The sequence below is a fragment of the Magnolia sinica genome, chromosome 4 (genome assembly GCF_029962835.1).
Source record: "Magnolia sinica isolate HGM2019 chromosome 4, MsV1, whole genome shotgun sequence".
Lineage (NCBI taxonomy): Eukaryota > Viridiplantae > Streptophyta > Magnoliopsida > Magnoliales > Magnoliaceae > Magnolia > Magnolia sinica.
The window spans coordinates 101,360,324-101,484,651 of NC_080576.1; the positions used below are offsets into that span (position 1 = coordinate 101,360,324).

General features: G+C 40.2%; 2 protein-coding genes and 1 pseudogene across 11 annotated transcripts; 2 read left to right on the forward strand and 1 right to left on the reverse strand.

Annotated features, from left to right (window-relative positions):
* Positions 1–26,588: 26,588 nt before the first annotated feature.
* LOC131243537 (F-box protein At4g35930) lies at positions 26,589–35,830 on the forward strand. Of its 5 annotated transcripts, none has more exons than XM_058242961.1 (6): positions 26,589–26,733; positions 27,011–27,068; positions 33,324–33,728; positions 33,825–33,899; positions 34,328–34,437; positions 34,701–35,830. In XM_058242961.1, exons 3-6 carry the CDS (start codon positions 33,339–33,341, stop codon positions 34,960–34,962), a joined length of 837 nt encoding a protein of 278 aa, XP_058098944.1. In that variant the 5' UTR covers positions 26,589–26,733; positions 27,011–27,068; positions 33,324–33,338; the 3' UTR covers positions 34,963–35,830. The 5 variants fall into 5 exon arrangements, with proteins under 5 accessions (XP_058098944.1, XP_058098940.1, XP_058098943.1 ...); XM_058242957.1 differs by having other exon boundaries at positions 26,590–26,733; positions 27,011–27,060; positions 33,314–33,728; XM_058242960.1 differs by having other exon boundaries at positions 26,590–26,733; positions 27,011–27,056; positions 33,311–33,728.
* A 4,739-nt stretch (positions 35,831–40,569) lies between these two features.
* Positions 40,570–107,085, forward strand: LOC131243539 (probable helicase MAGATAMA 3). Of its 6 annotated transcripts, none has more exons than XR_009170118.1 (22): positions 40,571–40,761; positions 40,886–41,030; positions 43,271–43,407; positions 47,366–47,563; positions 62,175–62,372; positions 62,574–62,609; positions 69,689–69,774; positions 69,954–70,004; positions 86,143–86,254; positions 86,341–86,446; positions 96,160–96,257; positions 96,350–96,466; positions 96,548–96,640; positions 99,974–100,027; positions 101,361–101,419; positions 103,774–103,858; positions 103,941–104,306; positions 104,769–104,891; positions 105,020–105,106; positions 106,197–106,520; positions 106,670–106,732; positions 106,844–107,085. XR_009170118.1 is itself a non-coding variant. In XM_058242962.1 (20 exons), the coding sequence occupies exons 1-20, from the start codon at positions 40,648–40,650 to the stop codon at positions 106,410–106,412; spliced, it is 2,481 nt and encodes an 826-aa protein (XP_058098945.1). In that variant the 5' UTR covers positions 40,571–40,647; the 3' UTR covers positions 106,413–107,085. The 6 variants fall into 6 exon arrangements, 3 of the variants coding, with proteins under 3 accessions (XP_058098947.1, XP_058098945.1, XP_058098948.1); XR_009170117.1 differs by having other exon boundaries at positions 106,675–106,732; XR_009170116.1 differs by having other exon boundaries at positions 106,197–106,732.
* Positions 107,086–108,484: 1,399 nt separating this feature from the next.
* Positions 108,485–119,318, reverse strand: LOC131244243 (GDSL esterase/lipase At4g26790-like; annotated as a pseudogene).
* Positions 119,319–124,328: the final 5,010 nt, after the last annotated feature.

Below are 124,328 nucleotides of genomic sequence, written 5' to 3' on the forward strand. Positions count from 1 at the left end.
TTCGGATCATCAAATAGCCTTAAATTTTTTCATGATAGATCCAAACCAAGATCCATAATTTGGATAGTTAATTTGAAATGGTTATTGTTGGTTTTGAATTCAATCCCACGTATTATATTTATGCATGTGTGTATTGTGATTGTCAGACTTGGTGGTGGCTCAATTCAAATCAAATGCCTTATAACATTCAGTATCAAAATAAAACTTAAGATTAGATATGAGAATATTGGCTTGATTACTCAGCCATCAATTACACATAATCAAGGAATTTATGAAGGGGAGGGTCCATCTTTTTTATATATCATTTTTGCCTTTGAAATATAAACTATGTTTTTTATTGAATGTTTGATTCACATTATATCATTTAATAATAAAATTACGTTAAAGTTAGTCAATAAAATAAATGAGTTTTAGCTATGATTAATTAGATAATGAAGTAAAATAAAATAATAGTAATAATAATAAGTAATGATAATATGCTCATAGCTAGACGATGGCGGGAGACAACTGCTAATTAATCGCGAGAAGGTCATTAGGCACAAGGGTTGGATTGCCTGCTTAGTTGGCTTCATACTTAAATGGTCATTAAGAACAACAAATTGCTATCCATTTGTTGAACTGTAATTTGAATAGTATAGTAAATTAATTGTTTATGTATCGATAATAGAGATTATTAACTGTGATCTTAAACGCAAACACTGTGGGGAAGATATTTTCAATGATACGATACCGTTTATATGAGAATTTGATCTTCTATACCTTGCACCGTTATGAAAACGTCTCAGTGGAATTAGGGTTTTCTATCTATATAGGTGAGTAGACCAATATACATATTTACATTAGAACATAAACAAAGAAACTTAGCCATCACATTTCTCCCTTTGAAGTCTCAATGCTATAAGTTTTCGTATCCATCTTAATAATCGCATATAGGGACCACAGTTCAAGGGTCACACCTCAAACCTATATGAAATGATTACAGCTGTAGTAGCGGCCATTGAATCACTCAATTTGAACAATCCAACGATTATATCAAAGTTGATCATCACGTGTGGCCCACAAAATACGAGTCTTATATTCCCCACTTGAGATACATTGTCATATGAGAGAAAACAATACAATTTTTTATTTGTGGAAGAGAAAATTATAAAACACGCTTGTTTCAAAAGGTTCCTAATGGACGGTCTACTGATTTTCAAAATAGCAGCATTCAATCGTTATGAGCAAACTTATCGAATCTAATACATCAATGCCATTGATATTGGATCGCAGTAGTCAACACAACATTTTGTATTTTTAAAGTGACGAGTCGTGGTCACAAATACCAATAATATTAATAACATCGATCAATGATATAGGGTGTGGTATGAAGATTACACATCCGCTGCAATTATACATGGCTATTTTCAAGTGGTCATATTAAACGTGTTTCCAACGAAACATAAACCAAAGTCCTGATTTCTGAAAATTACATGTGCACACTAAAGGATAAGTGATATATGAATTGAATAATAGGGTTGTCAAAATAAATGCAAACTCTAGTGTGTGTATATAAATCGAATTAAATTAAAGCTCCCACCAATCCAATACTTCATTGGGTAAACAATTTTCTTAAAAGGCATGCCTCGTAGGTAGCATAGCATAATGACTTTTAAGGAGTAGATCAACCATCATCTGCTTTTGCGCGGATGAGTTTTACAGACACTAAACAAATTTGTACCGAATAAAACTTACAACCATATCACCTCATGCGTAGGCTTAAGAGAAGCTATGTATTCATCTTTCATCGTGAATAAAATCATACTATGTTACGCTTTTTATGGTGTAATTCCATTATGAAAACATAGCCTGATATATACTTCTTATTGAAAACAGCTAATAAATTTTATATATGTCTGTCCAACCATCTCAAAACGGTTATAACAACTCTAAACGATCAAACTTTGTATACATAAGTGCAAAGTTTTTTATCATTTGAAAGTAGCACAATAAGTATCTAATAGTTAATCTATAGATTCCTAAGGTACATGACCAACATTCCAACTACAAAAGTAATATTCGAGTGCATACAAACTTAAACATGCATAATCCTCCTTGCTATTGATGCATAAGAAATATCCTTTATCTTGTCATTTTATACATCAATCTTATGATGTTGAAGTTGACCGAACATATCACTTTTTATAGTAGGTTCTTAACCAAGAGTACAACCCTGGATGCCAAATATTTTGAGAACTCTATCAATATTGGTCATTTGTGACAAGCCAAGCAGTCCACTCGATCTATCTCGACTAATTTGAATGTCGATCATAATAAAATGAATCACCAATATCATTCATCTCAAAATTTTGAGATAGAAATTTCATAGTCTCACGCTACAATCCAATATCACAATTGCTTTAAAAAACATCCTCAACATATAAAAGATTATAATAATAAACTTACTCCTACCAACCCTCACATATATACACTTATTCGTAATGTTTTCAATAAAACCGCATGTGAAAAATACTTCATGAAACTTTAGCTATCACTGTCATGATGTATGTTCCAACCCATAAATGGACTTCTTAAACTTTCAATCCGGATGTTTTGAGTATTTGACTTTAAAAATTTTTTGTTACGGCATATATACGTTTTCTCTTTTATCTTTACCAAGAAACGCAATTTTAACGTTCATTTAATATATTTTTAAATTCATATGAGCCACATGAGTCATAATGATTATAAATGAACCTATTTTTTAATACATATGAGAAAGTCTCATTAAAGTTAATGTTCTCTTGCTGACTAAAACTCTTTGCAACTAGTATGACTTTATACATTTCGATATTGTCCTTAAAGTTCCGTTTGGTTTTAAACACTCACTTACAACTAATTTATCTAATCTCTCAGGACAATTCGACAAGATTCCTGACTAATAAGAAACATAGAAGGAGAAAAATATTCTCATATGCTTTATATCTTCTATTAATAGTGTATATTCACAGAACAATCACGGTGCTATATTTTTTCAATTAAAATGGTACTACACATGGAATGTACTATGAGATGTACACGGCTGTGCTTGATATGGTGCTTAATTTGTATAATTATTCCATAACTGTCAATACTCCCCCTTAAGTAAGAGTATGAAGAACTGTAATGCCCAACTTGGATCTGAAGAAGACAAATAATTCGCGACCCAAAGGTTTTGCGAAGAGATCGGCTTGTTTTGAGAAGTGGGTGAATAAGCGGGAGTAAGAAGACCAGCACAAATATGCTCACGCACCAAGTGACAATCAATCTCTACGTAAATTCCCGATCGCCGAATCTGGCACCAACAGCCTCCGTAGAACCCCATTCTCAGCTCCCGACACCCATTTACCAGGTTCCGATCCTGGAATCCTATAAGGAGGATTTCTAATATCAATTTAATTCATAAAGAGCATAACCATAAGCATAACCCATGAACAATAACCACAAAAACATCATCACAAAATTCACTATGATCAAAAACTTTTGAATACAGTGCTTATGAAAGGAAAATACAATATAACGAAAGTAACAAAACTCTACAAGCTCGGCTGCACGCTTCAACTACGGCGAGACTATGGCTACGACTGCGTCCTGGCGTCACCTGCACGCATCGATCATGCATAAGCTTATAGAAAGCTTAGAGGGTGGTGTAAGTGTGTGCGCAATATAAGCGTGCTCAGAATACAAGGTCAAAGTAATGCGGAGTCTTGCTATGAGTACATGAATGCGATCAGTCGTACCAAGGCTATGCGGTGCATAATATAAATGTTATCGGCCATATCAAGGCCATGCGATGCATAATGCAAGTTAAGCATGCCAATCCACATCCACATATCAATGCAGCTCCTCTCTAGAGCATCAAATCAGTACGGTTCTCAGTCTGGATAATCACCGGGGTTTAGTACACTCCAAATGGCACTTCCGCTCTCCTAGCCGCACAGTCCAAGTGAGCATAAGAAACCTCACTATCTGCCTTGCCAATAGTCTGCCAATACCTATCCGGCACGTCAATAGCGGACCCATTCACGAGCTGGTCAAACTCAGCCTAGTATTGCCCCCTACTCTCGGGCGAGTAAGGCCACACTCCTTTCCAACTGATCACGACACAGTAGGAGACGCGGCCTCCTGGTATTCGGCCCTCGTGTGCTCATATATCCACTCGGTCTCGATGTTCGAGTCATCCTCTGGTACTATCGGGTTTAGGAATTTTCACCTAGGGACATCTATGACGCCTCGATGCTTAGTAACAATATTTTCTGTATCTAATCCAGCCACCCACTATGTGCCTGTGGAAGTTATAGCCTTGATGTCACTAGGGCATACAATAATCACAATCACACAAATGCAAGTGCATGAATCATACTATCAGACATGCAACAATCCTGCGCGTACTGAGCGCTCATGTGGGCGACTCTGCCTATCGGGAGCTCCTAAACAATCGCCCGAAGGCATATGTTATGATCGATCACTTCTCATATCGAGCATACATATGATGCGTATGATCATGAATCATGGATCTATACTATACATGTTATGTGGTGATGGGCTCGATCAAAATGAAGATGGGCCAGGACGGCCTATACACTACGGTATGGGCCTATTAATGGGCCCTAGGGGAGAGTGACAATGTGGACATTTAGCCAACATCATCCTTACAATGTGGACATCAAATCATCATTGCTCCCAAGGCACACCGCCATGAATCACATATTGCAATGGGCCTTATATAGATCTTGTTGGGCCTCGACCCAAGGGCCCAAATACATCAAATGAGCCTCAAACCATGAACTCATATATCTCAAGTGGGCCTTAGTGGGTGGGCCACAAATACATCAAGCTGAGCCTAATCACATGAGCCTTGCATACGTCACAATGGGCCTCATAATATAGACCTTATACAAATCAAGGTGGGCCTCAACGGACGGCCCACAAACACACCAAGATGGGCCTTATCACATGGCCTTAAAATAACCTCCAAAATGGTTGGATGGTTTGGATGAAACATATGCATCATGGTAGGTCTCATAGGGATGGAAGGCATAGATAAATCACATACTTCATAGTGAAGGTCCACACTGATGAAAGGTGTGGACACAATACATACATAAGTGGGGCTCACCATAATGTTTATTTTCCACCCAACTTGCTGATGAGGTCACAAGGACCTAGGGCCCACTAAAATGTTTATTTTCCACCCAATCTGGGGTCATGCAGGCCTGGGGGCCCACCATAATATTTATTTGCACCCAACCTGTTTATAAGGTCACATGGACCTGGGGGCCCACTGTACTGTTTATTTGCATCCAATCTGTTCATATGGTCACGTGGACCTGGGCCCACCGTGATATGTATTTGCCATCCAACGTATACATGGGGCCCACCGTGATATTTATCTGACATCCAACCTATTTAAAAGGTCACGTGGACCTGGGAAAACGGGGGCCCACTGGAATGTTTATTTGCCACCTAAACTGTTCATAGGGTCACGGTCAGGGGCCCACCGTAATGTGGTTCGCAAATCCAGCCCACCCATTATGTGTGTCCCACTTGGCTGAGGGTTCAGACCAAGTTTCAGCCGCATCCAAATTTCAGGTAGGCCCCACCAAGTGATTTTATATGTTTTAGGCATGTCTTCACATGATTTTAGATGGTGTGGCCCACCTGAGTTCCGTATATAGCTGATTTTTGGGGCGGTCTCCTGGTCCGAGGGGACCCATCAAATGCATGGAGTTGATGTTTGAAACGCATCACGGTGGGGCCCACAACTGGGGCCATGAGGGCCAGCCCATCCGTCCGCGCGCCCACTAACAGCGGCAGCACAGGTGCTGCTGCTTGTTTTTTGTTTTTTTAAAAAAACTTTGAAATTTTATGATTTTTCCCCTATAGGGCCCACATCAGATAAATCCACTCCAGCCATTGGATTCCACGGTCTAAGACCGACTAAATGAGTCCAATATGCGGCCTATTTTTGGCGAATAGGAGGATCAAAGTTGGTTTCAACGGTAATACCGCGATTGCCTATGGTATGACCCGCCCGAGAATTGGATTAGTCTCAAAATTTGGCTCAATGTTCAAGAATCATCAAGAAAAAGGATGGACGGCTTGGATTGAGTACATACATCAAGGTAGGGCTTGCATGAGTGGCCTACCCCAAGCCTAGTACACACCATGTCGGTTTACACTTCACCTTAGCCACGCCGTCCTCACGTCCGGTGTCTGACGCCGGGACGCATGGATGTACTCAGCATCATGGTGGGCCCCACATGTACGTGGCCCACCTGCATGTATATAAATATATAATATATATCTTATATTATATATATACAATATATATTATATTATATATATCATATATATATTATATATAATATATATAAAGAAAGGTGTATTGGGTCCATCTAAACAGTGGATGGTGTGGATCATCACCTGCAATAGGGTGGGCCACACCGTCTGATGTTGATGGACGGGGTAGATATAACACATATTGGTAGGATCCACACCATCACAATGAAAAGAGAGAGAGGGAGAGTGAGTGAGAGAAATAGAGAGAAATAGAGAGATCGGTGGAGTGGAGGGACCCCGCCACTATGGGCCCTCCATGGATATGTTACATTCATCAAAATGGGTCCCACCAAGAAGTGGGCCCAAAAATTAAAAATCAGCGGTGGATCACCCACCTCTAGGACTTCTCCTTGCTCCCTTAGGCTCCTAAGCTCCTTGCCTTCGTCTTTGATGGAGGTTGATGGGGTTTTGATGGTGGGGATGAGAGATGAGAGGGTGGGCCACACTTGTTGTTTGGGAAGACTTGGAGAGGCTTGGACGTATGGAGTTTTTTGGTTGCTTGGGAGAGTGTTTTGAGAAATAAGGGATTAAAGGGATGGATGGAGTGGTGGTTGTAATGAAGAGGTATGGGTGAGTTTGAATTTTTGAAAAAAGGGGATGAGTTTGTTTGAAAAGTTGTAAAAGAGGGATGGTGAGGGGAGAGAGAGTTGACTTAAGGGAAAAGGAGGGATGGGTTGGTTGTACTTGAGGTATGGTTGTACTTGACATTGATTGATGAGACATATCATAGAGATTCCCTCGATAATCGCAACGCGCGGCGTTTCTTCGAAATAAACACAGATTGACATCTTCTAGCCTGGGTATTGGTTCGGTGCGCAAGTCGCGGTGTTGGAATCGCGGCGACGACACGGTCGCTATGATACAAGATTCGGTTCGAGCCGACGTCGGTATGCGGGACCTGGCTTAAGATCGCGCGCAAACGTCGGATATGGTGCGAGATCAACTTGTTGTTGGGAAGTGGGTGAATAAGCGGGAGAAAGAAGACCAGCACGAATATGCTCACGCACCAAGTGGCAATCAATCTCTATGTGTTTGGTGCGTTCATGAAAAATCGAATTGCATGCAATGTGAATGGTAGCTTGATTGTTGCAATGAAGTAGTGCAGGGTGAGAATGAGAGATTGTGAGATCACGAAGAAAAGAGCGTAGCCATTTAATCTCACAAGAGGTGTTAGTTATAGCACGATATTCAGCTTCAGCAGAAGAGCGAGAGACAGTGGATTGCTTCTTGGTACGCCAAGAGATGGGGCTATCTCGAAGTTTAACAACAAAGCCAGCGGTGGATTAGCGAGTCATAGGGCAACTGGCCCAGTCAGAGTCACAATAGGCAGATAATTGGAAACCATAAGCTAAAGAGAAAAATAAGTCATAACCGGGACTGGTCTTCAAATGCCAAAGTAACCGGAGGGTGGCTTGCTGACGGGGCTCACGAGGAACATGCATAAATTAACTCAAAATATTGACTGTGTAAGTAATATCAGGACGTGAAATAGTCAGGTAGATGAGAAGACCAACCAAGCAGCGGTAAGAGGCTGGATCAACAAGAGGGGTACCATCAGTGTCATTGAGTTTAAGATGTTGCTCCATGGGAAAGTAAGCAGGGCGAGAACTAAGTTGAGCAGCATTAGAGAGAATGTCCATAATGTATTTGCGTTGGTTGAAAAAAAAATTCAGCAGGTGACCGTGCTATTTCAATGCCAATAAAATATTTCAGATTCCCTAGGTCTTTGATCTTGAATACAGTAGTCAAATAGTCTTTGAGAGTAGTGATGGTCGGTAAGTCGTTGCCAGTAACAAGAATGTCATCAACACAAATCAGATGGTAGTGAACACGGTGCTCGTAGTCTTGGTGAAGAGACTATGATCAGCATTAGACAAAAACATGCCAATGTAAGAACATAAGACAGTTTGGAGTACCATTGGCAAGAAGATTGTTTATGACCGTTTAAAGATTTGTGCAAGCGACAGAAACGTTTCTCCCTCTGAGATAATAACCAGAAGGTGGATGCATGTATACTTCTTCATCAAGATCACCATGAAGGAAGGCGTTGTGAACATCCAATTGGTGTAAAAATCAACTTTTAGCTTCAGCTATAGCAAGAAAACAACGAAGTATAACAAGTTTAGCAACTAGAGCAAAAGTATCATGATAATCCAAACCTTCTACCTGGGTGTAACCCTTGGCAACCAACCGAGCTTTATGATGTTCGATGGATCCATCAGCCCTGAGTTTGGTTTTGTAAACCCACTTACAACCAATGAATTTTTTGTTGGGAGGAAGGGGTTCGAGAGTTCAGGTATGGTTGGCTTACAGGGCGTCGATTTCATCAGCCATAACAACCCGTCAGTAAGGAACAAGAACAGCTTGAGAATAAAGGTGAGGGTCATGAACATTTTTAGAAACATAAGTGAGAAAAGCAAAGTGGTTAGGACTAAAAAAATGATAAGAGAGAATTAGGTAAAGAATGAACCGTACCTAGAAAGTCTGTGGATCGGGAGTGGAACGTGAGGGCTCCGGGAGGTCTGAGCAGATATAGTCTTGAAGGTAGGAAGGACGAAGGATCTGGCGGTGTGGCCGAGAGGAGGCAATGGGAAGGTTGGGTTCAACGGGTTCAAGAGAAGGACTATTGGTAAGATGATCTGTGGGGTTAGGAAGATGCTCTTGGGGAGGAAGTGCAGGAAAGATATGGGTGGGATCGATAGAGACAGTAGGGACAGTGGGTGGGGTGGTTGTGAGGTTATAAGTTGTAGGGTCAGCATAAGGAAAGACAGTCTCAACAAACCGAACATCTCGTGAAGAAAAAATTTTCTTGGTTTCTATGCTATATACACGATAGGTGGAGTGGCTAAGAGAATAACCAAGGAAAATACAAGGGGAGGCACGTGGTGAAAATTTATCACGATGAATGTTCAAAGCATGTGCATAGCATAGACAACCAAAAACACGAAGATGTGCATAAGTGGGGGCTTTATGAAAAAGAAGTTCATATGGAGTTTTATGATGTAAAGAGACCGACGGGGTACGATTAATCAAATATGTGGCAGTTAGGATGTATTTATCCCAAAAAGAGATAGGTAAAAAGCTTGAAAACGTAAACAACAAGCAACATTTAAGAGGTGACGGTGTTTTCATTCGGCAACACCATTTTGTTGAGGAGTTTTAACACAAGTACGCTCATGAAGTACACCATGATCAGAAAAGAAGTTTTGTAGGCGATGAGCTAAAAATTCCTGACCATTATTGGTGCGAATTCATTTTATGTTAAAATGGAATTAGGTTTTTATCATGAAAAAAATTTTGTGAGACGAGAAAAAGTGTCTGATTTAAATTTCATAAGATAAACCTAAGTGACACGAGAATAATCGTTTACAATAGTAAGAAAATACTGTGCACCAGAATGAGAAGGTGTGGCATAGCCACCCCATATATCACAGTAAATACAATTAAAAGGATTTGCACTTTTATTTTTAACTAATGAAAAAGGTAAACGAGTATTTTTAGTACGAATACAAATATCACAATGATCATCTTTATTCAAATCAGAGAGATTTTTCGAGGTACAAGGAAGTGAATGATGACCTAAACGAAAATGCCATAACGGGTGGGTGGTAGAGTCGGTGTGAAGAGCAATGGGGCCCGAGGCTCGAAGGTGATATAGACCTCCACTTTCCTCACCTATTCCAATCAGCTTCCTCGTGTGTTGGTCCTAAAAAATGTAAAGAGATGGAGTAAAAAAATAAGGCAAGAGGCGGCTTTAGTAAGCTGACTAACAAAAATAAGATTGTATTGAAAAGTATGGACAAATAACACATTAGTGAGCTGAAAGGAGGGAGATAAAACAAGATTGCCCATGTGAGTGATTTGAGATGTGGCCCCTGTGGGTAAAGTGAGGGACTGCGAGTGAGTCGTGACATGGGTAACATGAGGCAAAAAATTCATAGAGGCCACATGCGCTGAAGCGCCTGTGTCAATGACCCAAGGCAAGGACGGCATAGAATCAGTGCGTGATAAAAGGCTAGAGGTACCAGAAAAATTATCCACACGGCTTGGCTGAAGAAGACCCATCAATTATCGATATTGCTCAGTGGAGAGGCCAATGATTACACTTGCAGTGGAATGAGATGATGCCCTGGATACTGCATTGGCTGAGACGGTTGGAGCAGTTGCGGCAACAGACTTTTGCTTAGGCTTGGAGGTATTCCGATGGGTTGGGTACATAATAATCTCATAGTAGTTCTCAACAAGGTGGCCTTCTTTTCCGCATTTGATACACTTCTTGCCATTTCGTGCTCTGTTGTGGACTTGATTGGAAGAGTGAGAAACAACCATGGCTGTGTTGTCGGGTGTGGGTAGGGGCGGTAGATGAAGGTGGCGCTGTCTCCTCTTGATGAACAGTAGCATATGCTTTGGCAATGGAGGGTAGGGGATCCATAGTTAGAATTTGGCTTCTGATATTGTTAAAGGAATCATTAAAGCCCATGAGAAATTGGAATAAATGTTTTGTATTTTCCTCTACTAAAGCATTTTCTCGAGCACTGCATGTGCAAGAGTTAGGTTTTCGTAGAGTGTACAATTCATCCCAGAGTCTCTTGATGGTGTTGTAGTAGGATGTAACAGTTATGGAATCTTGTTGTAGATTGGCGAGATCATGCTTGAGGCGATATAACTGTGAGTGATTGCTTTGAGAGAATCGGTGGTCTAAGTCTTTCCATACTTCAGAAGGATTTTGACAAACTTATAACGTCATGAAAATCAGGGGTCGAGCAGAAGCTCAGCTCCGAGTTCCAACGCATCACTCATGCAACATAGATAATGATGATTAAATGTTGTCCATATTAGTGCATTAAACATGAATGGGATTATACCAAAACAACATATCATACTCCAGAGACGAAGTGAATTTTGTAAGTAGACGACTGTAATAGATGTATAAGATATATAAACTATAGTAGGTCTCCGACGTATGATCATGTTACCAGGTTAAACATACACATGTATACTCCCAAAATGTACAAAATGGATATGCATGTGTACTCCAAAATACAATCATAATGAGTGTAATGAGATCTAGTTAGCATCCCTATACCTCGTCGATCAGAACATGGTCTACATAGACTCGCCCGATACCGCATATAGGAGAAACCCTCCTCATCATCATAAAGTCCGGCTCGCCTCATAGGCATCGCCACCACCGCAATTAAGACAGAGTCCGGTTGGTGTGTACAACACCGTCCCGTAACGTGGGAGTGGGTGATCAACTTAGTGGAACAATAAAGCAAAGGTTAATATGTTATCAATTCAGTCAAGCAGTAATGATAACGCAATATAAGCAAACATCCCTAAGTACTGTGATTAATGCAAGAATGATATGAAATAATGATGCATGCCCTCACCTGCGCTCCCTAGCGACTTCATCTCACGATCGCGCATGAAAAACTTCCTTAGTGCTTGACCTTCTACGCCAAACGCACACATAATGCGGTGCATGAGCGTGATTACCAAGTTGCTTACTTAGGTTTATTCATAAAGCAGGATTGGGAAGCTAAGGTACCTCCCTTATATCAATTCCCAAATGATGATCCATTCTAGGGTCGTCAGTCCTAGTAAATCTCATACGATGTTACGATTCTAGGTCACTGCAAAGGGCTCGTCACCTTATCAGTGCAGGCCTAGTATATACTCTGGTTGCTATGTAAAGACTCATCCCCCCTACGTGGTCTTAGAGTATGCTCGAGGTCACTACAAAGGGCTCGTCACCTTATCAGTGTAGGCCGACAGCTCGAATACAGTGTCTCATACCACCGTATTCGGCTCACGAGTTTGGGTTGCTCACTTGGGTCACTACGGGACGCTCGTCACCCGGCGTAGGCCGACAGCTGACCACGGATCCCATACCACCATGCCCGACTCATGAGTCTTAGCGGATTAAGGTACCAAGGTTAACCGGGATTTTCATTAGTGAGTTTGGTACCTTAGATTCAAGCAGTAGCATCCATACATGGTGAACATACATTGGTCAATCGGGTTACTTGACGAGCTCAACTGGTACGAGCGCACCTCGAATTGATCGACATGAAGTGCACGAGCACTCCGTGTAGCCTAACCACTGTCGACAACCGAAGTACAGCTCAGACTCATCGAACACGTCCTGCATGGCGAAACAACCTTAGCCACCAAAACAATGCCTGTTACCAATTGACTGGACTATACCATAGTCCCAAACACATTTGGATATGAGAAATATGTACACATGACAATCATACAGCATTTAACAATCAATGCAAATATCGAAAGCATTTAAATGTATAATGAAATACATATAACATGCCATTCTACATATACGTATTCTACACAAACCACGCTATTTAGATTACAACTTGAAGGAATTTATGTATATAACTACGGTAGTTGGGAATCCTATCCCAACAACTCGATTAAGTACAATTCATCTAACTACTTCATATACAGTCATTGTGTCACACACTTATACTACACATATCAACATACACCACATACGTTGATTATAACATATATGTGGACAAATCCTCGCAAAAAGGAGTTGTCACGCACATAACAATTCATGTATTTGCATTCCATAGACATGGCTGACATAAATCATAATTCCATATCCATTCAGACATTTCAACAAACACATAAACTACACACTTTAACATACATGTATTAGACTAGTTATAACATATATCCTGATAAGCCCTTTTACAAAGGAGTTGCCATATACACAACGAGCATATATTCATGGTTAATAATCATGGCAAGCACAGATCCAAATTCCATATTCATTCAATCATATCAACAAACACAAGGAGTACACTATATTCAACATAATTCATATATATGTGTAAAGCGCGGGAAACGTTGTATTTAAGCCTGCGATAGCAATCAAGTCAGTCATAAATCATTAATTGACATTGAAAACCTTGAAAACCATAACCTAAACATTTATAGTCTGCACCTTTCGCCGGTAGACTCGTATCGAACTCAGTTTAAAAGCTAAGTCCTTGTCTACGGCACAACGGCTACCTGATTTATAAAATAGGTTAACTATTTCACCTATTGCTCTATTTGGATATCTATATCAGTTTAGGATTAGGATTTCTTACCCAAATCGAAACCGAAACAAGTTGAGTGGCGTAGTAGAGAAGCGAAACGGCATGTGGAGTTGTGGAAAAATATCCCAACAACAATCCCCAAGAATCTCTCTTCCTTCCTTCCTCTTTTCTCTCATTTTCTTTCTCTCTCACCTAGGGTTTCTAAGAAATTCGTATGGATTGGGAGTGAGGGGGTTTAAGGGCTATTTATAAGCCCAGAATCGATGTCAATGGCCCCAGGGCCATGGTATACTTAGGTTATAGCCAAATAATGGCTATTTTAGTCCAATGGAGCACTTCTCGAGGCCCCTTTTCTGTGTGCGGTCGGACTTAAGCTCCCTGACATTGGATCTAGGTCAAGCTAAGTTTTTGGTCTGATCGGATTTACAGATCGACCGTGGTGGACCAGTTTCAGTTCAACGATCACCGGTACTCGATCAGGGCCACAGGTGTATTGACATGTGTTGAAAATCTTTCTTGATCCGAGTATTTGGGTCGAATTTGATGGTCTAAATCCTTATATTTGGCCCGTCGCGACACGACTCGGATTACTTAAATTCGGATTTCATTTCTAAAGATATTCACGTTTCTCACACACTTTGCTCGAGCTCAAGTTGTACATTTCTAAACACAACTAAGACTTGATTTCCGAGGTAGATGTCAAGCCCAGTAAGGCGGTCATAACTATATAGTTTCACGATTATCGGACTTTCGACGCACGGTCCAGGTCCAATAAAGAGTTTCAATGCACTCCCGAGAGCAACTGGGTTTAGAGATCGATCCTAAGTTTTAGGGTATTATAGCGGTATCGATTCTACTCGTTTTGGGTCTTGCAGTTTGTATTTAAAGTGATTAGGGCCCATTGCATAGAGAATCTAGTTTAGCGCTAAATTAATTCTTGTTTAGTTTCTAAAGGATTTGGTCCTATTTGATTTTTGCCTGAGGTGGTACTTGAGCCTTTGTAGTTTGTATAAAAAGTGATCCAAGCTATTAATACTTAACTAAATTACGCCTTAATTACAACAGAATAAGGTCCTAGGGCAGTTCTACGTCCAAGGACGTCCATTGCCAAGTTGGGAAAAATCCGAAACATTACAGGTATGGTCCACTTAATATTTGAATCTTCTTAATTTTTTAGACCACTGTCTAAATTGGGCGTGAGAAATGAATGGACGGTGTAGATATAAAACACATTAGTTGTATTTTCACTCTGCAACACCATTTTGTGAAGTGACAACCCTGGAAATCGTCGCCAGTGAGAAGTTATGGAACCAAGGTTGCTCCAGGGTTGTCGGCAGCGGTTAGGAAATATGGTGAAGTTAGATCACTGATGAGTTGGGATGGGGTTTGGCTGGGTCCAGCCATGGAAACGGGAACGTTAGAGATCCTGAAGAACTATATGTTTTGATATCGTGATAAGAAACGTAAAAGGAGAAAAATATTATCGTCTGCTTTGTATTTTCTATTGATAGTGTATATTTACAGAACAATCACGGTGCTATATTTGTACAACTAAAACGGTGCTACATATGAAATGTACTATGAGTTGTACATGACTGTGCTTGATATGGGGCTTGATTTGTGCAATTATTCCATAACTATCAATACTGACTATGTTGTCTTTTATGAATTTCAACTCATTATCTATGACATCAAATAAATAAGAATAATTTAGACATAGTTTGACTTGTGAGAATGACACTGGATCATTTCCATGCTTATGTCAAAGTCATTCTCTTGTAGCTAAACAATATAATATTTTTGAATAACAAATACTCCCTCTCTCTCCATATCATCATCTTGAGGGTTCATTAGTTATTATTATGAATCAGGGTTTCATTTCCTCATTGGTGGGTTGTTTTTGATACTCTACATAGCCATCCATAAGAATCTCAGGCTTCATTGCTAAATAAACGACAACGCTATTCAGAATGATCACAGTCATTCTTTCATCGGTTATAATATTTTTTAAGTTTTCGCTTTCACCGTCTTCAATGTTCTTGATAAACATAGTAGTCTCAGTGACTCTCATATAATGTGATGGACAATGAAATCAAAATCCTTCACAGTGGATTCGTTATCACTCCGTGTCGTGATTTTTTTTCCACATGATTTTTTCACGTAAAATTTGTGTGTTTTGTGATTGCTTTGTTTATGTTTGCTCAATCTTGTATAATCCGAATTTGAGGTTTGTTTATGTGGATTCCCAATAATTTTGACAACTAAGTTAGAAGCTAAAATGCCAAAGATTGATCACAATTAAAAAAGATCAATAATTTAAATTTTATATCACGTGGGACTTAATATTAATCATGAGCCCTATCTTGCAAATCTTCAATTACATGATTTAACCATCAAATCAACTTATAGAAAACTAATTTTATATATTCATTATTTAAAAATTGATCACTTGTGCCAGCATGGCATGTGGGTATAAGATTTGGTCCATCCACTGAATGAGCATCACTGTGTAAACACCCTATAATGAAAATCAAGTTAAACCTTTAGTCACTCATTCATGAATAATATAATGCAGGTACCATTTAAACAAAACTAATCTCTATTGACGATTTTCACACAATTTAAGCACCTGACCTAAACTCATATACAACGTTTTTTTTTTTTCCAAATGTCTCATAATAAAACCATTCAACGAACAATATTTTATAGAAGCCAAACCTGCATTTCCTTTCTTATCCTTAAATGATCGTCATCGTTACATCTGAGGATCAAACCATCACCGTGGCCCCATGTGATGAGTCTGCTTAATTTGTTGAAATCCTTATTTATTTTGAATAAAAACATTCAATGTTTGGGTTATGGTACATATATGTGAAAGTCATGCTTGCTCTATTTTAATCATTATTACGAAAACCCTTATCCTCGACGGAGCATCCATACAATATCATATCATCTAAATTAATACACTCTGACTTATTATTATTATTATATAAAACATGGTTATAAGAAAATACACTAATATATCACATTCAACAAAGGAAATGTTATAGATTAAAGATTATGATATTCCGATTTGGAAGATTTTAGGCCAATGGTCAATCCATAATAGGAACATCGAATCAATAGCTTAGACATAGTAGCTATGGACCGCACATTCATAAATCAAGTTTCAAACAAAAAAGTTACTTGTTTGGTGTGAACAATAAACTAAAATTTAATTTAAACATAATTATAATTTTAATTTTCATTTATACCACTCATCTTATAACTAACTTTTAGAATATCATACAAATGTTGAAATTATATGAAAGTCATATTTAAAAACCTATTAAGCTGGCTCATTAATGAGGAGAAAATAGCTATCCATAACTATTTGGTTTGAAGGAATCGATGGATCACGCCGGGAGAGGAGATTCAGCCACGCTACCCAAAGTACATGAATGGCGAACAGTTCTTCCTTAGCGATCTAAAGGCAACGAATGGAGCCTCTTCATGGGTAATCTTGCTTTTGACATCAAGGAGGACGATCTCCACAAACAGTTCGGTTAGTTTGGGGATATCAATGACATTTACATCCCTTCCTTTGCTCGATCTAGAAGAAAGAAGGGATATGCTTTTACTCGATTCCAGAACAGGGGGGATGCTCAACAGGCGAAGGAAATGCTCAATGATCGCTTCATTGGTAGGCGTCGAATGGTCATTAATGATGCCTTTCAGAGAACAGCTCCCAACAACCCCTTCATTCGCCCCCAAAACCCTAGACCTAAGCCTGCTCTAGACCCTCCTTCTGACCTTCCACCTCTCTCCTCTAACACCGCAGGTCGGATCCCTACCCAAGCCACCCCTAATGACCTCAACCACATGTCCTATGCGGATGTTCTACATCTTCCCAATCCTCCTGCCACCAACTTTTCCATTATTGTTCCCAAATGGATATCTGACAAGGGTAAGGCGGATATGGCCAATGCCATCGTAAGAGAGGTTCACAGTCCGATTGATGCTTCCAAAAGCTTGGCAGATATTTGACAATTATCATTGTTGATATTCGCCACACACATATATATGTGTGTATTGCATAAATGATATGAGTGGTTGTTGTCGTCATAAGAGTGCAAGATAAATATGTGATCTGGAAAAAATACTTAACTAATATTTTTCAATCCATCCATTTATTTATAATATTATGGTAAATATACTTTCTTTATTTGTAATAAAAAAACATCTACACGATTTTATCCATCTAGCATATAGCTTGGATATTGACCCGTATGCTAGGCTAATATGTGGTGACGCGTTGATGGGATGTCTTACACACACTTGTGAGCTTAGCATAACTCTCTAACTTTGATATTCTAAATATATGATGGTCATATTATCCCTAACCCAGTGCATTTGGTCTATATTGGGTTGGTGCTCTGAAAAACTAATATGAGCCCTAAATTCACTTACCATATGAATGTTAAAAGGACAAATTATGTTGTGGATCATGATGACCATATGTCCATAATTGGTAGGTTATGGTGCCTTAGTTAATCAACGATGTTATCTTATATACATACGAATGTAGGTTGAACAAATAATTAGTTATTCGATATGTCCCTATAAATTTAAGTTTGGACACGACGGCCTTTCACCAAGGAGTAGAGGTGGGCATCGAGTCGAGTCGGACAAGATTGGGTCCAACTCGACTCGGTCCAAAACTTTCAATGACCTTACTCGAACTCGATCCAATCCGGACCGAGTTTGGGTCCTCTAACTCAATCTGATCCGTCGCATTGCTGGGCTAACCCGAACTGAGTCTGACTCAGTCAGGAAAATCGAGTCGGATCGGGTTGGGTACGGTTCAAATCAAATCCTCTGTTTCAATGGTAGACGTTCAACCCCCACTACCTTTTGTTGTGAGGTCCACTTGATCTTTAGATCTGTTTTATTTTTCGACTCAAGCCTTGAGACGATCCCGCCAAATGGATGGACGGTTTGGATACAGCACATACCTCATGATGGGACCCATAGTGACGTCAATACACTAGTTGACATGGTGTGTGATACAACTGCCAGTCCGCTCACGTACAAAAGTTGAGAGAGGTTACAGCTCACCCTCCCATTAAAACATTAATGATCTTTTTTGGGCCCACCGAGGCGTGGTTCACAAATCCAGACCATCCATTATGTGTGTCCCACTTGGATGAGGGGTCAGACCAAGTTTCAGATGCATCCAAGTTTTAGGTGGGCCCCACCAAGTGCTTTTATATGTTTTATAAATGTCTTCACATGATTTTAGATGGTATGACCCACCTGAGTTCCGTATAATGTTGATTTTTGGGATATCTCATAATTTAAAGGTGACCCATCAAATGCAGTGTGTTGATGTTTGGCACACATCACGGTGGGGGCCACAAAGTTCTACCTCATGGGAAGTTCCCATGAGCTCGACGACATAGAACCTTTTCCCTCTGTCTTTTAGTCAGAGATCGGTGCTCGATGCACCTCAAGTCTTGAGCACAGCTGCATATAGGAGGGATTGGCTACTCCCCCTGCCACCAGCTAATGGCTAATAGTCGGTGCTCTGTGGACCCCACCATGATGTCTTTATTTCATCCATGCCGTCCATCTATTTTTATAGATCATGTTATGATATTAAACAAAAAATGAGGTATATCCCAATATCAAGTGAACAACATTACAATAAATAGTGTTGAATGAACATTGTGTGAATTGAGTTGAATCAGATCGAATCAGATCCATTCGGATCGGATCGGTCCGGATTGACCACTGATCCGAACTTGATCCGATGTACGATCAAATCTGAGCAGTCTTACTCGATCGCATCGATCCAAGCCTTTTAGGTCGGATTCTGCCAAGCTCTACCAAGGAGGATCGTGGTATATGGATCTCAGTACCCTTATATACTATGACCATCACAAGTACTTAAAACCAACTAGTGAACATAGTATTGTGAGATGCATAAGCATCTCGGGTGAAGAGTGATGAGATTTACTTAGTTAAGATGGACAATTTTCACTATTAGAACTGACTTGGTACTAGTGATCTTTCTCCCTTATCTCACTTGTAAGTGTGTGTGGCATGGACAAAAGATCTATGGTTAACCTTCGAATACTTGCATTGTTAGATTTTAAATTAAGTCATTAATTTAAAAGACTTACTAGCTCGGACTATGATATATATGATCAAGAGCATGATGATGCAGAAGCGATGATCAATCATTATACACAAGGACTCGTAAGAGTCACAGTTATGATTAGTCAACTTTAGCTCCTCGCGGGAAGTTGTCACATGACTATTAAAAGTAAACGTAGCTAGGTACTTCCATAACCAGTTCTCGATTATTTCTTAGGCTAATGAAGAGTCCACCAGGTCTACATAGGGACATGTCTAATGGTCATACCTAATTAGACTGGGGATCTATAAAATGATTATATTTATGGCCCATCATATATGATGTTTTAAGTGGTTTTTAAAAGCTTTTCAACCATTGATTTTTATTTTAATTCTTAAAATCATTTTAATTGCTCTTAACAACGACATGATGGCTTAAATAAGATGATCCACTATTTAATTAGCACAAGATATATATCCATAGCAAATTGCAATGATAGTGAGATGAATAGATCACAAGTATATTAATGAATAAGGTGGCATAAAAAGTGCCCTGGTCGTTCATCCTTATAAAGTAGGAGAGAGAGGTTTATCTCTTATTTTTCACATTTCCTTAGCTTGTCTTCCTCTCCCTTCACATCACACATGTGATCGTGTGGGGTCCATTGCCACAAATAGTGTGTTATGGAAAAATGGGCTGACCTATAGGAAAAGGCCAAAACGGAACATTAGGAACTTGGTCAAGCCATGTAGCAATGGAAGTTTCGAACTCCAACTTTCAACACTGAAGTCGAAGAGAAGATGAGGTCAGCTCAATGTCCCGCCAATGAGCCAAGAGAATCGTGGACCTTGGTGGAAGGAGCCCGACTACTCGATCAAGGAAATAGGTCGGCATGTCCCAAGTCGGCACACCCCAGGTCGGCATGTCCTTAGTCGACATATCCCAGGTCAGCATTCCCTAGGTCGGAATAACCCGAGCCAACGCATCTCGAATTAACATGTTCCAGTTTAGAACGAGATAGCTCAGATTACTTCAGGCCGCCCAAATCGTTTCCTATCAAAGGACCAACCTCACCCTCCCGAGATCCTAGCCAAATATATGGAAATCCTATCGTGATATGGATCTACCCGAGATCTCTCTCTCTCATGCTCCACGTTGTAGCATCCTATGGATTTAGAGTTACATCGGATGGATGTAAAGACCGCACTTCTCAATGGGAATCTAAATGAGAATGTGTACATGTTGTAACTGAAGGTTTTGTAGCTACGGGCGCATAACATTTGGTTTGCAAACTTAAGAAGTCCATCTATGGGTTGAAACAGGCATCGCGACAGTTGTACCTTAAGTTTCATGAAGTAATTTCTTCATATGACTTTGTAGAAAACACTGCAGATGAATGCATCTATATTAAAACCAGTGAGAGTAGGTTTGTTATGATGATTTTGTATGTTGATGACATTCTGTTAGCTAGTAGTGATACAAGGATGTTGAGCGACACCAAGAAATTCTTATCTCAAATGTTTGAAATGAAAGACCTCGGTGAAGCTTCTTACATCATCGGCATTGAGATTCGCCGTGACAGAACACTTGAGCTGCTCAGCTTGTCACAGAGGGCCTATATTACTAAGGTACTCGAAAGGTATGGCATGCAAAATTGTGCTTCAGGAAAGTCGCCCATTATGAAGGGTGACAAATTTGGTTTATTTCGGTGTCCAAAGAATGATTTAGAAAAGAATCGAATGAAAGAATTTCCGTACGCATCGTAGTAGGGAGCATCATGTATGCTCAAGTCTGCACACGGACCGGACATTGCCTTTGTCTCTGGAATGTTGGGAAGATATCTATGTAATCCAGGAATGCAACATTGGATAGCTGTTAAGAAAGTATTATGGTATCTTCAGAGAACGAAAGACTTCGGACTCACATACGGAAGATTTGATCGGTTGGAGTTGATCGGATATTCAGATGCAGACTTCGCAGTCTGCGTCGATACTAAGAAGTCTACTTCGGGATACATCTTCATGATGGTGGGAGGAGCTATGTCGTGGAAAAGCGTGAAGCAATCTACCACAACCTCATCTACTATGGAAGCTGAATTTATTGCCGGCCATGTGGCATCTAATCATGCACTATGGTTACAGAGTTTCTTTTCGGTTTGCATGTACTGGAGCATATCCGAAACCATTGAGAATATTTTGCGATAATTCAATTTGGTTTCCTTCTCTAGTAACAACAAGCATTCGTCAAGGTCGGGGCATATCGACATCAAGTATCTTGTTATAAAGGAAAGGGTTGAGAATCATCAAGTGTCCGTGGAATTCATCGGCACTAAGCGGATAATTGCAGATCCGCTCACTAAAGGGCTCCCTATCACGCCATTTCGGAGCATGTAACATCCATGAGAGTTATTGATCCCACCGATGTTTTCGGTTAGTGGGAGTTGAGCGTATTTTGATTTTCACAGATATTTAGAGATCTCGTTTTATGCAATTTTATTTTTGGATGATTTTGATATAAAAATTTATTTCTACTTCTCTATGTATATGTGCAAATTTTGAGTAAGTAGAACTACAGTCGTGTCTCGTTGGAGACATGTAAAAGCTTCAGGACCTCTTAAGAATAGATACATATCATCACACTAAAGTGTGTAATCTTTATACCACATTTCCTAGTTCTTGATCTATGTCGTTAAGATTGAAAGTATTGTGATTGCGCTTAGCCTCACTTCGCTTAAATTAAATATTGTGATGACTACCGCGTTTCGATTCTAATAGTCTTGATAGACCAGATTGAATAAAATTACTCATATTGTTCAACTATTTCATTGGTTAACCATTTGGATGTTTTCTTAAAATCAAAACTTTTTTTTAATATTATTCTATATGACAATCATTGACATTGCTCAATGAGGCCTAAGTGGGAGAATGTAATAACTCTATGTGGTGAGCCTTACGAATCAATGGTCTGGATTGTCCTTCGGTTGGACTATGTGATTAAAGTACAGCAGTGGGCCTTCATGTGATCCGCTGCGCAGCCTATCTATGCAGCAGTGCGTATTAGGGCAGAATGCTATAGCTGTCTTCACAAATAGTGTGCTATGGAAAAATGGGCTAACTTATAGGAAAAGGCCAAGACGGAACATTAGGAACTCGGTCAAGCCATGTAGCAATGGAAGTTTCGAACTCCAACTTTCAATACTGAAGTCGAAGAGAAGATGAGGTCGGCTCAACGTCTCGCCAATGAGCTAAGAGAATCGTGGACCTTGGTGGAAGGAGCCCGACTACTCGATTAAGGAAATAGGTCAGCATGTCCCAAGTCGGCACACCCCAGGTCGGCATGTCCCTGGTCGACATATCCCAGGTCAGCATTCCCTAGGTCGGAATAACCCGAGCCAACGCATATCGAATTAACATGTTCCAGTTTAGAAGCTCAGATTACTTCAGGCGGCCCAAATCGTTTCCCATTAAAGGACCAACCTCACCCTCCTAAGATCCTAGCCAAATATATGGAAATCCTATCGTGATACGGATCTACCCGAGATCTCAGTTGAGAATCTAGGGCGATTATTACCAATCTTAATAGGATTACAATTATGCTGCGAGATATCTTCACTGTGTAGGGAGATCTCCCCTACACCATCGCTTCTCCTTCGCTATAAATAATAACAACCCTAGTGGTGAAAGGTATGCACAATCTTTAGTCCTAAAACCTTAATACTCAACTAGACTCAAATTCGTTTCCTGACTTAGGCATCGAAGGATCCCTTACTTTAGCTAGTGCCTTTCTTGTCCGTTACTTGTGCAGGTACATGAATTTAAGAAGGGTTAACTAAATTTCTGCAGCAATAGTGTGCATCTTCGTTGGGCCCCACTAGATGTGTAGATGGTAGCTCTCTATCCTCCGCCACCCTACTTAAATTCCCAGCTCCACCCTACTTAAATTCCCAGCTCTTAGGATCAGCATTGATAAACCAAATACATTCACATTATGATAAACTGTGGAAAAGCAACATATAAACTACTCACTACGTTTATGTCAGTTTATAAACTTGATGTGACAGGGAGACGATGTATATGAGATATTTGAAGTTTGAATTTCGTAAAAATAAATTATATTTTATTACATTTACCAATGAATTCATCTATCTATGCCCACATAGGTGTGATGAGTTGCAATCACTAGGCCCGAAACAGGCCCGTTTAAGTTATTGATTAAGGTAAATGGCATAACCTTAGACCATAAGCCCATTAATCAACCTAGACCCTGTGCCATGTCATTTCATAGTACAGGACCAAAAATGAGGTAGATTTAAGGCTGAAGTAGACCACACCACACCACATGAAGTGTAATAACAATGCTGACCGTTGAAACTTTTCTAAAGCTGATATTTATTTGCTATCCAACCTAGTCATAAAGTTATATAGACCTGGGTGAAGGAAAAATTCAAATATCAGCTCCATCCAAATCTTCCATAGGCCTCGAGAAATTTTCAACGGTGAGAATTTAAACTCCACTGTGTGGTCCACTTGTTTTGAATCTGTCTCAGGTTCTAGCCTATATCCTAAAATGATACAGCAAAATGGATGAACGGTGGTCAATAAAGCCCTGCACGTTACGAGCTCGGGACTGGGGTAGCACGCAATCCCCGTTCAAACTACGAGCGGCTGTAAGCGGATCGCGTCCCACTCTTGTCCATCTACAGCTCGGAACGGGTAGGGCTTTGAGTGGCTACCAAGACATATGGATTTCATCCACACCGTTCATTACTTTTCTCATATTATTTTAATATATAGGCCCAAAATTAAGTTATATCTAAAACACAAGTGTACCACACAACGGGAATTAAACTTTTATTGTTGAAAACTTTTTGAGAGCTAAAGAGGTTTTTGATCAAGCTGATATTTCTCTTTTACCTTAATCAAGTTCTATTTAACTTGATGAATAGGTTGGATGCTAAATAAACATCATGGTGGGTAGTAGGAAAGTTTCAACGGTGAGAATCATTAGCACCGCTTATTCCTCTGGTGTGGTCCATTTGAGCACTGGATCTATCTAAATTTTGGTCCAGTTTCATAAAAAACCACATAGAAATGGATGGACGGCGTGGATAAATCCCATACGTCACCGTAGCCGTTTCAGAGCTCCTGCACGTTCCCAGCTGGATACAGGTCGGGTAGGACGCAATCTTCGTTCGAAACGGTTATTCACTTTCCACTGCGGAGGAGTATTTAGTAAGCTAGGAATGCTGCATGCAGTCTGCATCTCATAGCATAAATACAAGCGCCCCACGTGTACATATGATAAAACGTGTGAGGGATCTGTGCTGCTCATCTACCGGTCGCTATGGTGAATGTGTACATTGATTGTGGACATTTGGTTAGCCTATACAAGTCCAATTTTCTCACTCATTCATGGTCCAGATTTCCAACAGAAAGACCTAATATTCCATCCAAGTACATTTAACTGTGGGCCCCACAAGATAAACGGCTAAGATCTCAATTAAAACTCCACTTGCCAAGTGTACAGTGGCGCTTGTAGATGTACGCGTTTTCAAGCCGCATTTTCGACGAAATACGAATAATCATACCCGAGGGCTATTTTGAACATTGCCGCAATTACTCTCTTCATGAAGAACAACTGATAGGCGCCGGCCATCGAGGGGATAACTTGGACTCCAAATGTCGAAATTGCCCATCTCATCTTTTAAATTCCCATCACTCTACTTGGACTTTTGTAGGGGTAATTTTGTCTGAAAATTTCAAGGTTATTTTCGTCATGTTGTCATTAATAAAATTCAATTATCGTTAATCCCGATTTCCCTCCATAACGCCTTCTTAAAAATTAAAAAATCACATTTTAAAATAGGAATATCCAATAAAAGGCTAAACTGATAGTTTACCACCAGTTCTTAGATGGCGGTGACACCGACTACGTACACGTGGCAAACAAGTAATGAAATCCAGACCGTCCAAATAGTACAGGCCATTGATAGTGGAGAATAACCCAAAAATCAAGTGACGGGACGTTACATCACATCTAATCAGCTGCCATCTCTTCAGGCATGGACAGTAGTGTCAGGATCGTAATTGGACCAGCGAAATCAAATGGTGGGAACCGGATCATCATGATAGAGCTGCCCTATTCAGAAAGGGCCCAATTTATGTGGTCTAGATTGCTGTAAATCTATCCTGACCGTACCAAGTGTATGATGGAGGAATCACCACCGTTTTAGCAATGAGCGGTCTGTGGCCCAGTAATCCAACTCCCTAAACTGCATCTAATCTCTTCAGCAAGTAGGACAAAACCGCATGCGCCCTCCTTCCAAATTAATCCCTAACCAATAAAAACACGCCACGTGTCGATCTAGCTCAGACCACTAGATTCGCTGTTCCCTCCAATGGAGATGATACGGTAGATCCGGTAGAACAGGAATGTGGTACATCCATCTGTAGACGTCTTACCTGATAGGTGCAAAGATCAATCTGGACCGTGAATCTAATGGGTCTCATCATAGGTTGAAGATGATTAAAATAAGACATTTTTTTCTTAATAATCGTCACTTTAAATGTTCCCCAAAGAATTATAGTTTTCTACCGTATGTTTTGAAGGTCTCTGATCAGACGGTTACCATCACTAGATCTGAATAATTTTGAAACGATCTTCCATCTGTACCAGTAGAATCTAGATGGACGGTCCTGAATCATCATTTACCCTTACACATACACATTTCTGGCATGGCCCTAATTTTGTATTTTGGAAAAGGACGCATCACATGTAGGAGCACTCTCAAACAGTAGTCCTCGTGATATCCATTGAATAATGGTTTCACTCTCGATGATCGCAGCCGCTCCTTTGTACGAATGGACGATTAGTATGTCGTACCTTGTCAAGGATTCACATAAAAGCCGCAGATCTGGGTTCATCTGGTCCGTCAGTTTTCATGCAGTGGGCCACACCAAATAGAGGCAATATCAAGTGGTTAGAACCGTTCATTCAGAAGGCTCCTATGGTGTGGAAACGACACTGTTGAACAATTTCAAAGGCATCCGGAGATTACTTGAGTTCGTGAGGACTACTGTTTGGGTAGTCTCGTGGACTACTCCCGCTACTCCGTATTTCTTGCGAGTCTTGCTTGAAATTTTTGGCGGGCAACTCCAAGAAATTCAAAAAAGCGAGCCTTAAGAGGTCCCATCTCTCTCTCTCTCTCTCTCTCTCTCTCTCCATGCTCTGCAATCTGTCGAAGGTATGGTATTTCTATGAATTTATTTTTTTATTTTTCTCAATCTTGGTTAGGGTTTGAACATTTCACGTGGGGGGTTTTTTATTTTTATTTTTTTTTCCTTCTGATTTTTTGGGGATTGGGGTGTTTTCATTTTTTAATTTGGGTTTTTTCTTTATAGTAATGTAGAAGAAGTCTGTTTGGGGTTTTGATGTTTGATTGAGTGTTCTTCTTTGATTACAGGTGAGAAAGAGACGAATACGAGTCCGAAGGAGAATGTGATTTTCATGTAAGTTTTGATGTTCTCTTCAGAACTCCTTTTTTTGTGAAAATTTTATTTTATAGAAATCGAAGTATTTGGATGAGTGGAATAGTGGAAAATGCTCGATCGAGCAAACTGTACATTTGGGGCCCACCTTCTAATCCGAAATTGTTCATATGGTGGGTCCTGGATGGGAGAAACCCTTAAATCTTTCCTATGGGATGATCCTTAAGCATCTGATTTGGGAAATCCCCCCGTTAAATTCAATCGAGGGTTTTAAGTGTTCGTTTTCATTTAACGATTTGGGTAATCTGATGGGGCATGGTCCATCCATGATGGGTGGTTGGGCCTGCCACATCAATGGCTTAGCAATTGAAAGGTTGGTTTCACCAGTGCTGTTGTTGGGTTGAGCAAAAAATGCAGTTTTGAGGAAATGTGTTTTATATGATGCTCAATCATAGGACTATTTTCGGCTCTACCTATAAATGATATGGGAGGGGTCCATCTTTTGGTAATGTAAGCCATTCGTCAGATGGGCCATGCTCCAATAGCTCATCTATCTAAGGAGACTAGTTTTCTAATTGGAGTCTTGGAAATCAACAATCACAGTGTAAGGTCCATAATTTACATTGGTCTAGCCAAACAACTAAGATTGAATGATGGGGAAGATAGTGGGTTATCTCCCATCCACAGTAGCATGAACCCCATCATATGAATGCTTTGTGCCCCACTTGCAATTCCTGTTGGGTGAGCAACTTGCTTGATTGAGCAGTGTATATGTCATCTCCAATAAATGAGTTGTATTTATATTATTTCCGTGAATATTCGTGGATTTTCTCTCTCTCTCTGTCTGTCTCTCTCCTTGAAACTTGAATAGATTAGCTCTCTCTTACAAGGTATTTGACTGATTTTAGTTAAGACGATTAAGTAAAAAAGAAAAAACCCATTGTCGTTAATTTTTGGTTGGTGACTTCATAAAAAATGTGGAATATATGTTGTTTCTATGTTTTATGTTTTCAAAGAATACCCTTTTAGGATGTATCTAACTGGGATTTGCGATCATTTCTATGTGAAAGAGGAGGCATCCTATTTCAAGGGAAAAGGAAATAATGAGTGGCTGCATTTTTACTTGATTTAGGAAATACTACAGATTTCTTGGATTTCCCAAATCATGGTTATTATTTTTCCTTGATCTGAATCATTGCAGAAGAAGAGGAAGAAGAAACAGTGAAAAAGTAAAGAGTTGTTTCTTTCATTATTTTTCCTTGATCTGAATCATTTTCACATGCTTCGCATTCACCACAGTTGGTTGCCCTCGGGCCCCAACTTTTGTGGACCTTGACATTTAATCCGGCACCTTAATGTGGATGGGTGATGTTATCAAATACTTTTGCACGATCATGTGATCCATCTACTTTTCAGCTTGCTAATGGATTGTTTTAAGTTTACTACAGGCAATAATCCATTTGCAACAGGAAAAGTCCAATGTGTAGATGGGTGGGTCTTGTTTGATGGAGGTGATGTTGGGAAGCATTGCAATTCTGGTCAAGGTGTTCCATAACGGTAACGGTGGCTGTAACGGCCACTGCTATTACCGTTATGACATGGGCCATTATGACATTATTTATTTATTTATTTTTTGTTTTTGAAAAATCCCGTTTCTGGACTGTTACAGGTAAATTTTTCCGTAATTGCTATTATGGCCGTTTCGGCCCTGTAACGCGTAATAGTTATGTCCGTTATTGTTACGTAACGGTTGTTGCGGCCATTACGTAACTATTTTTGTATATCATGATTTGCTGGTAGAAGAGTTGTGGTGTTGTGGTAGTAGGACCCTGATTTTCTTATTGTGCTAGTGAAAAGGCAACTCTCTTACAAAGAGCTGGGCGGATGTATGAATTTAGGTTTATTGGTTAAAAACTGAGTTTAGGATGCTAAATCTTGGTTGAGTGGTGTTTTGTTGTAATTAGCACCATTGCTCAAAATCGATTGCTGGTGCAAGAAGAACAAGAACAAGAACCAAAAAACCTTGTGCACACTACTAACAACCACCAAAACTAGGAACTGTACAAAATAAATAGTGGAGAATGATAAGTGAGAAATCGCGGGGAATTATTTGACTTCTCTTTTTTTGTCAACAATAACTCTTTGTAAAAACAAATAAATCTCACACTATCATCTCATTGCTGAAAAATGTTGTTGGAGATCACCTTTGGTCATTATGATTTGAACCAAGAGGTCCAAGAGAAGATCTTTTGTTTTTTCTTTCTTTCCTTTTTTTTTTAATAAAAATTTTTACATCTTTCCTTTGTTTCAGGAAAAATAAAATAAAATTGTCTTATAGTGGTTATTTTGATGTTATCAACCCAAAACTTGATACCGCCCTAACAATCAAGGGATTTAGTCAACAAAGACGAAAAACCAAGTTTGTTTGAAGAGGTAATAAAAGATGGTTCTGGGAATTGGATGAAGGACATGGAAGAAGAAATGATTTCTCTAAAGAACCAAACATGTGATATGGTCGAATTACCAAATGCTTTAAGGCGGTTGGCTGTAAATGTGTTTATAAAATCAGGAAGAGTGCAGGTGGTCAAATTGAATGGTACGGGGCGTGGCTAGTTGCCAAGGGTTTTGTGCAAGATGTATTGATTCTTTGAGTAGTTTTGCATTGGTGGTAAAACTTGTATCCATCCAATTTGTTCTTGCATCAATACTTTCTTAGACTTGAAAATTAGCAAATGGATCTAAAGACTAGATTTTTATATGGGGGTCTTGCAACGGAGGTCTACATACGACAATCAAAAGGGTTTGTAATTTTTTAAGGAAAGGAGAACCTTATATACAAGTTGAATAAATCTTTATATGGCCTTAAGCAAGCATTTAGGGAGTTGAATTAGAATTTTTTTTCCCGTGCTACTGCTAACCCTTGGATAGTGATGATTATGACCATTGTTGTATTTGAAAATTTTCAATGATGAAACTTTGTATCTTGTTTTTATGTGTTGAGTATGTAAATGTAAGGGCTAGAAAGATGAGTTCAAGGCTCTTCTTGAGTGAAGAACTGAATCTTTAAGATGAAAGATTTAGAACTGGCATGCCAAATCCTTAGAATAGGAATACAATGAGATAAGTAAAGTGGAATTTTATCACTTCTTCAAAAGGGGTTCATTAAGAAGATGCTCAACAAGTTTGGCATGTGTAAGGCAAAGCTCAAGGAGATTTTATTGCTGGCTCATTTTATGTTAACTTTGGACACTGTTTGAAGATAGAAGAAGAAATGTGTGGCTTGAGTATCTTGTGCAAGTTTAGTTGGAAATTTGATGTTTGCTATCATGCTATGTGTATACTAGGTTGGATATATGGTACGTGATTGGTGTATTGGCTCATGGCAAATTTGGGTAAAACACATCAGGAAGTGGCTAAATGGGTATTTCAGCACTTGAGAGTTGAGAGGTACAACTAGGAGCTTACATGCAGCAAAGTAACAAAGGTGATGCATGGTATTGTGGGTGCAATTTTTATTGGTGATCTCGACAAAAAGGAAGGTCAACTATGGGATATGTAGTGATGTTGAAGCTTCATACAATGGTAGCAATATTGATGACCTCAGCTGAGTACATGTTGGCGAAGCAAGCTTGCGAAAAAGCAGTTCGACTTCTAGGCTTAATGGGTAAAATAGATATTGATTTTAAACTTTTGGACTTATTTTGTGTAATACGTGTAACATTTATTTGGCAAAGAATATCTTGAATCGTAAAAGGACTCGATATTTCTGTGTAGTATCAATATTTTTAGTAAGTTATTGAAGACAATGTTCACTTGTTAAAGGTGAGAATAAAGGAGAATAGTGAGTACATGTTCACTAAGTCCAAGTATAGAAGTTGGAATGAAGTTTAACTTCTACAGGTGTCAAGAAATGTTACTGATAGTGAGTTGACATGATAACTGGATGTTTTTGCAGTCAAAGTGGAGATTGTTTGGGTGGTGCTATTAGTTTTTGGGTTAGTGATGTCAAAACCACCATTCCCAAGGTATTTTAGTATTTCTTGAAAAGTTGTAACGAGGGTGATATGTGATATGTAAAAGGTCTCTTTTGTGTTGATGAGAGTATAGAGAAATAAAAAGAAGATGAGAAAAACGATTTTTTTTTTCTTGGTTTAATCATATCAACCAAAGTTGATCTTCAACCATGATTTTTAATGGAAACAATGGCAATGGGAGATCTGTTTGCATATGCAAAAAGTTTTGATATAGACAAGAAGAGATAACCCAAATTATCACTGTAACCTTTCTTTCATAGTGGATTTCTTTTTGTTGAATTGCTCTCGATGAAGTCCAAGTGGCGAAGCACGGAAATTCCCATGGTTTGTTGTGGTTGTTTATGGCTTATAGTTGTTTGCATTCTAGCATTGCATTCTCATCTATTTTGATTGCACATGTTTCTTGGCGGTTTTGGTGATTGCTACTTGCTAGTGGTGCGTGTAAGGTGCTTATCTTTTGCTTGTACTGGTGGCCAGTTTTGAGCGACAGTTTTGTCACCCCAATTTTCTTCTAGGGAGATCCACTAAAGTCAATCCCATCTGTAGCAAATCAATCATGAATTGCTGCTATTTATGTTCTTCCTTTCATTAGTTGATTTATGTAACGGAATCATGAGTGTCTACTTGTCTTCTGATGGTGTTTCAACATGTTGTGTTGATGGCATTTGCTTCTCAGGAATAATCCAACATGGGTTTACAGTTGTGCTTTGTTGAGAAGCCCAATTGGTATTGGAGCCCTGGACAGGGATTTGTCATTACTCATTATTGATTGTTCAATGAATGGAGCAAAGGTATTAGTGTTGACAGTCCACTTGCTTGAGGAAGAGTAGTTATGCACAGTTGGTGTTTGTTTCCTTAAGAAGTAGACTGGTGTATTTGGTGGTTTGAGTACAGGCCATGTATCTTGGGTGGTACTTTTGTAGGTCAAAGGCAGGGGGGAGCATTGGTTGTTCGATCACCCGGTGCTTTAATGGAGTACTGCCAATGCCTCATTCTTGTGGTGTATATTGAGAACAAGTAGAGGTGATGCGTCATTGGTGCAAAGTGGAGTAGATTGAAGATCTACAAAGGAGATGAGTTGCATGCCAAAGATATGACGATGCGAGTAGCAAGCAGTTTGTTTATGAGATCCATGAACGTGTAGAAGGTAGTATGCGTGGAGCAGAGAGCATAGTAATAAAAGCATGGGGTTTTCAATGGATTTTTAGGTTTGCAGGGGTTCTGTGCAGAAATGACTGTAGCATTAGGCACAGCGGATAGTCTCTGTGGCATGGGGAATTAGCAATGCAGGGGAGGTCATTGGGAAACATTGTTAAGACAGTAATCTGGGATTCTCGAAGAGTTATTGCTAGAGTGTGATTGTTTTTGTAGAATGCAGATTTTTGGTAAGAATTGAAAACTCTTGTAAAAGGGGTATGTGTTTGAATGTAGGGGGTGATCGTCTTAGTCAATAAAAAAGAGTGACTTAGGAAAATAAATCTTGGATGAGTGTCCCCCCTTCCCCCTTTTCTAAGGAGCTTGCTACACCCATTCTATCTATGGCAATTGCATCGTAGGTGGGTGTTTTTTTGGTGATGGATCCTGATCATTTGATCACCTTCTGATGGTAATGACATGTTGTGATGATGGCATTGGCTACTAATCATCTATTGTGGGTTCTTTGATTCTGCTGCGCCAATAAACCCAACGGGAGATTCTTGGCCCATCTTGCATCCAGTGGGGAAACACAGAGATTGATCTGGATGACAGTGAGTGGGCCCACCTATACAGAATGCTGGTGAAAACATCTTTAATTCAAGTGGAACATTCTATCCCACCTCTAGTTAAATGCTGTTGTTTGCATCTTCATGCCACCAGAAAAAGATATTTTGCTTCAGCTATAATCTGTTGTCTCTGGTACTTCTGTAATAAAGTTGCAGCTTAGTAATTGTACCCACAACCCCCATGTTTGTAGTACTAGAAATTATCCAATGTGAAACACTGGCATGGAATATTGTTGCACATTGATCTTGATCATGACCGTGATGGGATATGGTGGCCTACCATCTGATCACTGTCTGATAATGGGGGGCCTAAGAGTCTTAAGACGCAATTCACATTCTATGATTCTTTGATTATTCTTCATTCCTGTTGTGTTTATGACATTTCTAGGTTGTATTAGCAAAGTAATATGTTTGTCTTTTGAGGTCTCATGGTTCTAATTTTAAGTTTTAAATTTATTTATTTTACTTCCCACTTTAGTAGGAAGAGAAAGAACAGATCTAGCAAAATGGGGAAAACTTCGCCGAAGGAATTGTTGGAATTCAAGCGGAAGAGGCAAGTAAGGACTAATTCAAGGAACAATTACCTGAGGCCGGGTGCACTGGCCCAGCTGCGATACAGCAGGGTTACCACCCGATCATCGTGCACGGACATTGGCAAGAAAAGGGTTCTTGTGTTGGATTCTGAGAAGGTGAAAGATGACTTGCTACTTCAATCCAAGGTCGCTGATGTTGACCACAGCCCTTCAATGCTGTCGCCAGAAAGGACCAGTTTCCGGCCAGCTGTAGAGCTGACAGATGAGATTAAGCAGCAGAAATTGCCGGGAACGCCGAAGACGCCTCGAAGTACTGATTGCGAATTTGAGTCGAGGTTGGAGTCTCTTCCCATCGACATTCTGGTAACATCCATGTCCAAGTTTTGCTTTTTAATTTAATTTAATTTAATTTAATTTTCTTCTTAAGCTTGACTATATGATGTATGTTTATGATATTAGGTTAAGATCATGTGCCATTTGCATCACGATCAGCTGAGTGCGGTTTTTCACGTTTCTAAGAGGATTAGGAAGGCTGTAAGTATCCCATCCGCCCTCCCTCTTTATATCTATTTGCACCAAGTTTCATTGAGAGATGCTGGTATGGCCCTATGATATACATATCTAAAATGCATGATGATTGATTGGGTCTTTTGATCTGGTGGCCTGCCACATGGATGGGCAGTAGCCCAGTAATTGCAGTAGCCAATCAATTCTGATCATTTCAAGTTTGCCTTTTGAATATAGACAATTCAACATCTTTTGGTAGATTTTCAATTAACCATCCATTTGAAGGCAGATGGTTGCTGTAGTCTGATCACCTTGCTTACTGTGCGGTAGCCCATTGATGTAATGACCCAGTAAATCAGAGGCCCCAATCATTGCGAGCAAGTTTGGCATGCATGGCAATCTTTTGGCAAGCACTTCATCGGATAATGGGTGCTGATGTTTATATCTCCAATCAGGTCTTGCATGCTAGGCAACTCCATTTCAATTACACAACTCCAGATCGGTCACGGCAGGAGATGTTGAGGACGAAGACTCCTCTTCCCACTGAACATTGGCCGTTTGTAAGGTATAACAAAGTGCAGGATTTGCATGTATTTCTACTTGTCATGACTTCAATAGTGCATAAGGGTGTAACATATTGTTTTGAATTCAATTTACTATCAGTGTTTCCAATCTTGAAAACTCTCAGAGTTTCCTTAGGTCCATTGACTTTTGAGAGTAAACCGAATGTGGTGAAACCCAATGTGCAGGAAGTTTGATTTGGTGTTTGGTTTTATCGCAATATATGGGCCTTCCAGACACTGTTAGCTGATTTTGGTTTACTTGCAGCAAAGGAGATGGAAGGGGCAGCTGGGGCTCGAGCCCTCATACTCCTAAAGCTCCTAAACACGGGCCTCGCCCTCCTTCACGTCTCAACATAACGGAGATGCGGCAGATTGCAGCTGTTCTGTTTCAGGAATCTGCATTTCCTAAGAGGTGCAAGATGCCGCCCGGCTTGCCAAAGCCTCCTTGCAAGTCGTTGGCTTCGAATCGGGTTCTCTTCTATGAAGATGAGTTGTGCCAGGCAGTTGCGCAAAATAAGCTTCGCTGATTCCTTTGCTGGTCTCCTGCTTCTCCCCCCACATAATGTAAATTCGTTTTCCTTCCAGGATGCTAGCTTGTAGAGGATGCAGTTTTGTAGTTGAGGAATGGTACAGTCACTTGCATGGGGAGACATCGAAGAAGTGGATTCCGGCATTTGTGTCAATGCGGGACGCCTGCAACCACAATTCAGTCTAGTCCATTGATTAGGCGGGCCGCACTTGTATGAGGAAAATGGAATGTTTGAAAGAAAATCACCAATGGACTATATCCAACTTACATCTGATGAGCAGACATGGACCAACCTGCAGTTTGGAACATTGTGTGTTCAATACCACATTTCCTGATCACGGCCCGCATCTTGTGCACATGTGCAATGTTGGCACTTATGCCCTGCAATTCTCTTCTTCAATTTCACAAGTGAATGGCTTTAGCATTTCTCTTTATAGTTTGAAATGGTGCACTAGGCCAATATCATATTTCAGACCAAGGCGATTAAGAGTTTTAGGCCACGTTTGGATGCACTATTGAATTGAAAAGCAGGAGTTTAGTTCGATGAAAGATGAACAAACCAAATTGTAATTATCTTCCTTAGCATTTGCATTGAGTACATGGTTCTGAATTGCAATCACATTACTTTAAAGCTGGACGTGAGAGGAACTCGATTGCAATTCGAGGCTGCTTCCTCATAGCAAATGCTTGGAGATGTTGTAATTTGGTTGTTTTCGCTTTACTCAATTGAACTTCTTATGATTCAATTCAACTTTGCATCCAAACGTGACCTTATATAGTGATTTGGTTATCATACTACTATATTTCAAGTTGGTTCCTTTGTATAGTTCTATTTATATTTATTCTCAATGGAAGGCTATTGTCTACCTATGATTTCAATGTGAATGGTATCTCTCTTGTTTGTAAGGGGTGCCATGGCTATATTTTTCGAATTTGGTATTAAGCATTTGTTATGGACATGCAGTTCTAGATAGTGTTTTAGACATGGTTTGTAGATACAACAAGTCTGATAGTCTCGTCTGGTCTTGGCCTGAGTTGGGTTGTGGATCAGCCCAACTTGGCTGAGTCAAGGGTGACTTGTTCTATCAAACTGGATTGGGTAGTAGTGAATCTGAATTAAGAGACTGTGTGGCCCTTACTATGGGGCCCACCCATTTTACCATATCATTTTTGGGCAAAAATGAAGCAAATCCAATTCTAAGTTGGACTATACAATAAGAAACAGTGGTGATTGACCATTAAAAACTTATTATGGGCTACAAAAGTTCTAGATTAAGCTGATATTGGTTTTTATCCCTTCATCCAGGTTTATATGATCTTATCAACTGGTTGGATGGTGAATAAAAGTGAAAATTATGGTGGGGCTTAGGAAGTTTTTATTGGTGGGGTGTTAAATTACCATTGTCCACTTGAGATTTGGATCTTATTCAATTTTGGGCCGATTTCTCAAAATGATATGGCAAAGTGGATGGACTGGTGTGGAAATAGAATACATGCATCAATTTTGTATGGTGTGTTCGATGTGAGTTTTGGATATGCTCCAATTTTGGGTTCATGCCCTAAAATGAGTTGGCAAAATGGATGGACCACATCGTCATGTTGGGCCCCACAGAGTCTTTACATGGCAGAGCCGCGTAGTGTGGAAGCAGATTGCTTAGTGAGTAAACTCTGTGAGGTCTACCATGATTTAATAATTTTAGGGCTTGAGCCTAAAAATGCGGCATATCCAATATTCAAATGGACCACACCGGATCCTTGCTCTTGCGTGGGTGGTAGACTCTCGGGAGTTTCAACACCCGGTCAAGGGTTCGAGTATCCATAGGTGGTGAAAGCCCACTACGGCGTGAGTGTGTGGGGGTGTGCGTGCGTGTGTAAAAAAAAATAAAAATGGACCACACCAGGGTTCGAGTATCCATAGCCGGATCAAGCTTTTATTTGTGTTTTCCGCACGAGGATTAGATACTGACTCGTTCAATAGCGAATCTGGCTACTGAAGTGACGTCACCAGGTTTTGTAGACCCCATCGTGATGTAAGTTTTGTATCCACACGGTCCATCCATTTGGAGAGACCCTTTAATGGAATGCGACAAAAAATGAAGCAGATCAAAAGCTCAAGTGAACTCCACTGTAGAAAACAGTGGAGATAGTGACGCCCACCGTTAATTCATTCTGAGGCCCACCAAGATGTTTATTTAATGTCAAACCTGTCTATCAGTCAACACAGAGATGGATGAATGGAAAATACAAAAATCGGCTTGATAGAAAACTTTTTGGCCCCCAAAAAGTTTTTAATGGTAGGTGTTCAATTCCCACCGTTTTCTGTGGTGGGCCCACTTGAGCTTTGGATCTGCCTCGATCTTTGTATCATTCTATAAAATGGTCTCTCGAAATGGATGGACGGTGTGGATACAATACATACATCATGGTGTGGCCCAAAAAACCTGGTGACGTCACTTCAATAGCGAGATTGCTACTCAACCAGTCAGTAGCTAATCCGTGTCCATGTTTTCCCTTCATCCATGTTTGCATGAGCTTATGAACAGGTTGGATGACAAATAAACATCACTGAGGGGCCTAGAAAGGTTTCAACAGTGGAAATCATTATCCCCACTGTTTCCAGTTGTATGATCCACTTGATATTTGGATATGCTTCAATTTTGGGCTCAACCCCTTAAATTAGATGGAAAAATGGATGGACGGCGTGGATAGACCAAATACATTCAAGTTGGGCCCAACTGAGTTTACTCGGTACCATAAGAGATCCGATTTCGCGTGGTGTCCGCGTTTGTCAGACGCGACTCACGTCCCTCCCGTCCGTCTCTCCTCGGAAGCCCTCTCACTTTACTCGCTCGGAAACACTCTGGTAGCTATTAACGTTCATAAAATCCACACCGTCCATCATGTAAAGCATCCCTTGATGGGCCTTGATACAAAAAACAGTATAATTCTTCAACACTGAGGCTGATCGATCCATTTTTTTATACCCACGGCCTCTAAATTCACATGGTATGGCCCACCCAAAGTTTTAGAATACTATGTTTTTTAATATTTAGTTTTTCATCCTGAAGAACCACATCAGATAAATGGATTGGACATATAAAACTAACAATCCAGGTTTCATCACAACTATTTCGTGTGGGGTGTCCTACTTAAGTTTTGGATGATCATAATTTTTGCAATCAATGGTTTGAAAAAAATAGCACACCTGATGGACGGAGTGGATTTCATGGAAGTTCCACCCATGTGGCTCTATGTATGTGTCTTATCCACGCCATCCATTAATTTTTCCAAATCCAAGGATTTTTCCAAAAATGAGGTAGATCGAGATTTCAGGTGGACCACATCACAGAAAATAGTGGTGACTGATCGCCCACCATATAAAACTTCTCAAGATCTACTGTAATATTTATTTGCCATCCAAACTCTTGATTAGGTCACTTGGATGAAGTGAAAAGACAAATATTATCTTTATCCGATACTTTTGGAGCTCCAATAAACATTTAACGGCAATTTAATCATCAATCATCACCTTTTCTTGTGGTGTTGTCCACTTGAAATTTGGATCTATTTAAATTTTTAAGGTTAATCTGCAAGGCGATGGGGAAAAAATGGATGGACAAAGTGGATGGAACACATATGTCATGGTGGCCCACAAAGCTTTTTCAAGCATGGACCAGTACTACTGGCGGGGTCACCATGGAATCCGAGTCTGGCCAACTTTGCCAGCTAGCTCTATGGACCCTGTAGTGATGTATCTATATTTTATTTATTACCTACATTTATTTTTCATATCGTTTTAGGTAGAGCCGGGCACTAAGTCGAGTTGTACTGAGTTAGATTTGACCTGATTTGATCTGGTTTTGAAATAGGCTTGACTCGAACTCAAACTAACTTGGTGCTGAGTCTGGCGTGCTTGACCCGATTCGAGTCCGACATGGACTAATCCAGACCGAGTGATATCGGGTTACAAGTACTGAGTCAGCATTCATGGGCTGAAAACATACTCAAAAGCCTATATTCACTTGCTAGAATTGCAACCTCTCAATCAGCTTCATGGCATCTCAAATATGAAATGTTAGAGTCAAGTTTTATTTTTACTTTTTAAATATATATGTACGAGTTGAGTTTTGAAATGAGTCGAGTCAGTACCAAGTTGGATTTGGGGTTGAGTTGAGTCAAGTTATTGGGTGACTCGAACTCAACTCAGTTTGAATTCAAATTGGACGTAGTCAATTCAATTTGGATGAACTCATCCATTTTATTTGGATTAAGTCAATTCTAAACAAGTCAAATGAGTCAAGTTTGCCGAGTTGAGTTGTCCATTCCTTACTATAATTTCAGGCCACTATCCAAAAAAATGAGGTAAATCCAACTCTTAGACTTACTAAAAACTTTTATTGGTACACGGTCACATTTATTTGCCATCAATCCTGTAGATAAGGCCATGGAAACTGAAAAATATGAAAGAAGAGAAAACACAAACATCTACTCGAACCATAACTTTCCTGGCCCTTAAAAAGTCTTCAATGGTAAGCATTCAATCCCTAATGTGTGGAATGGTTCACCTGAGAGTTAGATCTGCCTCATCTATGGTCTCATACCTTAAATCGAGCTGTAAAAATGAACGGAGTGCATGAATAAAATAGATTAATCATGATGCGCCCACGGAGCTTTGATATCAGCTAGCTGGCTAGAGTTGGGTCACTAGCCAAACCACGTCCGCACTTCCCCAGCGCGTATGTCTGAAATGGGATTGCCTAGTGAGTAAATTTGTTGGGCCTTCGTGAATGTATATAGTTTATCCACACCGTCCATCCGTTTTTCCATCTTATTTTATTGGCTGATCTTGAAGTTGAAATGTATCCAAAGCTAAGGTGGACCATACCACATAAAACAGTGGGAATAATGATTTCCACCATTGAAACCTTTCCCTACTGAGAATGATGTTTGTTTGTCATCCAATCTACTCATAAGATCATTAAGATATAGATGAAGGGAAAAAACAAACACTACCTTGATCCAAAACTTATATGCCCTCAAGAAATTTTCAATAGTAGGAGTTCAGTTCACACTTTTTCCTATGGTGTGGTCCACTTGAGAATTGGATATTCTTGAATCTTGGTATAAATACATAAAATTATATTTACGGATGGACGGAGTGGATAAAATAAATAAATCAAGGTGGCGCACAGAGTTTACTCAGCACGTAATCCCTTCCGATCTACCGAAATCGGATTGAAGAAAATTACCACTGTTGACCCTACCTTTTATCAAGCGTCTTTTATGAAAAGTCCAAAACTTACCTGCCCGACTTAGACCTTGCACGTATGGACGGAGCATGGACGAAAATACTCCCGCTTTCGAAAGTATCTTTCGTTGCGTAGGCCTATAGCTACGGATAGGTAGCCTAGCAGGGGTATTTTCGTCCTCAGATGCTCTGTCCGTACATGAAAGTCTAAGTTAGGAAGGGAAGTTTTGGATTTTTATAAAAGACGTTGGATAAAAGGTGGGGTCTACAGTGGTAATTTTATCATCGGATTGCGTACTGAGTTACTCAGTACGCAAACCGCTTCCCTGTCTATCACCCCTCCTTACTCCCCGTGCGTCGCACGTACCATACATAGTACCCGTAGAGAAGAGAAAAACCCCTGCGCGGGGAGTCTGTAGCAGGGAAAAGAGAGAGATGGCCATCCAGGGCGTAGGAAAAGGAGCAGCAGCTCCTTCCGCTTCTCAGCTCGCTCGCTTCCAGAGAATCGTTCTCAGCTGGGATTATCTCCGACTTCTCAAAGAACACTCCGTACATCTCTCTCTCTCTCCTTCTCTCTCTCTCTCTCTCTCTCTCTCTCTCTCTCCTGTGTATGTGTGTGTATATATGGATTCTTTTATTTTCTATTTATTTTTTACTTTATGTGGAACAACAGCAGAAGAAGGGAGCAGCGGCTTCTTCAGGACTGAAGAGAGTGAAAGCGACGTACAAAGACGTGGCGGACTACATGAACGTTTTTGAGCCCCTCCTCTTCGAAGAGGTCAAAGCCCACATCGTCCAAGGAAGAGACAATGAAGAAAGTGAGCATTTTCCACCCCCCCTCTCTCTCTCTCTCTAAAATGACTTTGCATTTCAGATGTTTGATGATTATACGCCAGAACACGAGTGTTGGTGTGAGTACATTATACAATGTATGCTCAGGTGCTGGTTTTTCAGCGGGCTTGTAAGTGGCTTTCGTAGTTTGTTCAGTGCTCCTTTGTTCGGTATTCATGGAAAATCTCCATGAAACTCTCCATGTTAGTGATAATTAGATGGTTAACAAGATAAAATAGAAGATGGGACAGATATTCGATGGCTAGGATCTTCCAATATGGAGATTTTTTTTTTTTTTTTTTCGTGCATGGACCAAGAAAAATATAAGCTACCCGATGTAATGTGCATGAACTAAAGAAAGCAAAACTTGAAAAAATGAGTGATTGAGTTCGCTGTTTGTTGGGTTTCTTAAGAGGGGCATGCCCATCTCCTCAAGAAGAGGATTCAATGGTTTGGAAGGTGCATAGCTTGGGAAGGTTCGCCGATTGTTTGCTCTTCAGCTTGACTAGTGGTGCACCTTGCCTCTCTGGTATGCCTTATCCATTCCATCATTGGTTCTATGGAGCTCTCCCTTGTGCGGCGGTGTTTGTTTGGTTGTTGGGCCAAAAGAGGGTTCTTACCATCGATAAGTTTGGTTGTTGGGCCAAAAGAGGGTTCTTACCATCGATAAGTTTGGTTGTTGGGCCAAAAGAGGGTTCTTACCATCGGTAATCTTCAAAGGAGATCTTAGTCTTCCCCAATATATACCTCATGTGTATGAAAGACATGGAATCGATCGATCACCGTTTTGTTCATTGCCCTTTTGCACATAGAGTGTAGGGGCATTTTTTTGGTTTGCTTAAGACTGACTGGGTGATGCCGAAGACTGTGGAAGGTCTCCTTTGGGCGCGGCAAGGGGGAGGAGTGGGAAAAATTGAAAAAGCTAAGTGGAGGCTGATTATCATGTCAGTGTTTTGGTCTATTTGGGGAGCTCGGAAGCTTTCGAAATGAGAATATCAACGTGGAGGAGGTCATTAGGAATCAAGTTTCTTGTTTCGGGTTGGGCCGTTTGTGTGAATGCAGCCTTGATTGCTAACCTTTCTGTTTCCTTTTGATTGCGTTGTGCCTTTTGTATTCTTTCGTTGCTTTGTGTGGGTTTTCTAATAAATTTGTTGTTATCTCTCTCTCTCTCTCTCTCTCTCTCTCTCTCTCTCTCAAAAAAGAAAAAAGAAAAAGAAAAAAAGAAGAAGAGTAGTCAGCTTGACAGCCAACCCTTCTTCCTTCCGTGTAAGACATCCAAGTTCCAACCTCAGCTTACGTAGGGTCACCTGAACATGAGTGTCAATGGGAGTGCATAAGATAGGGAGGCATTTTCAGTGGGTGTTGTGGTAGCTTCCATAGTTTATTTGGTATTATGTGCTCCAAAGTGGATGACCTACTCATGGAAAATCTCCCTGCTAGTAGCGCTGCGACGTTGGTTTGGGTTGGCATGTCAAGTTCCTCAGGTTGGGTTTGGGTCGGAAAATGCCAACTTGATTTGCAATCGGGTTGGGTTTGGGTTGAGAACAATCACATGTATTTGGGTTGGGTTGGGTTGAGTATAGAGCAATTTGGGTCAGGTTGAGTTGCAGGTTGGGACTTCTTCAGGTTGGTTAGGGCTCAGGTTGACCCTCAACCCGACTCAACCTAACTGAGTTGCACCCCTAGGTCCCCTACCTGTTTTGTTAGTGACAATTAGATGATTAAAAAAAGAAAATATAGGACGGGATGGACATTCGATGGCTAGGATGTTCTGGTTTGGAGGATATATATATATATTTTTTTAAAATTTTTATTATCATGACCTATCCGCAACAATGCCCATCATATCAACAGTTATGGATCGCTGAACCATAGGTGCCCCATGTTCAAGCTGAAAAATTGAGTGTACTATGCAAACTATCAGTCTGAGCATTCCCCAAGACCTCAAAAGTTCAGGCTGGTCCACTCATTAGGTGGGTTGTGAATGTATGTCCACTATAGTTGGTTATCCTTATTCTGATACCCTCCCTTTCTTATGAATGCAAAGCCTGCATAATGGGCAGGCCAACCTTATGTTTGGGCTGAGGAGACTTCTTCTTGTGGCCCACCTGATGGATGGGCTGGATCTCATGTCTATGTGCCATGTATGCTTTTTGAGGCATTTGTGATTTGTGTTTGCTGATGTAAAGCTGAAAACGGTCTCCTCTTTTCTGGCTTTGTATTGCAGACCCTGAGTGTTACAAGGGCGTTGTTGTCTCTTGCGTGGAGGACGCCAATGGTTTTCACATGGTTTCAATGGGTGTTAAATCGGAAGTCACCGAAGAGATATCGGAGAATGATCTCTTGCTACTTTCAAATGAGAAGGTATGGCCTTGCTAATTGCTATATTTCAGGCCTAGTTTGGCCCTTGCTAATTGCTATATTTCAGGCCTAGTTTTGAAATGCAGGCACCGCATACCTTGGGGTGACATGGAAGGAAAAGTCCTCGAGGCTTTTCCCGAGGTTTAAGTACATAAGGCTCAAGCCTTGTATTGATGGGATGTAAGCCTCGTGTGTGGGCAAATCTGTCTTTTTTATTTTCATTTTATTATTTCTTTGATTTTTTGGACAGTTTTGTCGTCAGTTCCACGTCTGAGTGAGCCCTGTTGATGGTGAATGGTGAACTGCACCACAAGGGTGCGTAAATGCATGGTCTCATGTTTATTTTGGTCCACCATGTTGGTAACTTATTCTGCTATGAATTGGATTTAAACATATGGATGGTCTAACCAATCTAGCCGACCCAATTAGTTGGGGTAAAACTTAGATGACGACAACAACGATGATAGGCTGACCATACTTTGAAAAATCACACTAACCAGGTTTTTCTAACAATCCGATTGATGGTCTTTAAAAATCATGGTTATGGCCATTTATATAAAATAGGTTCATCGTTAATATGAGCCATCCATATGCTGGCCCCTCGGCTGACTTTCTTTTGATTTCACAGAATAACCTCCATCAACATCCATTTCTGGCTTGGAAAAGGGACAGGTATAAAGTAGAAGGCTGGTATTTGGAAGGATTTTGTCATTTAGTTAATGTGGTCCTTGCACAGTGTCCCATTAGGTGTAGGCCTGACTGAATGGATTGTCCAAATCAATTGATTGGGTCGTTCATATATGAAATAGAACTGCATGCACTATAGAGGGTTATTGGAGACTAGGACATGTGTGGTTTGCTTACATTTGCTAATTTATAAGTTAGTGACTTGTAGTTGTACTCCTTTTGCTCGTTCATTTAATTTAGTTATTTGTTGCATGTGATGAACGAAGTATTGTCTAATTGATTTGTTGGTTTTCCCATCCCTTCGCAAAGCAATCAGAGATGAAAGAGGATCAAAGATCAAGGGTAACACATGAAGTGAGAAAATTCTTCAATGAAAAAAGAGGGGCCTTTTTATAGGCTTTTACAAGAAAGAAAACCCTAATGCTATGAAAATGACTAATTTGACGTTTACTTAAAACTACACCCTAACAGGTCTAAATGAGTTTAGTGGTGAGCATGTGGACCAAACATAAAGAACTAACACTTCCTCCCATCATGTGGACCGCATGTCAGCCTCTCACATGTGAGTGTGTGGCCCACTCATGTGATCATCTTGATCCATGTGTAGGACAGTGGATCTACTTTCATCACTTGTCTCCTCAACTTCTTTGTTTCCTCATATTGGTTCTTATGATCACATGTATTTGAATAAACAATACATTGTGGCATAATTTTGTAATGGCAAGACAATTGAAAAGGGTTGTGCACTAGGAACTAGGAAGATGGATAAGAATTATTCTGGTAGGGATGAGATGGTAATGAAAGGAAGATGGATAAGGATGGTCGTTAATAGGTACGGGAGTTTGGATAGGAATGGTTGTACCAAGCTACTAACAACCACCTCTTGATGATATCTCAATAATGAAGAACAGGCTGGTTTAAGGTAGGCCATGGACTTTTGTTTTTACATTATAGAGGAGAAATAGAGAAAGGAGAAGGATGAGAAAAGGAATAGGGGTTGTAATCCTCTCTTACTCGAAGTCTTTTATTTAAATTATAACTAAGGTTTGGTACGATAGAAAGATTGAAAGGAAAATATAAGGGCATTGGGAAAAGAAGGATTCAAGAATATGGGATGGGGGATAAACAAAGGTATGGTGCTAAGGGGATAAACAAAGATACATTGCTCTGTAGGAGCAGTGGAGCACCCTGAAACATACACCACTTCTGACATTCCTCCTCAAGTTGACATGCCTCCACTTTTGACACATCCCAAGCTCGCCTAAGATCTATTCAAATTTGATGATGATTGGTAGCCTTTATCAAGATGTCAGCTAATTCTCTATTAGAGCAAAAGAACGGCATGCTACGTAATTTCTTCATTACTCTCTTTCAAACATAGTGGTAGTCAACTTCAATGTGTTTAGTTTGTTAATGAAATGCGTGATTGTTATCAATATGGATGACATATTTTCACAGTGAAGAGGGATGGGAATGCTTACATCAAACCCCATCTCTTGGAAGATATTTCAACCATATAATCTCACAAGAAGTATATGCCATTGCTCCGTATATAGCCTGCGCAGATGATCGAGGAGAGAGATTTATATGACATGAAATTGCTGATGGGATTAGAATTGCACGATCTTTTTTCTTAACTCAAGGCAATGAGAAATCAAAAGTGGAGGAATTTGATAGATTGCGATCGATAGTCTCATTTGGCACATGCCGAAACTTTCTAAACTTTTTCCTTGTGTACATTTTTGTCTACATTCTTGTCTGAGGTTTCTCTTGAGGAACACCTAGGGTAAGTACTGCAGGGGCATTTTCACATTAGGCTTGAGTGGGGTTGCCTGTGGGATGCAGGGGCACACTCAGGGTGGGTAGCCCATGTGAGGTGGGCCCCACCCGTGTGAGGCGGTACCCATGTGATTTGGGGCCCACGAGGAGGGTTCGGCCGAGGTCCTAACCTATGAGATGTGGGGCCTGGGCTATGAGATAAAGGGATTGATTCGCCATGCTCTATCAGTTTGAGCTTTTAGAGCAAGTAGTTAATTATCCTGCATTCAAGTGGTATCAGAGCGGTAGGTCTCGTGTTCAAGACTCCTCACCGGGGGCGATTAATGCAGGGGCATTTTTACACCGGGCTCGAGTGGGGTTGCCTATGGGATGTAGGTGCACACTCGGGGTGGACAGTTCGTGTGAGACGGGCCCCACCCGTGTGAGGCGGTACCCATGTGATTTGGGGCCCACGAGGAGGGTTTGGCCGAGGTCCTAACCCATGAAATGTGGGGCCTGGGCTATGAGATAAATGGATTTATTCGCCATGCTCTATCAATTCGAGCTTTTCGAGCAAGTGGTTAATTGTCCTGCATCAGTAAGCTACTAATCACAGGAAGAGAGAATAATTCATTTAGAGATTCACTGGAAGAGGACTTGTTTAGTGAGGAGAAATAGGGTACCTTTTCAAAAAAAATGTAACAAAGACTATTTTCTTGTTATAATAGTAACATTCATATCCAAGAAAGACACAATTTGAGGCATGAGGTCCTAACTCGCTTTGATTAGGTCAAAGTAACATATACATCCAAACACTTTGGGTGACAGAGAAAATGAATGAGAGGTTTTAAGATCTGCAAAGAAAACTTGCCATAAAGTGTTGGGGTTGGCAATCGGTTAATTAGGTGAGTAGCAGTGAGAATTGCTTCACCCCAAGTCCTTAGGAACTGCTATTCCCAACATGATGGATCTAGTGACTTCCAAAAAGTGCTGATTTTTTCTTTCAGCCACCCCATTTTGTTGGGGTGCGTAAGAGCATGACGTTTGAGATTCTATAGCATTTTCTGCAAAGACAATTGTAGATAATGGTGTAGATACTCAAGCATTGTCATATCATATATATATATATATATATATATATATATATCCTTTCTAAACTGAGTTCTAACTATTTTGTGAATCATTTTTTACAATTGTTGGATTCTCTTCTCTACTTTTCATGAGATATAACTAAGTAAAGTGAGAGTGATCATCAGTGAAGGAGATAAAATATTAACCAAGTAAAGCCACATGTTTCTGCCTCCAAATCTGGGGCCATCCATTGGCCAGATCATAGCTTCATGGTGGTATGAGTGTATATTCCTTGAGATGGGCAGAGGTGGCTTTACCAAGTGGCACCATAGTGGATTCAAGACTACAAGCTTCATGGTGGTATTCGTGTATATTCTTTGTGTCAGTGTTTGCTTTTAATGAGATTTGAGTTTTACAAGTTAGCAGGGCTTTTTTTTTCTTGCAGTTTCAGGAGGCAACACTCCCAAGTACTTATGCCTTTGCACTGGTGGAATATCGTGATGGTAGAGAGAAACTTAAACTTCGAACATTTCTAGCTGGAGAGGTCAGGAAAATCATTACTGATGAAACTGAATCTAGTCCAAGGCTGTTGAAGATGCTTTCTGTTTTTAAGGCAACTAATAGCTTTTTGTGGATTCTAAAGGTAGGGTTCTATTCCAGATCACAACTCACCATGATCTTTACAAATTGCACAATATTACATATGTTATCCTGCTTGATGCGAAATATTTACATGATGGATTTGATTTTCCTCTTAATCTTTTACTTGATTGCGTATCATAGTTACCGGGGACATATTGCTTTCTAGAATATTATTCAATGCTTATACCCTATGAATCCCAGTACCATTTGCATCCAAAGCATGTTTACTGGTTTCTAGGAGCCCATTGCTTTGTTTTAAAACCCATTTCTTGATTTTGGGTGGCCAGTTGTTGATACCTTTAAAGTTTAAACCTGCTTCTGTTTCCAACTACCAAAGTGTTAACTTGATTTTGATATATAATATTGCAATGTACATGTACATACATCTTGTAGGCAGAAGCATTTACTATTTTCATCTGCAGTAAAAAAACTATTGACAATTTACATTTGTAGAAGTGTGCGCATTCATCCATTGTTTTTGTTCAACATCTTCCTTGCCTACTCCTATATATCTCTCTTCCATTTTCTATGTTTAGTTGGGTATTACAGCTTGCTTGATCCTTGTTTGTGGATCCATTGCAAATCTTGATAGGAAAAAGAATGAAGGAGGGTCAATTTTGAGGGAAAAAAGCCTCATTGAAATTAAAAAAAAAACTTTGATGGGAATGTGGGAGCTCAGTTTTAGTGGAAGCTTTTCAATCTTTAAAAAATATAAAAAATTTTGGAAGCTTGGTAGGAAATCCAAGATCTTTTGATATTAGAGTAATTTTTGTGATAAAAGGGGAGATAAGAATAACTTTACCTGCCTAGCCAGAGTTTCAAGACACAAATAGAGTAGAAATTTGAACTCTTAGAATTAGGGCTCATTTGGGAGCTTGTAAATGGAGGTAAATGGGAAATGGAATTGGAGGTAAATGAATTGGGAGTAATTGGCTTCCTCATCATGTGTTTGGATGGGAGTAAATGAAATGCATTTAAAATCTAAATATTTTGTTTGGATTGGAGTAAATGGGAGAATTTGGAATGGATTGGAATTTTTCAATATATTCATAGTTACATATGTGATATCCCAAATCAGCTTTAATATCCCAAATTAGCATACGTATGTGATATTTAATATATTGATTGTAATAAGCCAGTGAAATATATAATTTAGCCTTTTTTTTTTTGAGCCTCGGGTGGGCCACAAACAAGCAACTTGCCAATGCGTTTTAACCGTCCATTTAGATGGCCAACCTTTAGACGGGTTGGATCATTTTATTGGTGTGATTTTAGTAATGTAGCCGGTATTTGAATGGTTTTGGAGCAACACTATCACGTCATGTGTATGGTGGACATGTGCATAGTGCCCACCTTTGTTTAGTTGTGTGACTCTCCAAGGGGGCTCAAAAAGGCATTTCACCCCATTTACTTCTAAATCCTCTATTGTAGGGAGGATTTCATTTGCAAGCCCATTTACTTCCATTTCATTTCATTTGCTTGCATTTACTTCTATCAAAACACATTTAAAACACCATTTACCTTCATTTACTCCCAATTTCTTCTATTTACCCCCATTTACTTCTATCCAAATGGCCCCTTATGTTGTCTTCCATGCCCTTCTTTGCGGGAGGGGCCTCACAAAATGCTATTGAGTCAAGTGGATCTTATTGAGAGAAACATCTGGTTATTTTACTTTGTAGTGGATGAGATTGTGATTGGTCATTTGGCTGAACACAACTTTTCATCATACCCTTGAGAAGCTAATGATGTCACTCAAACTAGGACACTGCTTGGGACTAGTGACTTGGTTGGGTTGACCTGGACTCGGCGTGTACTATTGGGTAGACCAGGTGGGTCAAGCAAATAATATATATTTATATATATATATATATATATATATATATATATATTGACGCAGGACGGCCCTAATTATGATGCATGCTCATGGAGATAATTAAACAGCGGAAATAAAAGGAATAAATGATCTAAAATTCTAACAATAATCATCATAACTGAGAAAATCATAAAGGAAACATGCAATGGAGCGGGCCATCACTACAACCATGGAGTATGGAATTCAATTACTACTTAGGTTGGATCCGGCGAGGGATGAGACCTCCCGATCTTGCATGGTCACACCCAATCGATCAATGAAGATCACTAGTCCGAAGAACCAAGAAGTTTCTCGGATGGGGAATATTTGGCAGACGGAACGATGCGGTAAAAGCCGGCGGAAGCGGAAGGAAAAAAATAGAGAAGAGTTATATCTACTGTACAAACTACAAAAATTCAAGAGAGAAAGGAGGAAACTCTTTTAAATCAATGGAGGAGGATTCAGAACATCTCTCTTTATTCATTTCATTTCATTTGTATTTCTTCTTAGACTTTAAACCCATTTAACTAAGACATCAAAGACCTAATTTACCCCCATTACTTTCCAGGAGGCCCCTAAATAAGTTAAGTTCTAAAAGACGCTACTACAAAACGTGCAATTATAAGTATGTTAAGGACTCGGTCCATTTCTTTATGATAATTGTACTTGGCATTTGTCTTCCTAAGTGGGGTCTTCTATACTGTCAAAATGTGAAAGGTCTTGACTCCTCAATATCGCCTATCACAAGGAGACATTGTGGGTTGGCGCTTTCTTGGTTAGACCAGTGTAATATATATATATATATATATATATATATTAAAATAAAATAAAAAACACAATAGAATTAAAGATGTTTGTCGAGAAAACATATTTCATGTTTCACTATACTCTTCTCCTTTTGTATAGAAAAAATCGGAGTCCAAAATCTAATAAAAATACTTTAAGGCATACCTCACAACTCACTAGCTGGTGGTTCGGGGGGCGGATGTGGGTCTGTCTTTGTTGGTTTTCGGTCTGGCTCGTTGCCGTTGCCATTATTGGTGCGAGGTGCTGTTAGTCTAGCCGGCTGAAAGCGCAGATAGATGTGATGTCTCGGTATATTGCTTTTCTGCCTGTTGAAGTAGAGGTTTTATGTGAGCTATGTTGAATGGGGATGTGGAGTGGTGGGAAATTGTTTCATCCAATGAGGTTTCTGCTATGCCTTCTTGCCTGCCGGCTTGAGCCATCAAAATATGTTGGCTATTGATATGTTTTTTTAAGTGCGTCCTTAGAAGTTGTGTAAGTGTGAACTGAGCTGTGGCCTTCTTTTGCTTGTAATTAGCTCCAACAATGGAAATGCTTTCCCCCTTTTTTTGTGGTTTACATGATAGGTAAGGCTTGTTTCTTTTTGTGGCGCCCACCCGAATGAATGTACACCATTTTTACCACATTAACAAAATTACAGGTGGGGTGCTCCCAAGGTCTCACCTTTCTTTAAAAAAAAGTTGTCTTGAGGTTACCATTAAAAAAAGAAGTCTTGAGACCTACCTTGTGTTAGGAATAATTTCTATATGTTATTGTGCTTCACAACAAATTATGTTGATGCCACTTGATGGATATGCAATTTTTGTTACAATTAGAAATAGCCCCACGTAGATATCAACTCAATTTACACCAGTTTTGGATTGGTGCCAATAGAACTCTTCGTTGCCATTAAAATAGAGGTTGTGCCAATAGAACTCCATGGTGCCAATAAAATTAAAACAAGTTGAATGGAAACTATCTTGTTCCTCCACTTAGTACACTAGATTCTCGCTAATATTTTGGTGTTATTGGTGAAATTGCCAACCCTATAGCTAAAGTTCTCATGGGGCCTAACTTTCTGTTGGGAAGAAGTTTCTTCTGTTTTGTTACAGTCCTTCATGGCAAAGCATGTTGATGGATATGCATTTGTTCTCTAATTAACAGATGCGGATTGCGTCCTACCCCTGCCCTTCTCTAGCCAAGAACGAGTGGATCTATGTGGGTGCCCACTGTGATGTATCTGTTTATCCACGCCGTCCATCTCTTTTCTCAGATCATTTTAAGGTATGAACCCAAAAATGAGGCAGATCCAACGCTCAAGTGGACCACACCAAATAGTAAGCTTGGGTTGCATTAGATGCAGAAAGCCGATTTGCCTCATTTTGGGCTCATTCCTTAAAATGATCTGAGAAAAGAGATGGACGGCATGGATAAACAGATACATCATGGTGGGCCCCCACGCAGATCCACCCGTTCTTGGCAAGATGCGGGCAGGGGGAGAACGCAATCCGCTTCCATAATTAACACCACCTACATTAAACATGGGGAAAGGTTTCTAGAAGGGTAGAGATTGTCCCATATTATCAGCTTGAATTTACAGTATTTTATCTCAAGTGTGTTCAACACTAAGAATATCAGCCGACATTATCGGTATCGTAGGTGCTCGATGCAAAATGTGTAGGGAATTATAAAATTCCTTGGTGTTACTAATAATATCACACTGTATTGATGATATCATGCAATATTCTGAAATATCGTGTGATATCGTTAGGATTCCTTATAAAGTTTACCGATATTGTCGATGCATGCAATATGTGTCATCGACATTGAGGTAGCGTGGGAGGTGAAAAAATCGAAAAACTCATTTTTTGTTGGGATGTTTTTGGGGAATCTATAGGTGGGATGTAGTGGGCACAAATTTATTTTTCTCCTCTCTCTCTCTTTTGATTTTTGGGTGTATTGTTTGTGTTTTGGCACTTATATGATTTACAAATTCTATGAAATCTGTTTATATATAATTACATCACTTCTGTTAGGCAACACATGGTTTATGACCTTATACAATGGAAACTTATTATGCATTCTTGTTCTTTGTAAATTTTTTAAGATCTAAGTGTGTAATTGTCTCTTTTAACATTTCACAAGGAGCTGTGGCATGTGCAAATGCACGTGGATAAAGGAAAAAGGAGAGAGATGGTGGGGGGGAGATGAAAAAAGAGACGGAATGGAGGGGAAACAATGAATCTACATGCACCTTGTGTATACATGTAGAGAGGAAGAGAAGGATTTTGTAGTGGATGACCCGTTCGAATTTTTCCAATTTTGGAGCCCATTCTAGATTTTCCATATTTTTTGGTTTAATATCTTAACATGAGTGGATGTAACAAATGTACAGATTGGATTTTAGACATGCATCATGGTGGGCCCCCATAGAAACCTTGGTTGCACGGGCTCTTTGAATACACAGGTGTGGTCTACGTCCAACAGGAAGGAGATGTGTAGGCTACTTGCAAGGTTTTATGCTAAATTACCCTTGCTTTTGTAAAAATTCTTCGCATATGCTGTAGTTTTAACCACTTATAGAACTAATTGCTAGGGTAAAGTTTTCATTTGCTACTCACTTTTGGAGTAAAATCTAGCCTTTAAGGGCTTTTGGTAGGTGAAATCTGAACCGTCCTTGGGACATCAACTACATTTTACAATTCCCAAAATTCCCTCGACTTCATTTAAATGCCCTCCCATGTCCATAAAATATCGAAATTTCTCATCTTATGGGAACTAATTGCAGTAAGTAAAAATGTCCATTCGCTGTTCACGTTATGTATAGTATAGATGAAGTTTCATTGAAAAATTCTGTCATATTTGTTATAGTTAATAAGCGTGTGGGCCGTACAATCCTACGGTCCACCTGAGTGACTATAATCTAGACCTTATTCTTGTATAGCCCATTTTTTCTCCTTTCTCTACCATTCTAGTCCCTTATCATATGTCATAGTCCTATACCTTTTTTTTACCCTCTCCTTCTTCTTCTTAATGAAGATTGAAGAAATATTATTAATCTTTCTTACTTCTTTCCTCAAACTACATGGTATTAGGGTAGGTTCGTCAAGTTAGAGCCTCTCTCTCTCTCTCTCTCCTCCTCCTCCTCCGCCTCTGTTTCTTCTCTTAATTCCTTTCCTCGTCCTTCCTTTTCTCTTTATTTTCTTTTGTGCTTAGAGTTCTTTAAAGAACTAGTTTTCTTTCTTTTATTTATGCGCCAGCCTATTGTTGATGACTTGCGCATGAAGCCATGAGTGATGGATGTGGTCATCCTTGACGGTTGAGGACATGTGAAACTGTACGCGATCGTTCTACTGTGATGTGTTGGGCTGGTTGGTGTCTCCCATTCAATGTGTTGTTCTTGTTTGCCCAAGTGATTGAAGCTTTCAAGTGCACAAGCATCTCAACCTGATTTCCATAAGTGGTGTGCATTCAATTATCTTGAATTTGTTTTTTGAAGGAAAAAATTGAGAATGAATCTGGTTTTGTCAGTCCATCAGTTTATTTTATTTAATTTTTTATGGTCCAAATAGCCTCTGCAAAGTTGAATGGGACAAGTTATCTTCAAATGTCAAAGTCTGTGCAAGTCTTCTTGATGGCCAAAGGGAAGTTAAAATACCTGACTTTCACAAGTCCTGACGAGAATGATAGTAAATATGATGAGTGAGTTCAAGAGAAAGCTCAATTCATGACATGATTATAGAATAGTATGGAACAATCCATCAGTGCAAATGTTGTGTTTCTTGATATTGCAAAGTATGGGATATGATAAACATCTCTCGTACATATCAACAGTTTGAAGAAATATTTACATACGACAACTCCCTTGGAGAATGCTTTTCACAGCATAAATGCATGTGGAAGAGCTGCATGTATATCAGCCCCTTATGAATCTATCTATAAAGGCAAAATCAATAGCTTGAAGAATTTAGGGTGGCCAAATTCTTATTAGGATTATCTGCTTCAGAAGACTCCTCTCCGGTAAAGGTGATAATTCACAAACAAGTCAGAAAACTCATTAGGACAAGATGGTGAATGGAAAATATTGAGAAATTGATTGGGACAAAGGCAAACAACTGGATTCAATTCCGGAGGAAGCTTCAGCGATTGAGTGCGAGAAATCAGGTAGATGGGAAATAGTGTCTGGAAAAAAGAAAAATCAGAAGATTCAAAAGAAAAATATTAGTCCTCTCTCAGATTACCCTACCTTGTTTGTAGAAGGCTTTCAGAATCCTGGAAGCCAGTAAATTTTGAGAGGGGTTTTTCAGGTGAGGAATTGTAACGGAGGTGGTAGCACCTTGACACAGAGATTCAATAGAGAGCAGGGGGGTCACTTTCGTTCGAATGAGCACGGAAGAGGAACTGGTAAAAGCAATTCAGGATCTCAATGGTGAGAGCTTTGGGGGGGAAATTTTGAAAGTGCAGAAAGCAAGATATGGGCCAGAAAGAAAGCAAAAGGCAGAGTCAAGAAGGGAGATACAGGAGTAGAGATTACTGAAAAGATATACGAAGCAAGATGTCTCCAATCATGCTCTGGAAAGTTCGGGCTCTTCAAAGAAGGTTACAGATTTGATTCCAGGTTGCTCTTTCAAACAAGCAGTGCTGAATCTTTCCGAACAAGCAACCGAAGCAAAAGAGGATGATCAAAATCTGCAAAATATATGGGTTTGGAGGACATCTACAGAGGAAGGGCCAGTTGTATTGATTCATTCGAAAATTCTCGAAGACTCCTTGTAGTCTTTTGAACATTGCTTCGTAGTTACTGTGACGCCTGGAATAGAAGAGACAGATCTCATACAGTGGTTAACTGGAAACTGGGGAAATTGAGGAAGAAGATGTGGTAGTCAAAACCATTTGGGAGAATACAATGCTCGTATCATTGTGATGCCAGGAACATGTGAACACTATCTTCTCTGTTTGTAAGTCGAGCGGTAGTGGTGCAGTCTTGAAAATCCAAAAATGGGAAGATTGGTCGATCTTCGGGTGGGAAGAACACTGGTATCAGATTTGGCATATCCCTCTGGAATTCTGGATCGATGATATTCTAAAAGAAATTGGAACTTGTATTGGTTCAGTGGTAGCCATTGATAGCCTTACTGATGGGAGTAAGGAACTGCGATTTGCGAGAATCTGAATTAGAAACAAGAAATTAATACAATACCCGATCTCAATTGGGTTAAAGAGTGGTGATGCAAAGCTCTTTGTGGCAGTGATTCAGGAACACGAAGATTCTCAGAGACTTGCAGAGGAGGGTACAAACAATGCGGCAATGGTGGTTGCTTGAAATTTCGAAGGAGTATCACGTGCAAACTCTAGTGGAGTACCAATCCTTCAATACAGTGGCTGTAGTGCTCTTATTGGCTATAAGAAAAGTTATGCTGGAGTAGATCAGGAAATAGTGACACGTGGCATAGTTTCTGAAGCTGAGAGGACGCGTGGGGCTAGCTATTATGAAGGAGGCGAAAAAGTCGCCCCTCTAGTGAACGATTCCTCGACCTGTGGCAAGGACCTTTCCGTTTTGGTTCCTTCTTCGAAAAGCATACTCTCGACCAAAGAGCATAACGATCGGATGCAGAAGTCTACGAAGCGTGTTCAGGCATGCTCAGGTGCCACACATGCGAAAGAAAAGTTTAGTGAACGAACATGTGATGGGTTTATAACCCATTTCGAACAGAATTTCAATCAGAGCCCGATATAAATAGAAAACTCGAGCTCGAGTTTCTTTCAGACAAGTCAAAGTGCTATCCAACTTCAATCTAACATTGAAACAGGGGATTTCTCAGATAGTGAGGGGCTTTTGTCAGAAAATGTTGCCAGAAAGCAGAAAGGGGTTGAGCATACATGATGAAGCAGTTGTTTGTGCTTCGAGAAAGTTGGATGAATCTCATGCGGCAACAATGGAGTTCTACAAATGCCTAGATTCAGCGGGTAATCCGTATGCAATCAAAAGCTTCTACGGTCAGATCGTGATTCATGTCCGCCACGAAATAAGTACGGAAGGTACCCCCAACATTGCGGAAGCAGTTTGTCAGATTCATAATGGCCAGGATGACTTGGCTTCGGAAGCAATCGAAGAGGCAAAAACTCTTACTCCCTTAGCAATTATGCATAAATCAGGTACAAAGACAACAAGGGGAAGTGGTCTTATTCAGGAAACATCGATGATTGAAATATCTCGTTTGAAGGGCAGCAGGATCACAATAGCTCAGGGCATGAGAATAATCAAGTTGGTAACAATGGAGGTTGCGCGATTAATAGGGGTGATAACGTTGATAATAATGGCAGAGTAACAGGAGCATAAAGAATTCAAAAGATAGTTATGTAATAGGCAGCCAGGGGGAACAAACAATGTGCTTATGAAGATTATGATTTGGAATGCGAGGGGGCTGGGGTGTGTGCAGAAAAGAGGGCAGTTTAAAGATGTGTAAGAGATACAAAATTCAGATGGTAGCAATTCAGGAAATCATGTTGAAAGAGACTGACCAACAGTTGATTAATTCCATATGGTGGGGAAAGCAAAAAGAGTGGCTAGTAGCATATGCGGTTGGTACAACTTGAGCTATTTTACTGATTTGGAATGCAGTGTTATGGAGTAAAGAAGGCAGTTGGATAGGTAACTTCTCGGTCTCGGTGCTACTAAAAGATGGGGAATTTGGTTTTTTGTGGTGCTTCACATCAGTTTATGGGCCGCGCAAACCAAAACAACAAGCAAACTTCTGGGTAGAGTTAGATTCTTGTCGGAGTAGATGGGATGTGCCGTGGTGTGTGGGAGGAGATTTCAATGTAGTTAGACTTTTACACAAAAAATCAAATTTCAAGAAGTATGAAAAGACTTTTCCGATTGGATTTCGAAGAATGAGTTACTAGATTTTCCTATGGGGGGTACTGTATTTTATGTATCAATGTGATTGAGTCCTAAGAAATAATGCATTAGCTTCAGCTTCACTATTGTGGACAAATCTAGGGTTAGGTTTTGGTATGACGTTTGGTGTGGTGATTCTCCTCTTCACGTGTCTTTTCCTGGACTGGCCAATCTTTGCTCGATAGTGAACATCTTGGTTGCCAGTTGTTTCTCTTCATAGGGGTTTGGTGGGGTTTGCACTCCCCCCCTCGCCGCAATTTGAATGATTCTGAACTTATTGATCTGGCAAACTTTCTGTCTCATTTGCAAGGGATTTCGCCTACCTCAGGTACGGGGGACAAGCTGGTGTGGAGGTTCAGCTAGTTAGGCTCGTTCTCGGTGTGTTCATTTTATTCCAAGTTGCCGTAGCCCGTGCCTTCGTGCCTCTGGAGCCACACTATGTTCCTTTGGTCCTATGGGCCCCTCCTAAAGTGGTGGCCTTCACTTGGTTAGTGGGTAAAAACGAGATCCCTATGATTGATAATTTGTGTATAAGATCTGTGGTGCTCCTTAATGCTTGCCTTTTCTGCCTAGACATCGAGGAATCCGTTGATCATCTCTTCATCCATTGTTCCTTTGCCGGGGTTGTTTGGTCCGACATCTTTAGATCCACCAACATGTGTTGGGTCATGCCAAGGTCAATAGAAGGCCTCTTTCGTTCTTCACATTCTGGCAGTGGCGACGCTCTTGGTATGACTAGATGGAGACTGCTTTGCTCGCCCTTTTATGGTCTGTTTGGCTTGAGCGCAACAATCGGTGCTTTTGCAATCTCATTGATATAGGACCAATGCATGGACTCAATTAATGTGAGAGATCAATCAACAAAATCAAACTTATTAATGAAAATCACAAAGTTTGCTACCATCATCACAAATTCCAAAATTCCAAAAGGAGATCTTGCATAGTTTAAGCCTAGGTTGCTAAGCATCATCCTATAAGACCGTTAAATATGGGAAACTAGGACCTAATGGATGTATAAACATCCATATAGCACAGGGTTAAGACTGTTTTAAAGAAGAATGTCTAATACTATGATTAGAGTTTAGGGAAATTGGGGAAAACTTGCAATTAAGGTTAATGCGGTAAATTGGGTAAATGGGTTAAAGGGTTTGAGTATTAGGAGAAGAGAATTGGGGTTTTAGAAGTAGGAAATGTAGGAATTTTGGTTTAATTGAGGGTTTTGAAGATCTAGGGTTTGGTAATTTAGAAAAAAATGGAAGATTTTGGATTTTTAAATTTGGGGTTAGGGTTTGGACAAGAGACGATAGGGTTTTGTTGTACGGGTAGTGGAAGGACAAAGGGACAAGGGAGGGACCGTACGGCCACACGTGTACGACCACATTTATGGGCAAGGTAGGTTGGGTTTTGGATTTTTATGGTCCAGCTTGTCGAGAAAGGTTTAAGGAGGAGGATCGGAAGGTTGATGAAGAGATGTGAATATGGGGATAGAAGGAAGCCTCACACTTTCGTTGATGAAGATAGACTTCGCACCGATTTTCCTTACAATTCACATGGAAGACATCCCCACATCACATGAAGATTAGGAAGAAACACGAGAGTTCTTAAAAAAAAAAAAAAGAAAATCATAAAAACAAGCAATGAGGAGGTCACACGCCCCCCCCCATATAGGCTCAAGATTTTTAAGCCCCGTTTAATAACTTTTGACCAAAATAATCCTAGTCTAATGAAAAATCAAATAAAATCACTCATAAGGTGTCCAAAGCATAAATCGATCAAACTAATTCCTAAAACATAATTATGTCCTATGATAACAAAAATGGTCCACGATCAACGGTCCTATCATGTAATCCACGCGATCCAATTGCTCGATCGTCACGTCCCTCAAATCCAACGGTCTAAAGCACTTACTAAAGCAACCCATGTGCATCTTCCCAGTGTGGGGTCTTCCAGATGCTCGCACATGCACATGGGGCCTTCAACATGAATATGGGTACTCGCCTAGTCACAAAGAAATCAGTACGGCCCGTCTCCTCCTATGATACGTACATAACGGTGTATGTGATGTGATGTTCTCATCACTCATAGGATCCAAGACCGGGGTTTCTAGTTGGGTTATATCTCTTGTACAGGAGCGAGCTCCTTAGCCTTCCCCTTTGTTGGGCTAGGTGGGGCTGTGCCCCTTGTATCTTGTTTTTATTGTTTGTTCTTCCTTTCCTTTTCTTTTTCTTTTTGTTTCTTTTTTTCTTTTTGGTTTAGTCTTGGGGTTTTTTTTTTTGGTTCTTCAATCTTCTTTGTTTCCTGTTCTCGTTTGCCCCTTGCCTTTAATTATATTGCATAATCTTTCAAAAAAAGAAAAGAAAAGAAAAGAAATAATGCATTAAAGTCATATTTAATTTGAAATAATGCATTAAAGTCATATTTATTAATTAAATATTTTGTCCACTAGAGCATAGTTTGGGCCCTTATTTTGTATGGTTGTTTTTTACAATATTTTAAGTCCTAATTGTGTAATCATCTCTTTTAAAATCTACTGAAGTTTCATTGAAAAATTCACCTTTTTCCTAATGTTTCCTCAGTCACCGATGCATTCTCTGGTATCTGTGATATTATGGCAGTATCTTAGGTCTGTGATACATGTAACCATTAATGATATTTTGAACAGGAGGTACTTCTGGTAGATGCTCTAGGCTAAGATGGAATTTCATTGAAATTCTCAAGTGCGTATCATCATCCTTGGATCAATAGTCGACCTAAGTAGTTAACTGAAGTCTCAAAAATTTGTTTCGATGTTGGTGGGTGAATTTATAAGCACATGGGACCTTGTCTTGTTATAAGCAATGTTCACTTACAACAATTCAATGAACCGTACCACAAGGATATGTCCTTTTTAAATTACCATTGGCTGAAGCCTTGATTTCTTATGAATTGCTACCTCCTCTAATTACTGCAAAACCAAACAGGATGCTAAGGTTTGTAAGACAATAAATCAAGGAGATATATGAGGAGTTCAAGCGCAAGATAGCTCTCAACAATGAGAACTACAAGCTCCATATTAATGTAAGCAGATGTTGCATGCAATTCAAGAAAATTGATGAAGTTATGGTCTCTCTGATGCAGGACAATTAACCACTTGCTCTAAAAGCTTGAACTGATAGAACATCCACCCTGAGTGTGCCCCTACATCCCACATGCCACCCCACTCGAGTTTGGTGTGAAAATGCCCCTACATTAATCACCCCCTGTGAGGAGTCTCGAACACGAGACCTCCCACTTTGACACCACTTTGATGCTGGACAATTAACCATTTGTTCTAAAAGCTCGAACTGATAGAGTATGGCGAATCTATCCCTTTTATCTGATAGCCCAGGCCCCGCATCCCATGGGTTAGGACCTCAGTCGAACCCCCCTCGTGGGCTCCACTTCACATAGGTTCCGCTTCACACGAGCCACCCACCTCACACGGGCCGCCCACCCTGAGTGTGCCCCTGCATCCCACAGGCCACCCCCCTCAAGCCTGGTGTGAAAATGCCCCTGCATTACTTTCTCAATCCTGAATTGTATACAACAAGATCATATAGAAGCTACATTTGAGTATGGGTCCTCACTAGACATAATGCATACCTTATTGAACTTTGACCCGGGCTGAAGATTAGTAATAGTACCATTTTCAACATGAAAGATCTTCCCACACATTTTGCGCTCTATATGGATGAGATCATAGAAGAGCAAGCATTCAAATTCCAAAAGTGCCATGACAATGTGGAGAAGTGATCGAGGATGTGCTTGATGAGAAGATAGTATCTGCATGTCGAGTTGGATATAACTTACAAGCAGTTATTGGTGAGGTGGAAAGGTTGACAGGTTTGAACGCATGTGGTCTCCGCTGAAAATTTTCAACACACCAACCTGGAATACTATGGGAATAAATTGATATAAACTCGACAAAGCCAAGTTCTTCCAACCCGGGGGACTGATGCAATCAGGGCTTTGTTTGCATGTGTGTACAGATGTTCTAAAGTGATCCGCACACGATCACACATGTCAATGGATTAGTGTATAGCTAGTTGCTTAGTAGTTATTCGTGATTTATATTTTAAAACAAAGGAAAGGACTAAAACACCAGCACATATGGGCCGTTAGTCAATGGATCTAAGTGAGGCATTTTGGACCTTTCCATTTGCAGTAGGGCCTTTTTCTTATGTCCTCAACACTATATAAACTTATTGGTGCATGTAACTGTTATTATGTTTTTGGATGAATAGACTTTCAGCTTGGTTGGTTCTGGTGGGTGGGTGGTTGTTTGGGGTGGGAAGCTTTTAGAATTTCATTTTTTTCCTATATTCCCTTCACAGTGAACAACCAAACCTTAAGATTTCTTTCAAATCTGGATTACAGAGAAAACAGCCTTGGTGTTCACTGTTCAGACCTGTGGAATTGGATCCTTGCCTCTCTCCCACCCCCACCCTTCTTGGTCAGTCACCAAACTGCAGAGGCCACTCAGTACCAGAAATGCTTAGAAAATAATTCCAGATGAAAGAGGCCTCATTACGATGGATGAGAAGGTGGTCCACCATTTCTGTCTTTGAGGCAGATGTAGCTCATACTTGTCAGTGGAATTGTCCCACTTGTAAATGATCACATTTAACTAACATACTGTGCCACCACCTTGAGTGGGTCATGCTCACCTCGGACTCAACTAAAGGATCTGATTCAATCCCGAAAGCAATGAATGTGTTGGTTGATATGGCAGTATAATCACCAATTACATGTTTCTTTGCTGGATATGGTTACCTCATTCCACGTATACAATATTTTTTGATTTATTTACCATGTTATCCATGCTAAAGCTTTATTTGGCAGTCTCAGGAAATGTTTTTGTATCTTGTTATCATCCATAGTTTGTGGATGAATGTCAGCTTTCTTCAATAATTTTATAACATGTTAGTCATTGCCGCTGTTTCATGTCATCGAGAGCTGAAGTGTGGGTGTTTTGGCCATGGTTAGCTTTTAATGATTTCAATTACCAGATTCCGGGTAATTGAATTTTGTACTGAAATGCAATACATCATACAGATTAGCAGTTTATCAACCATCATGCGTGAATATGCGGCTCTTCGGTCCATTGGCTCTCTTCCTTTCAAGGATTTGATATTATCAGCCGCTGATAAATCAACAGATGCTAAATATGAAGACCGGTCCTGGAATATTCCTCGCCCCCTTATGGAGTATCTTGAAAGTAATCACAATGCATCACAACTTAAGGCGATTCGTGTGAGTCTTACAGTGCAAATGGCTATATAACTGTTTTCTTTACTTTAATCTATACTATATGTTTTTTCCCCTAAATTTGGCCACCATTCCATAGCTCAGTATGCTGTCAAGTTTTCTTTTCTTTTATTTATTTATTTATTTTATTTTTTGTGGTTATGTTATCATGTATTTTCTCAGGCAATTGTTTTGCTCTCATTGCAGGCGGGTCTTTCACGCAAACCTTTTGTGTTAATTCAGGTTGGCTATGCCTTCTTTTACTTATCCTATGCATGTTTACTGCAGGTTACATCTCTTTCATCCTGGTCTTTGTTCATTTGTGGGTGTTTTTTCTTGTTATTTTACTAATTAAAGAGCATGCTTTGCTATTGAGTGCCGCTAATATCCATTGAAACAAGGATGCAAAAATTGGCCAAGACCAATGTGTTTTGCCTGGTATGTGTCAGGGGTTGGTGATAATGAAAGCCCCTATAATGATAGTAACATCTGATACTGACTGGTAATGGTGTATAAGCGAAATAAGCCTCTATCATGTGATAATCATTTCTTGTGGGATGGGAATGTGCATGATGGGTTCATCTCCGAAGTGGTAAACAAACCCCCATTGATTTTTCAGACTACTACATACGTTCATAATCTTCTATATTTCTATGTAGTCATAATTTATAATTCTGTCTAGTTTGTCATAGATGTTACTCATTTACTGCCAATTTCATTAGTTATATTTTCAATACGTATTTGAAAACCAATGATGTGCAGTTGTTATTGATGGGTACTAGTCAAATAGTAACTTGTCTTTTCTGATACAATTGTATACAGTTCACACTGTAAAAAACCAAAGTCATAATATTTAAAAAAAATCACAAAATTCAAATTCTAATACCCTGACGAAGATTGTTAATATCAAATTATTTAATGCAAGGGCATTTTCACATCGGGCTCGAGTGGGGTGGCCTATGGGATGCAGGGGCACACTTGGGATAGGCGGCCCATGTGAGGCGGGCCCCACCCTTGTGAGGTGGGTGGCTCGTGTGAAGCGGAAACTATGTGAAGTGGGGCCCATGAGGGGGGTTTGGCCGAGGTTCCTAACCCATGGGATGTGGGGCCTGGGCTATGAGATAAAGGGATTGATTCGCCATGCTCTATCAGTTCGAGCTTTTAGAGCAAGTGGTTAATTGTCTTGCATCACTATTGGACTAAAATAATTTGAACTTGGGAGGCAATGTGGTAACATATAAATGGCCTGTCATATTAATAATCATCATCAGTGTCGTGGTCGTCGTTATCATAAACCCTTGTCCCAACTATTTGATGTTGGCTTCAAGAATCCTATTTCAGGTATCATTCCTATTTAAGTCCATATCGTTTGGGAAAGGGAGATAGATGCCTTCACATCCATTCTTACCTGATGCAGGACACATGATTTAATGCTGGCATGCAACGTAGAGATTATGAAAGAGTCCATAAAGTAATTCAATTAACAAAAGATGCTAACTTACTAATTAATTAAGAGTAAACAATAGGAAATAAAATCTGATTTAACCTAAATCACATGCTCGCATGCTAAGAAATCACATAAATCAATTAAAACTAGGATCGATGGAAGGATAAAACTTTTAGTTTAACATAGGCACGTTCCACACTTAATGGACAGATTTGTAGGTTTTATGATTAGGGTTAGGAAGGAGAAAATCTGAAATATGGAGAATTAGGGTTCCTGAGAATTGGGGATTTTAGAATTATGGTTTTTAGAAATTGAGGAAAATAAGAAATTGAAGATCTGGGATTTAGAAGGTTGTAATGGAAAGAAAAAGAGGAAGATAAGAGAAGAAGAAGAAGAAGAATACCTTTTGAAGAAGAGAGGGGAACATATAAGAAGAAGACTACCTTTCGAGGAAGAGGAAGAGGAAGGATGTACCTTGGGGGATCCACTACTAGACAAGTTTCTACCCTTCCACAATTTAATTGGAATGGCGGTTTTTTTTTTTTTTTTTTTTAATTTTTAATTTTAAAATTTTTTATTTATAATAAAAAACCCTAGAAAATAAGGAGAAAAATTCCTTCATACAAGAGAGCTCTAATCTTTTTTTTTTTTTTTTTTCCTTTTCAATAACACCACTAGGGTTGGAACTCCATTCTTTTTGTGGTTTTATAATTAAAAAATTCGGAATTAAATTTCAGCATAATTACAACTATGCCACTCACTTAAGTAAAGTGGCTCATCATCTAAAATAAGAAAACTAAAACAAATATTATAAATCTCAACCATCAAATAACTCCTAAAAATAACAAAAAACATAAAGAAAGCAAGATCAGAGTCCAAGGGACCCAGATCTAAAAGATCTGGTGGCCCGATGGCCTGATCGACAAGATCCAACAGTCGGATCGATACGAAATAAAAATCCTATGACTAAAATAATCTCCTAAGCAGCCCACATGCATTATCCCAAAGTGGGGTCTTCCTGATGCATGCCCCATCTGGAACTCATTTTTAGAAAGTTGCGCTGATGTGGGTGGTCATCTTCGTCTCTGGTGCACCCGAGTGTGTCCTTTGATGTCCCCATCATCACCTCCTAGTTCCAAGTAGTGTTCGAGTTGTTGGTGTCGCTACAAGTTTCATTAGCCAGAGATAAAGATATAATATCGTTATCGTCGATAATATCGTTGATAATCGGAAATTTGGAGGAAATGGAGGAAACATGGGGAAAACAATGGAATTTCTTAGTGAAACTTCAGGACATGCCTAAATACATATATTTGTATATATAAGAATAAAAAATTACAAAAAAGATTGCATTACATAATAAGTTTTCATTTAATGGGAGCACAAAAAGCATGTGTTGTTGTAAGAAGTCACTTTAGAACATGAATGGTTTAGATCATTATTTAAGATGCAACGCAGAGTGTAGAGACAAGCACGGTACGGTAATGTGGTAGGGGGCACCCATGCCTTAACCAATCAAAGTCTTTAAACAGCGCGGATTAGATGAGGTAGGGGTAAAAAATAATTGGGTGAAGCCCTGACTGTGGGGCTCACCTCGATGCATATGTTGTATATCCAATGTCGTCCATCCTTTTTGCGAGATCATTTTAGGGCATGGTCTTAAAAATGAGGTAGGTCCAAATCTCAAGTGAACCACATAGTTGGGATTGAATTCCCACCATTGAAAACTTCTTGGGGCCACAAAAGTTTTGGATGAAGTTGATACCTCACTCTGCCATGAGAACAGACGAAAGCCAGCAACTTTGCCTATGTTTTCCCTTCATCCAGGTTTGTGTGACCTTAGGAACATGTTGAATGGAAAATAAACATTACATTGGAGCCTTATGAGGTTTTTAATGGTAGGTGTTCAATCACCACTATTTTCTTGTGGTGTGGTGCACTTGAGATTTGGATTTGTCTAAATTTTAGGCTCATGCCCTAAAATTGCCTGGGAAAATAGATGGATGGAGTGGATAAAGCACATACATCATAGTGGGGCCCATATAGCACTATCTAGTAGGCAGTAGCCACCTCACTACGGACAACCATTCAAAGGGGGCCACCGTGACGTTTATATCCCATCCATACTGTTCATAGGGTCATTCTTACTGGGATGAACTGAATACATAAAAAATTGCTAGCCCCATCCAAAAGGACAAACTTTTCTAGCCCCAACAATGTTTCAACGGTGGATGTTTAATCCTCACTGTTTCATGCCATGTGGTCTACTTGAGCTTTGGATCTGCCGGATTTTCGAGCTCATGCCCTGATATACTATGGAAAAATGGATACGATTGAATTTCTCACAAACATCATGGTGGGCCCCACTGATTGGAAGCGCGTAAAAGTTAGTCCCGTAAGGAGCGGGACTTATTGCGACGGGCACGAATTCAGTACTACCCCAACTAGGACCTAACTAAAGACGGGTGGTTATTGTAGGGGCTTTGTGGGGCTCACAATGATGTGTTTTATCCAAGCCGTTCATCCATTTTGAAAGATCATTTTAGGGCATTAACCCAAAAATAATGCAAATCAAAGCTAAAGTGGATCACACTACAAGAAGCAGTGGTGAGTGGTGACAATGACCCCAACTGTTGCAACCTTCCTAGGGCCCATCGTGATGTTTATTTATCATCTAACATGTTCATAGGGTCACATAGATCTATATGGAGGGAAAACATAAATATCATATTGATCCAAAACTTTTGTGGCCCCCAAGAGGTTTTAAGTGGTAGGCATTCAATCCTATTGTTTCTTGTGGTGTGGTCCATTGGAGTATTTGATCTGCCTCCTTTGTGGGCTCATTAACTAAAAAGAATGGATGGATGATGTGGATGAAACGGATCATCATGGCGGGCTAGACAGTGCCCTTGACGGGACAATTTGTCTCTAGCTAGGTCCTGGCGGGCGTAGTACCCAGTCCACGCCCTGCTGTGACACGGAACCAGCCATGTGAGTGGGACCTCGACAATACGGCCCACCTCAATGTATGCATGGTATATCCATGTCGTCCATCTGTTTTGCCACATGATTTTAGGGATTGTCATAAAAATGAAGTAGATACAAATTTTAGGTAAATGTGGACCAGTCAACACGAAATAGTGGTTATTGACCAATAAAAACTGTGTGCCACAAAAATTATCGATCAAACTGATTATTATTATTATTTTTTTCCGTCCATCCAAGTCTATATGAACTTATCAACAGGTTGTATGGTCAATAAACATTACCGTGGACCCTAGGAAGTTTTTAATGGTAGGAGATCAATGACCACTGTTTCTTGTAGTGTGATCCACTTGAAACTTGTATCTGTTTCATTTTTTGGACCATGCCCTAAAATAAGCTATAAAAACAAATGGACGACGTGGATACGCAATACATACATCGAGGTGGGATCTACGAACTCCCTTAATACTTCAACATGACCTCGCTGCCAACCTGAAACTTGAGCTGCTCGATTATCTCAACATACAAAACCTTTCTAGAGAAAAGTTTCACCACTGAATCTATAGAGAATGCCAGTGTATTGTGTATGTGGTTAGTGGCCCCTTTTAGTGTAAGTGCATGTGCACACTTCCCTCTTCTCCTGCGGTGTACTATATGCTTTATTATAATAAAATATTATGTGTTAGGGCAAGCAAGCCTAACACAACATCTCTCCCAAACTCTCCTTCTTCTTCTTCTCTCTCAATATTCTCCTCTCTTCTTCACACTATCATCATCAAATCATTCTCTACTTGGTATCAAAGCATAGATCTAGGCATTCCGCATCCAATAGATTGAGAGGCGACATGTCACCTTGTTGACGTCAGCGTGTACGGACACATGGACTCCGTTTGAGCTAAAAGTTTAGGGGTTTGATAGATCTTGATTTTAGAAGATTTGTCATGATTTTTTCAGAATTTATTGGACCTCCTTTCATGGTATTGTGGGCGAAATAGAGAAGTTCGAAAATCGGGCCCATCTTCCGTTTTTCTTGGATCTACCTCAAATCGGTAAGCTTTTTTTTTTGGTTTCTTTACTCATGATGGATCGAAATCTTCCTCCCAAGCTACCCATGGTAGATTTTTTTACTTAAGATCAATGTTTGAGAGGTTTTTAACTTTAAACGGACGTGCGGCTGGGCTGTTTTTCACTCGGTTAGGCATTTTTTGACTGCGTTTCATGGTATTTTGGATGATTGATATTTGTTTGAGGTTTATCTCTTATTATCTTGAGGATTGAGTGAGGTAGAGTTGTTTGAATCAATCTTTCTTGGCGTCTCCTGCGGTGTACTATATGCTTTATTATAATAAAATATTATGTGTTGGGGCAAGCAAGCCTAACACAATATCTCTCCCAAACTCTCCTTTTTCTTCTTCTCTCTCAATATTCTCCTCTCTTCTTCACATTATCATCATCAAATCATTCTCTACTGAATCAACCCTAGGAGAAGATCATTTGGCTAAATTTTCAGAGGCATTGGAACCAAAACGAAGAGATATTGAGTGCATGTTACCAAAAAAAAAAGAGTGAGCCTAAACGAAGAGCCACTTTATTCTCAGATTATTATTATTTTTAATGGTCTCTTCTAAAGCTCAAGAAAGAGGGCATGTTCTTCCCTTAATCCCCGTTCATGCTTTTTGAGTGATTTTGGATGAAGATTCAGGTTTTTTCAGCCTTCTTTAAAATTTTGGGAGGCTGGTTCCCCACACCGTTGTAGAATAAGCTTATTCTACAACATGTGGGGCCCACTGTGGTGTGTCTATGGCATCCGACCTATCCGCAGGATTGACATGACCATCATGTGGGTACCACATGAATTTGGAACTTTCAGGTGGTTATTGTTCTGTGTGGCCCACCTGATGATTGGATATATTTGATTTTGGGGCATCTCATCATCATGTTTGTCTCGCTTGATTCGCGGGGTGGATGGCATGCTCACAATGGGGTTTGGCTTTTCATACGTTGTTTTGAATGTGCTTTTAACTTGAAAAATGAACCATATTTTTCTTTATTTTTAATTTTTTTTTCTTTATTTTTGCTGTTTTCACTATTTTTTGTATTATTTTAATAAAAAATCTAGCTGCATAGCTTACACCTCATGTGCCAGTGGGGTGAGTGCTACACTAAACCCTATTCACTATTTAAAACACTATTGTGCAGCTTGCTGGTGTAATGTTTGGTTGTATAACATCCAGTGCATATTTAGCATTTTTTGTTGTCATTATATGAGGCAGTCATGGAGACATAACTGAGCAGCAGGAGCCTGTTAAGGGGGCATTTGGAGCGTAAGTTGCTTAAGATAAGCTACTTGTCACAAGTAGCTTGTCTTTTCTACTTATTATGAAGATAAGTATGTTTGTAAACAATATACTTCTCAGCTTCTCCTCTCTTTCGTCTCTCCTGATGCCTCTCTTCATGAACTTATGAAAAGTAGAAAAGCTAAAAAAATTAACTAAAGTGAAGTACTTTTAAGTAAAAAAGTTACTTATAACTAATCATCAACCAAACTTATCTGAAATAAGTCACTTATCTGCTGCTGTAAGTAGAAAAAGTAACTCATTTGGTGGTATCCAAACGGGCCCTAAATGACTTCCAGGAATTTTGATTTCATGTTGTTCAATTGTGATCTTACTTCTAAAATGTTGTATTAGCAAATATTGCTTTCTTTATTATTATTATTATTATTTGTAAATTTCTATCTTTGTGGTCTTAATTTATGTTGCATGAAGTCATTTGGGAATGTTGTATTTATTATTAGCAAGCAATACTTTTCATTTTCCTTTTCTAGAATGTTGTTTATGCCTTTTGCTTTTTGAACATACTCAGAAACTTACCATGTGTTCTGTTCTAGGGTCCTCCAGGAACTGGGAAAACACAGACCATTCTTGGACTCCTTAGTGCCATTCTGCATGCAGCTCCAGCCAGAGTGCAATCTAAGTAATTCGATTCTACTTTATTTGATTTGTTTCTGGACATAATTCACAGTGTGGAACAAAGCCATGTAACGTTTTTGTTCTTCATTTCCCAATCTCTTCAATTGGAAAATGAAAGAGGCTGTATTTTTATGCAGTTTTTAATTTCTGTAAACAAGCATGTTGATTCTGTTTATCATGCAGGGGAGCACTGTCTACTATAAGATGTAAGCCAGAATTACCTGTGCAGGAGAAGTATGTCTTCATTGCTTACTACCTTATTTGTTCTTTTATAATGTTGGGTTCACATTTAAGTTCTTAACAGGGCATAATAATTTTCTTAAATGGGAGTTTATCCCTCTAGAGTGGTTTTGCAAAGTTTTCACATGGATAGATCACGGTCATGTGTCAGAATTGAAAATGGTGCCAAACTAGATTGGACTACGACCACTTGGATCTTCTTTGCTTATTCAAATGGTATTAATTTGGAAACTCTTTTAACTTGGCAGTAGTGTAGAATGTAAAAAATGTGAAATTGAAGTTAGGATTTATTATCTGTTTGTTTGGGCCACAATAGGTTCACCACCAACTTCACTATTTGGATATCCTATTAGGCCCAACGGACATGGATACGAATATGACATCATATTCTACACAAGAGTGAATTATCAAACACAATACAATACACACACACATTGCCTATTTGAAGCTCTATATATTGAACACAGTACGATACAAATGCATTACCGATTTGAAACTCTAGATGTCATCTGCAGTTGCCCGTATAGTTACCTATCAATTGGAGCCACAAGTAAACACTCTAAATAAGGTCAATTTCAGGGGGATAGTGGGGAAGTTTCGATATGATAAAGCTTAAAGATTTGGTGGGAAGGGTAGTGGTCATGCTGATGGTTTATTTATGTGAGTCCTTTTTAGTGTAAACTATTTTAGTATTTTTTATCAATAGGCATTAGATCTGAAAGAAAAAAAAAATGTCTACAATGATATTTGAATACTCGATGATTAAAAAAAAATAGCAAATACTATGTATTTCCAAGCAGCCCGATGACTACTGGTGGAAACCCAGTCCAGACTGAGAGGGAATTGGCAGTTAGTGAACCACCCAAGATATTCCTTCTGTAAATGCTCAAGGCTAGTGCAGGACTGAGTGAATTTGAAGTTCAAGATTTCAGTTACCTAGCTAGTAATAGATTGTACCTGTGATATCATGTGGTTATCTATCATGTGGTTTATAGATAACCAGAAATTCTTCTACCATTTGGACTTTCAGCCAATTACTTTTCTGGGACTTTGTAAGAGCTACAGTCTTCACTGATATGACAATGGAATCACAGGAACACAGAATTAGATGAGCACAATTTAGAAAGGCTGTGCTATTGGTCTTCATAAGCTTCTAGGGGCGTTGCCCCACTAGAGACCTGGAGGAGTTGCCTTCTGGATAAGAAGAATCTCTCAAAAAGGTGAAGGACCTCTCTCCACACATCCAGTCTCAGGAAAAGAAACAAGAAGCAAACGTTTTGTGTATAAAGCCCTACACAAATCTTACACATGGCTTAGGACCCAAAATAGCAACTGGGAGCTCCATCAATGATCTGCTATTTTGTCTCTTTCACAGCAAGGCACCTTTTTACGGTAAGCTTTCCTAAGCTAATAGCTGCAACCATAACATGATACGTAAGATTCCCATAATTACAAACAAATTAGTAATTCTACAAATGAGCTTATGAATCTGTACTCCTTCAATAATATCAATTAACTAGCGTGTGAGGCTGACGAAGTATAAATCTAGAATTAGGTCCAAAATTGGAAGGATTCATGAGCAATTATGCCTACCGGATTTGGGGGTCACTTTCTAGCTCTCGTACTTGATAAACAACACTCAAGAAGCAGAAAATACAGAAAGAATGGGCAAGGGAAGATAGATCTGGTGACATCACAACCTTTATAGCAACCCACTGCAGGTTCTAAAAAGAAGTCTTTTATCATGAAAAATAATCATGTAGAGTTCCATACATATTGCCTGGTATATGTAGGCCTTCAGACATGTACTTTCCTATTTTAATAGAAACTCCAATTGTCTAGCTTTCTAAACAGGTGTGATTAAGAAAATAGGCAACCGTTAAATAAAGAAAATAAAGATTCTTAGTAGCCATATGGCTAAGATGGCCCCATGTTGGAGTGAATAAGCAGCTGATCTGTGGGCACCAGGACTAATTGAACCATTAGTAGGCAATCAGTTTGGTCTTGTAGGCTCCAATGATGCAACATATATGGGCCATCTGATTGGTTCAGTGGGTTCCTGAACCAATCTGATGTCCCTTTTGTCTTTTATTATGGATTGATGAGCAGGTGACATTCACCCCCGCGCGTATGTGTATACATGTGTGATCTGTGGCTTTGATGCGGCCCTATTAACAAGTAATCACTTGGGTGGGCGTGAAAGAAGATGAGAGCTGTCCACCAAGGTGGACCACATGTGTGATGGAGGAGAGGAGAAGAGAGTATTATGGAAGACTCCTTATTCTTCTCGTTCACCTCTCCTCTCTCTCTCTCTAGGTGGTGGTGTGGGGCTAGGATCTATATATAGGAGTATCCCTTGTCTTTTTTTTTTGAGAGGAAACAACAATTTTATTCAAATGGACCACAAAAGCAGAAAAGAATACAGCGCCGGATCTACAAGAGAGAAAAAGAGCAGCGAAAGCTGCCTACGCAAAAGGAACCCAACCCAACAATGAGTTAATTATCTTCCAAATCAGCTCTTCAATGGAGGAGCGTTTATCCCGAAAACAGCGGTCATTCTGCTCCTTCTAGATTATCCAAAAGACCGCCATGATGAGCATCCGCCAAGCTTTCTACCCACTTTTAGACCCTCTGGCGCCTTGCCAAGCCCACAACAGAACATCCACCGACTTCAGCATCACCCACACCACTTGCATAACGGACTAAAAGAACTCCCAAACTGTCCGAGCAACGGGGCAGTGAATGAACAAGTGATCAATTGACTCCGCGTCCATCATGCACATCCAGCACACATTGGGTAGAATTAGAGATCTATGCTGCAAGTAATCTATCGTCAAGATTTTTTTTTTTCTCCCAACTAACCACACAAAAACTGCCACTCTAGGGGGAGCCCCATAAAACTGCTGATGGAAAGGATGTGGCGGACCTGTTGGGGGATTCAAGGACCGAATCGCATCAAACATCGAGCAGATTGAGAATATCCTTGAAGGTTGGGCCCTCCAAATGAATTGATCATCGTCCGATGAAGGGGCTGCAAGCTTCAACAGATCTAGCATAGCAGCAAAATCCGAAACCTCACCCTCATTCATGTTCCTACGATAGGGGGGTCTCCACACAACCGCATTACCCATACTGGAGAAACATTGTCTATTGGAATATGGTGGTCTGGGCTGCAAGAAGAGCCAATCTAGGAAAGACCTCTTGTTGAGCCTCCTCACCACCAAATATTCGTCCAAAATCTAATACAAGAGCTATTCCCAAGGGCAAATGCAACCCAACTTTGAACTAAATGCTTAGTTGTCACAATCCCTTTCCATATGCCTGAAGCGCAATAAAGGGAGGAACTCTTGACGAACCATCCGCCGCCAATCGCTCCATATTTGTTGACTATGAATTCCCTCCACATCCTTCCTGTCTCGGTGCCGAATCTCCAATGCCACTTTGCTAAAAGAGCGAGATTCATCCCGCTCAAACTTTTAATCCCCGCACCTCCCTCCTTCACCGGTCTGCGAACCTCCCCCCAATTGAGAAGATGGAACTTGTTGCCCCCATTGGCTCCTTTCCAAAAGAAGCCCCGTCTCAACTTTTCGAGTCTTTCAATCACCTTAGTCGGGCATTTGAAAAGCGATGTGAAGTATGTTGGCATGTTTGAGAAAGCAGCTACATCAAATCTATGTTCGTGCCTGTCCAGTTTAGCATTTTTAGGGAGTACCACCATATGGTGGTCCTCACTCTTATAGACTTTGGTATCCCTACATAAGAAGTCTAAAATCCTGCCTATCCATGTGCCCAAATTAGCCCAAATTCTTTCACTATTTGTGGTGTACATCCTTGGCCCATAATCCCATGCAAGCATGGGTGGTGGGCAACTTAAAGATTTTACTGTTGGATCCCCATTAAGTTTGATAAAAAACACTTTAATAGTAGAAAACGTTTTTTAAACCTTTTGAAAACATTTGAAATTACTAGCGAACTTTGAAACACTTGATGGATGTTTTGATTGACAGGATCCATACATAACCAAGTCCCGAGAAGACTAGGGGACCCCTTGATGCATGTAAGGCTTTCACCACATTTTTAATGTGTTCAACCAACAACACTTGTATGTAAGCCACTCGAAGTGCGTCAAGGCCCACAACACTAAGATCATGAAGTCTCTCCATGATCTCAGGTTAAGGATTAGTAAAAGCTAGTACACGATCAAGTCAATTCAATATAATTGTGATGGGTCTCTCAGTTAGGAGACTGCGATCCTCCAATGGGAATCTCTAATTGAGCCCAATAAAGGTACTTATAAATGGAGGCAATGGTAACAAGATGCCCGGTGGTGGATATGAGTCCATCCCAACTCATTGTTGGTTCCGCTACTCGGGATAACCACAAAACTAACCTGCCCAAACTTGATGAAGTGATTATGGAATTTAGGATACTCGAGAAACATGTTGCCACAACTATCCCTTAGCCATTATGGGTGTTGTCTCCACTTCATTCTTTCCCCATGGACCCATAAGAGATTTGAAAAGAATCCCTAGAACCTGCTAATAATATTTAATGCATAAGTTCCATGAATAATTAATGATGGAAAACAAAGTATATTCCTTATCCTTAAAAAACAAAGTATATTCCTTTCATCGAAGTGGGCATGAATAATAAAATTCATCAGCATTTATTTTTGGTTTTCGGGTGTCACATATCCAGTGTTTTAAATAGCGGTAGCATGTTGCGTAGCGTTCAACCCTCCGTAGCGTGCAGCGAAATAGCGTAGCGTGTAGCGTAAGCTACACAATACTTCTATTTTTTAATAAAAAAAGAAAAGAAAAATATGATAAATATTAAATAGTAAGAAAAAAGCAAAAAATATAAAAGTCACATTCTTCAAAAAAAACATGCATTACGGTGGACCCCACACATGTGGGCCATGCCATACACACACCATAGTGGACCTGCGCATGTGGGCCATGCCATACACACACAACAGTGGACCCCACGCATGTGGGCCATGCCATACACACACCACAATGGTCCCCACGCATGTGGGCCATGGCCGCGCATGTGGGTCATGGCATAAAACACCACAGAGGACCCCCACACATGTGAGCCATGGCATAGAACACTACAGTGGACCCCACGCATGTGTCCCACGTGATGGTTGGATGAGTCAAATCCATGCCATAGACACCACAACCTCCATTAAAAAAAAATTGAAAAAATAACACAACATTTCAGTATAAATAAAAATAAAACTCATTAACAATGATTAAAGGGCTAAAACATACCTTGAATAGAGATTTAATCAACTGAAAATTGATTTTTGGGAGTTACGTGGGATATGCGATTTCTCACTTGTTTGGGCTTCAATGCTCCTGAAATTCCAGCAAGATGATGCTCTTGTAATTCCGATCGAACTCCAAAAATCGGATTTGAGAAAGGGCTCTTCGAAATCTTGGAATCAAAGCTTCAAAAATGGAGAACTTGCGGCTGCTGCGGCACCGCAATAGGGCTGTTTGAAAGCCCTAATACGATTGTTTTAAGTTTAAAAAAAAAAGACTTATAATATGAGTTTAACACCACCTACTCAAAAGGAAAGATGGCCAGTCACCACCATTTAAAAGCAAGTTTTTAACTAAAATGACTTTTATTTTAAAATTCTTACGGTAGTCTTGAGGCGTACGCTACATACGCTACACTCTACTTATGTGTAGCGTACGCTACAGCCCTGGTAGTGTACGCTACTGCGTATTTACGCTATGTAGCGTTTTTTGTACGCTACGCTACGTAGCGTACGCTACAAGCTACGCTACCATGCTATTTAATACGCTGCACATATCTAACAAAGGGTGTGGACTTATAATGCAGGGGCATTTCACACTGGGCTCTAGTGGGGTAGCTTGTGGGATGCGTGGGCACACTTGGGGTGGGCGGCTCATGTGATTTGGGGCCCACGAGCCCACAAGGGGGGTTCGGCCGAGGTCCTAACCTATGAGATGTGGGGCCTGGGCTATGAGATAAAAGGGATTAATTCGCCATACTTTAACGGTTCGAGCTTTTAGAGCAAGTGGTTAATTGTCCTGCATCAAATTGGTATCAGAGTGGGAGGTCTTGTGTTTGAGACTCCTCACCAGGGGTGATTAATGCAGAGGCATTTCACACTGGGCTCGAGTGGGGTAGCTCATGGGATGCGGGGACACACTCGGGGTGGGCGGCCCATGTGATTTGGGGCCCATGAGCCCACAAGGGGGGTTCGGCCGAGGTCTTAACCCATGAGATGTGGGGCCTGAGCTATGAGATAAAGGGATTAATTGGCCATACTCTAACAATTCAAGCTTTTAGAGCAAGTGGTTAATTGTCCTGCATCAACTTAGATCATGTTTGAAGCATTCAAAGCAATGGCATAAGGGTATTGGTTAAGGACCATGAGGTCAACGAGAGGTGGAAAAGCTATTTCTAAAACTCGTTAAAAGACGTACACTCTAAGCTTAGGGATAGAAAAAAGCATTAACTCAATTAAGGTTGGAAGCCATGTATACTTTTGTAGGATTTGGATATCTCAAGTCAAGCAAGCTTTGAGAAAGATGAAGTCGGGAAATGCTTTCTGGGCAGATCAGATGGTATACCAGTAGAGGCTTGGAAGTGCATGGGAAATTGGTTTATTTTGATTGATAAAGCTGTTTAGTATTGGTAAGATTGAAGAAAATGCCAGATGAATGTAGGAATTTGGTAACTATTTATAAGAATAAAGGAGAGATACAAAGCTACACTATATTGAGATTAAATTTATAAGTTATATTATGGAATTTTGTGAGAGCGATTGGTCAAAGATTAATGCATGAGACAAATTTATCAGAAAATCAATTTGGATTTATACCAGGAAGGTCAACAATTGAGGCTATTTTCCTACTTAGACAACTGATGGAGAAATATAGGGAGTGGTGGATGTTGGGAAAGCCAAGGATTTTCAAGAGGAAAGTTTGATATGATTAAGAATTTCTATGAGAGATTGGTAACAAATATGAGGACCACTAGTGTAGAGACAAGTGAGTTCCAATTATCATGGTCTTGATCCAAGGGTTAGCATGGAGCCCCTATCCTTTTGCATTGGTTCTGGAAGAGTTAACAGGACATTTATAGGAAGTGATCTCAAAATGTATATTGTTTGCCAGATGACAATTTTTATTTACGGGATGCGGGAGGGGGTAAACACAAATCTAGAACTATGGATGGTTGTTTGTAATCTAAATGTTTTAATGTTTTTCTGACAAAAACAGAGTACATGGAATGAAATTTAAGTAACAATAGGAGTGGAAATGAGGAATTGTTTAAGGTTGCTGACCAAGAAGTACCCAATATGACCAATTTTGATATCTTGAGTCAGTAATTCAGGATATTGGAGAGTTTGGGAAGGGTATTGCTCATAGAATTAGAGTTGAGTGGATGAAGTGGAGATGTGCATCTGGAGTTTTATGTCGCTGCACACCAATGATATTGCAGGGGAAATTTTATAGGATAGCTATAAGACCAACCATGCTTTGTGCAACATAATGTTGGGAAGTTAAGGAACAAACTGTTTATAGGATGAGCGCAGTTGAAATGAGGATGTTGAGATGGATGAGTGGTATGACAAGGAAAGATAGAATTAGAAATGAATGCATTCGAGGGAGCTTGGTAGTGACACCATTAGGTAATAAGATGAGGAAAGTAGATTTAGATGTTTTGGCCATGTGCAAAGTAGACCAAGAATTGCACCTATTAGGAGGGGGCTGGTTCAAATTGAAGGCTCTAAAAGGGTGATGTGGCGGATATAGTAAGCAAAGGCTTGACCCATGTTTTAATTGACGAGATGGTTGGTGATGGAGTGGAATGGCTGAACATGATTCGTATAGCTGACCCCAATTAGTTGAGATAAGGCTTAGATGATGATTAGGGCCTGTTTTGATGAGGACATCGTGCACACGCACGCCCGCACACCACCACCCCTACGTACGTACGTACGCAGAAGGAGGACCCCACCATCGATCTGGCTCGATGACGACGTCCAGGGAGGGCCTCCTAGCTAGAAGACAAGTTTTGGTTCAGAAAAGTGGCCCAATAGTCAAGAAAAGCCCACCATGAGATCTCATGATCGTGGCCCACTCGTCGGATTGGTTTTATATTTTAAGTTTTGCTTATTGTTATTATTTAGAACATCGTGAACGCTTTAGATTTTCTTGTTTGGTTTTTATTTTAGTTTACTTCATCGCCAAGTAATAGGTGTCGCACATGGTGCGAGTTCTTGGATATAGGGTTCTCCCTATAAATAGGCACCCTTTGTAGTTCTTTTCATTGATTGAAGTTAATAAAAAAATTCCTGCTTTATTTTTCTGCTCTCTTCGTGAGTTGTGGAAGAATTCAAAAGTGGGTGTGAAGCCCTCCCTTTTCGAAGGGCTAACTACCGTGGTGCGAAGCCACATCGATCCCAATTCACCCCCATCTTCCATCATCTTTTTTATCCATCTTCCCCCACCATCCATATGTCAAATTTGTCCTTTTGTTGCATCAGATTTCTTCATTGAAGCAGGTTTTCAGATTTCAGCCCGCAGGCGAGATGAAACTTCGGCGGAGCACTACGCACAAACCGTACATCGGATCGAGCTGAAATTTGGAGGTTTTGGAGTCCATCCCTGGCCGACCAGGGCCAAGGTGGCCTTTTTCTGAATAGTGGGCCCCACACACGTGCGGCCGGGATCACACGCACGTCCATCTGGACCATTGTTGCTGTCCACACGCGGGATCATCTTTTGGTTCAGGTTTTTTTCTTCTTTTATCCTCTCATAGCCGTTTTTTTCATGAATCCTAACCCTATATTACATGATCCCTAATTGATTTGCCCCTTTTTATCACCTTAGGGTTCCTTGAATTGAAATTAGGGAATCCCTTGGATTAGGGACTGATTTTTATGCATGAGTAGTTGATTTTATTTCCCTTTGACATTGTTTGGTTTATAATTTTATTGGTCCAGTCCTAGCCTGTGTCGGCTTGGACCCGCATAGATTCCCCTTTAATTTAATGTTTGGATTTTCATGTGGGATGTGGAATTTGTGTGATTGTTTCTGAATTGGTGTGATCTAAGCCTGCAATCTTGCATATCATATTTAATTTTCCATGTCCTGCATCAAATTTGGTATCGAGCCTAGGGTTCTTGTAGAGGAATTCACCACATATTTAGGGTTTAGTTTGTTTGAGTCCTTCATGCATTCAGTCCATCATATATAGCTGAATTTTAGTAACAGTGTGTAGTCTCCTTCATATAGAGTCTCGTAGGGTCATTTAGTTTTTAAACGCATATAGTTGTCATAGCAGGTCCTTAGGTTGAGCAAGTCAGTGTATGCCCACACGTACGGGTCGCGGCTTCGGTTTGCACCCCACACTAAACATGGAGCAACTACAAGAAACAGTGGCCAAGTTAGCCTAGCAAGTTGAGTCCTTGAATAAGCATTTGGAACAACACATAGATAAACGTCTCGAAGAAATAGAGGCCTCCTTCAGGGCAAACCCCACCACTGGGGAGGATGCCCAATCTCAGGCAGTTGGTCGGGAGGTTAGACCAAGGAATGGAGGCGGCCAAGGAGCTGGTCATGGGCGCGTACCTGTGCACCCACCCCGTGAGGGACATCATGATCAATATGACCCAGATGCACAACTCCTCAAGGGAGTTAGGGTAGATGCTCCTACTTTTGATGGTCACTTGGACCCTAAAGCTTTTTTAGATTGGTTGGCGGATATGGACCACTATTTTGAGTGGTATGATATGTCGGATGCTCGACGAGTCCGATTCGCCAAGATGAAGCTTGTGGGTCAAGCAAAGAGGTTTTGGGCGACGGTTGAGCGAAAAAAAGAAAGAGCGAGGGAACTTCCAATAGTCCATTGGGGAGAAATGAAAGAAACGTTGAAAGAGAAGTACCTCCCTTTCTCTTATCGCATGCGGTTGATTGAGGAGTGGCAGTCTCTTCGACAGGGTTCCATGAGTGTTGCTGACTATATTGAGAAATTCGAAGAGTACTCGACCCGCTGTGAGGTTGATGAGGACCCCATACTCACCCTTGCTCGTTTTAAAATGGGCCTCCGTCCTGACATTAGGAGAGAATTGCTCGCCAAAGACATAGACACTATCGAACAGTTGTACCAACTAGTATTAGATGTTGAGCAATACCTTAAAGCATCTGTGGGAAGGCGGTTTGACTTTCGCGAATCTGGTACTAAGGCCAACCCCTCTGGGGCTAAACCTAACACGGGATTCCAAAACAAACCTTTCCCTAATGTTCAGCCCAGACCTAAGGATGATAAGGGTAAAGAGATTGTCGGGTCTAGTTCACGTGGAAGTGGGGCCACTAGGTGTTTTAGGTGTCAGGGGTTTGGTCACTTTGCTCACCAGTGCGGCACGAGAGAGGGCACCAAAGTACTCCTTATTGATGGACAAGTAGAAGTAGTGCCCCCAGAGAGTGATAGTGAGGAGGAGGAATATGAGCCAGTCGGAACCCCTAGTGATGAGGAAGAGGGAGCACAAGAGTCTTTGACCCTCGCAATTATGCGTTGCGCCCTAGCTCAAGCCAAGAACACTGATGACTGGCGCCGCAACACGATCTTCTACACTTATGCAAAATGTGGGGAAAAGAGCTGTAAGATGATCGTGGATAGTGGTAGTTATGCTAACGTGGCATCCACTAGCACTGTGAGTCGTTTGGGCTTGAAGCTGGAAGCCCATCCTCAGCCCTATAGAGTCTCCTGGGTTGATGAAACATCCATTCCAGTCTCGCACCGCTGTCTTGTCCCTATTCAGTTCGGATCTTATAAAGACACAATTTGGTGTGATGTTGTTCCTATGGATGTGGGCCATGTCATTCTGGGTAGGCCGTGGCTCTATGACAGGGATGTTACCATATTTGGTCGTTCAAATGTGTGTACATTCTGGTTTGAGGGCAAGAAGGTCAAGCTAAATCCTCTACCACCCAAGAATACAACTGGAAAAGAGTTCACCACACAGAGTGGTGTGAGCGGCCCAAAAGAAGTGAATGAGTCGAAGTCCAAGTCCAAACCACTCCATATTTTGAATGCCAAAGACTTTGAGCGAGAGACGGAGGCGGACTCGATGATATACGCCCTTGTGGCTAGGGAGAGTGTACCAGATACTAGCGTAGAGTTACCCACTGAGGCCATTCAGGTAGTACATGAGTTTCGTGATATTTTTCCTGATGATTTACCGAATGAGCTTCCCCCTATGAGGGATATACAACATGCCATTGATTTAATCCCTGGGGCAACTCTACCAAACCTCCCGCATTACAGAATGAACCCGAAGGAGCACGCTGAGTTGAAGAGGCAGATTGATGAACTCCTAGAGAAGGGTTTCATTCGAGAGAGCATGAGTCCGTGTGCCGTGCCCGCCCTTCTTATACCTAAGAAGGATGGCACATGGAGGATGTGTGTTGATAGTAGGGCCATCAACAAAATTACAATCAAGTATCGATTTCCCATACCGCGTCTTGATGACATGCGAGATATGATGGCTAATGCTACTATCTTCTCAAAAATCGACCTCAAAAGTGGGTATCACCAAATCCGTATACGCCCTGGTGATGAGTGGAAGATGGCCTTCAAGACGAAGGATGGGCTATATGAGTGGCTAGTTATGCCTTTTGGGTTAACTAATGCCCCAAGCACTTTCATGCGTGTGATGACCCAAGTGTTGAGACCCTTCATGAGGAAGTTCCTGGTCGTATACTTTGATGATATCTTGATTTATAGCATGACTAAGGAGCAACACCTCAACCATTTGAGGCAGGTTTGTGGGATCCTTAGGGCCGAGAAGTTGTACGCCAACCTAAAGAAGTGTGCGTTCTTGTCTAGTAGTGTGATCTTCTTAGGTTTTATTGTGTCAGATGAGGGCGTATCGGCGGATCCCGAGAAGGTCAAGGCCATCGTTAATTGGCTTAAACCCTGCAATATTCATGAGGTGCGCAGCTTTCATGGCTTAGCCACTTTTTATAGGCGGCTCATTCGAGGTTTTAGTTCCATTGTGGCTCCCATCACGGACTGCATAAAAAAGAGAGAATTTCAATGGACAAAGGCCGCCTCGAAGGCCTTCAAGGAGATAAAAGTCAAGATGACCGAAGCTCCAGTCACGCGACTTCCAGATTTTTCAAAAGCTTTTGAAGTCGCATGTAACGCGTCAAAAGTTGACATAGAAGGAGTACTTAGCCAGGAAGGGCACCCTGTCACCTTTTTTAGTGAGAAATTGAATGAGGCAAAGCAAAGATATTCCACCTATGACAAGAAATTCTACGTGGTAGTGCAGTCACTACGTCATTAGCGACATGACCTGTTACCGCAAGAATTCGTCTTGTTCTCAGATCACGAGGCCTCAAGATACTTGAACTCTTAGAAGAAATTAAGCCTCAGGCACGCTAAGTAGGTTCAATTCCTTCAAGAGTACACCTTTATGCTTAAGCACAATGCTGGTGTAAAAAATAAGCCCACCAACGGGTTGAGTCGTCGAGTCGCATTACTCAACTCCATGAGCATTGAAGTTACGGGCCTTGAGCGCATCAAAGAAGAGTATTCTGAGTGTCCAGATTTTGGGGTTGTGTATACATCTTTATTAGAGAGTCCGTCAGGAGCTAACAGTGAGTATTTGATTTTGAACGGATATTTATTTAGGAGTGACCGCTTATGCATACCACGCACCTCCCTTCGCGATTTTCTTGTCTGGGAGTTACATTCAGGGGGGGTCGCGGGTCATTTCGATCGTGACAAGACCATTGCCCTAGTGGAGGATAGATTTCATTGGCCAAGCCTCAAGCGGGACGTGGCCAAAATTATAGGGCAATGTCGTACTTGTCAACCGGCAAAGCAAAGGAAACAGAATACAGGATTATATACACCTTTGCCAGTCCCATTCATCCCTTGGCAGGACATCAGTATGGACTTCATGCTTGGACTTCCAAAGACTAATCGAAAGCATGACTCCATATTCGTTGTCATGGACCGTTTCTCTAAAATGGCCCACTTCATTCCTTGTTCTAAGACCTCCGACGCCTCTCATGTTGCCAAGCTATTCTTTAGTGAGGTTGTCAAACTGCATGGGTTACCAAAAACCATAGTGTCTGACCGTAACGTGAGATTCATGAGTTACTTTTGGAAGACACTATGGCACATGATGAATACTAGGCTCCAGTTTTCTTCTGCTTACCACCCTCAGACCGATGGCCAGACTGAGGTGGTTAATAGGAGCCTAGGGAGTTTACTTCGATGTTTAGTGGGGGAGCATACCAGGACATGGGACGCCGTACTACCCATAGCCGAGTTTGCATACAATAGTTCTGTCAATAGGTCCACAGGTCTAAGTCCTTTTGAAGTCGTTACTGGTTATAAGCCTAGGAAACCTATTGATCTTATCCCCATGTCATTGTCTCATAGGCCATCAGAGTCTGCAGAGTCTTTTGCGCATCACATACATTCATTGCATCAAGAAATCAGGCGAAAGATCACTACTAGTAATGAGCATTACAAACTTTCTGCAGACCTACATAGACGTTTCAAAGAGTTCAATATTGGAGACTCTGTGATGGTCCGTATCAGGCCCGAGCGGTACCCTCCAGGGGCCATTCGTAAGTTACACGCGCGTAGCGCTGGGCCCTTCAAAATTATAAAGCGAAACGGTCTCAATGCGTATGAGGTAGATCTTCCACCTTCCATGGGAATTAGTTCCACATTCAACGTGGAGGATCTAGTTGCTTTTCAGGGACCCACTGATACTTTGTCCAGCCCTTCGCCCACCCATCCTGATGTCCCAACCTTACCCTTTGATCCATGGCCTCTTCCCGACCTTTCATCTCAGCCTCTGCCTTCCATACCTAGCCTTCACACACCCAGAAAGGAAATAGAGGATATCTTGGACCATGAGATAATTTCTACGTCGGATGGTGGGTTTCAGAAATACCTAGTTAAATGGAAGTCACGCCCAACTTCGGACAGCACGTGGCTCACTGAGGAGGAGCTTCAGAGACTTGATCCAGACATCCTAGAGCGGTTCAGGAGTTTTATTTCGCCAGTGGCGAAATCTTCGCAACCGAGGAGAGTTGATGAGGACATCGTGCACACGCACGCCCGCACACCACCACCCCTACGCACGTACGTACGCAGAAGGAGGACCCCACCATCGATCTGGCTCGATGACGACGTCCAGGGAGGGCCTCCTAGCTAGAAGACAAGTTTTGGTTTAGAAAAGTGGCCCGATAGTCAAGAAAAGCCCACCATGAGATCTCATGATCGTGGCCCACTCGTCGGATTGGTTTTATATTTTAAGTTTTGCTTATTGTTATTATTTAGAACATCGTAAACGCTTTAGATTTTCTTGTTTGGTTTTTATTTTAGTTTACTTCATCGCCAAGTAATAGGTGTCGCACATGGTGCGAATTCTTGGGTATAGGGTTCTCCCTATAAATAGGCACCCTTTGTAGTTCTTTTCATTGATTGAAGTTAATAAAAAAATTCCTGCTTTATTTTTCTGCTCTCTTCGTGAGTTGTGGAAGAATTCAAAAGTGGGTGTGAAGCCCTCCCTTTTCGAAGGGCTAACTACCGTGGTGCGAAGCCACATCGATCCCAATTCACCCCCATCTTCCATCATCTTTTTTATCCATCTTCCCCCACCATCCATATGTCAAATTTGTCCTTTTGTTGCATCAGATTTCTTCATTGAAGCAGGTTTTCAGATTTCAGCCCACAGGCGAGCTGAAACTTCGGCGGAGCACTATGTACAAACCGTACATCGGATCGAGCTGAAATTTGGAGGTTTTGGAGTCCATCCCTGGCCGACCAGGGCCAAGGTGGCCTTTTTCTGAATAGTGGGCCCCACACACGTGCGGCCGGGATCACACGCACGTTCATCTGGACCATTGTTGATGTCCACACGCGGGATCATCTTTTGGTTCAGGTTTTTATCTTCTTTTATCCTCTCATAGCCGTTTTTTTCATGAATCCTAACCCTATATTACATGATCCCTAATTGATTTGCCCCTTTTTATTACCTTAGGGTTCCTTGAATTGAAATTAGGGAATCCCTTGGATTAGGGACTGATTTTTATGCATGAGTAGTTGATTTTATTTCCCTTTGACATTTTTTGGTTTATAATTTTATTGGTCCAGTCCTAGCCTGTGTCGGCTTGGACCCGCATAGATTCCCCTTTAATTGAATGTTTGGATTTTCATGTGGGATGTGGAATTTGTGTGATTGTTTCTGAATTGGTGTGATCTAAGCCTGCAATCTTGCATATCATATTTAATTTTCCATGTCCTGCATCATATTTGCATGCAGGCAGCACGTCAGATAAAATACAGTAGCCCTGTCGGTTGGGGAAAAAGTGCCCTTTTAATGTGTTTGTGGCATTTTGGAGAAAGCGAATGTCCAGCTTATTGTAATTCAAGTTCTTCAATAAAAATGTGTGAAGTTCAGGATTCTCCCCCTTTCCAAATGGGCCCTTAATCCCAAAAAAATGTTCAGCATGCACATTGAGGAACCAATACTCCTTCATCTTTAAATTTCCTAATGGTACTTCTTCAGCAGTGAAATCCGTGAATCATGGTACTGAAATTCATCATCAAGAAGAAATGTGCTGTAGGAGTTCAAGTAGTAGTCAGCCTATATCATTGGAAACACTAACACGGAGATCATCGGACCACCCTATGTGCGGGGCTCATTCTTCCACCATGACATCCAACATGGAGGTTTCATTAGAGATTCCTACAATTTCAGCTGGGAATATTTCTCTCACTTTGAACTGTACTCACTGTGGGATTTTTGGCTGCTGAGGCTTTGGTTCCTCTTCCAAGTTTGTAACAGGGCAATTCTGAGAGGGGCCTTCTTGGGCTTGCTTTCATCTAACTTTAGGTTATGTTATAGTCTTTGTTTTGCGGCTGATGTGCTATTTTGTATGTTGTCTTTCCAAGCTTGCATATTCTTGTATGATTACTTACAAATTTGTACGACTCACTTTGCAACTGATATTTTATTCTTGCTATTCAAAGGTTTGATTCAATTCGTTGGTGTCCAACGCCAAATTAGGTGACTATCTTTTGAGATACTTATTTTGAGGTTCTGCAGATACTGTCATTGGACCAAAGCATCTCCTTGGTTGACTGCTTCTAATCCAAGAGATCTAATTATGCCCACTGATGGGGATGATGGCTTTTTCCCAACCACTGGGAATGAATTGGTGAGTTCTATTTTTTGTCTGTTTGGTTACTTATAATGGTACTAGAGGCCCATATTTCTTTATAAATTTCACTCATTTATGCACAGAAACCTGAAGTTGTCACCTCCAATCGCAAATATCGGGTACATGTGCTAGTTTGTGCTCCATCCAATTCTGCGTTGGACGAGATTGTATTGCGGCTTATAAATACAGGTTAGAAGTTTCCATATCCTGCACGTTGTTCTATTTTGCATTTGTCTTTTGGCCTTTTGTCACGGTTTATGGTTGCTGTTCTGTGGATGTAGTTCAATGTTGATTTAAAGCTCTTGTTGACTAGTGTTCCCAGGCACTTTCACATGCTTAGTGCATTGCTATCGACATGGCACAAGATGATAGTGATACCAGATATCTTATGTATTATTTGTTGGATAAATTTTAACATTATCCTGTTCCGTCATCATCATCATCATCATAGCTTTGTCCTAGCTATTTTGGGCCAGCTTCATGATTTGATTGGTGAAGATTTAATGACTGGGTGCTTTCCTTTTCTTTCCCTTTTTCTTTTGTTTTTTTTTTTTTTGTTTTTTCCTGTTGTTATTTATTTATTTATTCTGGATTCTTACCTGTCATCATCATCATAAAATTATCCCGTTCCATCATGTTTGTTTTATTCTAAACCACTAACAATTTTCAAACAATTTTATCATTAAGAATATACAATACATGGTGTAGTGATTCTTATCATATAGACACCGTATTTTCTTGTTGTTTCCTTAAATTTGCATGTCAGAAAAGATTTAATGACGGATGTCTGTCCTTTTTTTTTGGGATACTGGGTGCCTGCCTGTCATCATCATCATCAAATTATCCTGTTCTATCATTTTTATTTTATTCTAAATTGCCAACAATTTCTAACATTTTTATCCTTAAGAACATAGAATGAATGGGTGTAGTATTTCTTATCATAAAGACTGTGTTTTGGTTGTTTCATTAAGCTTACATGTTAAGGGATAGCTGGGCTTGTTTACCAACTTTTTATTTTTTCTTTTATTTTCAGTTTTCACATTAAAATTTTGTCTTTTGTATGCATTTCAGTTGAGGATGGTTTAGACAATGCTCATTCCGTTAATAATACAAGTCAAATATTCCTCATCCACCTATGTAGGCTGCAAATTTCATAATGGTCAGCCAGATGCTGCCCCACATGTTTCCATAGGGCATTTAGATTCATTGAACTCACTAGATAAGTTCACGGAAAGAGAATCTTTAATTTTTTGAAAGTACTCGTCTTCCCTTTTATTTGACCTATCTTGTGCTACTTGATTTCTTAAGTGAAAAGTGTTCCATGGAATCCTTGGGCATCCAATTGGTATAACTCTTCCGATGGAACTCAAGTTCTGAAGTGGAGAGGATCTATGCATCCAAGTTAAAACCCACTTAAGTTATTCATTGATGGCAACAACCAAAAAGGCTGCTCTCATTGCAGATGCACATTTGAGCAGGCAGTGAAACACGCTTTCTATGTTGATTTTCACTTGTGGTAATGTGGATGTTGGATCGTGAGCGGATTGCTCTCACGGATGCCTCTTCAAGCTTTTCATGGTGTATTTGTGGCTTGGGGTATGGTAGATTTGGCTTGGAATCGTCACTAGCCTATTACTCAAATCTCCATAGTTGGTTAGACCCTATAGAAACCTTAGGAGAAGGAATCAACGGATTCTGTCCTAAAATGACTCCTGATTTGCGACCGAAAATTCTGGGTAAAGGACCACGAATACAGAGAGGAAAGGTGTTAGGCATCCTCTTTGCCTATACAAGTGTATAATCTCTACTTCACAGGGTTGAGCAAAAGATCAAGGATGGGATTAGTTCTTGTGTACAGATGATGCAAGTGTGTGTGGGATGTAGTGTGGCGATGCAGTGCCTACAACAAGCGATATCCCAAGTACAAGTCTACCTTGACTCACCCACTTGAAGAAGTGGTTGGAGTCTAGTTAATCTGTGTTTTTGATGGGCTAGATCCAGTGTACTGGTGAGCTGCAGAGCATGTACTTGGACTGACTAAACTGGTAGGTGGGTTGGAGTGGAGATGAAGATGCATGATGTTAATGTAGATGCAAATGATGTTGACCAGAGTTGGATGAGTAGTGGGTGAATGAGTTTGTTGCAATGATTGGTTTGAGTGGAATAGATCGCCCTTTTGGTGGCTTAGGTGGAGGTAAGGGCTTGTCTAGGTTGACCTAAGGCTAGTCTTCCTCTCTCGCACTCTTCCTCTCCTTGGTGGATGGATGGGCTGTAAGGAGTGGTGAATATGGGTATAAGGCGAGAAGTGGGAAGTGAAAGATGGATTGGAAATGAAAGGGAATTGGGTATTTATAGGCCTGTCGAGTGATTTTTTGGTAATTCTTAGGAACTCTTAAGGGCAAAAGAGGCTTTAAAGGCCAGGATTGGCTACTGAAATGAGATCGCCATGTGGCGCAACATGGATGGTTGGATCGGGGGGCAAAAGTCATAATTTTGAGTAAAGGAGAGGACAACAAGGTCTTTTTACTTTTTAGCGCGTTTGCCAATGCATGCATGTTGACATCATCACTCACCTAACCCCTCCATGAAAGATGGCAAATGTCCACGTGGTGGGCAGTGCATTATGCGCCGCCCACCACATGAATGGACCCATCTTTTACGCGCGGGCTTTGGGGTGGTGCTTCACCTCTGGTCCACTTATATTTGCCTTATTGTGGTCGTAAGTGCTAATGGGCCTAAGCTTGGGCTCAGATTGGGCTTGGACTTTGGACTTGGTTTTTAGGGTTCTAGGGGTTGCTACTATGCTCTGATCAACTTGTTGGCACAAGGTGGGGTGTCTATAGAGGCATAGTTTTCTTGCCATGTGGACAGAACATGTCCACATTGAGGCTTAGGGCCTGTTTGTTAATGCTGAATTTTTGCACTTAACACAGAATTTGGAAAATATTCCATGTTTAGTGGTATTTGTTAACGCGGAAGAAGGAAAGCGCTCCGCCATTTTATGCCAAAATTTTTCCGTGATAGGAGTCTAGCTTAATGGGGAATCAAGAATGCGCTCTGTGATTTTTTTTTTTTTTAATCCAAAATTGTCCTTGACAAAGATTTTCTCCCTTTTGTTATACACATCCCAACTTTTAACATGGGGCACTTCTCTGAGCCAACCATGATTTATGTATTAGATCCACTCCGTCTATCCACTTTTTATATCATTCTAAAGCATGATCCGAAAAAAATTGCACATCTAAAGCTCAAGTCAACCACACCACATAAAGTAGTGGGACAGGAACTACCGTTAAAACATTCCTGATGTCCGCCATGAAGCTTATTTGTCATCAAATCTTTTTGTAAGGTCACACAGACCTGGATGAAGGAAAAACACAAAAATCAGCTTGATTAGAGCCTTATGTGGCCCCAAGAAGTTTTCAATGATAGGCATCCAATTCCCACAGTTTCTTATAGTGTGGCCCACTTAAGCCTTATATTTGCCTTGTTTTTCGTCTTAATTTCTAAAATAATATGAAAAAAATAATGGACGGTATAGATAAAACATATAAATATCATGGTAGGCCCCACAAAGCCCTTAATTGTCCATATTTAGGTAGATCTTGGTGGGGTAGTACGCAATCCCCTCCTAGATTTGGAGTGCAAATGCCTTTCGCATGAAGTTCCTGTGCGTTGGAATCTTAGGAAGAGCCCACCGTTATGTTTGTAATAAATCTAATATGTCCATCTGTGTTTTGAGATCATTTTAGGACTCGAGACAAAAAATGAGGAGGATTCATGACTTAAGTGGGCCGCACTAAAGGAAAAGGTGGGTAGGAAAATTCCTATCGTTGAAACCTCCCCAGGGTCGACAGTGATGTTTACATGCCATCAATACGGTTCATAATGTCATTCCTAGTGAGATGAACTTAAACCACAAATATTAGCATGATTGAAAACTTCTGTGGCCCCACGAATATTTTAATTATGGGCGTCCAATCCTCATATTTTCGGCCCATTTGAGTATTGGATACGGCTCATTTTTAGCACTATGTCCCAAAATGATCTCACAAAATGGATAGACGGGGTGGATTTCATACGAACATCACGGTGGGCCCCACATAGATTTCCAGTGGTGGACTTCCTAGGAAAGGCTTTTACATGAAATCTGGCTCACGCCTAGGGCCTACTGTGATATATGTGACTACATCCATACCGTCCATCTATATTGAAAGCTTATTTTAGGGCATGATCCAAAAAATAAATTAGTTTCAAATATTAGATGGACCTTTGTATAGGAAATAGTGGTGATTGACCATTTAAAAATTCTTTTGGGCCACAAAAGCTTTGGATCATGTTGATATTTGTGTCATCTCTTCATCTAGCTGTTTATGACCTTTTCAATAGGTTGGATGACAAATAAACATTCAGTGAAATTCATGGAGTTTTTAAAGGTAGGGATTCAATCACGATTGTTTCGTATGGGTAAATGTGTCAAATTAATATATTTCAAACATTTCAGACGTTAGTTAACAAACAAGTTATTCTAGATTCATTATTAGTTTTTCGACTTCAGATTCAGATTTCAGATTCAGACTTTAGATTCAGACTTCAGATTTCAGATTTAACAAACGGGCCCTTAATTTTTTACCGTGTGCATAGAACAACTAAAGATTCATGCTGCAAACTTTCATCCATAGTTAGGCAGTCTCTTGCCATGTTGATGGATCCACCAAAGGATCTGTTTCTCTCTCCTTCTCTGTTTTTATCATTTATTATTAATAACATCAATTATATTAAAGGTGGCTGAAAGATACAAGAAAAGCATAAAGAAAAGGTCAATAAGACAATGGACAAGACAATGTTTTAAATAGCGCGTAGTGTATTACATAGCGTTCAACCCTCCACATAGCATGTAGCGTTAGCTACATCGCGTGTAGTGTAAGCTCGATATTTTAAAATTTTTAATTAATAAAAAGGGAAAAATATGATAAAGATTAAATAGTAAGAATTAGTATAAAAAAGCATAAAAATGTTAAAAAAAGAAAAAATCTTGAAAAACGTTATACATTTTTTCAAGTAAAAGCATGTTCAAACGTTCCTCTCTCTCTCTCTCTCTTTCTTTCGTACATCTCTCTCCTTTTAGTTTACCGAAAAATAAAAATGCATAAGTCACAAACTCACAAATCACAATAGATGACAAATAACATACTAACATTTAAGTATTTAACCATAGAAAACAATGGACAGCCACATGATAGAAAACAGTGGACAGCCACAACACAGAAAAATGGATCCACCTTAAGGGACTGGTTGATGGGCTACACCATAAAATCAATGGCCAACTGTGAGCCACCTAAGAAAATGAAGCCTATCCAACCATCATGTGGGCCGTGCCATAGAAAACAATGAATAGCCACCCAAACACCTCCATAAACACAAAAAAGAAAGGAGAAGAAAAAACAACATTGCATAGCATGCGATACACACGCATTGCATGGCCACCGGTTAAAACATACCGCACAGACCAAAAACAGGCCCCTAAAAAAATTGCATAGCCTATCCAACCCAAAACAGAAAATGAAAGAAAATTCCATTCCCAAGCTAGAAGCTCATCCTAGCCTAGGTGCCCCTCTAGTGTCTGCCACCACCACTGTCTAATGCGATTAGGTTTGGATATCCCTTTGATATCATCTAAGATGAGGCCGGCAATTAACCAAAGACACTTCCACTATACCCACCACCTCATTGATGAACGATGAATTGTTTCAAACATTTTTTTTTTTTTTAATATTTTTTATTTGGAATGATAACACAATTTTATTGTGAAAAGAAGCAAAAGCAAGGAGAAGAGAAAATAAGAGGAAGACATGTGATGAAATCATCCACCAACACTACATATAAAGATAAAGAGATGCTTCCCTTGGACCTCAATAGAACTTAACAATAACAACATGTAGCCACCCAACTTGACATGGTTGTCCCTAAGATCATCTACTCAGATTGGATTAGGAGTGCCTTGCATCCAAGTCCTGTTTGTAGGGATTATTTTCCTTTAGTCAGAACCTTGAGCCCCTTTTGAGCCAAAAGACTAAGAAACACACTGAGTTTTGGAAGAAAATGAGAGGAGGAGGTAACATCGCACCCCCACCTCCTCCCCCCCCCCCCCCAAAGGTCCTATGGGGTTATGCCACGTGTCCCTAGTACATCTACCCCCTTGTCTTCTCTATACAAGCAAGGGGCTTTTTGATTTTTGCTTTCTCTACATACCTTTTTCACATTCCTTCTTCCCTTGCAAACTCGAGAACCCAACTTACTAGAAATTGGTAGAAGGATAGCAACTAATTTGAAGAAAGAGTAAGGTATTGGGGTTCAAGAACTCTCAAATCCTTCCTCTAGGATTATTGCTAAGGAGAATGCCTTTACTTGTCAGGTTTCTAGAAACAGCTCCAGCAACCATTGCACAAAGGAGAGGATTTCGGAATTCCCCTCTCCAAATATCTCTAAACACACTGTAAGAGCGGTGACTACGAACCAAGGCCCTCTGCAAATCAAACAAGAACACTGTTAAGAATGGACTCTCCATCGATTCTCTGCCACATTCTTCTTGCTCTCACCCAACTTTATCTCGTTACATGGGTTCCAATCCATGGCTCAATGGTAGACAGTGTGTTTCAACGTTGAGGTCATAGGTTCGAGCTCATGTTACCTTTTAAAAAACACCTTTTACATTATCCTTTTTCTCTTGTTTCATTTCCATATGAAGTTTACTTTTCAAATTTCAAATGCTGTAAGTAGAGACATGTCTTGATATGGGCGGAGAAGGTGCCTAACACCTTCCTTCTAGGTAACCAAGGATCTTTCCTAGAATCTTTGGGAAGCTAGACAATTGAATGGAGTCATTCAATCAAACAATCATTCCATGTCTTTGGATATTTGGCTCTACATGTCTATAGTCTCCTGTATATTCTGAGAACTTGCTGGCTGGTGTTGACTGCTTTTGTATTTTCCATGACTTTCTGACAAATTTTCCTGTATGTCTCATACAACCCTTGAAGAGGATAATCCTCAAAGCCCAATAAATCATCCTTCCCTTGACCTTGAGGAAGACTGCTTCCAAACTGGATACTCTATTGCTACACGCCTTATCGTTATGTTCCTTCTAATAGACCATAGTTGGTATTAAAGAGAGCTGTTGCATTAACCTCCATCTTTTACTGAGAATCCCCCAATTCCATGAATCAACAAGGACTTTGACTGGCCTTGGCATGGACGAATGCATACCAAAGATAGACAATATCTTCTTCCTAATCCTAGATCCAAAATCATTATGGATGAAAAGATGGTCGATTGACTCGGCATCCCTTAGGCATATAATGCAAATGTTTGTAAGCATCATCTTCCCGTTGCGTCGGTGGACGACGATAAGGAACAACAAGCCACCTAAATATGACCAGTATAGGGGGACCTGGATAATGATACAAGGAAGCCATCTGAGGCTTAAGAAAATTAGCATCGCCATCTCTAAGGATGTTACCTGTTGGTGCTACTCCTAAATTGCCTCTAAAGCATTCGTTTCTAATTCTATCCTTCGTCATCTTGCCACTCATCCCTCTCAACATCCTCATTTCAGCTATACTCATCCTATGAACACGTTGTTCCTTAGTTGTGCAACATTTTGTCCCATAAAGCATGGTTGGTTTTATTGCCATCCTATAAAATTTTCCTTTCAGTTTGAGTGATAGATGATGGTTGCATAAAATTCCAAAGACACTTATCCATTTCATCCACCCCACTTGAATTCTATGGGCAAGACCCTTCTCAATCTCTCCACTCTTATTATCGAACCAAGATATCGAAAGTGGTCATTTTGGGAAATTTCTTGGTCAACATCTTAAGGGTACCTGGCAAATCTTAGCTGCACGAGTCCTCTTTGGTCCTTTGGAGCTCCCCTGAAAGTTGCTGCCTTTGCTTGGCTTGCTGGTAGGAGCTGTATTCTCACTATAGATAATCTCCAGAAGAGGGGGCTATGTTTTCCAAACGTCTGTCTTCTCTGTATGCAAGATGCAGAATCGGTAGTCGACCTTCTCCTGCATTGCCCCTTCTTCAACAGAATCTGGAATGGTCTTCTGGCTCACGCGGGGATTTCCTGGGTGTTCCCCTACTTGTTCGAGGCCCACATTAGATTGTGGGAAGTTGGGGGTGGTGGGAAGCTCGGTAAAAAGAAATGGAATCTGGCCCTTCTTGCAGTTATGTGGTCTATTTGGTTGGAAAGAAATAACTGCTGTTTCAGCAGTTCCAGCTGCTCTGATAGTTGGGTTCTCTGTTGTCTTTCATTTTGTTGATGAATGGGATTTGGGCAAATATTAGAGGGTTGGGCTCGGGCTTTGGGCTTAGCCCCCACTCTTGTATTTTTCCGCTTTCTCCTTTTGGTGGCTTTCCTCAATCCCTTTTGTTCTTCTTGTATTTTTGGTTCTGTTCTGTTTTGTTTTCTCTTTCTGTTTTTGGGCTTTTTTTTCCCTTTTAATATTATTCACCTTTCAAAATAAAAAATAAAAAATCTTAATTAATTCTTCATTCCCAATCCTATTATTACTAAAATTGCACTTCATATAATATGTTTCAGTTCGACTAATTTTAAGTCCTTGATTCCTCCATAAATCTAGCTTTGTATAGACACCCTTCCTCGTCTTGTCAATCAAAACTATGTCATATACAAACAACATACGCTGTGGGATCTCTTCCTACAAATGCCTTGTTAACTCGTCCGTGACCAATGTGAAAAGGTACAGGCTCAATGCTGACCCCTGGTGCAAGCCTAAGTAATTGGGAAGTCACTTGTCCCTCCACTAGTGGTCCTCACATTTATTACTACTCCATCATACTTATCCTTAATCATGTCAATATTTTTTTTTTTCTTGAAACTGCTTTCTTTCCTAACACCCACCAGATTAACTATCAGAGGGCCCTATAAAAATCTTTTTCTAAGCCAACAAAAATCATATGGAGTTCCTCCTCTCGCTATATTTCTCCAACATTTGTATAAGTACGAAAATAGCTTCAGTGGTAGGTCCCCTGGCATGAAACCAAACTGATTTCATATACATTCATCTCATGCCTTAGTCTTTTGCTCAATCACCCTTTTCCAAAATCTGACCTTTTTTTTTTTTTTGCATAAAGAAACATTAATATCCTTGTTATATGGCTTTAATGACTAAGTGACGAAAAATTTTCCCCAAAAATAAAAATATTCATGTGTTCCCTGTTACATATCCTAGTACATGGACAGAGATATGTACAGCATGACGATTAGGAGAAAATGAAATTTGCAATCTTATCTTTTCTTTTTTCTGTCTTTTTATCAGAATTGACGCTTCTTACGCTTAGCCATTGTTTCATTTTAAAATTGAACTTCTAACATGCAGGTGTATTTTCATGACCCCTTCATTGTTTACTTTCATGCATTAATTTGTTAGTACCATATATTTTCTCCACCACCTTTATTTCTTTCCTTCCTTCCTTCCTTCCTTCTTTCTTTCTTTCTTTCTTTCATGAGAGGCACCAAATCTGAAATTTTGGGTGGTTCTTACCTGAAGTTCTTGTTTGATGTATCTCTTATTAAAATACGATGCTTGGAGCTTTTTCACATGAAAATCGTTTACCCGTTTCTCATTTGATATGAGTTTGGAGACTGCTTTTCAATATTTGTATCCAGGAAATGATTGTGGGATGCTTTAATAGTGGCGTGGCATGTTCCAGCACAGATATATATATATATATATATATATATATATATATAATCATTTTCCTTATGTTGGAATATGCTTGCTGTTGTGCCTGTTTATTTGTTTATATATTTGGTTCTGATATAACCCAAGAAACAAAAGAATGAATACTTACTGTCCAAGTTGTATTTTCAGGTATTCGTGATGAAAATGACCATGTATATAACCCTAAAATTGTACGAATTGGTCTAAAGCCCCATCATTCTGTTCAAGCAGTTTCCATGGATTACCTTGTGCGTATCTGATTTGGCATCATTGATGCAACTTTGAGTGACACTAGGTTTTTATTTTGAGTCCTTTTAATACAATTGATTTTCCTTTGCAGGTAGATCAAAAGCTTGCTAGTGTTGACCGTTCAATGGCTGGTACAGCGAAACATGGAGATACAGCTGCGCTGGACCGAGACAGAATCCGTTCTTCAATTCTTGATGAAGCGGCCATTGTATGCCTATGAACTTGTGTTGGAGGAATGATATTTACATGGTTTATTAATCTCCCTAGTAATTTCTATCTGAATTGGCAGGTTTTCTCCACTCTTAGCTTCAGTGGATCAACGCTTTTTACTCGAATGAATCGTGTCTTCGATGTTGTCATAATAGATGAAGCTGCCCAAGCTGTAAGTATTTTTATTTCTTTACATGTTTGGAGGGAGGCTAATGATTTGGCTAATTTTGAAGGTTTTTATTTATTTATTTAAAGTAATGGGGTTGCATTAACAAGAGAAGAAGCTTACAGAAAGGGGCTGCTGAGATAGCAGAGCCGAAAACCTACAAGCCTAAAAAAAGAAGATTAAACTCCTTAAGACCCATAACATTAGCAACCCACTCGATCAACAGAAATTTAACAAAAGAACCGACTGCCTGAGCTAAACTGCGGACGTCATTGAAACATCTATCGTTTCTTTCCTTCCAGACGCCCACCAAATAGCTAGGATAGCCACCCTCCAGATATGGGTTTTAGTCTTGCCCAATTTGAAACCATGCCAATACGCTAGCATAGAAGGAGCAGAGCTTGGAATACATCCACTAACGTTGAACTGGATAAAGAAATCACTCCAGATTTGGGAGATGAAAGGGCAGAGGAGCCGAAGATGGTCCACCGATTCCTCACTCCTCATACGTCAAAGACAAATGTTCACCAGCTACATTCCTCTCTTCCGCAAATTGTCAAAGGTTAAGATTCGATTTTTTGCCGCCAGCCAAGCGAAGCAAATGAATTGGGTGCTGGATAATTTTGAAGTTAAGGTGTAATTGGGTGAATCTTTGCATTGGGACCTTTTCCCCATGAATTGGTTCTGATTTTTTTTTTTTCCTAATGAAATTAATTTAGTTCTAAAAAATACGTCAATTCTTTGTTATTATTCTTGTAATAATAGCCTTTACGGCTTTTGAATACCACTTAACAGCTGTGACTATGAAACTGCATTTGATTAACTGATTTATGTCTGCAGTATCGAGAGAACTTGCATTCCACATAATGAAAGTAGGGATTTCCCCAGTTACCCTGTTCCTCTACGGGTTTTAAAGGATATTTATTCCAAATTAGTTTAAAAAGGACATGAGGTTACTTCCCTGACTGTTGCCAGCCTTGCCTCTGAAGCTCAAAGTTATTCATTGGTATCCTGTGTATTTAGCTGTCAATTGGTTAATTTTCTCCATGTTCTCTTAAAGAAGGTTGGGAAATTCTAAAGGGAGTGCAATTTGTTTACGGTTCGAAAGTCAAGGAGCAAGATTCAACAATCTTCCAAATTGGGTCTGGTAGATGTGAGAAATTGATTTGCTTCAAATTAAGCAGAATCATCTTATTCAGCTCTCCAGCCAAGCAGCTGTCTTGCGACTACAAGCTGACCAAACACCAAACTATACTGCACGGCCATGATGCCTGGATACTTGTACATGCTCACTGTATTGTTTAGGACAACACAATAATGGTGTTAGTGCTGGATACTTGTAGATAAGTTATAACTGGATCTTACCATGTTATGTTCTTTTATTTTTATTTATTCATTTTAGAATAAGATCCCAACGATTCTTATATTCTCATAATATTCTTACCATAAAAACTTTGAAAATGTTAATAGTTTCACAAAATTTAGCATGATATACCATGTTTAATAAAATTCGAAACTTATACAATAGGTTGGAGGTTTACAGTAAAAATAATAAATTCAATGTAAATTACATGTTAGAAATCCGATACCCGTATCCATATTCATGTCCTGGATTTAAGAAATGGAGAATTGTGTCTTCATTTCATCCTCACTTTGTTCAAGAGAGGGAGTTTGTGGCCTCTTTTTACCACTACATTTCTTATTAACATTAGAGGCATGTAGCGGTTGGGAGGGAAAGGGAAGGAGGTTCAAAAGTGTCCTCTTGGATGATAAGTCCGGTCATGTGTCTGGAGAGGCTACTCCTTACCAGCTGGCTGTTGCAATGCAAGGATCTCTACGTCCATGATTTGTATAGTGTCAAAAGTGTCCTCTTGTATGATAAATTCAGTCATGTATCTAGAGAGGCTACCCCTTACCAGCAGCCCTTTGCAATGGAAGGATCGTTAGATCCTGGATTTGTATTGCTGATCAATATCCACAAACCTTAAATGAAGTGCTGTTTTTTCATTTCTTAATAAATTCTCCTCGTCCAAACCGAAAAGAGAAAAAAAGAAAGCCTTCTTGTTATTTCTAGTGTTATTACCAGGATTTGAGATACTTGATGTTCTTTGTACATTTTAATGAACTCGGTAGCTGAAGTTTTTGGGCATCGATTAAATTCAGTGATATGGGTTCTTAATTTTTGAAAGTTAAGTCCTTCCACATACTTTCTGTGAAGCCACTCTGGTTATACACACACACACACACACACACACACACACACATATATGCTTACCTGTGCACCTTCTTACGTGCGCACCTTTGCACACATGTCATGGGCACAGAATCTGAACGGTCCATGTGATGCGGCACCCCTTGAAACTTTATTGACCCAGTTTTCAGCATGATCCAAAACTCTAGTGGGCCATAACAAAGATAAATACAAATCAAGGGAGGTAACTGTTTCCTTTTTCCATGGCCCACCAGAGTTTTGGATCAGGCTGAAAGTTGGGCTTGTGAAGATTCTAGGGGTGCCGCATCACGTGGACTGTTCAGATTCTATGCCCATGACACGTGTTCAAAGGTGCGCACGGGTGCTCATGTAAGAAGGTGGGCAGGTGAGCATTCCTCTGTCTGTGTGTGTGTGTGTGTGTGTGTGTGTGTTGTTCGAAATGTATATTGGTTTTCTTCTAAGTCCATGGTCACAAGGCACCAAATGTGCATGCCACAATGTGTACCAGCATGGCTGTTCATCAGGTGCATCTGACCATGTAGATGATCTGGTGTAAAATCAGGCTGGTCCATTATTTAGTTGGCCACAATTTTAGGAACAGGTGGGCAACTAGTTAAACTTAGCCACATTTATTTAATTTTCAGCCACCCATTTGTTTTTAAAATTGTGAAGTACCTGCCAAGTGGACCGGCCTTTTGGGCCAGGGCTTCTACAGTTCTACAGAGTGGGACCCACCTAATGCACGGCTTGGATCTTGTCCCGTGTACATGCTAGCACACGCAGTGGCATTTAGATGGTCTACCTTTACATCTGTATGAGCTTACCAGATTGATCTCTTTTTGGTCCATGTTGTTTGTCCTCCCTTCATTTCTTGTTGTTCTCTGCATTGGAGTTTAAGACACTTTAGAAGCCCTGTCGTGATATCTATTGGGTTATTTTGTGCTAAGATGGAACTCAAAACCAAAAGATGCCCATTTGCACTTAGTTAGATTTGTTTCCTCTTTTTTCTTCTTCTTCTTCTTCTTCTTCTTCTTTTTTAAATTTATTTATTTATTTTAATTCTTCTTCTTTTAATATTCTGTTTGGACTGGCACTGTTGTCATGCATTTGATTTTTGTGGTTCGCAGGTGGAACCGGCAACTCTTGTACCACTGGCACATGGATGTAAACAAGTATTTCTTGTATGTCCTTTTGCTAATGCTTTTATTATAGTGTGAGGAAAGAATTTGTGGTACTGCATCTATAATGGTAGTGCATGTATACCAATCTATTTTGTTAATGGTTTTGAGACTTGGCTACTTGGATCGACTCGTATGGTCTTTAATCAAGTCATACGGATGAGTCAGGGGCAACTTGGCCGAGTCACCCTTATTTTAAATTCTGATAGATGCAGGGCCCATGGTTCAGTAATCTGGACCATTGGTCTCTTCATTCGCATCTTGGATGGAGAATGCCCTAAAAAAATTCCAAAATGTAACAATCTGATGACCTGGCTATGTTAGGACATTTTCAGTTTTATATGTGCTGGCGTTATTTCTCTTTTCTTAACTGTCTAACTGTTGGCCACAAATGAAAGGTTTGTTTGTCTTATTGAGGAAACCCAAGTACATTATACGGAATCTTGGTTGGATGGGTCAACTTAGCCTGCCACGGCTGTAGCCTGAGTCCCTAGCAACTCGGACAAAGTCTGGATGAGTCCAACTGAGTCATTTCTGGGTTCTGGGAATTGTGGTTTGAACCTGATTGGGTCCAACCGAGTTGAGGCAACTCAGATGAGTTGGACAGTACTTGTCCTAGTCTTAAAACTGATTTTATTTTTCTACTGCATATTTTCTCCCCCCCTCCCATGCATTCATAGCCGTGGATTCAAGAATATCTGCACCTCTAGTCTGATAGACCAGCTCTTTCCATTGCAAAATTTGTATTTGATCTGTCCACCTAACAATATCTTCTTCCCGCCCTTGAAATGTTAGTAGCGGCTGCAGCCTTTTTCCAGTAGGCTTGTTTATGCTACGTTAGAACCTTGATTTTTATTTATCAAACTAGTGTGTCATACAATATGGCTAAATCTGTCTTCCCTTTACTAAAGGGAATGTATGTTCATGTCTACATGTGCATATAGATGGTGTGCGCAAATTTATTTATTTTTTTTCCTGGGTAGATAAGGTGGGTTCTGTTCATCCGCTGGCAGAAACTAGAAGAAAACGGATATATGGAAGAATTAGTTTCCTATACCTTTTTCCACACTGCATCCTTGTTAATGTCGAGATCAATTGGCAGAAGCTCATTTGGCAATTACACTACATCTCTTACATTTCAATCTTTGCATGAATCGGTGCTCATTTGAAGATTGATCTTCCCTGTCATGTGCAAATTTGGCTAAAGCATCTCACCACTTCCTATATATTTGAATCTTTGTTTTGTCGCTGCAAATATTATGATGTTGACAATATCATCGCCTCTATTTTGATTGGAAAATACCTTCGCTTTTTCTCTTGGTTAATGTTCATTTAGGTTGGTGATCCAGTTCAACTGCCAGCTACAGTCATTTCTTCAACCGCTGAGAAAATGGGGTAAACTATATATATCTTTTCATCCTTCTACGTGTTTTACTAAGCGAATACATCTCTACATGTGGCCATGTCCCAAAATGGTATGCAGGGAGGACATCCCAGCTCTGCATGAGGTTGTCTTTACTGTAGATGATGTGGCCCATGAATCTGGCTGGTCAACTCATCAGGTGGACCAGAAATTTACTTTGGATGTTGCAGGTTAATATCCTTGGATCCCTTTTGGTTCACTCAATCTAAGCCCGCAGTTTTTAGTCCATGATGAATTATATAAATGCACCAGATAAACAAATAATCAAATGACTACAGTTGCAGCAGCACATCTATTCATATCTCACATAGGTTAGTAGGTTAGCATCAGACCAACCATTTTGAGAGCATCCCATCTGGTGGATTTTGTGAAATCACTTCGTAGAGGTGAATCTATCCCTTAAAGAGAGAAAACTTTCTTCTTCTTTCTCATTGAAGGAAAAACTAAGATGCATACCTGTAAGATACTACTGAGAATAGCTCAAAACCTTAACCCATCTTCTTAAGTCCTGATAAATCAGACACAATATGGGCCATCTATTTAGTATCATCTCAACATATGATTTTAAATTAACCTGGTTTTCCTTTAGACTATCTAGTTTCCTTATTAAGGACTTGAACTTCAAGTTTCCTCTAATTTAGGAACCCATGTGAAGTAGTAGCATATGAATTAAGTTACTAATCATATTGGAAACAAGTAGTGATCACTTCTCCCAAAAATCCTACTTTAAGGGCCTGTTTGGATACCACCAAATAAGTTACTTTTTCTGCTTATAGCCAATGTTTTAAATATCGATGATAGCAGCCGATATATCTTGTATCTCACCTATGTGATACGAAACACACGGGTATTGCTGATATATCCTACATGTTTCATTTGGTGAGCATTTTCAATTTCCAAACCCTTTTTTTGTTGAAATTATATTAAATCAGTGTCAAATGGTTACAAATGCATTGGTTCTTCATGTTTTGCATAAAAACTCATGGAGTTGGAACTTTGATTTCGATATCCATTTGTTCTTCATGTTTTTTCTTTTTTTCGAAATTTTCCTTCAACCAGCTGTCAATTGAGACTAATTTCGAAGTATTTGATGAAATGATCATCACATACACTCTAATTTTGAAATTTGAGTGTAGATGGTCTGATTTGGGAAAAATTGAAAATTTCCCAATTTCTCCCAAATTGCATGCAATGTTACACTCCAAACATGAAATCAAGCATGTATAAGGGCTGATATACTGATTTGTTTAGTCTTTGTCAATTTTCGAAAAATAAAAATCATTTTTAATTAAATTTTTTTTTTTTCAAAATTTCCCTTCAACCAGCTATCAATTGAGACTAATTTCGAAGTATTCAGTCAAACAACGCATAGCTTAGAACCCTATACAAAGGAAACCTATTATGTGCACTTCTTTTTTGAGATGTTATGATTTAAAAGTGTGTGTTCCGGTCTTTCTTTAAAAAATAAAAAACAATTCGCGAAGTTTCATTGAAAAATTCAACCATTTTCCCAATGTTTCCCCATGTTTCACAAAAAGTGGGATAAATTACCCGATACAAATGATACATCCCATGCGATAACTGATACATATCTCTATGCCAAGGATGTGATACGTAACGCGATACCGACATTTCGAACACCGCTTACAACAGTAGATAAGTAACTTATTTGGGATAAGTAAGTTTGGTTTAAGATCAATTATAAGTAACTATGAGGCATAAGTAGCTTATCTTAAGTAACTTACATTCCAAACGCCCCCTAAATGATTCAATAATAGTCCTTAGAAAAGCCTAAAAGATACTTGGGAAATAGTAAAAATAGAAATAGCCCATATCCTCATAAATATGTCCAAATCATACCATTCTCTTTACCCCAAAAACCAACAGGCTTTAAATTTGAAAGATAACCATTGGACTAAAACCCTGGCCCCATGACTTTTAACAAGTAGTGAAAATATCGCAGATGGGGAAACAAGGAAGAATACAAAATCTCTAAGTTTCTGATCCTTTTCTTGTTTTGCTCTACATCTAATGTGGAGGTTGGCAATTTTTTGAAGCTTCCATGGTTTTATTTCATGTGTGGATCACCTGCTGAGTTGACTGGCCTGATTTTTGGGTCAAGATAATGACAAACTGGGGCTCATCTTTTGCATGGATTGGAGTGCCCATTCACTTCCATGCTGGCACTTGTGGCCGCATGTAGAACGAGATGTTTGTGTGAGCTTAAGCAGTGCTATCTGTTGTTATTCAAAATTTTTTTTTTTTCTTTCTTTCTTTCTTTCTTTCTTTTACATGCCTGTAATTTTGTGTTCTCTGGCATATTTAGATATGGCATGAGTCTGTTCAAGAGATTTCAGAAGGCTGGCTATCCAGTACAGATGCTCAAAACCCAATACCGCATGCATCCACAGGTTAAATCCATATTTTTGATGCTTAAGTCAAACTACTTAATTATTTGTATGGTAACATTTTTGTTCAATCCTCATTCTCCAGATAAGAAGCTTCCCTTCAAGAGAATTCTACTCGGATTCGTTAGATGATGGACCTGATCTTGATCGCTCCACAAAACGTCCGTGGCATGAATACCGCTGCTTTGGGCCATTTTGTTTCTTTGATATAGATGGAGTCGAATCCCAGCCATCAGGAAGCGGTTCTTGGGTAAATGTCGATGAGGTGGACTTTGTCCTCCTCATGTATCATCAATTGGTGACGAAATATTCAGAGCTGAAATCAACTTCTCGATTAGCGGTTATTTCCCCTTACAGACATCAAGTGAAGCTTTTCCGGGAACGTTTTCGCGATGCTTTTGGAGTACAGTCGGATCAATTAGTAGACATCAATACTGTCGATGGATTCCAGGTGAGATGACTCATGTACTGGTTCAAGTTCACCTGGAGGAATCATAGGGCCCCAAGCTACGCTTTGCTGTGGTGCAGGATTCTGTACTAGTGGGGACCATTATTTGGTGATATGGAGTTGATCTGATGGGTTCCATTTTGGAGGGAGCATGCCTCAGAAATTTTCGGAGATTGGAAGGTGGTCTTTTTGTTGAATGTAGCCGATTGCTGATTTCCCTTTCCAGTTAAATGTGAAATTGTAGGCCATCGATTTAAGGGTTGAGATCTTCCTATCTAGGAAATTTGGGGCAGCCCACTTCCTCTGTGGAGCCCATCAGGCCAACAATCTGGATCACAAAACAATGGGCCTCACATGTAAAATAATCCTGGGCATAGTTGTCCTGAATCAGAGCACCCTATAATTCCTCATTCACTTGCATATCTACCTGTGAAGTAAATGAAGTACATGTTTTCTATTTCTCAGGGACGAGAAAAAGATGTTGCGATCTTTTCATGTGTTCGTTCGAACGATGGAAAAGGCATCGGGTTTGTGGCCGACTTTCGGCGAATGAATGTTGGAATAACCAGAGCGAGGTCCTCCATCCTGGTGAGGCATTATTTTTAGATTTAAGGGATGTTTCTTTTGGATTAGGTTGTCGATTCTCATTCTATATATAGCTCTTGGCACTTTTATCCTCATTTTACTCCAAGGACTGGACGTTCCTTTCCATTTAGGTGGTGGGTTCGGCATCAACACTTATGCAGGATGAACATTGGAGCAATCTAGTAAAGGCTGCCAAAGATCAAAATTGTCTCATCAAGGCAAGATTTCCTGCTTTTTTAAAAAATAAAATAAAAATAAAATAAAATTTCTATGAGTCCCATTAGAGGAAGGTCCTGAGTAGCGGTGGGAATGGGTTGGTCGAACCACAGGTCAATTGGCCTGAGCTGCTTCTGAGCTGGGTTTGGGCCAAGTTAGGTCAGACTGCGGATCGGCTCAGGCCAAAAAATTAGCCCATTTAGATAAATGGATCTGACTTGGATTTAGCCAAACCTGATTTGACCTGCCCACATGGTGCATCAGCAGGCCAGGCTGAAAGACCAAACGTGACCCATAACCCAAAACAAAACACACACCTATAGTTTCAATCTGAGAATCTAACGGCCAATACATGCCATCAAGGCAATATCAATGAGCACCAACGAAGGACCGATGAAAGGAGCAAAAACCAAACCACTTCAGGCAGGTCAATTGAGTGCACTTAGTTCCCTGTGTTGGGTCAGGCAGGTCGATTGAGCCAGACGCAATTATAATTAAACGGGTCAGGTTGGGTGGGCTTGAGAAATTTTAAGTGGGTCGGGTCGGGTCACAGGGTAATGGGTTGTGGATCAGGTTTGGGCCAGATTTCTTGGCCTGTTCTTTAAGTTGGTCAGGCTTGGGCAGACCCTGACCCGGACTGAACCCGACCCGTTGCCAGGCATAGTCCTGACTCCTGAGCCCCAACCATCATGGTTTACTTAGTTGTAGGATTTTGTTCATGTGGTGACCATGGTTAGGTGATCAGACGTTTGATTTGATGGCCCTGGCATGATTAGGTGGCCCCTCCAAAAGTACCCAGATTTCAAGATCTTAATCCTTCAATCAGTCACCTACAAATAGATGGCCACAAAACAAAAATGAAAGAAAAAGAAAAGAGCAACAACTACATTATATGGAGAAGCTTGAAGGGTCTTGAAATTTCCAATTTGATAGTTTGGGGCATCCTCCAGCCAAGGTGTCGTGCATTAGATCTACAGTCTGGATTTCCAAATGATGGGCCATAAATGTACAGATTCCTGCCTCTCCACCCACAGATTACACATCTCGTGAGGTTCAATACGATGATGATTATACTAGAACTTACCACTGCAGGTTTCGAAACCATACGCCTCTTTCTTCAGCCAGGGTAACTTGAAATCGATGCTAGTTGTAAAAGAAGAAACCAAGGTCCAGCTAATTGAGAAGCATCTGGAATTACTGGAGGCTAACACAGTCAATGATGGCGACCCTGTTGGAGAGGGCGATCACGAAGGGAATGCAGACGACGATAACATGGATGTTGATGATATGGGTTTTGATGAGGACTAAATGCAGCACTGTTGAGTAGTGGTCTTGTTTGTTGTGGATCATATGATGCTGCGTGCAGCAGAAGAATCAAACTGTGAAACTGCTTCAAACTGCATTTGCGAATGCGAGGTGATTTCCGGCACTCCCACTTATTATTTGAACTCAGGCGGGTCTCACAAAAGAAAAAAGGAAGTTCAATGAATGGTTTTTATACTTTAGTTAATTTTGTATCTATATATTCATCAAAAAGAAAATAATTACTGTGTTGCTACAAATAGAATAGGTGAGCATTATGGTGTAGGGTGATTGGATCCATTGATCTGGTGGGCCGCCAACCGAAGGTGAGCATTGCTCATTTGTTTGGTTTTATCTTTTTTTTGCCATCCACTTGCAAGTGGCATGATACATGCTGTAATGATGCTTTTTTCTTTTTTTTTTTCCTTCTTCTTAAGGTGGACGATACAACGAAGCTTTATTGATTCAAAGTGGGGTTTTAGAAGGGACTGACAATCAAAGATGGGCCCTTTGTTGTGGTTTAGATCACTGATTGGACATTGTTTATTGTAATAATATGGAGAAGCTATTGTTGGCCATTGATCAGATGTTGCTAGTCATATGGTCAAAGTAACTTTTAAGAGGGACATGCAATCAAAGGTGTGCGTGTCCCACATGATGGATGGGTATGCTATTGATATGTGCCATCTATTTTCCTTTCCATGGAGTGATTTTCTGGAAAGGATTTATCAAGAAATATAGCTCCACATGATGGACAGTTTGGATCACCAATTGAACTTCTTCTCTATTATGATAAAGACAAGACCTTGAGTTCCTTACAGATTGATCTTATGGTTAGGATCAAGCAATCAAAGTGGTTTTTGTGGGATCAGCAAGCAAAGGTGGGCCCCAAATGATGGATGGTCTAGACTAAAGGTGTTGTTAGAGCTGTACACGAGTCGAACCGAGTCAAGCTTGGCACAGCTCGGCTCAACTTGGCCAGTAGCTAACCTCAGCCTGAATTTGAGTTGACTCGGTCCTCGAGCCCGACTGGCTAGCTTGGCTTGGTTTGGTCAGTAGCTCGGGCCGGTCTGAGCCTTTGCGACATTTTCTTAAACACATAGAGTGCGCGTTCAATTTCTCACAGAATGCAAAACAGTAACAACACTTTACAGGTATTTCCGCAAACACTTGGCGAGCAGCAGCATCAGAATCAAGATATGAGAAGAATGTATGCACCTGAAACATACTGATTTGTTTCATATCCATTCCTTCGTTGCCACCAGCCGATCGCATGGAAAATGTATACACCCGGAACAACAATTTGTTGAGTCATTTCGTCAAACATTTGATGAGCAGCATCAATATCAAAATAACTGAGTCACCATCGATTCGAGTTGAGGTTCGGTTCGAGTCGAGTTTGGACAAGCTCAAATTCAGTTCCAATTTTTTTTGAGCTCCAAAAACCAGTTCAACGCGGTGGAATCCATTATTGAGCGGAGTCGAGCGAGCTGACCGAGCTAACTCGACTCGTGAACAGCTCTAGTTGCTGTGGTGGTTTTAGTGTTGGAGAAGGAGAACAGCGATTCTACGATTCATGCGGGCCTAATAAAATTCAACGGTCGTGGTTTGATCGCAGCTTGTTTTCTTGCTTCCCACTGATAATGCAGTGCACGCGTACATCTTGCCCGCTTATTGCACGTGTAGACACCCATGGCCAAGAAAAAGGTGGCCCCCGTCATGAAGAGCGTCTGGCTTGAAAATCAGGCCGGTCCACTCTTTAGGTGGGCCACTCATAGAAATCAATGGAAGGCCGTCAATCTGACCCAATATACAAGTTTGACCGATGTGATGACTGGGCCTGCACCATTTTCAAGCCATGTGATCTTTACATGGTGTCCGTCCATTTGCAGAGTACGGTAAGCTTATGTCAGGAGGCCACCCTTTGAGAGGATATCTGAGGTTTTGCTGTGATCACAACCATTGGTTTAGAAAGCTTGGGCATATGCCCATTAATCAGTAGTGATGATCTTCATTAAATCTGACGGTGGGCCATGAATATCTAACATGGGTCCAACAGTTTGGACGGTTTGATTTGATTGACACGTATGCGAAGTGTACACTTGACGAGTGCGTGCATATGGGAGTCGTACTCTGCCAGCTTATATCAATTAACTCGTGTTTCATGTTTCATCCACAATCATGTTTCTATTTTTTGCATACATGTAAGCAAATCGCGTCCACATTCACATTGATCGAACAATCTCAACCGTCTGATTTTACTCACTGTATTTGCCTTGATTACCATTTTGTTCCTGACTGTCCATTTGGTACTCATCACTTGGACGGTTATGATCATCTGATGAGAGTGATTCTCAGGCTATGCTCCATCCACCGCAACGAACGTGACAGTGAATTATCACCACGGTTTTATTCTTCTAGAGAGGAGGTGCACCTTCGTAAGTGTGCAACGCAGATCACTGAAAAAAAGGACGGTAGATGGGAAGAAGCTGGGACACCACAATCTGATTGAGTCTCTGAGATGGATGGACGCTATCCCAGAACACGAACTTGGAGGCATCCGAGCATGTGAATGGGTTATGCTTGTTGCATAGGAGTGCTGATTCTACGGTCCCGGTCCCACAACATCCGAACCGTTCATCATCAAAACCTGCATTAGTTTGGAGGGATGGATGAAATGCAATTAAAATGAGAGAGAAGACAATACCATTTAAGAAGTGAAACTGGGATTCAACCCACATTGGAGAGATCCGAGCCATTCATCGGATCATCCTATCCAAAATCATTCGATAATGGTAATTGTTGAACGCCAGTTGCCTGCAACCCCCTCCCATTGTGGAAATTCCTGTGGTCAGGAAGCTACGTAGGGCCCACTGAGATGTCTGTGAGAAATCCACCCTGTCCATCAGTTTCTAGAGCTCATGCAAGGATATGATCCCAAAAATGAGCTAGATCCAAAAGTTGAGTGGACCACACTACAGGAAACAGTGGGGATGGAAATACCCACCATTGAAACCATCCCGGGGTCCACCGTGATGTTTATGTGCCATCCAAACCTTCATAAAGTCATTCTAATTGGGATGAGCTGAAAACACAAATATTAGCCTGATATAAAACTTTTATGTCCTTATAAAGGTATTGGGCAGAGGTGTTCCATCTTCACTATTTCTCGTAAGGTGGTCCATTTGAGTTTTGGATCTAGCTCAGTTTACACGTCCTAACATGAGCTGAAGAAATGGGATGGATTTCTCGCGGACATCTCGGTGAGCCCCATTTAGCTTTTAATAGCAGAAACTCCCTCGGACTAGGGTCAGTGGCAACTCCACCCATCCATTATATATGCAAATTTGACTGGGCGTTGTGCGGTTGTCAGATATGGGACTACTCAAAATATATTTGAAAGTTGTTTTGTTGATTATGTGTACAACTAAGTCTCTCTTTAACATGAGCATGTAGTCTAAGCAATTCCTACTGGCATACGTCCTAATTTTTAGGTCACAGGCATTTCATAGTGGGCCTCAAATCAAATGGTCCACTAGTTGAATGTGCTCTTCTTTTTCTAATTATTTAGTAGATTACTTAAGGAATTGTGTTCTAAAAACTAATATATAGACAGGTGTGCTTATGTGATTTTAGCAATTGGCCTGTCATTTTAGAAGCAGTTTCCACCTATGGTTGGCCCTAGATTGCGATAGAAAATGTTCTTTCATGGAACATTAACATGTACCATTAGCATTTTTCTTCCATACAAGTGCTAGAATCTATAATTAATATTTTCGTTCTTGGTGCACACTAGGTGGGGTCCACTTTGTGGACAACACCAAATGTGCAGCCTAGCATTGTAGGGTTCCTACCGCGGCTTCACTTGGGTTTAGGTCTAGCAATTTTATTGGGAGTGATGGTGAGGATATTTTCTCAAGCCATTAAAACAAAATGTTTTATTGGGCTATTATGATGTGTGTGACATTCACTCCATCCATCAGTTGCACCATCTCTTTTTAAGATAGGAGGCAAAAGTTCAGGTTGATATAAAACTAAATTAGGCCATGCCACATGGAATAGTTGGAACACAAATGCCTATTTGGGGTTATAATGATTTTTCATATGAGGTCTAACCCGAGGGAAGAACCAACAATCAATCGAATTCAAAACTATGTCTATGTGCCTCCAAGGTCTTAACGGTGCACATTTCTATCCTTGGAGTTTCTAGAGGTGTGTCTCACTCAAGTTTTAGGTCAATTATTGTTCATAGTATTCCCGATATTATATATATCTCCAGCTTAAACATACCAATAAAACACCAATATATCAATATCGCCAATATTTTTTAATGTGTAAATTTTCGGTGTTGCTTGTATTGCCAATGTATCGTCAATATTTTTAACTGTATAAATTCAAAGTGTAACTTGTATCGTAGTGTACTAGTGATATTTTGATAATATCACTAATCTATTGATATTGTAAAATAAAATTAAAAAAGTTCCCATTTCAATTTTTTTTATAAGCGCATAGATGTATATATATGTAATGTTTAATTTGTAGATAATATTATTGATAATATTATGATGTTATTGTTATCACAACATGGGTGATATTGATATCAAATAGCGTGCATTGTCGATATTTTGAAATATCAATAGATGTATAGATGGAAGGTTGGATAGATAGATGGGATGGATGGAATTGTTAGATTGATTTCTTACAATAACACATACTTATAGGCCCCCATTAAATGAAAACTCATTACGTATGCATTCTTTCTATAACTTTTTTATTCCTAAACCTACAAATATCTATATTCTAGCATCTCCTAAATTTTCACTGAAAAATTCCACAATTTTTTCATGTTTCCCATCATTTTCAATTATTGGCTATATTATCGATAGTATTGATAGTTTTCGTATCCGCAACCGTCGAAACTTATAGTGATACATACCGATACTTCAAACACTGGGGCAATATAATTTTTAGGTTACATCCTAGCATGGTCTATAACTAATAATGGATGGAGTGGATGTCACACATGTCATTATAGGCCCCACATCGCTTATTTTTATTATTATTACTTTGCTAATAGAATGTAAATTACCATAATGCCTGGGATGGTTGATAATCTCTAGCAAGACTGTGTAAATGTCAACGTAAATGATCTTGGAGCCTTCGAGATCTGTGGCAAGCGACTTGATTTGCATGGAGAGTTGAGTGTTATAACTCACGCAAGCTTCATTTAATGATTCATCACATTCTCTCAACGGTCCCCCTTTCATCGTTCTGCGCAATGGGACACATCCCAACGGTGGAAGCCCTGTTATGAAGATCCTTCGAGCTCCCAATTCATATAAATCCTGAAAAGATGCGTGTAGTGTTGGAAAATGAGGGGAAAACAAATGAAGAAATCTTAATCCCTTTTTGCTTTTAAAATCATCTGAATCCAACCAATCTAGCAATGTTCTCTTAACAAGATTTTCTCAAAGTGTTGTTTGGATTCAAGCAAAGTTATGTCATTGACAAGAAGCTGAGACAAAAGTACAGGTCATGCAGAGAAGCCCAAGTACTTTTAGGCACTATTCGTCATGACTGTTCAGTGCACACAAGGAACAATTCATTTATAAACATGTATTACAGGGGTTCTAGTCCTTGCCCAAGTGGTAGACTCCGGGGAATTTAACACGCGGTCTTGGGTTTGAAACCCATAGGTGGTGAAATCCCACTACAGCGTGCATGGGTGTGTGGTGCGCGCGCGCGTGTGTATATCTATATATATTACATGTTCCAAATGTGCCACGTGTGTAATCATCTAAGTTAAAAATCATACATTTGCACATATGTCGTTATTAATCTTTAAGCAATAAAAGTCTAGCACATGCCTCAACATCCACACATGTCAAATGTGCGAGTACACGTGTGCATTTATCCATTTGCCACAATCTATCTTTATTTCCATGGTGTTTGATAAGAAGAAACGGAACAACCAATCGCAATAGTATGTTCATGGATAATAGTGCAAATAACTTTTCTATAGAATGCCTGTCATGATACAACTTTGCCTGAATCCAACAGTCACGAAACTATATTGGAACTGTTATAATCAACTAATATCCATGGGTAATACTTTTCATTTTCTATGTTCAATAAAAAAATCAACATGTTGTTAATATCCTTAATAAATCTTGACGAAATTGCATTAGAGCCGTTATAGTTGACTGTTAGCCATTGAAAATGATCTTTTAATCCCTGATTTAGGAGAGGGTAGGATTAGGGTTTCATAGAATAGAAGAGATGTTACCAATAAAGTTGGGGGTTTCAAGGATTTGAGACAAGGGTAATATTGTCATTTAAAATTTTTGCTAACTTAACCACGGTTAGTTTCTCATCTGAAAAATTAACACAAATGTATTCTTTTTACCCTATTTTTAAAAAAAAAAGTAATGAAGGACATTATTTATCTTTGGGCCAAAAGGTTGGAAGTCACACTCTTACTATTTATCTTAACCAATAGAATCCACTCATTAGGTGGGCCACACCTTGTATCAGATCGGTTGTTATTAGTTCTTTATGATGGTGTGGCAAGCTAATAAATGGATACCTAGATTTTTGTATCAGCCGTTCATTACTGTGGGGCCGACCTTTTCAATGGGTTAGATTTTGTACACTATAGTTCTATGTGAAATCATTTACCTTGATCACATTAGAAGCTGCCTCTACAATGAAACTAATGTACGCCGGGAGGTCATAGTGCACTCTTCGGAAAGGAGTAGAATAGTAAGTCGTTAGAAAATCATTGCTCCCCAAAATCATAGCGTAAAGTGAATTAGAGACGATTTTGTTGCCTTTCTCTTCTCCAACTTTTTCCTTTACTCTCTCCAAACACTCTTTTAAGAACTCCAACTGCTTGGAAATAGGTATCACTGACTGAAATTCAAGAAAAGAAAGAAATTAGCAAGGTTAGAGACAATTAGATTTTTATGTACAACTACCCATCATTGTTAGATGGAATAACTTATTTTTATTGGGGTTGGATTTAAGCACCTGCATTTAATGAGCCATCCAATTTCTGTTCAAAATTGTTAATGGTTGTCCACTTACTCTAGTAAAATGATCAAAATGCATCCCATTTTTAAAATCACCAAATGGTTCTGTAAAATTTGAGAATTCAGCCCAAAGCAAGATATATGCCCACCTGTGTGTTGATTCTAAATCGAAAGGCCCGTTCAATTTACATGTTTTCCAGCCCATCACCGAATCAGAGCATTGTACTCATCATGTTGGTTACAAGTGATGCATATACAATTATTGCCCAACTCAAATAATGGGCAATTCAACTATGGCTTAGGGCGTATTTGGGAGCATGGAATTGAAATCTTGGATTTGCAGTTCTGAAATTTTTAGTCTATTTGGTGGCATGGATTTTTGAAATTCAGAATTTTATAAATTGTATTTGGGAGCCTGGATTTTAACTCTTGCAGTTCTCGGTAAGACAATGGATGCTATGAGTTAAATGCTCTTAAATATTCTAAAAGTGATGAATGTACGCGGCATTGGATAATCATTGCCACGAGCATAAAATAGTCTTGGCAAAAACACCAGGCAGTTCTAAACTTTTAATGACTCACAATTTCATAAATGAAACAAAATCTCATCTTTTTGGGTGATAGTAAAGTATTATTTTTTTATTGTAGCCTATATAATGATTGAATAAGCTTGAGTTTTGTAGCATCCCGTCTTCATGATATAAATACAAGTGTAGACGTCCAATGGCACAAATGAATGTGAATACCTCAATTGAAATTCAAGAAGAGAAGAGGTTGTAATTATGATGGTTGGAGATGACCCATAATCAAATCTCCCTTGGAATTAAAAAAACGATTAAAATTTTGAATTTTTTGAATTGCCTTAGAATTGAAAATCCAGGAATTTTGACGGCGCTAAAATGACCCCACCTTTTCCGAATTTCAATTCCAACCACCTAAAATCTAAGATTTTGGAGGGGTTGCCAAACAACCCCTTGAGGCTTGTTGACAATGTGACCCAACAGATAAATGGCATGGATAAACTCAACGGATACCATATTGGAATGTTTGCATGAAGGCCCCTTCACAATCTTGCCCTCTTGTGCATGGTTTTTCCGTCTAGGTGAGTCATATCGACTCGTTCATTTTAAGTAGATTCATGCCTTGCCCAAATGTGGTGACTTGTTGGTACCAACCCAACCATTCCCGACTGAAACTGAGTTTACTCAAACGAGTCGTCAAACCATTCTCCGGTGATGTTGGTGATGATAAGTGGAAGAGATGGTCCTTGAAAGTCTGAAATCTAGACAATTCATCGAGGCATCAACCAACATCTAATCCAGGGTATTTTTTTTTTTTTTTGGAATGCTAAAAATAAAGATTGTCTCAGTGTTTACACCTAGCTTGGCATGGCCAATCAAATATTTTACTAGACACTACTTGGTGTAGATGAACTTGAAAAGGAATAGTTATATATGCATAAGTATTAAATGATAGAGTTTTATCAAAAGGATCTCTCTACAAAGCAAAAGTCTTTTTAAAGCAAGTCTCTCTGTAAGTGTTAAATTCCAAAAATCTCATCAAAAGAAATATGAATCAAGCATTAAATGATAGTCCAAGTAAAAGAAATTCTCGTAGATGCAAGAGCCTAGTAACGTTGGAACTCCAGCAAAGGTTTTTTATGCAAGAGTTCAATGACGTTAAGATTCCAGTAAGGCTTCCAACGCATGTTGTAAGAATGAAACGACAATATGCAGACGTGATCTCTTGCACATGTGGTTGTACGCAATAGATAAGCTATGCTTACGTGGAGAATCAATGAGATTTGCATGATCATTCATTCCAATCTTTCACGATGATGAAGATTATATAAGGCTACCGCCTCCCAAAAGCCTGTATAAACAACAGTCCACGAAGAGCTAAAGGATGGATCAACGGATACCAACATAACCAAACTCAGCTCTACGTTCTCTCATATATTTGTTCCCCATGGACATTAATCATTTTACTTTATTTTAGTTTAGCCCCAATCATTGCTCATAGTATGTGGCCCAGTTTTTTTAATCTTTAGTTTATCTCTCCGCCCTTTATCCACGACATCATATTGGATTGTAAGAAAGATTACTCAGTTTCAAACGGAAAGTTGTAGAGCTTTCTTACTATGTGCTAGGTGATTACATCCGTTATCTTACTATGAAGTTTTTTTTAATTTTTTTAATTTTTTAACACATGCACCCCCCAGACACCCATGCACGTATTAGTGGGATTTCACCATGTATGGGATTTGAACCCAAGACCTCATGTTGAAACTCCCTCAGAGTCTACCACTCGGGCAAGGACTGGAACGGATTGTTGAAGATTTGTTCTCTATTGGCTATTTCGCCACAAAGCCCAGTTTGCAATTAAGCAATGAACAAATGATCACCCCGCATATAACGAACATCTTGCTAAGAAGCTCAATCCATAATTGAGTGACAAACCGATCATCATTGTTAAGCCAATTATGAGTATCAATTGTAAAAATTATTAATAAAATACTTTTAATTTTTATCTTCTTTCTCTATTATTATTATTATTTTTGTAGTTGAACTATGGTTACAATCATGATAGGAAAAAAAAAAAACTCTTAGGTAAGAAGTTTTGCTTGCTAGTACACCCATTTTGACATGAGGTATCTTTCACTCAGTCTAACCCTGGGGTAAGAAGTTTTCATTCAAAAGAACTAACCCTTTCTTTCCTAAATCGCCTTATCGCCTGTAATAATATACGGCTAGCAAAAGCGGCCAATCTAAAAAATTGGGTCTCATTCAGCTTATTTGAGCATGGGTGACCAACATTCAATCCAATTCAATTCAATTCGAGTATAATTCTAACACACACCTTTTCTTTTCTTTTTTTTACACACGTAAACACACCCCACACACGCACGCCGTAGTGGAATTTCACCACGTACGGGTACTCGAACCCTTGACCCGGTGTTGAAACTCCCGAGATTCTACCACCGAGTAAGAGTAAGGATCCCTCCTAACACACTTGGATAGTTTCACTATCCCAATCGCACATGTTTAACTGAATATTGGCCTTTGTTGATGCGTATGGCTCGTATTCGATTGAAAAAAGCAAGCAATCCGGTCAGCTGTTTCAGCAGACCTTGGGCCCAATTTATTTCGAAGGGCAATTGTCCACATTCACCAGGAGGACATAACACCAATCGAACGGCTAGGATCATCAGATCACTGTGAATTTTACGCAATAGCTTATCCACGAGGTGGCCCACCAAATAAATAGTTTGGATTCCGTGGATATATGCCATGTATACCGTTCTCGTGATGAGAGTGTATATAATAAATATAGGCAGCTTTGTACCATGATGCTGCACGTCATGTCGTCAAAACCAGCACCAGCAGATGCGAAGCTTACACCAGTGCATAGGTCTTTGGCTCTCACCCTTGGGTCCAGATAAGCTGGCAAAAGGTCCTTTATGCCCAGCGCAGAAACTGAAATTACACAAATACATGAAACACGCAGTTAAAATTTTGCACGTGCCAGGAACTTGTGTGAGAGATCCGAGCCATTCATCAGACGAGGCCCACGATCTACGCACTATGATCCAAACAACAGCCTCGAATATCTATTATCCGAATCACATGCATAGGAGAGAATGGCAGCTGAGAAAGACATTCGACGTACACGTGAGGCCCACCTGATGACAGAGCGGTTCCATTTTGGGTTTTGGAAAATACACTGCCAGGCCCACCTGAAGAACGGTCCAGATCTCACCCACGCAATGCCAATATTAAAATTATATAGGTAGGCATTTGGGAATTGGTTTGTTGCAGCGAACTGTCTTTTTTTTTTTTTAATGGTTTACGGCATGTAGCTGTACGGTCGTTGAATTTGAATCGTCCATCTGTTGGGGATTTACGTGGGTGGCCCACTGTAGGAAAGCCACATGGATTGGACAATCCATGCATTTCGATTGGGGTTTTCTGGTTCGTTTTCTTTTAACCGTCCATTTGGGGTCCATTGATCAAACTGGATCCCTGATTACTGTTCTTTCTCTGCAGTGGGCCAGATCCCTACCGTTGTACTTTCTCTACCATTGTCCATCCATTATCGGCCCCACCACATGGCCCAGTACATCAATCAGGACCGTCCAAATCATTAGCTCCGTTCTGGATTGAGTATAGCCTGACGATGGCACTGATCGGCCTATTCTAACCATCCAAATAGACCGTGCATCCCTTGCCAATGGGGTCCTATTAAAACATGAGTAGTGGGACGCCGATTGCCTACTGACACTGCCAGTAACGACTCGCTACTGGACGGTGCTTTGTGGGCCCACAATGATAAGTATGTTTTATCCACGCCGTCCATCTATTTTTCCAGCTCATTTTAGGAACAAAAAAAAATTAAATCAGACAGATTAAAATCTCAGGTGGACCACACCACAGGAAAGAGTTCTGATTGAACGCCTACCATTAAAAAACACTTTTTCGGGGCCACAAAAGCTTCGGATCAATCTGATATTTGTGTTTTCCCTTCGTCCAGATCTTTGTAAGTCTAATCAACAGGTTGGATGGAAAATAACCATTACAGTGGGACCTAGAAATCTTTTAATGGTGGGCGTTCAATCACCATTGTTATCCTGTAGTGTGGTCCATCTGACAGTTTGATCTGCCTCATTTTTCGCAATATTCCTTAAAATAATGATCTAAAATGTATGGACGGTGTGGATGAAATCCATACATCATTGTGGGGCCCACAGAGCGCCGTCCAGTACCGAGTGTCAATACGCAATCCGCGTATGAGTAATGCCAATTGGCAACTCTTCTCATATACGTTCGATGCCGCTGCTTCCCCTCTGTAAACGTGGCAAATTCGTGGCTATTGATCAGTGGGCCATGCCCCTAAAAGATAGTGGATTGGATTGTGATAGAGATATGGCCAGTGGCCTAAAAAGCGAACATTTCGATTGACGGCCCACATCAACCAGCATTACTCATAACAGCTGGATGGTGAGAGTGGTCCAGTCGCTGTAATATTTGACTAATGCCCACCAGATCAACCGTCCCAATCACCCCACGTGTTTGCCGTAGGCACGAATCTGATCTTCAGTTCAAAAGCATCCAGGGGAAACACTTCCGTTGTGAAAACACCTTCAGCGAAAGAACGCTGTAGGTGAATTTGATAAGGCCACAACATATTCAGTGGGACCCACCTGATTGGTGGCCTAAAGATCCCACACACGTCTGCCACATCAGCACGTGCCTCTTAATATCCTCCCACAGGGATCTTCCATTGTGGGTGTTTCACACCGGAAGGAGGCTGACTTCTCTGATGGTACCGAATCTATACAATGGGGCTCATGGTTGGTTTATCCAAGCCGTTGATATGATGGACCCCATCATGGATGAACCATAACCAAGAAATCTGTTAAATTGAGAAAATCTAACCTTTCACTAGAGAAAACATTAGATTCAATGGTTAGGATCTTCCAATTTAAGAGATTTTTTTGGGCATTTTCAATCCATGGTGGGGGCCATATGATTAATGGCTCGGATTAACTAAACATTGGTCCCACATGTACAAACCGGAAGGGAAACCATGATTAGCATTGATATTGTTAGAAAAAATGGCTTACCGATGTAATCTGCAGGAGCTTTCCATTGCTGAATCTGCCGGTGGATCTCTGGCCGTCGAAATCACGACCGTAGGGAGGGAAGTTGGCCTTAAACAACGTACGGATGCCATTGTTGTTGCCCGGATCGGACAAGGAGTCACCGATCACGTACAATGCCGGTATATTTTCATCCAACGTCTGATTTGTAGGGACAGTGAGATCCCACTCAAGTGCAGGAACACCAAAATAGATAGAACAGCGTGTACCGAATGCTGCATGTTATATGATGTTTTAGTGTTCTCAAAGACGCTGAAATGCATGGGTGTGGGCGCGTATGCTGGGGTCCTTATATACGTCGGATAACATATGATCCACGGCTGAGGATTTGAAAACATGCTCGGGTTGTAGGTTTTTAGGGAGATCTAAGGGGGAAATGTTTTGGTGCTCTTCCAGTGGCATCGGTTCACTTAAAAAGTCTAATCGATGGATCTGAACCGTTCATTGAGTTCAGGACAATATTTTTAGCCTACCATGCAAAAAAAAAAAAAAAAAAAAAAAAAAAACTGATTGGATGATCTGATCTGTCCTTGATTTGGCCTTATTTTATTTTACCATCCGTCTTCTAAGTCATGGATGGTATGGTAAGGATTGCTTAAAACAAGTGATTCTTTAGAAATATGAGAAACCCATGATGGTCCCTAACAAATAGATGGATCAAATCATTGATTTGACTTATTTTTTGGAAATGATCGATGGTCCATATTTAAGGTCCTGGATCAAATGGTTAATATTAGTCGTATCATCTTTTTTTTTTTACGGTGGCTAGTAAAAAGTGTATCGAACCAGATGAACGGTCTAGATCAATGGATTGGACTATCTAATTGTCCCAATGCAACTAGGAGCACCACTGGAGCACTTCTTGGTTTAAAATAAAGGGTTAGTCTTGCCTGTGTTGGGAGATGACCCAATGATCGGAACCGTCCATATTTTAGATGATGTTTTTGATGGTGTTTAGCCCAAATAATACACTGAAAGGACGATCCCATCCCTTGATTTGTGGAGTTTCTTACCAGTGGTCCACATTCTGAAAATGTGCTACACATTCTTCTTCAATCTTCTCACGTGTCAATGTCCCAAATGAGCCACTATCTATCTTCGATTATACCACACACATGCCAATATATATGTGTGGTGGGAACTGGGAAATGGTTCTATGCAGTCGAGCTCATGGGAACTTCCCATGAAGTTGAGCTGTGTGGGCCCAACCGTGATGCTTGTCGAACATCAACCCTATCAGTCAGATGCAACATTTAATGGTGGGCCTCAGGCTTAAAAATCAAGTCAATCGATGACTTTTGTGGGCCACACCACATACAAAAGTTGTGAGGGGTTACCCTCCCATTAAAACATTCATAATCATTTGTTGAGTCTACCAAGGTGTGTTTCACAAATCCATCCCATCTATTATGTGTGTCCCACTTGGATGAGGGGTCATACCAAGTTTCAGATGCATCCAAAATATAAAGAGCCCCAGATAAAGAACAATTAGCATTGATGGTGGCCCCACATGATGGATAACCTACATCAAGGTGGGCTCCTAATGACACCCAGATCCATAGCTCAACTGGCAGACTATACCTCGTTTCAACACTTGAGGTCTTGGTATCGATCCCTAGTGGAGGTGGCTAACATGGAGTGTGTGTACTACCAAACTAACCACACACAAAAAAAATAATAATAATAATAATAAAAAGGTGGGCTCCTAATGATGGATGCTCCACATCCAAGATGGCCTTGTATGATGGATGGGCCACTTTAAAGGTTTGGCTCACACAATGAACAGATGATCAAAATGTCTTAAAATATGAAGATTGTAGACATCCATTCTTTTGTCATTTTGGGCATAATTCATCTACGGTGAAATCAGTCAAAACAAGCATTTGTATTACTCTTGTAATAGGGTTACTGTAATCTTTAAAAATAATGTTAACTAACCCTTAAAACTATCCTCTTATTTAAAGATTTTACGTAATTTGCTTATTTCAAATAAGACTTTTTCTTTTTTTTACTTGAAAAAATTAATTTGATCAAATGAGCTTATTTAAAGAGAGATAAAATAAAAAGAGCTTGTTGAAGTAACTCTTATTGAAAAAAACTCTTATTGAATTAGAGTAAAGATGCCAAACCAACCATTAGTTTATAATTAATTCAAAATAAACTATCCAAATTATGGGTACCACTTAGATGTATCATGTACCAAAAATTACTCTTATTCACTTATAGCAACTAGATTCTCAAACATTTATTGTATGACTAAAAATGAAAAATATCATATGCTCTTATTTTAAAACAGAACTGTCAACAAATTAGAGGTTATGATTGCTCAACCAATTAGACCTTTAAAATGTAACTTAGCAACAGCAGATTCCATAATTTAGTTAGATTAATTTAAGCTAATATTTCAACTTCTTTATTATAATCAACTTATATAATAGACTATTACATAGTGCTTGATTGTAATTCAAAGGTGAAAATGTAATAGCCTATTATATTCTGCCTATGTGAGTTTTATGCACTCATTTGTAACATCCTGAATTTTCACTGTTTTGGATTTCCAAAAATTCTTAAATTTTTTTAATGTAATTAACTTATATTATCACTTACTGACCATTGACACTCAATATTAGTTTATACACGGGTAATACTAGTAAAGAACCGCACAAATCCAATTAATCAACCGTAGGAAGCCAACGAATCAGCCCGATCACTTGAACATCAAGTTTAGCACCATGATTTACTCACAGAGGGCCCAAATCTAATCGACCAATTACTAACTAATCAAAACAATCAAAACTAAATTAAAGATCTAACCAAAGCTGAGTTAGAAAAGGCCCGGATCTTGACTAATAGACCAAATCAACCCCGTTACTCTTTTAACCTAAAACTGACGGTTTAGAGTAACCATGACCAAATCTCCACTTTTACTAGCTATAAATAGGCCACACTATGAACATTGTTAATCTAAACCCTAATCATTGCCCACGAGAAATCTCAATACCTAATTCATTCCAAAAATGCCTCGATTTATCAAACAAGCTCTAAACCGCTTGTTGGTGGGCCACTAGTTACAAATTTATAGAGTAATGTCTGTCTTACTGGGTTTGACGTCCATCGTGAGAGCTGAACCTGGGTACTGCCCAGAACCGCTCAACTTGAGCTAAAAGACGAGCGCATGAAAAGTGCAAATACCCTAACGGAAGAAGCTGAAACTTAAGTGAATTAGGTCGTCCACTCTTATGCAAAGTTGAGAGTTTCAAACCGTCGGTTTGTAACCAAACTTCACATGTGTAGTAAGGATATTTCCCTACTCATATACGTATAGCGTGGCCCCGATCGACCATCGGTGACCGTTGAGCAGACTTCTATCATACCTCTCGATCGGCGCATCCAAATGGTGGGTCGAACATGTCCATACGTAGATCATCATTAAGGCTAACTATCCTACGGTGTATATCAATATGTACACCCCATAGTGGGCGCTAGAGCTTAGAAAGAACATGTAACGTCCCGTCCAACTAGCACAGTGTCCCGTCCACGTAGAATTTTTCGCAGGACCATTCATTAAAACCACCACAGTGGGGTACCACAAGTTAATTAACCTAGGATTAGCCCATTAGAATAGACTAGACGGGTCATGAAAGGACCCGGTGCGGGCCGTCAAGCCAGATAACTCGTCTGCACTTAGCAACAGCCCATACGGGTTATACCATGACGCAGGAATGTCAGAAAATTATAAAAATTCAGGCAAGCATAGATCTCACTGGGCTTGGGGACCATGGCGGACCACGGACCCGGTGGACACCCAAAAGTGGGATCTGGCACTAGCTAAATGCACCCCATCAATGTCAGGATCGGAATCTGGCACTTGCAAATGAAACCGAGATACCAAGCTATCCAGCTGTCAGATCTCTTCTACATTTACAATGAAGGTCTAATAAATTTTTCTACACCCGTCCACAAACTCTAGGACCCAATCGAGGAGCGGTGACCGTTGATCGCAAATCATACCCGTACGACCAAACCCCAGATCCGATCGTCCCCAAATTTTGCATGACCCTTCATCGGGCCATGGAGTAGCTATCCTATAAATTTCATGGCCAGAGGGCTACCAAAACCATTCCAATCATCAGAATGGCCCCCACAGGGCCGTTTAAAGATCAGAATCGTTGACTCAAACCTCATAACCGTTCATCCGTTTGTTTCCAAATTTTATATGGCCCATCATTGGGCCATAGCGCACCTACCCACCAAATTTAGTGGCCGGACGAGTGTTCCGGCCGCCTTAGGCCAATATGGAGTCCTAGGGGGCCATTATGGGCATTTAAAGAAACTTAAGGCCAAGAGGGCCAAGTCTAGGAAATAAACCCTAGCTCTCTCCTCCATAACTTCCTCCATTTTTTCAACAACCAAGCTCTCCCTCATATCTCCCACCATTCTCCAACAACAACAAATCCCCCTCATAAACTCTCCCCATTCACCAACAACCAACCTCCCTTATCTCATAACTCTCACCACAACTACCATTGCCAAGGGAGTGAAAAGAGAGAAATAGGGAGCAAGGAGAGAAGAAAGAGAGAGTGGCGGAGCTAAGATATCCTAGCCCGTACCATTCCATAAACTTCAGCGGTCCTCCCAGTCGAATTTTGACGACCCGCGACGCGTAGATAACATTAGCGCACGCTCTTGAGTCACATCCTATAAATCCGAGCTGACTCAAAATGAGACCTATGTCATTGCGATCGCCGTGATTCGGACGACGCGTCTCGTGCGTCAATGCGACGCTTAGATTATGAGATCCGGCCCATGCATTATCTAGGTCATTGATCGCTTAATCGTGGGACCCACTTACCCCTGTTGTTGTACTTCCCTAGAAAAAAATAATTACTATGATGCACCCTACCTTACCCTAGCCATAACTCCTTACAAGCAACCACCCCTTCCCTTTTTCCCCAAAAGTCAAAATCATTAATTGCCTAGAAACCTTTCCCCTCTCTATCTCTCTTATCTCTCTCCCTCACTCTTTCTTCCTCATTCTCCTTGGCAAAAACCGTGGACGTCCAACCATCTCCCACCTTATATCCCCACCAATCCAACCTCTAGATCGTCATCTTCACCGTTAATAGAGCTTCTTAGAGGCATTGGAGTATATGGGAAGAAGAAGAGTAAGGTGGGTGCTTCTCTCTCCCTCTCCCTCTCTTTTTCATTTGTTTGGTGTGTGAAGATGTGATT

Coding starts and splice junctions, on each gene's coding strand:
- LOC131243537 (XM_058242961.1), top strand. CDS start 33,339: ATGGGGAAAACTTCGCCGAAGGAATTGTTGGAATTCAAGCGGAAGAGG. Junction 33,729..33,824: donor CTCTTCCCATCGACATTCTG/GTAACATCCATG, acceptor TTATGATATTAG/GTTAAGATCATGTGCCATTT. Junction 34,438..34,700: donor GAACATTGGCCGTTTGTAAG/GTATAACAAAGT, acceptor GTTTACTTGCAG/CAAAGGAGATGGAAGGGGCA.
- LOC131243539 (XM_058242962.1), top strand. CDS start 40,648: ATGGCCATCCAGGGCGTAGGAAAAGGAGCAGCAGCTCCTTCCGCTTCT. Junction 41,031..43,270: donor AGGAAGAGACAATGAAGAAA/GTGAGCATTTTC, acceptor TTTGTATTGCAG/ACCCTGAGTGTTACAAGGGC. Junction 47,564..62,174: donor GCTTTTTGTGGATTCTAAAG/GTAGGGTTCTAT, acceptor TACATCATACAG/ATTAGCAGTTTATCAACCAT.